Genomic DNA, 132,408 nt, shown 5'->3' on the forward strand with positions numbered 1-132,408 from the left:
AAGCTAGCGAACCGGGGCTAGAAGCTAGCGAACCGGGGCTAGAAGCTAGCGAACCGGGGCTAGAAGCTATCGGATCACGGCTAGAAGCTAGCGAACCGGGGCTAGAAGCTACCGAACCGGGGCTAGAAGCTATCGGATGACGGCTAGAAGCTAGCGAACCGGGGCTAAAAGCTAGCGAACCGGAGCTAAAAGCTAGCGAACCGGAGCTAGATGCTAGCGAACCGGAGCTAGATGCTAGCGAACCGGGGCTAGATGCTATCGGACCGGAGCTAGATGCTAGCGAACCGGAGCTAGATGCTAGCGAACCGGAGCTAGATGCTAGCGAACCGGGGCTAGATGCTATCGGACCGAAGCTAGATGCTAGCGAACCGGAGCTAGATGCTAGCGAACCGGGGCTAGATGCTATCGGACCGGGGCTAGAAGCTAGCGAACCGGAGCTAGAAGCTAGCGAACCGGGGCTAGATGCTAGCGGACGTACGTGTACTCCCAGCCGAGAGCTTGATCTTTCAAACGCGGACAGCAACTGTTCCACTGAAACCGGCTGGGAACAGTAACAGTACTGGGAACAGTAACAGGGAACAGCACCAACTTTTAGCCGCGAGCTTCCTGCTATGTAGTCTGCAGCAGTGAAATGCTGGCTACACACAAAGATGCTCCGTATCACAAAGTTTTCCCCTTCATCCCTCCTAATTGCACAAACCTATTTTCTTTTCTGCTCGTCGTCAGCCGGAAAACCATAGAAACTGAGATACGACTGTTTTTGCTTCGAGATCGAGCACCCTGGTGCACTGCAAAAGCTCTTGTTATTGGACTCTGCCATTGTTTAATGTGTAACGGAAATAACTTTACCCTGCAACGAGAGCTTCCGGAAGAAAAAATGCGGAAGTGTGAAAAGGGCCTATAACCTTCATCGGGCCATTAATTCTACAGGCACTAGGACCCTGAGCACGGCGCTGCATGAGACGGAATCCCTGAGCCTCTTCAGTTGAGCCTCATCGTACTCAACTGGCGGACCGCAGTCCGGATCCGGGAGAGACGGGAGAATTAATTTTAAAGCGGAGTGTTACATTCGCCCCCCCCCGCTCAACAACTTACGTTCGCCACCCCGCCACCCCACACCGCTCAGCGACTTACGTTCGCCACCCCACCCCGCTCAACAACCTACGTTCACCACCCCCCCCCCCCCCCCCCCCCCCCCCGCTCAACAACTTACACACAAAGTGTCCTGGTTTTCCCAAATATAAATATGGTCACCCTACCTTTACAGTAAAAAAAAGTGGTAGTTTTGCATGTTAACTGTAAACAATTAAAGTTTGCATACATGTGCAAAGCTTGAACTTATCTTGATGAGGAATATAGAAATAATCAACAACAGTCTAAAAATATGCTAGCCTTTGTGATTCAACTACTTTTAGATAAAAACTTCCCATTCACTTAATTTTCTGTCGGGCTCTGCATAACCCCTATTATGAGTACACAGGTAGCAGAAACATTAGAGCCTCTAAAGGTGTCGTTTGCTTATAACTTGCTTCATTCAAACTGAATTCCAAATAATATGCTGCACAGTTTTTCCTTGACTGGTTTCAAAGACATGGCATTTCTCTTATCTTATATGTGCTTATGAGCATCATTAAATGAGTGTTGCATCCCCATATGTAGAGCCAACAGATTTATATAACAATGTCATTTCACTCTTCACTACCCATGAGTCAATTTAACTGTCTATAACATTCCTCTGAACAACCCCCCCCCCCCCCCCCCCCCATTACAATCAGACTTTATATGTGCATTCTTGCGTTTTCTTTCCACCCAAGACAGACACACACGGTGTTCTCCAGGTCAGTCCTCCATCTTGTCACAGATGGCTGACCATAGGTCTAGGAGTCACTGGGAAAATATTTGCTGTGTTTTTCTTCTTTTCTCTTCTCCATGGACAAATAAATGCCACACATGTTTCTGGAATTCAAAAAATGTTAAACTCACAGAGGCTATTCAAGCAGCTTACAGCAGTAAAGGTGATACTACATCAAAAGGATTCTCCTGACATGAATGACAAAATCCAAGAACCCATCAGGGCATAGATTATCTTATCATGTTAGTGATTCACTGTAATAGAGTCCTGCCAATGTTCACAGTAACGATTAAGAGATAATGGTAATGATGGTTATTCCAGTGATGACACATTTCTATATAAAGAGTGTGAGAGAGAAGGCAGGCAGTCATAGATAGGTTTTAGACTCCAATAAGGATAATCAACATTGAGTTACCATCCTGGAACAGCCAAGGAGGTTAATGTGGTAGGGTGGGGGGAGAGAGAGAGAGAGAGAGAGAGAGAGAGAGGGAAAGCAAGAAAGAAAGAGAGACAGAGAGAGAGAAAATGGTACAAGCAATGGTTAGTTCCAAGACTAACATGTAGATTGAGTTTTAACTTTGAGAATTTCAAAAGTATGGTGGATTAAAAATCTGCACACACACAATCACTAAATAAATGTTGACTCATAGGCTAGATATAAGATAAGATATAAGAGCTTAATATAGACTAGTTACAGCTTACATTGTGCTCATTACTGGCAGACTATAATGAAAATACTGCTTAAATTACTTTATCAACCTAAAGTGTTTACAGAAAATTAGATCATTCATCAAAAATTTAAACCTGTCATACTAACTTCATATTGGTGTGTGTTTGTGTGTCCATTTGTTACACAGTATGTTTCATTACTAGCTAAAAAAAAGTCCCTATTTCTCTGCATTGTGTTGCAACCACATTATTTCTATCTGGACCGCTAGACAGCAATACAAATAGATGAAGCACACCAACATGACATGTTCTGTTCTTCAATTACTTTGCCGGCCCAAACCACGTGGTTTAAAAGGCAACAAACCATAACTTTTCCTGACATTTCCTTCCCCTCCGGTGACCACTGATGGATTTTCCCTGACAAAGCATTCATTATCTCAGAGAACAGAGAGCGCTAAAATCTCTCTCTGCCTTACTCTCATTCTCTCTCTCTGCCTCTCTCTCTTTCTCTCTCTCTCTCTCTCTCTCTCTCTCTCTTTCTCTCTCACTTCTGTAGAAATCAAGATGAACTCTGCTCATACAGCTCCAGATTCATGTGCTTGTAGACTAGCAGTAAAGGCTGAATGGTTCTGAGCAGTCACACACTAGCGTCATTTCACCCATGATATTATTTCGCTGCTGTTGCATACAAACAGTAATTGGAATCAACTGCTAAGTACCAGTGTCAATTTGTCTTGGTCAAACAATCAGGGAATTGTCTGTTTCTAAGGAAACGTCTGTATGGCATTAGTCTCTGTTGTAGCAGATGCGAGGTCTGTCTGTGGTGTTGGCAGGAAACAACTCAATTTTACATCTAAGCAGAGTGGAAGGCAATAAGTTCTGTATGAATCAGAGCGGCTAGAATGAGTACCAGCACTACCAGCACTGATACACCTGCCAGGCTGTTTTAAGTCTGTAAAGTAATGTTTCTTCTCTTTGATTACATCTCTAAATTCAGCACTAAGAAAAGCTCAAATGTGTATGTTCATGCATTACTTATTATCTCATTTAACTAGAACGGCCCTATACTCAGGTACTCAGACAGACAAATGATGATAAAAAGGAGAAACAGACTGTTTGAAAAAGAAATTGCTAAAGAGGGAGAAAGTAATTAATATATTAATTTGTACTTTTAATGTATTAAAATCTCTCTCTCTCTCTCTCTCTCTCTATATATATATATATATATATATATATATATATATATATATATATATATATATATATATATATATATATATATACAGTATATACATACATACACACACACACATGTTGTTGCTGTTGTAGCATCCTGTTGTGTCCGGTAGACAGTATATCCACTGTCATTGTCCATCTCTGGATTGTTCCCATTCATCCAGGCCAATCCAGCATCATCTGACATCTGACAGGTGGGATTAGTATTCTGGGCATGGCTCTACATCTCTGAGCCTGGGCTGTAATCAGAACGCTCCTCTTTCAGTCAGGTCCAAGAGCCTGGTACATCCACTCTCCACAGCTGATGAATAAAAGAGTTTAGCCCATGGCCATTATGAGAGTGACAAAACCCAGGGAGCCTTTCTGTAGGTGACTGTGTGAGTGATTGGAGAGAGAGAGAGAGAGAGAGAGAGAGAGAGAGAGAGAGAGAGAGAGAGGTTATGGGGTAAAAGATAAGGAGAAGTGAGAGATAGCAACACAGTGGATACTGGAGCTATACTAGAGAGAGAGTGAGAGAGCTGAGACAGTGAGAGAGCTTTGAGAGTGAGAGAGTTGTGAGAGTGAGACAGCTGTGAGAGTGAGAGTTGTGAGAGTGAGAGCTATGAGAATGAGAGAGTTGTGAGAGTGAGAGAGCTGTGAGAGTGAGAGCTGAGGTGTGTGAATGGGCTGAGAGGGGATGTTGTTACACTCACAGTTATTGGTAAGTAATGAATGTGTGATCATGTATGTAGGCATAAAAGAAGTGTTGTTCAGATCGATTAGCAGCATCCCTGACAAACACACATCAGATCCACATTTGACATATGTCAGCCAGGCCCCTGTCACAGGACATACATATACAGTACATACATACAACTTAGTTAAAGATAGAATCATGACTCTTTAATTAATTTATATATTATACTCTTTTAATTTAATTTATATTTTTAAATTATTAGCTTTCAAATAAAGAAACTATAGTCAGCAGTATCCATTTATATCTCTGTTTCACTCTTCCAGTGAGTAACCATGTTTACTTGTTTATTTTTTGTTTTGCTTTTTATTCTGGTGCTGGGAATTTGAGTGTGTGGTTCAGGACTTTAGCAGTTTATATACACATCAACCAGCCCTACCATTAAAACCGCCTATCTAATATTGTGTAGGTCCCCTAGAGCTGGCAGAACATCCTTGGCCCATCGAAGCATGGACCTCACAGGACCACCAGCACCAAGACGTTAAACACGGACCTCACAGGACCACCAGCACCAAGACGTTAAACACGGACCTCACAGGACCACCAGCACCAAGACGTTAAACACGGACCTCACAGGACCACCAGCACCAAGACGTTAAACACGGACCTCACAGGACTACCAGCACCAAGAAGTTAAACACGGACCTCACAGGACTACCAGCACCAAGACGTTAAACACGGACCTCACAGGACTACCAGCACCAAGACGTTAAACACGGACCTCACAGGACCACCAGCACCAAGACGTTAAACACGGACCTCACAGGACCACCAGCACCAAGACGTTAAACAGCAGATCCTGAAAGTTGCAATGTCGGGCCTTCATGGACTGTTTTTGCAGCACATCCCACAGATGCATGATCAGACTGACATCTGGACCATTTGGAGGCCAAGTCAACAACTTGAGGTTTTTGTCACACCATTCTCAAGCAGTTTTCTCGATGTGTCAGACCCCGTCCTTCTGAAAGGGACCACTGCCATCAGGCAATGCAGCAGCAAATGAAGGGGTGAACGTGGCCCACAACTAGGTTACATGTAAAAGTAAGAACCAGATATCCCAGCAGAATATTGCCAGAACATAGCAAAGCATCACACTGCCTCCATTGGCTTGCCTTCTTCCCATAATGCATCCTGGGGCCATCTCTTCCACAGGTCAGTGATACACACACCTGTCCATGCACATGATGTAAGAGAAATGATTCATCAGACCAGGTCACCTTCTTCCACTGCTCCACAGTTCAGTCTTGATGCGCGCATGCTCACTGTAGACGTTTTCTGCAGGGGTCAGAGGTCAGCATGGACACCGATCTGCAGATACACAGACTTATGTGAAGGAAGCTGCCATTCACCATGTGTACTGACACCTGTCACGGACAGCATAGATGTTTCTGTCACAGACAGCATGGATGTTTCTGTCGCAGTTACAATGTGTGCAAGAGTAGATCGTCAGTGGGATCAGGCCAGATGGATAAGCCTCAGGTCTCTGTATGCATCAGTTAGCTTTGTCTGGTTACCTTGGGTTCCTTTTGGTAGATATTAACCCCACATGTAGATACTAACCACACAAGTACATACTAACCCCACAAGATATATACTAACCCCACAAGTAGATACTAACCCAACAAGTGCTGCAGTTATGGACACGGTCCTCTAGCCATCACAGTTTGGCTCTTGTCAAAGTCACTTTTTAGCCATCTTTTTCTGCTTCCAAGACATCAACTTCAAGAACCGACTGTTTACTTGCTGCCCAATATATCCCAGCCCTGGACGGGTGACACTTTAATGAGATAATCAATTCACCTGTCACCTGTCAGGATTTTTGATGCTCTGAGAGAGAATGTAAAAAATAAAGTACATAAATATAGTAAAATAGTACACAAGGTTTGATTTGATGTTTTGGGCATCTGTGAAAACAAAGTGCATACATAATATATAGCTGTGTATATAGATTTCTATAAAAATAGGTAAGAATTTTTTATTATAAAATCTTCCTCATGATATATAGCTGTTGATATAAAATGTATTCATATAATCACGGTTACACATGCTCATGGCATTAGTATTGATTTCTTATTCATTCCATTTTTGAAAGTTTCAGTCTTTTCTTTTTCCAATACAACTTTCTATCTGTTCTTTCTGAGCCCAGGTTATCTGTCTATCTAATGTAACAGTCTATTGCAAAACCTCCCTCAGGGGGGAAAAAGTAGTTTGTTTATATCAGGTATAGACTTCATAATGATCCAAATTACAAACTAGACAAAAAGCCATCAGGGGTTATTAGAAAGCACTGCTCCGGTCAGCCTGTATGGATGTGGCTGTTTTTCTCCATAACAAAGAGGCTGCTAATGCAATAACACAGGGAGTAATGACTGCTAGTCATTAGAGATGCTATCCCTCTGCTGGCCTCCACTGAGACTGCAATCAGCGCAGCATTACACAAATATAAACACATTATCCCTCATTACAGAGGAGAGCCATCTCTCTGACTCTATCACTCACACACATGCATACGCACACACACACAATGGACTAAATCCAGCTGGTTGCCATGGATTCACTGGGGAAGGAAGGAGAAAAGCTGAGAGAATGCATAAATAAAATAGATATGGGCTGTGTGTGTACACGTGTGTGTGTGTGTGTGTGTGTGTGTGTGTGTGTGTGTGGACTGTCAACCATTCATGCACACATGGGGCGCTGAGGCTCTATGAGGGGTGTCCGTGCAGTCATGTGTGATGTGTGTACACACTTCTGTGTTTATGTTGGTTGTCATGTTTACTGTGTTATATGTGTGTGCCATCATATACCCTCATGCTTGTGTGTTTTTTACAAGCTGCAACACATGGTTCCTGCATTTTGAGGTGATCAGATTGGACGTTGGGTAATGTAGTTTTGAAGCCTGAGGGCCAGCCTTCTTCTGAGACCCAGTCACATCTGCTCGCATTAAGAAAACATGTATTCTGGTCATTTGGGTCAAAGGTACTCCAGACCAGGTCGGAGTGATCAGAACCTTCTAGACACTGCTACCATTTTGGATGACTGTAAACAGAGACTGTCTGACCACTTTATAGCCAGTCCACATAAACACATGACACTGGGGTCTCTCCGAAAGAGCTTCCATACCCCAAAGACTTGTCTGAGTATGAATAGTATCCAGATGCCAGGTCACTGCCACAGTGAGTCCTATTAGTAACACTCCTATATATAAAACACTCCTGTATATATAGTATATACATAGTACAGAACAAAACCATTGAAGCAGGCAGCATATATAAATATATACTCAGAATATAATTAATTGAGCAGAACATTATTATGTAAAAGAACCTCAGTGAGAATCATACCTTAAGTAGGACTAAATGGCAGGATGTTCTATTCTCTCACCTGTGAGATAAGCCTTCAAAATAGATTGAGATATGGGAAATATTTTGATGAATGTATAATCTGAATACAAATGAAGGATCATAATTTTTTATGTTAAAGAACATATTAATGTATATTGTCTCTTGGGGGAAAAAAATCATGTTTAGTATAATTAAAATAATTTGTGGCTTGCATATTTATTCTGTATCCTCCTGGAGATGTGCACTGTCCTTCATGCTGATTTAGGGTGACTTCTCATGGAGTTCTCTGTTGAATAAGCATTTAAAAGTGCCATCCACACAATTGCGTAATCTAGAATATTTAGTAGATTCATTGGGCTCTAGAATCTTCTAGAAGTCCCAGTCTGTCTCCATGGCAGCACACAGCCAGCAGCTACACTGAGCAATTAGAGGAGACACATGAAGATAATGTGCAAACATGGCTGTTTAGGAGTGTTAGCCAGTCCTCTGCCATATTTCCCCCCACGAACGAGCCCTCCACGAGCCTTGCCTGGAGCAGAGCATAACCAAACATCACTAATCCTGTAATTAGTGTGCCATCAGAGCCCAGTAAAACCCTGATTAGGAACAGCTGCCGGCATTTTTCACTTCCCTTCCCCCCCACCTCCGAGCGATGGCCAACTATGGTCTTGTCGGCTACGGTGTGCTATGCCACCCATGGCCAAGTCAGAGGAGGGGTGGAGAACCAGACAGACTAACTGAAGGAGAGGTGTAGCTGAGTGTCACAGGCAGACAGCTCAAAAACACAGATTTTTTGATATAATCAAAATGACAAAAATACATGTATATATGGTTTGAGAGGTGGTCAGAATGAGAGCAAGGACACTGATTACTCCAGCATACTTGTGGTGCTGAAATGAAATGAGCCTCCAGATCAGACTCAGAGTTTCAAACAGAAGGTATTAATGCAAGTTGGCAGTAGTGCTGTGTGATATTCTAGCTTGACGTCCTCACTTAAAGTGGAGTTATGCTAGTCTGATGATGCCTGCTGGAGGAGTCTGATCACACCTGTTGGTGGGGTCTGATGTGCTTGTCAGGGAAGTCTGATCTCATTACACCTGCTGGAGGAGTCTGATCATGCCTACTGGGGCAGTCTGATCATATCACACCTGCTGGAGCAGTCTGAGCACACCTGTTGGAAGAGTCTGATCACGGCTGCTGGAGGAGTCTGATCACGCCTGCCCGGTTTCATGCTTTGCTACTGCGACAGTGTTTATTTCCCTGTCTGGAGCCTGGTTCCTGTATTATGAACTGTAGCTTTTTCCATCTCATTGAAAACAGATCGGGGGCCAAGACGTTGCTCCAAAGCACCTGAGCTGTGCTCACCAAAACACATAACAGCGAAATGAAGGCATGCGCCACAAACGGAGGTGCTGAAACCTGACTGTCAGAGAACAGATGCAATCAGAGAGGCAATAAACATGGAGAATGCGGCTGCACCATGAATGTAGATGGGAAAATACATTACTGTGTGTTATGGGTGTGAATGGATTTCTTTATGATCGTCTGTGTCTGTGTGACTCCCACGCTGCAACTCCAATTACTTCATATCAAAACAAGCCCAAAGAAAACTTGTTTACTGCATACAACACCAGGTACGGCTAACATAATTTTTTGTTGGTTTGTTGTTATTAAAATTATTATAGTACAAAATATTTTGTTTTGATATGTTTACAGAGGATCTATTTATGTGTGATGGATAGGCAGAAGCACTAAACCTATCATTCGTGTGCTGTATTATCACACGTTGCAGAGATATGACACTGTTTTCTCTAAGTGTATCTTATCCACAATCGCCTCTGGCAGGCCTCATCTCTGGCGACAGTAAACGATTTAATGGGTTTTTGAACTGTCAATCCACAGGGGTCAACACTCAACAGAGACCAGCAGATGTTTGAATGTGGTGCTTCTAGGATTCTCTCTCTCTCTCTCTCTCTCTCTCTCACACACACACACACACACACACACACACACACACACACACACACACACACACACTTGTTCTCCATCATTTTCTCTTTCTCTCTACCCTTCTCTCTCTGCATCTCTGCGGTAGTGTTAGGCAGAAATAATGGTTTTTATACAGATTTGTGTGTGAGGAAAGGCAGACGTTGCACATTTCTCCTGCAGCTCTCAGCCCCACGGGGAAATCAGAGAAACGACAGACTATAAAATTAAAGCAGCGCTTTATCTCCCATGGAGCAAGGGAAAAAGAAAGAGAAAGAGAGAGAGAGAGAGAAAGAGAGAAAGACAGAAGGAGAATGGCACTAAGATGCATTATCTGCAATCTTCTGTCTCAGTTTTCTCTATGTTTTAGCAATGTACATCTGGGCTTTCATTATATGTGATACTGGATGTATTGATCTGCATTGTGTCCATCTGGTGTACCCTTTGTTAGAATTGTTGTGAAGAATTGAATAGAATTATGCATTAGGTATTGGGTATTGGGCCTTTTTGCAGAGTAAGTTAACATATATTGCAAATGACTGCTAGCAGATGTCTAGATCTTTATAGAACAATAGTAGAATCATTCCATTGGAATGTTCAGATTTCATTGGAAGGCTAAAATTCTGAAATTCTGCTGGGAAGCAATTTATACCTTTTATACATAAAGGGGATTATAGTCACATGTTGATTACTGCACTTAATATTTGCACATAGTTACACTTTAATAGCTCATAATTCCATAACTGCTCTTTGGATTTGGATTAGACAATAATCTTTTATGATCTTTGCTACATGTAGAATTCATTAGTTTTTCTCATTTCCTTGAACACTTTTGTCATTTTCAAAATATCTCACTGTACACATCTATACAAGAACCTCCAAGCCAAAGTGCCTTAAATATCAAAACTAAAACACACAAACCAAATATACATTAGTACTCAAGAATATATGCAGAATACTAACACACTGTAGCACTTTAAATCAGGGTGAGAAGACAAGGTTTGGCATAACATTATAATGTGTGTAGCAATCCAGAATTTTATGTCTTGTGGACGTTTAATGGTTTACTAAGGTACAATTTACATGTCATCTATGTTCTTAAAGCAACTGGAGTTCATGACAGTGGATGATTGAGATCACCAGAGCGCATGTAACTCATAAATGAAAGCGACGATGTCCATCAGGGTCACCATGGTGACTCCTTCAGGGTCACCATGGTGGCACCAGCAACCGCTGGTGTTTCCCAGCAACAAATGTTTCTTGCTTTGCGGTCACTGTCACACAGGCGCATAGGAGCACCCATCAGGAATGACATCGTTAGTGTTCATATAGATTATGGCACAGTGCACTGTTAGTTCTAACTAGATGCCTTTCCCTATAGAGATTCTCTATGGTGTTCACAGCGTTTCTTCCTGTCAGCATGTCTGGATGTTTGTCCATACAGCATAACTAGCTTGTCAGAGCAGGCTATCAGGATCAGTGTTATCTACCATTAGTAACACATTATTAGCTGATAATGTATTCAAGCCAACTGCTTGTGTTGTCTGTTACCATTTGCTTTGTAGAGAGTGATACATAAAATACACAACTCTCTGGTAGACGACCCTGTACATTCTTTACACCCTGTACATTCAAGTATGATTTGCATACTTGATGGGCGGAGTCAGAGGTGAGCAGTTGATGTTGAGTTGAGGGTAGGGGGCAGAAGGGTGTGTGGAGATACAGGTGGGAAGAGCTTCTTAAATCTGCTCACACTGACTTAAGTCAATTTTGCTTTTGGAAATAACTTCTATATGTATAAAATTGTGGTGATCAGAGGTTAGTTTTCAGTGGTTTAATTGATGCTAGGAAAGAAACTTTAAGAACTGGTTTAACGGACGCAGTTTTGTAATAAAGAGGAATGACGCATGAACAAGGGAAGCCTTCACTTTATGAGGAATATGAGCAGAATATGAGCAGATGTATTTGATAGGAGGGAATAAGATGGAGCTCACCCATGTAGGATTTAGTTTAGTGCTTCAGCTATGCCATGTGGTTGTGCTAAATAAGTAGAACAAACCAAGACTAGCTCAAAACTGAGCAAATGTTGAGAAAAAAGATGTGGATCTAATGTGAGACCTGTGTGAGACAAATGGAATATACTGTAGATTGCTTGTTGGGAGTTGTATTTATTTATTTCATCTTGAAAGAAATATAGGAAGGTGTGGCACATGTCACGTGAGTGGGAAGAACAGACATGGCACGTGTCACATGAGTGGGAACAACAGACATGGCACGTGTCACGTGAGTGGGAACAGGAGCCATGGGCTGCAGGAACTCGTTAATGATGGAGGAATGTGCTCTGAGCTCAGCAGTGGCTTGTGATATAGCGTGTGATATGATATTTGAAAAACAGGCTGACCCTGTGGCTTCAAGGGCACACATCTGTGCTGTATTATCAGACCAGTAAATAACTGCAGCTGAACTGCATGTCCTGGTTTCTTGTACAACAGTCCAGGGTGTCAGCTGTAGGCTTTTATTGGCCAGGAGAGAAGGGAGCTGGGCTCAGCCTGGTGTTTGGAGAGTTGGTTAGGGCATTTGCCACAGGGCTGCTGTAATTTTACCCTAAAGCATCTGCGTTGAGTTGGAGTCCTAGAGGATGCCAGACAGACAGTAGAAAATTAGACAGTAGAAAAGTTTGATTGATTTGCCTTTGACAAAATGTCTAGAAGGGTTTTGTTTTTGTTTCTTGCTTAGTGTGGGTTTGAGATGTTAAGACATTAAAGTTCTGTGGGTTTATGGTCTAAAAAACCAAGACCGGAACCAATGGGATTTGTAATCTTAGTTATTGTAAGCACACTAGATTAAACATGTGCAAGCACACTACATCAAATATGTGTAAGCTCACTAGATTAAATGTGTGTAAGCACACTAGATTCAATTTGTGCAAAACACTAAATTAAATCTGTGGGCAACAAAACATGTAACATGAAACCAAAAATTCAGACAAAAAATTCAAAATTCCACATGTAAAATTCCAGAGGTAAAATTCCAAATGTAAATACTTAAATGAGAAAATATCCTGGAATGCTGATTCTTTTACATTTACAGATGTAAAGCAAGAGAAAAACATTTCCCCCTGCTATGCATGTCTATACTTCAACCTGTCCCTACAGACCTGTCCTATTGGATTAAGAAGACTGACTTTCAATTACTGCCAGGTTTCAAAGAGCAGATGCAGATGTAGATGGGTTGTTTCTCATTAATCCTACCATTAAGCAAAAAAGCTCTGATACCCAGTGTTAACTTCTTTGTTAAGTGTTATATTATAAGTCAAATGCGCAGTCAGCCTCAGTAGGCCTGCACAAGGAAATTACATCATTCATATGTCCAAACAGAACTATATTGTGTAGGGTTTTGCTGGACAGGGAGGCAGCCATGATGAATATAACATGGGGGGCGAAAGTTAAACAAGGCCTGTCGGTGGTGATAAATGTTTGGGTCAATGGCAAATTCTGCAGCTTAGCAGTGGCAGTTCAGCCACGGTGCATCTGTATCCCATCATGCCGAGCTGCTGCTGACGAGGGCTACATCACCACGCCACACCTCTCAAACCTGCAGATGTGCAAATCCAAGCACTCCAAACCAGGAGAACAGTGCAGCATGTAAGAAGAGCAGCATGACCTTTAACTCCCGTACACACAGATACTCACAGTTCCCACTAAAACCGCTCTAGCCCAGATGGAGTCTGCGTGTGTCAGACAGAACCTTCATATATACTAAATTCTGAAACTTGATTTGTACTGAGTACTGAACCTTGATTTGTACTGAAGGCAGAGACCGCATCCGTTTTTAATGATCTACTAACCTCTAGCCACTAACCTCCTACAGATGAGACAAAAACATCAAAGACAGACTAATCAAGAGTGAGCTAAATGACCCGTTAGAAAAAAACACTGGTACTGTAGTCTGCAACTGCTCTAGTGCTACATGTACGTTTATTAACACCGCCACTAGAATAACCTGCATGAAAGCATCTTTTATTATTCTGTCTTATGCATGAGTATATTTTTGCGCAATATATGTAATCAATTGTACATCAAAGAAATAAAGTGAAAGCTGTCTGATCAATATTTTGAACACCTTTCCACTGTCATAGCGAAGGATTTGTAATTTTCAGTGACAAGCCATTTTAATGCTAATAAACATGGCATCTGTTTGCATTTCCACTTTTTGCTGATGAGAAAACTCCATGGAATGAATGTTATAATTTAAACAGCTATATATTTACACGTGTGTGTGTGTGTGTGTGTGTGTGTGTGTGTGTGTGTGTGTGTGTGTGTGTGTGTGTGTGTGTGTGTGCAACATGTCGTGATTGGTCATGTACATAATTTTTCAAGATAAAATGACATATTACTGAGACACTGGTCAGCCGTCACAGGACAGCACAGATACTCTGAGATGTAACACTACAGGACAGCACAGATACTCTGAGATGTAACACAACAGGACAGCACAGATACTCTGAGATGTAACACAACAGGACAGCACAGATACTCTGAGATGTAACACTACAGGACAGCACAGATACTCTGAGATGTAACACTACAGGACACAGTGGCTGCAGGACCACTGTGTAGAATGTAGGTTGATTATTTGTTTTCATTTCTAAATGTTTAGTTTACAGAGCCAACAGTAGAGGGTTTCAGGCTCTGTAACCAACCTCTCTCACGCTTAATCCAGTTAAGCCACGATTAATCCACGGTTAATCCATAGTTAATCCCAAACCGAGTGAATGGCAGAAAATGTGCTAGTAGTCTTTTGCAGACATAGTTTAGGGATGTGGTACATGAGTTTGAGGTTTTAGTGAAAGTTTAATCAGGAGTGTGAAAACAGTTGTGAAAACCAAACTGCAACAGTAAAACAGAGACTGGGATGGCCAACTGTTGTACAAGGGGAAAAGGTGGATGAAACAGTGAGCAATGGAGAAGAGAGAGAGGGAGGAGAGAGAGAGGGAGGAGAGAGAGGTAGGAGAGAGGGAGGAGAGAGAGAGAGGGAGGAGACAGAGGGAGGAGAGAGAGAAGAGAGCAGAGCGAGGGAGGAGAGAGGAAGGAAAGAGAAGGAGGATAGAGGGAGGGAAAAGAGAGAAGGAGGAAAGAGAGAGAGATAGAAATGGCAGAGGCAGTTGATAAAGTGGAGTAAGGGAAAGGTGTCATCCCAAGAGAAGGAAGGTTAGACTACACTATCTGAAAATGTCTTAAACCATGGTTCGAGAATACAAATGCCACATCAAATCATACAACTGGTATGATGGATTCTACAGTGGCCTCTGCTATTCTTTTAGGAGGTACAGCAACTCTGTCCTGTTATTGGACTTTATGAATCATGTGATTTTTGTACACCATGGTCACCATGGTCACCATGGTCACCTTGGTCACCATGGTCACCTTTCCATATCACTTCATACAGCAATCCAAGATTATTTACCCTCCAGCCAATTGACAGTGTGTGACCGCAATCCTAATCACTGAGTATCTCTACTTTAAGTCAAACTCCAGGTAAATAAACATCAATAAAAAATTCATCAAATATTCATGATTTGAAGAAAGGCTCCCTGACCCTGCAGCACTCCACATGCTCTGCTGGTGTGAGCTTAGTTAGGGCAGCCTGCTAGGCTAAGAGGCTCTGGAAACCTCTGCGTAAAGGCTCTCTGAGTAATGAACACTGATGTGAGGCGGGAGGGGGTGTTGGGTATGGGGGTTAAAAGGATTTCTTAAGGGCTGAAACCATGTTGTAGGCTGAGAGTGAATAAGGTGAAAAACCAAAGACCAAAATGGGCTGAAATGGTGATGGAGAGGCAAAGGCAGTGAAGCTGCTCACAGTACCTGTGTGTGAGACACCAGGACTCTCACCAGACAAAGAGGAACACAGGTGATAAGAGGAAGGAAATGTGTTCAATGTCAATATTCAGCACATCGCACTACGTGTGTGTCTTACGTACAGTTACTAACACACTGAAGAACTGCACGAGTGTGTTCTGCTTCCTAAAGGCAGACTGAACCAGTGATGGAGTGATACCTGGATAAAAAGAGACAGAGAGAAAGGGAGAGAGAGGGAGAGAGAGAGAGAGGGAGGGAGGGAGGAGAAGGGAGAGAGATGTAGAGAGGGAGAGAGAGAGGAAGGGAGGGAGAGAGGGAGAGGGAGGGAGGGAGAGAGAGGGAGGGAGAGAAGGGAGAGAGGGAGGGAGGGAGCGAGAGAGAGGAGGGAGAGGAAGAGATGGGAGAGAATGGAGAGAGAGAGAAAGAGAGGGAGGGAGGGAGGGAGGAAGGGAGGAAGGGAGGGAGGGAGCTGTACAGGCGACAGTTCTTGCTCCAGGGCTGATTCTCATGACCACAGTGTTGCTCCTCTTCGGTGGCTACAGTTGATAACGAGCTGTCATGCTATGCTAGCATCACTTCCCAGCAAACCTGTTCCCCTTTCATTACTACCCTGAGATCCCCCCACCACCCACACACAAACACATAAATAAACACACACACACACACACACACACACACACACACACACACACACACACACACACACATATATATATATATATATATATATATATATATATATATATATATATATATATATATATATCCCTGTATATATACGCACACATCAACACAAGTATACATAGTGAACTTAATGCCACTGGAGAGCTGGAGGAATACAGTGATGGTAATAACACGAGTATTGCCATGGTAATAACAGCTCAGGTTTCATCTGCTGCCATTACAAAGAGTCATTTTATATATGGTGCTTTTTAACATCCCATTATGCACCCTGCTATTTAATGCTGTTCATTTCATTGCCATTTCATAACTTACAGGAGGGCAGTAAAATATTGGGCCTGTTTGGTATAATGGAGGATATCTGATTCGTGTCCAGTTTTGAAGCCCTCAAACGCAGCCCTGTGTAGGCTGTGTGGTCTTTTCTTCTTTCATCCCTGTATAATATGGTGAGTGCAGATATTGATGATTGGCCTCTAATGGATGTTTCCCCTCTAAAGGACTCTCTGTCTCTCTAAGACCTAAAGGACGCAGGCGGTCACTCAGCGCTCTCTCACGTCTGCCCCGCCACCGCACGTCAGAACAGGCTCTTCACATGTCACATGCAGGCAGAGCTCTCTGGTCCAGGAGATCTTTGAGCGTAACTGCAGCTAATGTGGAGGTCAAGCACTTGATGCCCTCGTGAACACGCCGTTAATGTTGGTCCCTTCCATCAGGAGAGTAAATACAGGAGGAGCTCTAAAGACTGCACTGAGTGTTCCTTCTACGTCTCTCTCCAGTGTGGAAAAGAGCTCCGCTTTACTGTGGAGTGTAAACGTACACACACGTGTGCATGAACGCGTGCGCACACACACACACACACACACACACACACACACACACACACACACACACACACATACACACACACACACACACACACACACACACACACACACTAATTAATTTACAATTGACCAGAATCTGCTATGGCCAATTGTAAATCTACCTGTTTTTATTTACATATATTAAAAAAAACAAATACACAGTTATACTCTCTCTCTCCACACATACACACACTTTGTATAGTTGCTGTGTCTCACTGAAATGTGGTATATTGCTGGTTTGTGCATATATGAATGAGACTGTATGGTGGTGAGAGGACAGGTGGAACAGTGATGGGAAAAGGATCACAGCTCCACCAGCGTCCGTCTGTAACACACACACACACACACACACACACACACACACACACACACACACACACTGTGCCACTGGCTCCCAAGCCTTCAGTGTGCCAATATATACTCACTCACACCTGACATGCCTACAGCACACACACACACACACACAAACATTCACACAAACACACACACCTGCCTTTCATGCAGTCTCTATCCCTTATCAAAAACGTGGTATTTTGCACAATCCACATTTACAAAAGGGAGAGCTGATTTTTTTAAGGTCAGAGTGACATGGCGACTGAATGAATGACATTTAGAATACGTTTTCCCATTTTTCTCCATTTGAACAGACTTCTGCTAAACAACAAATCACACAGATGAATAGGAGCACCTGGCAGCGTTTGTGTGTTCCACCGGCTCTCACATGATTACACAGCAGCTGCCAGAGAAACACACTCACACTCACACACACCTTCACACACACACACACACACACACACACACACTCACCTTCACACACACATGCATACATATACACTCACCTTCACACACACACACACACACATGCATACATACACACTCACACTCACCTTCACACACACACACACACACACACACACACACACACACACTCACCTTCACACACAAACACACACACACACACACACACACACTCACACTCACCTTCACACACACATACACACACACTCACCTTCACACACACATGCATACATACACACACACACTCACCTTCACACACACACATGCATACATACACACATAAATGACTAGTGCATAGAATGCACGGATGCAGTATATGATGGTGCACACACACACACACACACACACAGGAAAGGAGTACAAGTTCCACTCTTTTATTCACTTTTATTCATTCACTCACATAGAGAAACAATAGAGGCCATGTACACAAATCCCCCCCCCACACACACACAGTGTTCCTTTAACTGAAAGAAACCCTTTTGCAGATATGTTGTTATTCATACATTATCTCATATTATTTATGTGATCAAGTTATTTTGTATTAATTCTAGACCTTCAATTCTGTATAAAAACGAATGTAATAGTTTTATAACAATAGTTAATGATTTTTACTATTGTTTGACTGCGGGCAAGATAAAGCCATCAACAGACCTAATTCTAAAACTCATTATTAATACACGAAATCTCTTTTTTCAGTGAGCCCTTGAAGCCTTTACTCTCTGTAATAGAATAATTTTAAAATAACAATTTCGATTAAAGAAAGCTGCTCTAGTTTTCAGAAAATCCCCGACTCTTCTGAATGGCACAGCCTCTATGAAGCATATATAACCATAGATGGATTTTCAGGAGATAACAAGGGATGGATATGAACTCCAATTGCGCTCGCACGTCAAGTCAATTACTTCACATTTGCGCGGTCACAGCGAGAATGACGTTATTCAATCAAACGCTGTTCCTCAACACACAACTATTAAAGGCGTCACTCAGTTTCACCGCTAGGACGGAAGCCCAGAGGAATCCATCAATTCCGCGGCCATTAACACATCAATGTCTCATTCTGGCAAAATGCAACCGCGGAGATAATTGGCGTTTTATGCTTGCATATTAATTAACTGATAATGAGGTAATAAAGCACGCTCTCTCTGCAGGTGTGGGTAGTCCAATCAATAGTCAGAGAAAATCCGGCGAAATTGTGCGTTTTTTCATCCTGCATATGAAATTAAAAAGATGTTTACCGCTACATGTTTTCCTTCAGACAGTGTTGTTCATTTATCTTCTCAAGCACATTATTCAATCACAACTTCCATTTGTGTAATGATAATATTTTTTCCCGGTAATTTTCCTGCTGTCTGACTGATAGGTGTGTGTGATAAGACCGTATATAATGGTCGTTCCCTTCAAGCTCCCTTCAATCTCTGCTAATAAAGCTAAAACGTGCATTTCGATCAGATTTAACGTTCTCAGCAAATGGAGCGAGAAGCCAGAAATTGGCAAGATATTGGCAGTACACTTCTGCCACCTAGTGGTGACAGCAACAAACGTGAACGTGGACGACACCTGGTGGACAGAAGAAGTAAAGCATTTTTATGCCTCTGAAATAAATAGAGAAAAATACAGACAAATATCTCCGACACTCCGAAAATTTATTACAGACATATTGTTATCTTGATAATAGAACTAATAGCTGTTTTAATTTGACAGTTAAGCAATATTTAAATACACCATAACTCAAATTATTTGATACGTCCAATATATTTATTTCAGCTAATTGCGCCTAATAGCTTGAATGTGCCATCTTTTGAGTGACAGTATACTGTACATCATTTGGTTGATTTATTTTGTACATAAAGCTTCTTGGAGCGAAAGTGTGGATCCAGGATCTTCGATGGGTGTAGAGCAGGTGGTGGTTACTGCAACCAACAGACATCTTTTTAATGCGTTTAACATAATGCAAACAATACTATAACCAAAATCAAGCTCACGTGCTTTCATCAAATAAGAACATGTGAAGTTGATGTTTCTGTTCCTCAAATGTCATTAAAACCGAACTATACATAAAAAAATTTGCATAGTGTTTTACAACACTCCCAACACTGCGTGATCTCTAACAATACTTATTATTATTATTATTAATATTATTACTATTACTATTATTGTAGTAGTACAAGCAGTAAAACTGTATGTCTCCAGACATACTAATGAGAACTAAACATTTGGACTCTAACCTTGAAGCACGTGCAGGTAGCGCGTGGACTCGTTAGTCCTCTTCGTGGACGTCTGTTTGATGGTTGTCCTGCTCCGAGGAGACCTCGGCCTCCGCGTCCTCTGCGCTCTTTGAACTAGCAGACTCAGGCCTGTCCCCGGGCTGCTTGGTAGCATCCACGACCTGAACCCCTTTGCTCGAGCTGCACCCCATGATGCAGTCCACGGGCTCTTTGAGGCTCCTACAGCACTGAGCAGCTGTTGGAAAATGTTTACACAAGGTCTCAAGACAAAAGATTTGTTTTATGTGTGTGTGTGTGTGTGTGTGTGTGTGTGTGTGTGTGTGTCAAGACCTTTAGCTCTTGGGTATCTGTGCGCCAAGAAAAATGTTTCTTTAGAGCTCGTCTGTGAAGCCCAGCTAATGATGTACAAAGCTTTTTTTCCACCAAGCCCAGGGGTGTGTGGAGTATAAACGCTTTGAGCTCTTTCTGTAGTGTTGCCTGTGTTGTGGCAGCAGGAACCATTCCCATGACTACCCAGTGGACGTCCTGTTCACTCTGGTGCCGTGGACATGGGCCTCCGGGGTCTCGGCTTACAGGTCTTTGTTGACTGAGATTACTGAGGTCTTATTGTCATTTACTTGCCAAGCAACACAGGCTGAGATTTAACGGCCCTGTGTCACGACATGGTGACTGACCAACAAGAACGGGCTGGTTGTCAGTCCCCCTGTAGCTGTGGGAACATACGTTAACCTGGGGCCAGTTGAGCTGTTTCTATTTCTGTTAGTGCTGTGTCAAACCTGCAGGTCACACTTTGGCAGTTTGACCTAGAACGAAGTATATTTTGGAATCGTTGCAGACGCACCTGCATTTCAACACTAGTTTTACACAGTGTTGAGGTCAGCTCTGATAACTGATTTCGCCTGAGCACCGGCTGGATGACTTTATATTCATTTGGACATTAACATTAATCCTCAGAGCCACACACACAACTACACTACCCTGCCAGTCGACAGCTGGAACTCATCGTCCTGATTTAGCACAGCCCAAACAAACCTTTCATCGTTACATACACACTCTGCTTCGGTTTCTATTACCGTAATGAAAGGCAAAACAGAAATTGACAGGAGAACAGTTGGGCAGATTTAAGTGAATGTTTCATTGTTTACATGAAACTTCCTGTGAGGGCGGCAGTGAAGGAAAGAGGGTGAAGCGCCGCGTTAGGACCAGAGACCGTATCTCTGGTTAGGACAGGGCAACACTAGAGGGACTTGTGGCCTTATGTGGGAGAACCAAACGGGAATAAACGAGGAACAGGGGCAGGGATCAGTAATCAAGTGATTGGGATCAGGGCACACGGTTTTTGTGTGTGTGTGTCTGAAGGCGTATGCCTCATTCTGTGAACCCGGCCCACCGACCCTTCTGTTACAACACTGAAAATAACCAGATGAACATGTCTGTCAGGAAAAAAAAAGGAGTTGTTTGGAGTAACATTATATCCACAGTAAATTCATATCTATGTTTAAGCATTATGGACACAATTTCTGGCCCAAGTACCATTTTGCCTGTTTAAAATGGTTTAACCCAGTTGTCCCCGAACAAGGACATACTAAATGGCAGAGGTTCTGGCTGTAATGTTCGGCCTCTATGTAGTCAATTTATAGGTGTTATACGACACATTTACTGCAGATAAAATTAAGGAAACACGCACACCCACACAAGCAAGACTGTAAGGAGAGAGTGCAAGCATTTAATTAAAAACAGATTAAAACGTGCATAATGTTAAGTATCTTGTGCGAACTGTGCAGGCCCAAAAATGCGCAATCGCACCCCCGCGTGGTGATATTGAGTTACTACACCCCTAAGGAAACGTATTGCAATACCATCCTGAGAAGAACATGACCTGGAATTGACCTTTGAGTTTTGTCAATCTTAGAAGTCGTCGCATGCACGTTGAATGTTTAAAGTTTTAATAATATTCTGTTATTATTATTACATTTAATAATTAATATTATTTAAATATATTTAATAATATTCTGTTATGTTATTTAATAACAGCCCTGGAGCAATAAATGTCTTTCAGCTTGACAGGAAAATTGAGAGAATGCACCCATGATATATTTAAAAAGCAACTGACATAACACATCATGGATAGTCAGAATATGTTTAATAAAAATAATTAAACCTCAATTTCCTCTATATAATATAGAAAGTAATTCAATAAATTAGAAATGACTTCTTAAGACAGGTATTCACTACATGACGCATTTTCGACTACACAGAACACAACTTGCAAATATTGCAACAAAACAAAATTCTGCCACACAAGGATCCAATGAATGATCTGTAGAATCATCAAAAGCTCAACTAAAATCTATAAAGGAAGGAAGGGCCACTTCTATTGGCATCGTTTCATCTACTTCACATAGTTTAAAAAAGCATCTTTACAGTAGTGTATACACGTCTTACTCTCTGCAGGTTGGACGTTGTGTTCCTGTGTCATTGGGAGGAAAATCTGGAGTTACGGTAAGTAACCCATCTGTTGCCATGTAAATCAATGTAATATACCTGAAATAGTTGCAAAGTTATTGAGTAAAGTAACACAATTTTCAAGAAAGAAAATGAAGAAACAGAAAATAAAATGTTTTGATGTAAATGTAATGTTAAATCACATACACCACTGTTCCATAGTCATGATTCAGATGGAATACTCATAGTTGTCCCACCATTACAAGAAGGCTGCAGTAGTCTGACCTCCTTTAAACTGCTGTCATTGTAAGTGGGGGTTTTCTAGGTGTTTTAAGAATTACACAGTTGAATAAGCGTGATGTAAGAAAAGCTCACTATAGATCGGAATCAGAAACTGGTCTCCAGTAAGACAAGGGTGTGGCGTTAGCCAAAGAGGAAGGCATTGAGATTATTACGAGGTCACATGATCCTAACATGGTAGAGAGAACCGGACGCACTCAGGGTGACTCGTTGAAAGAACCGTTCGTTAATGACGTGAATCCTCACACTGCAATAAATACTGGTGGGAGAGCAGGTGCCACACCAGATTCGTTCTGAAATACACCTAAATGTTGATTAATGATAATTAATAATTTTAAAAAAGAATCAGATATTGTATCAAGTCCAAACTATGTTTCAGTATGTGCACACCCGGCTACGATACGCCCTATATCACAGTAAAGAGAAAGGTGTTATGTAGCAACGTCATATCAAATGCACAGAAAAACAGAAGGTTCTGAACTCCAGTGACATCACCCGTGCTCCAGTCCAATCAACAAGTTTCCTGTGAATTTTTAACTGGAACCAAAATAAATGACTGAGTGGAAAGTGTAGGAGTTTGTCCTGGTGCGACTGATCAGCCGGAGAGGTATGGCATAAGAGCACTTTAAACAGCATTACAACCACTCCACCACCACTTACACACGCACTAGTGAGACCTGACGGATGGGAGCATATAGTAGCACTTCCTCAGCATATAGAAGGTTCACTGATCGCTGTGTGAACACCAAACCAAAACGAAGCGTGTATGAAAAGAAAGCCTGTTCCCTCTGGATACTTTAGAATTCTGGCACCCACAGATACTGCATCTGCAAATGTACTATACAATTAAATATCACTAATATAGAATATTAGTATTCATAATGATAAGTAATACTACATTATACACCAGACATTTTCTTGGCACTATTTGTCTTAACAGGTGTTTATGCTATGCCAACTAAACGTATTTGTTCTCCCCAACGCACAGGAGTACTGACGCATGTGCCCCGGGGTACCATGTACTGCACACTTTCACCATTTCATTGCCCTACCACACAACTGAGTTTGCAAACAACACATTAATGACAAGAATTGTGTGTCAGGGGAGAAGAGGTCAAGGCTGGTCCATCATAGACCAAGGAAGAGACGTCCATGGCTTTATTCTGATGGTAAGCACTCAAGACAACAGTGAAGATGACCAAACTGCCATACAGACCCCAGCCTGTCTCCAGAAAATGTCACCTTCTCTTCCGCCAACACATTCCAGGATGCTCTCATCCAGGACACCACCACCTTCTGTGCACCATCTCATCTCATTCAACTTCGTAAATATTGGATTGCTTGTTGGAAACGCTACACTAGTTTCTGGCTATCCAGGAGCAGAGTTGGAGAACTCTGAAATACGGACTACTGAGTCGTCCACACGTAACAAAACCACTATTAGTACCAAAGTCCCTTTCAAATACTTTATTTGCATTACCTTTGTTTTTGTCACGAGTATTTCCATACTCTATTGGGAAGTTGCACAACTCCAGCTCTACACGAGGACGCAGAGGATTTGTAAAGTGAAGTAATACTCCAAGCAACTGAGTCAGTGCAGCGCTGTTTTGCAAGGACACAGACCTGGACACCCTGCTGGAGAAGGAGAGTACTGCTCCACACTTCACCAATGCACTCACGCAGACGTGTGCACACTCTACAGGGAGAGATCTGGATCAGAGCAGGAAGAATGGCCGGCTTATTGGTTGCTTTAAACCACACACACACACACAGCATTGTTAGCAAGGCAGGATTTGCTCGTGTCACTGTGGTTAACGTTTTGCCTCGTCTAGCGATCTGCTTCTCCGCTGCACTAGAGCGGCGTGCAGCTGCGAACACTGGTCCTGACATCACCACACTTCTCCACGTCAGTGAGGGACATCACTACTGCCACACCCCATGCAACCGCTTCACACTGCCACTATATGTCCCCCCAACTGTCACTCATTGACATTACAATCACTGCAATCAACATTATGTACAAAAGCCCATTTTCTGACTAATGTAACTGACCAAGCATCAAGTCTGGGTAGCGTTGCACTACAGTGGAAGAGTTATCCAAAGGCATTTCTAATTGGGTCATGCGTTTTCGAGTAGGTAAGGTGGTCTGTAACGTGTGTGGGACAGGGGCTTCCACAAGACGCATAGCGAAACCGCCTGGGAAGATTCACGGTGACAGGAACTTAAAACATGTAGACGGGAGAGAGAAAAAAAATATATATATATATTAAAATCAAAACTAGCATGAAGAAGGGAAAGTCCAGGGAGGGAAAGCATCAGTGACGAAGGAGATAAGATGGGGGGAACGTGGGGGCGGACGGGAGGGAGCCAGAGAGACGATGGCGTCGGCGCCGATGACATTCGTTAGCTGCCTGTGTTATTGCTGAAGTAGTCTGTGGAGTCCAGATGTTTGTGATCCTGCAAAAGTATTTACAAAAGAAACCAGAATGGTCGAATTGCTTCTCCGACACAAAATATATTAATTATACAGCTCCGCATGAGCAATGACGTATGACCTCATGTTTAATAAAATTAAATCCCAACATAATTATTACAGTAATGCCAATTTTTTTTTTTTTGATTTCTTGTTGGTTGCAAGTGTACATCATTGTGCAATACAAGTTCACAAAGTTCATAAATCTACTAAAGTTTTTTGGACATGCAAAATGTCAAAACAACATTGTACCTAAACAAACACTGAAATCCTATTTCAGCATCTGCAGAATCACATAGGATTTTTGCGTTTTTTCCCCCATCTTTATTACACAACACTTTACTTCTTATATTTACATGAGAAACAAAATCATGATGTAAGTGCTTTTATATATGTGTTTGTATACATTTCTAAGAGATGTGTATAAATATATAATATGTATTTATATATGTATAAAGGCTCAGTCTTCGTCACTGGAATCTGAATCCTCAGACGATGATGAGGAGCTTTCGGACTCCGAGGAAGATGACTCCGCCTTCCCCGAGCCCTCTGGACCACTGTTCTCCTTCTGATCCTCAGGCTCCTCCCCTTCATCCCCATCCTGCTCCTTTGATTGGCCAGGTTGTTGCGTGGCCTCAGAAGGGGCGGGCTGGGCTGGAGGAGCGGACTGAGTGTTAGTAGCTTGTGGCTGATTGGCCACAGGCAAATTAAGGCCTGGGTTAAGAAGCATCCCTGGGTAAAGCATGCTGGAGAGTAGAAGGGGGTTGAGGGCCATAGGGTGGCCCGCGGCAGAAGCACTTAGCTGGGCTGAGTTGGTAGCTGTTGAGCTGGTAGCAGTGGAGCTCTGGCTCTCTGTCCTCTCCACTTTGCTGTCCGCGCTCGAGGTCTGAGCAGTCGATTCTCTGTTCCTCTTTCTCCCTGCGTCTTCGCCCTCCGTCGCCGTGGCTCCCGCCGACGTTTCCTGTTTCCCCAGCAGGCCGCTCATCCCGAGCAGGTTGGGCAGCCCGGCCATGCCGGAGAGCATCATGGGTAACATGGCGGCCACGTTGGCCGGGTCGGTTTGCAGGCCCATGAGTCCCGCCGTGAGCTGGAGTGACTGCAAGTTCTGCAGAGCCTGTAAGCTGGTCAGGTCCAGTCCGCTGAGGAGGCCGTTGGCCAGGAGGGGGTTGAGCCCGGGGGTGGCGTTGGGTCCAGTCCCGCCTGCTGCCGGCGCCGCTTTAGCCAGAGCGTTCTTGGGCCGACGGCCTCGCCGGCTCACCTCCTCGGGGACGATCGGGCCCGTGAGGATACGGTCAAACATGTTCTCTGGGAGGTAGCCCTGGAGACGGAACCAACAGAACCATTACATGTTGAAGCCAGCAAGAAAAAAGTGAAGCCAGCCAAAAAAAAATGTAAAGTGCTAAATGATCAAGGCCTCTTAGTAATCAGAGTGGGAAGGACCCACCGGAGCAGGACCACCACCATCGTTCTGGTTTCACCCGGAGAAGGAAAAGCTCTGGATTTCTCACCGACTGTTTGACGACGTCGGCCCACTCTGGAGGAACGCCGTACTCCGGGTTCTCCTGGAGGAACCGGCACAGGTCCTTCAGAGGAGGAGCAAAAGCACCGCCGATCTGAGGAAGGAGACGGCTTCATCAGAGAAGGAGGTGCAAAGTATACACACACACACACACACACACACACACACAGGGTGGTGCACAACGTACACATTACACACACACACACACACACACACACACACACACACACACACACACACAAAGATAATGGACATTTCCTGAGATGTGAAGGAAAGCACCCAGTGATGAGGCTGGTATCCCAGTTCCACACACACACACACACACACACACTTGACCTCTGACCTTGCGAGCGTTTCTTCGGTTGATGATCTGGACACGCTCCTCCCCGGTGAGGCTGTTCACGTCGATCTTGTTGGGGTTTCTGCACCGGTGCCTCTTCTGTTTGGGTCGCCCATCCTGAAACTGCATCTTATTAACACCCTGAACACACACACACACACATTTGGACACTAAGTTTGGCTCTACTATAAGCAGAAAACAGCATCCAACATTTTCACGAACGTGTCAGTTCCAGGACAGCAAGCCCAGAAACACACGCAGGCACATGGTTCACAAACACACACACATGGTTCACAAACACACACACATGGTTCACAAACACACACACACATGGTTCAGAAACACACACACACATGGTTCAGAAGCAGGGCTGCTCCAGCAGAGCGGCCTGGAGGGCTTACAGGGATGAAGGCTCCCACGTCGGCCACGAAGCTCGGGTGCTCCTTCAGCCACTGTTCCAGATCTTTCCGTCTCGGGGCATCGTCCCCAGCGAGCCGAGTTCCGTCTTTGAGGTTGATGACGGGGACCCTGCTCTCCGTGTCCAGTGACCCAGCACCCTGGCTGAAGGCCCCGCTGGTGGCCACGCCCCCACTCCAGTTGGGTTGAGCCTAGATAGAGACGCAGAGGGGCACATGCTACATCAAAACTCTACATGCATTAACCCAGAAATCAAGAGACCTGAAACACACTTTTCAGCTCACTGATATGTGCATGTAAACTTGGTTGCAGCTCACTGATATGTGCATGTAAACTTGGACTGATGCCCACAAGAATGCGTGAGTGGGGTATGAGCGTCTTAACTGCGAGGGGAGGATTATAAGTGTGTTAACTGCGAGCGGGGGATTATGAGCGTGTTATGAGCGTGTTAACTGCGAGCTGGGGGGTTATGAGCGTGTTATGAGTGCGTTATGAGCGTGTTATGAGTGCGTTATGAGCGTGCTGTGAGCGTGTTAACTGCGAGCGGGGGGTTACGAGTGCGTTATGAGCGTGCTGTGAGCGTGCTGTGAGCGTGTTAACTGCGAGCGTGGGGTTATGAGCGTGTTAACTGCGAGCGGGGGGTTATGAGCGTGTTAACTGCGAGCGGGGGGTTATGAGCGTGTTAACTGCGAGCGGAGGGTTATGAGCGTGTTAACTGCGAGCGGAGGGTTATGAGCGTGTTAACTGCGAGCGGAGGGTTATGAGTGTGTTATGAGCGTGTTAACTGCCGGGGGGGCTGTATAAGCGTGTTATTTGTGAGCAGGAGGGTTATGAGCGTGTTATGAGTGCATTATGAGTGTGTTACCTGCGAGCTGGGGGTTACAAGTGCGTTATGAGTGCGTTAACTGCGAGCTGGGGGTTACGAGTGCATTATGAGTGTGTTAACTGCGAGTTGGGGGTTACGAGTGCGTTATGAGTGTGTTAACTGCGAGCTGGGGGTTACGAGTGCGTTCGTGTTAACTACGAGCGGGGGTTACGAGTGCGTTATGAGCGTGTTAACTGTGAGTTGGCGGTTACGAGTGCGTTATGAGTGCGTTAACTGCGATTTGGGGGTTACGAGTGCGTTATGAGTGCGTTAACTGCGATTTGGGGGTTACGAGTGCGTTATGAGTGCGTTAACTGCGATTTGGGGGTTACGAGTGCGTTATGAGTGCGTTAACTGCGAGCTGGGGGTTACGAGTGCGTTATGAGTGCGTTAACTGCGAGCTGGGGGTTACGAGTGCGTTATGAGTGTGTTAACTGCGAGCTGGGGGTTACGAGTGCGTTATGAGTGTGTTAACTGCGAGCTGGGGGTTACGAGTGCGTTATGAGTGTGTTAACTGCGAGCTGGGGGTTACGAGTTGCGTTAACTGCGAGCGGGGGGTTACGAGTGCGTTATGAGCGTGTTTGCGAGCTGGGGGTTACGAGTGCGTTATGAGCGTGTTAACTGCGAGCTGGGGGTTACGAGTGCGTTATGAGTGTGTTAACTGCGAGCTGGGGGTTACGAGTTGCGTTAACTGCGAGCGGGGGGTTACGAGTGCGTTATGAGCGTGTTAACTGCGAGCGGGGGGTTACGAGTGCGTTACGAGTGCGTTAACTGCGAGCGGGGGGTTACGAGTCCGTTATGAGTGTGTTAACTGCGAGCTGGGGGTTACGAGTTGCGTTAACTGCGAGCGGGGGGTTACGAGTGCGTTATGAGCGTGTTAACTGCGAGTGGGGGGTTACGAGTGCGTTATGAGTTTGTTAACTGCGACTTGGGGGTTACGAGTGCGTTATGAGTGCGTTAACTGCGAGCTGGGGGTTACGAGTGCGTTATGAGTGTGTTAACTGCGAGCTGGGGGTTACGAGTTGCGTTAACTGCGAGCGGGGGGTTACGAGTGCGTTATGAGCGTGTTAACTGCGAGCGGGGGGTTACGAGTGCGTTATGAGTGCGTTAACTGCGAGCTGGGGGTTACGAGTTGCGTTAACTGCGAGCGGGGGGTTACGAGTGCGTTATGAGCGTGTTAACTGCGAGTGGGGGGTTACGAGTGCGTTATGAGTGTGTTAACTGCGAGCGGGGGGTTACGAGTGCGTTACGAGTGCGTTAACTGCGAGCTGGGGGTTACGAGTTGCGTTAACTGCGAGCGGGGGGTTACGAGTGCGTTATGAGCGTGTTAACTGCGAGCTGGGGGTTACGAGTTGCGTTAACTGCGAGCGGGGGGTTACGAGTGTGTTATGAGCGTGTTAACTGCGAGTGGGGGGTTACGAGTGCGTTATGAGTGTGTTAACTGCGACTTGGGGGTTACGAGTTGCGTTAACTGCGAGCGGGGGGTTACGAGTGCGTTATGAGCGTGTTAACTGCGAGCTGGGGGTTACGAGTTGCGTTAACTGCGAGCGGGGGGTTACGAGTGTGTTATGAGCGTGTTAACTGCGAGTGGGGGGTTACGAGTGCGTTATGAGTGCGTTAACTGCGAGCTGGGGGTTACGAGTGCGTTATGAGTGCGTTAACTGCGAGCTGGGGGTTACGAGTGCGTTATGAGTGTGTTAACTGCGAGCTGGGGGTTACGAGTTGCGTTAACTGCGAGCGGGGGGTTACGAGTGCGTTATGAGCGTGTTAACTACGAGCGGGGGGTTACGAGTGCGTTATGAGCGTGTTAACTGCGAGCGTGGGGTTATGAGCATGTTAACTGCGAGCGGGGGGTTACGAGTGCGTTATGAGTGTGTTAACTGCGAGCTGGGGGTTACGAGTTGCGTTAACTGCGAGCTGGGGGTTACGAGTGCGTTATGAGTGTGTTAACTGCAAGTTGGGGGTTACGAGTGCGTTATGAGTGTGTTAACTGCGAGCTGGGGGTTACGAGTGCGTTATGAGTGTGTTAACTGCGAGCTGGGGGTTACGAGTTGCGTTAACTGCGAGCGGGGGGTTACGAGTTGCGTTAACTGCGAGCAGGGGGTTACGAGTGCGTTATGAGTTTGTTAACTGCGACTTGGGGGTTACGAGTGCGTTATGAGTGCGTTAACTGCGAGCTGGGGGTTACGAGTGCGTTATGAGTGTGTTAACTGCGAACTGGGGGTTACGAGTTGCGTTAACTGCGAGCGGGGGGTTACGAGTGCGTTATGAGCGTGTTAACTGCGAGCGGGGGGTTACGAGTGCGTTATGAGCGTGTTAACTGCGAGCTGGGGGTTACGAGTTGCGTTAACTGCGAGCGGGGGGTTACGAGTGCGTTATGAGCGTGTTAACTGCGAGTGGGGGGTTACGAGTGCGTTATGAGTGTGTTAACTGCGAGCTGGGGGTTACGAGTGCGTTATGAGTGTGTTAACTGCAAGTTGGGGGTTACGAGTGCGTTATGAGTGTGTTAACTGCGAGCTGGGGGTTACGAGTTGCGTTAACTGCGAGCGGGGGGTTACGAGTTGCGTTAACTGCGAGCGGGGGGTTACGAGTGCGTTATGAGCGTGTTAACTGCGAGCGGGGGGTTACGAGTGCGTTACGAGTGCGTTAACTGCGAGCGGGGGGTTACGAGTGCGTTATGAGTGTGTTAACTGCGAGCTGGGGGTTACGAGTTGCGTTAACTGCGAGCGGGGGGTTACGAGTGCGTTATGAGTGTGTTAACTGCGAGCTGGGGGTTACGAGTTGCGTTAACTGCGAGCGGGGGGTTACGAGTGCGTTATGAGCGTGTTAACTGCGAGCGGGGGGTTACGAGTGCGTTATGAGTGTGTTAACTGCGAGAGGGGGGTTACGAGTGCGTTATGAGCATGTTAACTGCGAGCTGGGGGTTACGAGTGCGTTATGAGTGTGTTAACTGCGAACTGGGGGTTACAAGTGCGTTATGAGTGCGTTAACTGCGAGCTGGGGGTTACGAGTGCGTTATGAGTGTGTTAACTGCGAGCGGGGGGTTACGAGTGCGTTATGAGTGTGTTAACTGCGAGCGGGGGGTTACGAGTGCGTTATGAGTGTGTTAACTGCGAGCTGGGGGTTACGAGTGCGTTATGAGTGCGTTATGAGCGTGTTAACTGCGAGCGGGGGGTTACGAGTGCGTTACGAGTGCGTTAACTGCGAGCTGGGGGTTACGAGTGCGTTAACTGCGAGCGGGGGGTTACGAGTGCGTTATGAGTGTGTTAACTGCGAGCTGGGGGTTACGAGTGCGTTATGAGCGTGTTAACTGCGAGCTGGGGGTTACGAGTGCGTTATGAGCGTGTTAACTGCGAGCTGGGGGTTACGAGTGCGTTATGAGCGTGTTAACTGCGAGCTGGGGGTTACGAGTGCGTTATGAACGTGTTAACTGCGAGCGGGGGGTAACGAGTGCGTTATGAGCGTGTTAACTGCGAGCGGGGGGTAACGAGTGCGTTATGAGTGTGTTAACTGCGAGCGGGGGGTTACGAGTGCGTTATGAGCGTGTTAACTGCGAGCTGGGGGTTACGAGTGCGTTATGAGCGTGTTAACTGCGAGCGGGGGGTTACGAGTGCGTTATGAGTGTGTTAACTGCGAGCGGGGGGTTACGAGTGCGTTATGAGCGTGTTAACTGCGAGCGGGGGGTTACGAGTGCGTTATGAGTGCGTTAACTGCGAGCGGGGGGTTACGAGTGCGTTATGAGCGTGTTAACTGCGAGCTGGGGGTTACGAGTGCGTTATGAGCTGTCGTACCCTTTCAGATGTGGCAGGTGTTCTGCTCTTATTCAGGAAGAGCAGATCCATCCCTTCCACATTCTTCCTTCGACCTCTCCTCTTCTTCACCACCAGCTGATCATCAACCACTCCGTTCAGATGCATCTGCCCTGCAAGACCTGCGAGAACACACACAATGTTTATACAGTGATTGTGTGTAGGCATTTTAGCTCCAAATTTTTGACCAAATGACAGTGTGGGACATTTGGCTGGTCTACACACACATGCACGCACGCACGCACGCGCACACACACATTTTATTTTCATTTGTAACTAAAGTTATGTTTAGGTGTAAGCAGCACACGTATTTAGCACTGACGGAAACACTCTAGAAGCAACACGTGTGTGTGTTGTATTGATGGCATTACTGTGTGGATAGCTGTTCTGGGCCTTGGTGTAGTCAGCCAGGCTGCTGTCGGAGGCGCTCTGTAACTCCTGCAGACGGGCCAGGTACTGCTGCTGTGCCAGGGCGCCGTCCTCCGCAGGTCGCTTGGCCTGCAGGCCCTGCTTCTGGAAGGTCAGCTTCAGACTGCCTTCCTGCTGAAGGGGTCAAAAGTCAACACCAAGGGGCTTCAGTTGTAATGCAAAACAGGTTCACGTTATTTCCCCTGATAGCCAGCCAAGCTAAAAGCTGCGATTCTAAAAAAGGGAAATGAGGGATTACATAATCGCTAGGTGAAACAAATAGAATAATAAATAAATAACAACCAAAAAAAAAAAATGTTTATATAAAATGATTTCAGAAGCAGCTCAGAGGGCCAGGGTAAAATCAGACGCTGCAAGCTGTTTTGTTTTGCGCAGACAAACCAAAGGCAGAGAACAGCAAACAGAACATGCGCAGAGCCGTCAGTCGGCGTTTGTGGGGGAGAACTTAAAATAACATACGTCATTGATTTTGACTGAGAACTCCTTTTCTCTTTCTGCATCATGCTTCTTCACCTTTGACCCCTGAGGGGAAGCCGCGGGGTCGTCTGTGAGGCTGGCCGCATTGTCCAAGAGTTTCGTTGTGTAAAAGGAGGCCACTGTGCTTCCTTCGTACACACGGCGAGGACCAGGCCACTTGCCCTTCAGCACTGCCTGGCAAATACTGTCCAGTCGATTGATCATAACACGATCCTGCAAGGGACATTGGCAGAGTGAGTAGTGAGGACCTTAGCGGAGTGAGAACCTACCTGGGTAGTAAGGACCTCAGCAGAGGGAGGACCAACGTGATTAATGAAAGTGGCCATTTGGTAAATGACGACTTGCACAGTGAAGACATTAATGACCAACACAGATGACATGTGTCTTTTCTGTATGTACCAACGCAAGACCTCCGGCAACACTGCCAGTCTGAAAACAGCACCGTACGAATGTTAGACCATCTACCTTCGGCCAATAAGAAGCAGCAAGCATGTATCCGCCCTGGAAGGGGTGGGAGAGGTTAGTGATGCCATTGGTCACATGACTGTCCTGCATATCATCATGAGTGGTGCTGTGGGAAGCTATGCTGTCCTCATCGAAGCCTTTTACACCAGGAACTGCTGAGGCTACACACACACACACACACACACACACACACACACACACACACACACACACACACACACACACACACACACACACACACACACACACACACACACACACACACACACACACACAATCTCATTAAAGTATCGGACATAAACTACAACATTTCTCAAAGTACTTAATATCACAGACTATGGCACTTGTTATAGATCAGAAAATGCTCTCACTTCAGTGATATTAAATCAGTCTGGCACTCAAGACTGTTTCTTTCAAATCAATAGTGTCCGAGAATTTGTTCTGCTTGTCAAACCAGGCTGAGACTAAATTTGCTTTAGAAAATGTCAGGCAATACGCCTACTAATAATTTACAAAGGAAAAAACTGATAGCTGGTAACTGATCTGGATTCAGTACAACATCATGGACTTTGGAGTTTACTGGCCTGGGTGACATAAATAAGTAGTTCTGATGACTATAGTCCACTTAGTCATGCATACGAATGCATTATTTTAGGTTTAGTACTTTTGTAATGGCTACAGACAGGTTTTTACTGCTGTTCTCACAATATGACTTCAATACTGTGTGACGACAGATCTTAACAGTTGGCAGATAAACACTTACTGCTCTTCTGAACCTCTTCACAGTCACTCTCTTCAGAAGATGATGAGGATGACGACGAAGACGACGATCCAGAAGAGCAGGAAGACGAAGAGGACGAGGAGCTGGATCCAGACCGCGAGGAGGACGAGGAAGATGAGGAGGACCTTGACGAAGAGCTGGAGGAGGAGCTGGAGGAGGAGCCGTCGGAGTCCGAGTCCGAGCCGGACCTCCTCCTGGCCTCCCTGCGACTCCTCTTACTCACTTTCTTCGGTTTCCTGGCGGCCGAGTTCGGCGTGAGCGGCTTCGTCCTAGCGGCCACCATCCGCCTCTCGCTCTCCGCCCCTTTCTCCTCCTCTTCCTCCTTCCCTCCCACTCCAGTGGGTGTAGGAGGCCGGACAGAAGGACTCCACCCCTCTAGCCCCGCCTCCCTCTGGCTGCTCTCCTCCTCCCCCTCAGAGAGTGGCTCCTCCTTGGTCATGGGGTCATCCTCTCTGTGGGAGGGGTTAGGCAGTGGCGATGCAGGAGCCTGGTTCTGGCTCTGCAGTAAGGGGGTGGGCGTGCGGGATTGCCCCAACAGTTGTGCCTGATTTTGGGCCTGGCCGAGTGCTTGGGTCCCCTTGTTCTGGCTGTAGTTCCTCTGAGCAGTCATGAAGCTGAGCTCAGGGTCTCGGAGGATATGGTAGTCCGTTCGGCTGACTCCGTGTTTTGCTGCTCCGATCAAGAGGTCCCGGTCGTGGTGTCCTGCCTCCCACCAAACGGGCAGGTCGGGGCCCGGTTGACACAGAGCCAGGCGCTCATAGAGCTGGGGGTGACGCAGGACCTGTTCCCGCACCTGCCGAAGCAACTCCACGCGATACAGAGTGCGGGAAGCCCGCTCCTCCGTGATTGGCTGGATGGAGAGGGAGGGATCTATGACATCTGGGAAGAGAGATGAGAGGGAGGAAGGGTCAAATAAGAGACCAGGCTGAAAATACTCCAGCCAGACTCAAACAGCCAACAGGCATGTATTACTGAAACACACTCGTATGAGTGTAGAAATAGAAGTGCCACACTGAGACAAGTGTGTGTGTATGTGTGTGTGAGAAACACTCACCGCCCTCTCTGGTGGGAAGGCGACACACTCGTCTACACATGGCGGTGAAAGCACAGAGGTATTTCTGGAGACTCTCGTCGGTCTTCTTGTGGAGGCGAGCCATGGCCCTGAACTTGGTCCAGTCGAAGCGGGCCAGGTCCGGGTCGAACACCACCCCGAATGTGGACACCACGCGGTAGAAATCTGCCTCCTCCCTCCTCGTCCACCTAGAGGAGAAGACGTGTCAAGCATTTTATTAACCTATTTAACCAGCCGACATCTACTAAACGGTTTTGGGACAGTGTGCTTTGATATAATCACACATGTCATTACTCAGAATATATTATGTTACAAACTCACTTTAGTTTTGCATCTAGTTTCGCAACACATTGCACCAAATTTACTGCACCAAATCTCTACCTTTGCTGTCGCTCAATCTTAGCAGCCATTTTGGGGTTGAGGGTTTCGCTGAGGGTGGGGGGCAGGGGACAGAGGTCAGGGGTCACAGTCTGCTGACTCTGGTGGATCTGCAGGATCTGTCTGCTCTTGGTGAAGCGCTGCGATGCTGTGATCAGACGACGGAGCCGTGCCGTCAACGCCGACGGTGATGGCCAATACGCCCCTGACCCAGCTCCGAGAGGACCGCCTCCTCCGTCCAACATGGAGCCTCCTTCTACACACACACACACACAGTGCTATACTATGACACAGTCTGGTGACACTGTTTTCATGTACGAATTAGCAGCCACCAGGACTCTCCTACCTCCCCCAGTGTCCGTTATGACCAGATCACCTGGAGAGGAAGCATCATCCTGCATAGAAGAAACGTGTCTATTCAGCATCAAGCCAGTAGATGACGTAAAATGTCTTTTTGCCCGTGTTTTCAACATACACGCTGCTGAATAATGCATGTGTGTGTGTGCGATCTGTAACCTGCTTACCTCCATATCGTCTTTCAGCAAAGCTGGAGCAGGCTTGTACTCAGGGTCATCAACGTCCCTGCACACACACACACACACACACACACACACACACACACACACACACACACACACACACACACACACACCACACCACACACACACACACAGTTCACTATGACACATCAAAGACTGCCTGCTGCCTGAATGCTTCCTTCTTCGAGAGTGTGTGTGCTCCTCTACAGTACGAGGTGTTGGCGTGTCTCACCCGTCCATAAAGTCGTTCCCCCTCTGCTCCGCAGCAATGGCCTTCTCGTCAGGCCGGCCGACCCGCTCCAGGAAGCACAGGGCGGGATCAGCACGGATAGTGTTGTATTTCTCATAACCTGCAACACACACAGAAATTCAACAATCCATCTGCACCCTGCAGTGTAACGTCTCCCAAAGGCCACCACATATTCCAACAAGTGAGAGCAGCACTCTCGGGAGGGTGGTGGGCATGTGTGTATCCTCACCATGTTTGTAGACCCCTATCAGCAGACATTTGTCTGCCAGAGAGTCCCACCATAAAGCAGGAAGCTCAGCGTGATCAGGGTCAGGAACCCAGATTTCCATCTCCCTGAAACACACACACTAGAGTAGTTAAATGGGGCAAGGGGTAGGAGTGAGTTCCCAGACAGCCAAACAATCATAAGTCTTGTGAACACTGGTTTGAAACCAGTTGGGCTTTGCTTTGATGATTTCACTTTGATGTGCGTTTTCACCTGTGAGCGACAGAATTGTGTGAGCTGCAATTTTATCTATTAACAGCAGATGGCGATAAAAGCACCCTCTGAATAATGATGCAAGCAGGCTTGGACAGATTGACCAGGTTGATGTATGTTCAAGATCCCATTCTCTAGTACACTTTTTATCTCTAATAATACATGGAAATATTGTAATGAGTCAAAAGGTCTGTAATGCAGCCAGAGATGACAGTGACTCTTCCTAACCTTGTACCTGGCACTACCAAGTAACAGACCACAGACCCCCCCCCCCTCCCCCCTCACACCTCTCTCTCTCTCTCTCTCCCTCACACACACACACACACACACACACACACACACACACACACACACACACACACACACACACACACACACACACACACACACACACACACACACACACACACACACACACACACACACACACACACACACTCCTCTTTCAGGGGGTTAATGTGTCAGTGAAATGGGGGAACAGAACCTTCACATAAAGCTGACCACTGGACCACAACGCAAAGCAACAAAAACAAGAGAGCTCATGAAAGAGGTGAAAGGTCAATGTTAGGCTCACCCAGCATCAGCTCCATCCAGCACCTTCTGAATCTGAGCACCAATGAGCTCCTGCTTAAGATAGTACAGCATTCTCACCCTCAACAGCACCCTAAACAGAGGGGAAAGTGCAAAACACACACAGATGAGGGAACGTGCACACACACACACACACACACACACACACACACACACACACACACACACACACACACACACACACACACACACACACACAATAACTGTATAAAGCGCACACACTTTTGCCCTCACTCCAAATACACCCCTAATATCCCTCTCTCTCTCTCTCTCTCTCTCACACACACACACACACACACACACACACACACACACACACACACACACACACACAGTGTATCTGTCTGTAGACGCTTTGTGCACAACAAAATTGTCCTAGCTCAGCTGAACAGAGGCACACTCATTTGTGCTCTTTTCCACACTGCTTCCGAACAACAAAGCAGACAGAGGCCCCTTCTGTAGCGTGGTACCCAGGGTGACCTGTGGCCAGGCTGAGGCCCCTTCTGTAGCGTGGTACCCAGGGTGACCTGTGGCCAGGCTGAGGCCCCTTCTGTAGCGTGGTACCCAGGGTGACCTGTGGCCAGGCTGAGGCCCCTTCTGTAGCGTGGTACCCAGGGTGACCTGTGGCCAGGCTGAGGCCCTTTCTGTAGCGTGGTACCCAGGGTGACCTGTGGCCAGGCTGAGGCCCCTTCTGTAGCGTGGTACCCAGGGTGACCTGTGGCCAGGCTGAGGCCCCTTCTGTAGCGTGGTACCCAGGGTGACCTGTGGCCAGGCTGGTCCTGAGGGAGGGCCACACGTACTTGTTGCAGTGGTGCTTGAGGTGCTTCTTGTATCCGTCGTCAGAGAGCATGTGCTCAGGGTTGTGCTTCCGGATCCACTCGGCCTTCTGGATGTCAAACGTGCTGGACTGAGTCTTCATCTTCTTCCCTTTCCTCCCCCTGGGGACCGGAGTGGAGAGCCCTGGAGGGACACACACACACACACACACACACACACACACACACACACACACACACACACACACACACACACACACACACACACAGAGATATACAAACACACACACAGACACACATGCACACACACAGACACACATGCACACACACGCAAGGGAAAACAGAAAAGCACACCAACAATAACATACAGAGAGACATCCACCCAACAAACAAACACACACACACACACACACACACACACACACACACACACACACACACACACACACACACACACACACACACACACACAAACACACACACAAACACAAACACAAACACACACCTGTCACTTCACTGTCAGGGGTACTGATGTTCGCAGGATGGAACATGTTCAGAAAACGTTTTCTGTTACCAACCCCAATCTTTCCCATATGAAATCTAATGAGTCGGGTTTTAGTTACCAAGAATGTAGACACAGAATTTGCTTTCAGTTAACAACTGTTGCTAACGGCTTACTCAGTGTAACACCGATATGCCTTCGTGAATTTTTTCACACATATACTGTCACACAAACAAAATGGACAAACATAGTGCATTTGGTACTGCACTGATTGTGTTTGTGAATTGCATTGTCATTGAGTTATTGAGCAAGTGCATGAGGAAATCAGGTGTGTGTGTGTGTGTGTGTGTGTGGTTGTTTTGATCCTCCGTTAAATGCAGGGTTTTACCCCTGGGAAGCAGTGAGTGAACAGACTAATATTCACAGGTCTAACATAGTCTGGAACGTCAGTCATCTGACAAAGGTGTGCAGACATGCCTCTGGCTACCACCAGCTCTAGAGAGTGAGGGTCCCAGGTGCCCCGAGTCAGGTCCTGAAGACTTGCCATCGAACCCAGTCAGCGCGAGCGGTTCGGATCAGTTCCCGTGCTCTTACCCAGCGCGAGCGGTTCGGATCAGTTCCCGTGCTCTTACCTAGATGGTTCTGGAGCTCCTTGGTCCGGCCATCCTCGGTCGGTGCAATCAGGTCCCACATGAAGCTCTTGATCTTGTCGTCGCCGCGGTAATGCACCAGACAGTAGGCAAGCAGTGCCCGGCAGATCCACTCCACATCCCTCTCGCTCAGAGGCCTCTTAAAGCGGCCATGCTGCAAGATGTCCCGCCAGCGGCCCCACCTGTGCACATACGCGCCCATTACCACTTTAAGACAGTGGCCCACTCGCTCAGTCTGACAATAAAGCCCTGGCTAATAAAACTTGGCCTGTAACCTATGACACCAATATCAACTGTCAAACAACGCAATGAACATTTGCATCAGAATCATAGTATCATTACAATGCAACTGAAACTAAATAAGCAAATTAATACGTGTGATAATAACAGTAAATAAATTAACTGCTCAGAACATGAATCATGACTTGTGTCATCGGCCCTTGTCTTCACAGACTGTGTTTCTTAATCATGTAAGCGAGCCAGAGAGAGAAAGAAAAATGGAGAGGGAGAGAGTGAGTGTGAGAGAGTTGAGGGAGAGAGAGAGTGAGTGTGAGAGAGTTGAGGGAGAGAGAGAGTGAGTGTGAGAGAGTTGAGGGAGAGAGTGTGTGTGTGAGAGAGAGAGAGAGAGAGAGAGAGAGAGAACGCATGCTCACCCGTATACCAGCAGGTTCTTCTCCACGCGGAAGCACTCTGTGCGGCCGTAACTGTTCATGCGGTCGTGAGGCCGTCGTAGTTTGGGTTTGTCGTCTCCGCTGCTGTCGCCCTCTGACAGCTCAGCCAGCTCGTCTTTAGTGGCGCTGAAGGGACGTGTCTGCTTGCGCACACGTGGCGTGTCGATCACCAGGCTGTTCTGTGGGCACCACGAGAAGACACGCGCAGGGATGAGACAAAGACGCAGAAGAAAAGGAGAGTGCCGTGTTAGCTGCAGTTCCTGACTCTGCTTGGGTCTGTAGACTACGTTTCTACAAATCTAAACCGGTTTAGGAGAGTTATTTTGTGAAAGTAGCAGCTTCAGTTGTTTTATCTCGTATAAAGTAAGTGCGCCAAATTCTAAGGTTTAGTCAATCTCATAATTCTGTGAAGATAACCCAAAGAGCATTGGTTCTGGAGAAAGCGTGGGTTCTGGAGAAAGCATCTGGGGCGCCTTGCTTCTTTCCCCGGGCTGAACTTACTCTGCCGTTCACCGCGTCCAGGTCCAGTTCAGCTTTCTTGGCCCACTTGTCCCAGAAGTTGGGGTCGTCCAGAGAGATGTCTGTGCGGTTCCCCGAGGCTACGAAACTGGCCTACGGATCGAGAGCAGGACGGTTCAGCGCTGCGGAACACCCCCACCCAACACACACGCTGCTCCGCCCGTTCACAGACCCCTCAGCCTGCTCAACACCAAACACATCACCATACCCGTCCGTCCCATTTATTTATTTTGTCGGAATATGTTCATACTGCCAGACTCTACATCTGGGTCATTTCACTAGACTCTGGTTTATATGACTGGTCTACAGTCATTCTGGCAGTCTTTTCAGCTGAGAGAGCCTTCAAGAAGGACTACAGGACACGGTTTTATACATATTGGTGAACGTGTACATGACATATAGCTGGAGGTGTTTCCCACCTGCGGATTTTACAGCTGGGGTGAGAAATCACCACCCACCAACAACCATCCAGGATCTATTTCAGGATCAGCAGGTACATTTTTTCCCCAGTTTAACATCACTGGCTTTCACTACATGTTACATGAGCAGAATAAAAATGTCCATATTTCCTGACAGAGATGAGTGTGATGCTGTACATGTGTTGTGAGTGTGATGCTGTAGATGGTGGTGAAGTGTGTGGTCACCTTGGCGAAGGTGGAACCTCGACCCTCAGACTCGATGGTGATGGTCTTGGTTCTGCGCTGGAGGATCTGGTCGATGTCTTCCTCACAGAACTTGGCCCCTTCGTCTTCCTCGTCCATGAGGGCACCGTAGGCCCCTCGTCTCAACAGATCCTCGATCTCCTTCTTGGACAGCTGCTGTTGGATCTGCTGCTGCAGAGACAAAGTCACAGACAGGGAGAGTGAGACAGGGACAGTGAGACAGGGAGAGTGAGACAGGTACAGTGAGACGGGGACAGTGGCTCAGTGGTTTCTTGCAAGGTCTCCTCAAGAGGTGGTAGCTGTGACAAACGTAGAGAAGAGAGCTAACCTGAGTCTGAGCAGACCCAACACACCATGAAGGAACAAATTAACATTTTAAAAATTACACAAATAAACAGTCAGTTACTAATGTGGAACACATGCACAGAAAAGCTGCTCGGATGAGGCAAATTCAGGAAAGAGGATCTCAACTCAGACCAAGACTTCCACTCATGTAAAAGAAACTTGCGAACATAGGAAAACCCCCGACACACATGTGCATTTATACAGGCATATATAAACTTAGGAAAACGCCAACATACGTGTGCATTTATACAGGCATATATAAACTTAGGAAAATGCCAACATACGTGTGCATTTAAGCAGATGTACACTGGTGGGTGCAGGATTGCACATACTCTTAGCCGGTGTGTATTTTAAGATGGTGTGGTGGTTCTAATAGCCCAACTCTTTGGTCAGTCTTCCGTCATGATCTGAGGGTTTAGTTTATCTGACTATTTAATCAGCAGATCTGGAATCCAATTCACTTAGACAGCTTATCTTTCACACTATATCTGATGCAGCTAAAATGACTGACTGGAACCACTTTAAGAGTTGGTTATTATCTTTGCTTTCTAAATGTCATTGTTCAGACAATTGGAAAACTGCACACACATATTGACAAGGTGCCAAGTTCCTGCAGAAAATTAATCTGGAAATCCCCCTTTTACCCGACATGCTGAACAACAATAAAAACATATTTTGTGGGTCTTTCCAAGAATAATAACAAAAAAATAAGAGCCCCAAAAACATTTCAGCCTAATAAACCAATAATATTAATAAAACAATAACTAGAAAAATAGTAGATAGTAGGTAGATGGTAGAAATGAAAACATAAATGTTTAAATGTTGCGAGGCACGTTTATCTGTATTGCAATTCATGATGGCAATTCAAAGTGCTTTGGAGAGAATTAGAAGAAGAATAAAGTTTACTTTAGACCTTTTAGAAACGATCCGTCATTCAGAAATGCAGCCTGATGCAGGGTTCCCACTCAAAGCCAAAAAACAAACTTCCTGATGTTATATTATAAAATATAACATTTTGAGAAACCGCAAAACTAAAACATCAAGATTTAAAATTCCACGATATTCCAGAAATTCCCTGGCTAGTGGGAACCCTGTTTCTATACTGCTTTGGTGTTCGGTTTCTCCCTCAGTCATCTTGGGACGTGTCAATATCATGACTGAATGTGTGACATTTGATTAGTGAATCCAGTGACTTACCCCTCCGCCTCCAAGGCTGTTGTCCCGCCCACTCATACTCTGCAGCACTGCTTTGTCCAATCCCAGTTTGAGGCTGGCCCTATCAAACATCTCACGCTCATACGAGTTGCGTGTGATTAGCCGATACACTTTCACTGCCTTATTTTGACCAATTCTGTGACAGCGTGCCTGGGCCTATAAGAACAAATAAAACAAGACAAAAACCAGTGAAGTGCACCAGTAGAAACCCGGGTGATTTGTTCAGTACTGGGAGACGCTGCCAGATGCTTTTTCAATGTAATGTAGACTAGTACGCTCTGCTGTCAGTCATTGAACAGCAGGGCTGTCGAGCTGTGCATTGGGAAACGTCTCACGTGAACTGGGTACTGAGAAATGTGATCTTGGCTCTCACGTGAACTGGGTACTGAGAAATGTGATCTGGGCTCTCACGTGAGCTGGGTACTGGGAAAAGTGAGACAGGCAATCACAGCATCCCAGGCTGTGTGTGTGTGTGTGTGTGTGTGTGTGTGTGTGTGTGTGTGTGTGTGTGTGTGTGTGTGTGTGTGTTTGCGAGAGAGAGAGTTCTTTCAGCTGCTCTGGCTCAACACTATTTCTCATTTACCTGTGTGAATGTATGTGTATGTGTACCTGCAGGTCATTCTGAGGGTTCCAGTCCGAGTCAAAGATGATGCAGGTATCGGCAGCGGTCAGATTAATGCCCAGCCCTCCTGCCCTGGTGCAGAGCAGGAACACAAAGCGGTCTGAGTCCGGCTTGCTGAAGCGGTCTATAGCCGCCTGCCGAAGGTTCCCTCGCACTCGTCCGTCTATCCGCTCATAGAGGTATCTGAACACACACACACACACACACACACACACACACACAAAATTAAGACAGTGTTGCAGGGATTTCATCTGTGTCCATAAGGTAATGCCTCAAAGAAACCTGCACTCTACACTCAAGACGGACGACCTTCTCTCAACCTGTAGCTCAGAAAGCCTGAGGCCCACAAGACGGGTGAAGATCCTTCCTCGTGCGCTCGGCCTACATCCTGCCACACCTGGCCTGGCGTCTCAGCCTGTCTGTCCCTCCACCACTCCACACCTCCGTCCCCTGGCCTGGCGTCTCAGCCTGTCTGTCCCTCCACCACTCCACACCTCCGTCCCCTGGCCTGGCGTCTCAGCCTGTCGGTCCCTCCACCACTCCACACCTCCGTCCCCTGGCCTGGCGTCTCAGCCTGTCTGTCCCTCCACCACTCCACACCTCCGTCCCCTGGCCTGTCTTTGACCTACTTCAGTGCCACAGTGCTCCATGTCTGGTGTCGCCTCCCCTGTGGGTCTGCACCCTTCTACTGAACCATGCTTAAACCTGCCAACAACCTTCTTGCACACACACGCATGAATGCATGCACACACGCGTGCGCACACACACACACACACACACACACACACACACACACACACACACACACACACACACACACACACAGCGGTGTGCAGACTTATTCACACACCCCAACAAAACAAATCAACAACTCCTCATTCCAAACATTTCCTCATTACCGTCATTTCAAAACGACACTCGCTACACAAATGAACAAAGGACTGTGATGGCAAATTCATTCACAAGGGGGGCGCCCTCCCTCGGGGTCGCTGTTCAGTAGAGGTGTGCCAAAAAATCGATTCATATATCAAAAATCGATTCTCATTTACTACGATTCAGAATCGATTTTAAATGTCCCAAAATCGATTCTAAGTCGTGGTGAAGTCTCGCGTTATGTAATTACAAAATTACGCGAGACTTTACGCAGCAGGTTCTGGGACACACTCATGCACGGAAAAGGTTCAAAACAGACGGAGGAAAGAGATATTCAACTTGCCCCATCTTCATGTCAGGCAAAAATACGGGTTCATTTAGGTTTTTATCGAATGCTGGGGAAGACCGAACTGGACACAATGTAGCTTGTGTGCAAGGCTTGTGTAACGCGGTGAGCACGGGAGCGTTAATATAGAGAAGGGTGAGAAATAATATAGAGAAGGGTGAGAAATAATATAGAGAATGGTGGACCCAAGTGCCGGTTCGCAAGATCAAGACGTTTGACACTTGTCACATGTATGAGCGAGAGGGAAACGCGCACAGCGACCCAGAACGAACAAACAAAACAGCGCGGAAGACTCGACGCGCAAAAGAATGGAAACCAAAACCGTGAGGGCACGGAGTAAATAGAAACAAAAAAACAACGCGGAAAATACAACGCGTGAAAAATAACACTCAACCGTAGTGAGACGGTAGGAAGAAACAAAATAACAACAGTAACTAAAAAACAGCGCAGATAAATGTAACGTGAAAATGAAACCAAGGACGCCAGCAGAAGTAACTGGCAAACAACGCCGCAGCAAAATAAAACCCTTCCTAAAAATAAAGGCAAAACGGATAGGAAGAAATACAGGATTGGGAAAACTTGAGATGAGTCAGGAAGCGAGGCAGGAGATAAGCAATCACAGAGAAAGCAAGGACCTGGCTGTGTACGGTTACGCAGGTTTAGTCTGGGACTGGTGCCCCTAGCAACGGCTGGGGGAACTGCATCCGAGCCATCCCTGACAGCTCTCAAAATGAAGCTCAAGAATTTTGGTAACACAACAAAAACTATTTTATTTTACCAAAGCACTTTATTTTTGTTAATTAAATGCGAAAGACACTTAATTTTCTGTATTTGTCATTCTGTCTTGCTAAGCAGACTGTAGTAGATCATGTAGCTCCCCCCCTGAGTCTTGGTTCCTCTCAAGGTTTCTTCCTCATGCAAAAAACTAGGGAGTTTTTCCTTGCCATTGTCGCCTTTGGCTTGCTCACTGGGGGCTAGGACTCGGCACTTGTAAAGCTGCTTTGTGACAACAACTGTTGTAAAAAGCACTATATAAATAAAATTTGATTGATTGATTGATGCAGATTTTATAGACTGAAGCAGACATTTTTATAAATCAAATTGTTTTTTGAATTGAAAATCGTTTTGAATCGAAAATCGATTTTAAAATTGAATCGTGGCCCCCAAAATTGGAATCGAATCGAATCGTGAGATAGTAAACGATTCCCACCCCTACTGTTCAGCATGTGTGCCAGGGCTCACCGTCTCTGGATGAGGTAGTCTTCCAGGATGTCCAGACAGCGCACCATCTGAGAGAAGATCAGGACCTTGTGTCCACCAGACTTCATTTTGGGCAGCAGTTTGTCAATGAGGACCAGTTTGCCAGCGGACTGCACCATGGCCTGCAGGTGGAAGTCCGGGGAGATTGGGCTGTACACCTCTCGAAAGTCCTCCAGAATCTTCTCCTCTGCCCCTGAGAGAGAGAGAGCAAGAGCAAGAGAGAGAGAGAGAGAGATCAATTTGTTTCAATATCCACTGGGAAACTTTGCTGTAAGTAACTACAGGGAGCCTTTTAACATGAAAACATATAAGAGAGCGATTATTCGACCAAACATTACTGACTTATATTGTACTATGACTGATTATGCAGTTACCTATCTAGCTAGCGCTTTAACTGGTGAACTGACAAGCAATCTTACAGCCATACTGACCCAGTTGAGATCTGCCCGCCCAAACAACCACCCTCTCATCCTCTCTACACACTACACATAACCAATTAAAATGTGATTCCATGTGAATCGCACCTTCTAGCAAATAATTCAGAACGAAGGTGTAACCAGATTTAACAATTAGACTTCATTAATAACATTTGACATGAGCATCTTAGTAATGTACTGCTCACAACGCTGAAATGTTTATTAGCCAGTTAGCCATTAAAAGCCATAGCCTGAAGCTATCACTAACATGCAAATCCCTTGATGTGCCAAACACTATAAGATGGTCACTGACGAATCTAAAATTGCAAACAGAAATCTATTTGCGGACCTCTGACACAGAAACTGCTCAGGAAGTATTTGAAATCGCTCTAGATGCTCATTCATAGTAAGGCATGTCAGGAGACAGCACGCCTATGATATCTAAGGGCCCAGACAGCTTTCTGTGACGCAAGACGGGTGTGTTGCTGGGAGTTGGGTGGGACTCGAGACAGTCCCGGAGAGATGTGGGCAGGTGTGTGTGTGTGTGTGTGTGTGTGTGTGTGTGTGTGTGTGAGCGAGGGAGGGAAGGAGTCAGCAGTGTCATGTTAAGGCAGCACGCGTGCGGGATCCTGTGCGTTACCTTTGATGAGGTAGGGGTGGTTGCAACATTTCCGAAGCTCCATCATGGTGTTGACCAGATTGGGGACGTTGGCCTGACCTGCTCCCTTGGCCAGGAAGGAGAAGTTCTTCTCCAGGATGGCACGGTAGTACTTTTTCTGGATGTTGGTGAGCTCCACCTCAATGATGGTCTCCTCTTTAGGAGCGAGCTTCTTCTCCACGTCCTCCTTCAGGCGACGGAGCATCATGGGCTTCAGAATCGCCTGCAGCTTTTGAACCTGCATGGGCGGCGAGCGCGCGCGCGCGCACACACACAAACACACACAAACACACACACACATTACACTGTGTTGGTGCACCTTTACTGAATGAGAACAGCTATGTTGAGTGTATAATGTACGTATCCCCACACACACACACACACACACACACACCTGTTCTTCTGTCTTCAGATCTCCAAACTCCTGCATGAACGTGTTCTCGGAGGGGAAGCGCATGGGTTCCAGGAAGTGCAGCAGACTGAAGAGTTCCTCCACAGTGTTCTGCAGAGGTGTTCCCGTCAGCAGCACCTTGTGCTCCTGAACACAACAGGTGTGAGCAGGTGTGGAAATGGGCAGAAACCAGCACCCCCCCCAAAACGCTGCAGGACACCCAGCTTACACACTTACTGCTCACTCAGGCTGTTCTGCAAAGCCTCACAAAATGTGTGTGTGTATGTGTGTGTGTACGGGCGTGTGTATGCATGCTTGTGTGTGTGCGCACACTTGTGTGTTTGTGTGTGTGCACATCTCCCCTCCCATACCAGGTTCATCAGTTTGAAGCCCTCCAGGAGTTTGCAGTTCTTGTTCTTTAGACGGTGTGCCTCGTCAATGATCACGCAACGCCACTCGATGGCGTTGAGCTCTGGACAGCCTCCCAGAATCATCTCGAACGTGGTGATGACCGCCTGAAACCGGTACGCCCCCCTGATCACACGCCCCTGAGGGAGGGAGGGACGGACATCAGACTGGACCAAACCACACGCGAACTCTCTAGACTTCCGTGCGGTATAACTCCACTGCCTCGTAGTAAAAGCATGCGATTTGACATGTGCGTGCAGGCATTCTGTTCCCATCAAAGCAAAGCCTCCGGCGATTTTCTGACACACCAACCTACCAAACCCCCACCCCCGTGAAGGCACTTTCAAAAGACCCTAATCTCACCCGTCACTCACTCGCAGCAGTGAATCATAACTCCTCCCACCCCCTTATGGACCACAGTGGATGACACGCCCCGCCCGCCCACGAGCGGGTGCGTGCTGAGAGTCCTGACCTGAGCGTCCCTGAAGTACATCTCGTACTGCTGGAGCATCTGACGACTCAGGACGCTCCCGTGGTAGACGATGACGTTGAGGTGCGTCCACGTGCGGAACTCTCGCTCCCAGTTGGTGATGGTAGAGAGGGGTGCGATGATGAGGAAGGGCCCCTTGATGCCCACATAGTGGATCTCCTGCAAAAACGTGATGGACTGGATGGTCTTCCCCAGACCCATCTCATCAGCTAAGATACAGTTACGCCTGCAGGGAGGGAGGAAGGGAGGGAGGGTGCGAGAGAGAGAGAGAGAGAGAGAGAGAGAGAGAGAGAGAGAGAGAGAGAGAGAGAGAGAGAGAGAGAGAGAGAGAGAGAGAGACGGTGTTAAAGAACAAAGAACCATATCATTATAGCACTCAGCAGCCATACAGAAAGACCATGTTATTCCGACAACATCCACCCTCATCATCAAAGTGTGATCCAAATGCCTCTCCTAGGGCAGAGATCTTCCCCCAGGGCAGAGAAATCCTGACCTTGTGTAGGAAATCTGACTCAAGCCTGAGGTGCCTTTAACGTTCCTGAACTGATACAAGGAATATTTGTTTTGCTTTTAAAGGACACACTCAGCAGATTTACGGAGATGGGCGTTGTGTGTGTGAAAGCAGACGGAGTGTGTGTGTGCGCGTGCGCAGAAGAGGATGTCTGCTTTTGTGATGACGTGTACGTGTGTGCGTGTGAAACGAGATAGGGTGTGTGTGTGTGTAATGAGATGGTGTGTGTGAGTTCAGACATGCCGTCAGCTGCACGCACCACTGGCTTCTCTTCCGCACTGCTTAACAATCTGGCGCCCGGATCCACGTCTATCCCCCTTGTGTGAAAAACCCTCTCCCTGTCTTCTCTGTCTGTCTTTCTCACTCACTCCCTCTCTCTCCACGTCTCATCTCACTCCCTCCACGTCTCATCTCACTCCCTCACACACACGCACGCACGCACGCACGCACGCACGCACGCACGCACGCACACACGCACACACGCACACACGCACGCACGCACGCACACACACACGCACACACACACGCACACACGCACACACGCACACACGCTGGATCTTCCCCCCACCAGAGTGTGTGTGCTGAAACAGTGCAACAAAACTTAATGCCCGGTTTGTCTTCGAAGTTCTTCCCTGAGCCATCTAAGAGAAACCAAATTAATTACATTCGCTGCTCCGATTAAAGCCAAATCCAGGATTCATGGCTGAAGACCTTCAGCAAGACAGAACCCTGAGAAAGGCATCAAAGGACTGCTGCAGTCTTTCCATCTCAGCTCCTGCGGGGGGTGCTGTTCTGCCCCGTTCTAACCTCTCTGCATGCTCACCCCCTCCTGACCCATCTCAACATGAGCACAAACAGGGAGGCGTGGAGCCCGCACACAATCTCATGACGTCAGATACAACTTATAAGCCTCACTGCAGGTCCAGACTGGTGCACGACGCTCAACCCACCGTCACTGCATTTAGGGACTTCTGCATAAATAGGCAGGACTCCTCAAAACACTTTTATGGTCTTTTTGAGCTGAATGGTTTTCCTTATAGAGCACACATGTCTGTGCATCTCAGGTTCTGGTCAGCTTCACCGACTGTGCCGCTGAAGATCTGTTGTAGAACAGACAGTGGTGGCTGTCTGAGCTTTTACAGGTCTCTTTAAATAAAAACATGCAGCTCACAGTTATGAATACGCTCAAAAACACGATGCTCATTTTCCAGTTACATTCAGTTTGTGTCCTGAATTACTACTGTTAAAAGTTAATTTTATTTGTATCTTTATCCATTATTTCATTTTTGTATTCCATTTCATTTCTATTCCACAGTTTGAGTGACCGCATTGTATGAAATGTGCCATATAAATAAACTTCCTTTGGATTGAGTTGTAAAAGCCAAGGCTGTCTGTTCAGATCACTAGAGATGTGCGTTAGGCCAAGCAAGTATAAATCAGACAAGCCCACTCACATTTTATTAAAAGAAAAACATGTTTTCCAAGGATAATCAAGTGCTGCGTTATAGCATCGGTTTTCTCATGGATTCTTATGTGGCTACGGAACATCGTTTAGCTATGGATTAACCAACTGGGAATGAAGAATACGGCATAGAGCAGCTCAGCAATAGGCTCTGCTGTCTGTGATGGGTGTGGTCAGACTGTGATGGGTGTGGTCTTATAATGTTGTAGTGCTATGAAAATTCTGCTGTTGTGCCACCTTTCTGTAGGCCTCCTTACATCAGTAACAACACACCCCTGGCTCAGGGGAGCCAACCTGAACACAGAGTTTGGCAACCACACACACACACACACACACACACACACACACACACACACACACACACACACACACACACTTTCTGATACTCAGGTCCAACTGAAGACAATGAATAACTGGATCAGGTCTGTCTGATTAGGGTTAAACTAAACCCCACAAGACTGGAATGGTTCAGATCTACACACAGTCGTGCTCACACCGTGCTTAGGTGAAGCTTTTCAGCATCCAGACCTCGCTAGTGTTGCATCTGGGCATGACATCATCTCAGCAAATCCTTAAAAATAACAACGAAGTACTCAAAATTGTGAAGCAAAGCAGAATTCCAGTTGTCTGACTTGTATTTCTTCAGATCACACAGATCAAGACGGCTGAACAGGTGAAGCAACGTGAGGATTGGGAGGGGCGGCACTGACCTGTTGTACCAGTTAAAGAGGAGCCAGTTGACCCCCTCCAGTTGGTAATCCCTGAGACTGTTAGCGTTGCGATACTCCCTCGAGTGCTCGCGCTTTTTCCAATGAGCCGCCGGGGGGCGCTCCTGAGCACAGACAGCGAGAGAGCCGCTATTACAGCCAGTACCGGATTCTGATGCAATTCTGGTTACACATTGACACCCTAATGCTGTTTAAACAGCAGAGGGCTGTTTGTGAAATGCCGGCATCGGTAACACCGCTGGACGGCAGAGCGCGGAGGGGTGGACACATGGGTATGGACGATGGGGGCGGGGCTAGGGAGGAGGGGCGGAGATAGGGGTATGGATCACGGGTTTGGGGGCGGAGCTCACCATTCTCCTGGAGTCTGGTCTGGCTGCCTGCAGCTGTTCGAACTCCTCGATCTTACTCTGGTCCACGTCTTCCTTTAGCTCCCAAGTGCTGTCCTCATACGGCAAAGAACACCACTTCACCAGGTAATACACTACCGGCTAGAAAACACACACACACACAATCATTTAACGTTTCTACCAGATAAATAAATTTAATTAAGCATAAATAAAACCCAAACACACATTCATTTTCCAAAAAAAGAAACCACATTGTACTGATACACAAGGCAGCACAGACACACCAGACAGGCCAGGTGCAGGACACTCATCTAGAGGTCTGCACTCCCGCGGTAATCCCGCGGGTCCCGTGGGACCCGACAGGATATCTTGCAGCGCGGGACAGAATTTAATTGTTATTGGCGGGAGCGGGAGTTGAATTAGTCCAGGCGATGCGGGAGCGGGACCACATATACATGTAGAAAAATCCCGCAAATTAATAGTCTAGAAAATTATAATAATAACAACGCAATGATTTCCATGCATAAGGAACAGGACGAAAACAACTAATCATTCAGTAAGTAAGCAATAAACTAATTCAAAATATTGGCTAAGCAACTGATCATGTGAACATGAAGTGTGCGTCATTTTGATACAGAAATGGCAGAGACTGTAGACCAGGGGTCGGCAACCTTTGAGACATGGAGTGCCAACTTTAACATGTCCAGTCAATGAGTGTGCCACTATGGCGGCGAGTTTAAATTGTTGACCGAGGAGGGGGGGAGGTGTAAATCGACACAAAAAGTATTATATCGCGATCAATCGCCAAGTTTAAACGCCTCCGCCGTTTGCGCGAGGTGTGCGTGCGGAGTCGCGCGCTACGGTCACTCGCGAAAGTATAATCCATTAATATAATAATTTATATTAAAATATATATTTTTGCTGATGCTGGTTCAGCGTGTCGCGTGCCAGTGACTATGCCTCGGTGTGCCAATGGTGGCACGCGTGCGGTTGCCGACCCCTGCTGTAGACGGTCAACCAGTTTCAGCTGTGGAAAATTCTATTAAAACAGGCGAATACACCACAATTAAGCCAACTACAGGAAAGTCTGATGTATGGAAGTCATATTCCATTGTAATTAATGGAGATGGAAATCGGCTTGTTGTGATACATGTCAGAAAGTGTTGGTGTACGTCACCTAACGGGATGTGTTTGGACTGTGATAAGAAATGGGACAGCGCGATCAATCGCTATATTGCTGTTTTAATAAATACATAAGAAAATTTCAAGTACTAAATCTAATTAATTCGATTCATATTAGGATTGCGGGCGGGGGCGACAGAAATGTGTATGTGGTGGGCGGGTGCGGGATTAAAACAAGCGATTTTTTTGGCCGGTGCGGGCGGGAGCGGGATTAAAACAAGCAGGTGCGGGCGGGAGCGGGATTAAAACAAGCGATTTTTTGGCGGGAGCGGGTCTAAAACAAGCGGGAGCGGGATTAAAAAAGCAGTCCCGCGCAGACCTCTACACTCATCTGGTACTATTTTAAACACATCACTGTTGTACTGCACTACTGACTGTGAACAGGTGATGGTTAGAGATTAAAGGCAGTAATCAGGGGACATGATGGCTTATGTTCAGATTGGATTGGGCTTTAAGTCCCCAGGGCCCCAAGCAGACAGTCCTCATGGCTAGCTGCTAGACTTACCGCATACCTCAGAAACCTCTTGCCTGATATTTATTTAAATTCAGTCATAGTGTGGGTAAAAAAGATCACCTGGGCCTCATTAGTTTGTACTAAAAATGTTACCTCTCCAGTGTCCTTGTCCTCGCAGTAGGACACCTCCAGGACTCTGTCCACTTCCACATAGTCGGGGTTAAACGGTTCCTCTTCCATCTGTTATGCAAACACCCAATCCCAAGTTACACTACAACATCCTACTGATAATAGACCACAAACAAGGACAAAAACAGCACTGATAATTACAACAAACAGTTCAGTATTTCATATGAGTGAGGGGAAAGGGGAGACACACACACACACACACACATCTTACATCAGCAAAGAAGTGGGCTCTCTGGGCCTGTTTAATCTTGAAACGCTTGATTTTCTGCGGGATCCTCTTGTCTTTTTCCAACTGCTGCTCTGTAGACCACTCGCAATGCAGGTAGGAGCTAAACACACACACACACACACACACACACACACACACACACACACACACACACACACACACACACACACACACACAGTTAAACAATAATAAAAACTGAATTTGCAGTTTCATGCATAAACACACCCACTCATTCAATAGCTTCCACATCTTGACTTATTCATTAGCTCCAAGAGAGCTTTATTTTTTTGAATATCTAATCCAAACCAAACAGAATTAACATTAATCAATGGTGAGTTAAATCTATTCTAAGCAGAAACAGCTGTAGTACAAGGCTGAAAAACACCAAAACAGAAACTTTAAGCTGCTAATGAAGCACCATCCAAACATCTATGGAAATTCAGAAGAGCAACAAGTGTTGCTCTCAGCACAGGCTGTGGTCTGTTCTGAAGGAATATGAACGGATGGGCCCACAGCAGCGAGAAGAGAACACGTGGCTGGTGCCGGGAAAAGAAGAGCCTTACTAGTTCTTGTATTTCACAAAAAACTCCTCCACTTCAGCCATAACCCCTGGTGACACCTATTGAACAAAGAAGGTAACTGCATCATTGAGAAGTCGTTTATCTTCACTAGCGCTGTGCGCTTTCAGTTTCACTATTTTGGTTGAACATTTTAAATTACTTTCACATTCTGTTTACTCGATTACTACAAGCTATTCTTTATACTGAACACAGACACACAAACTTGTATTTTAAATACAGCATTACTGTGAGCAGAGCCATCACTGCACACGCTAACCTTATTAGCATAAGCAAAACACTTCAGGTGTGGTCTTACCTCTTTCTTCACTACACGAGACGCCATGATCTTATCCACCACAGCCGCGTCCTCCTCACTGGGGTTCTCCTGGTAAACAGCAAAATTGAAATCTAACGATTATTGTTTCTTGAAAATTCATTTGCTTTTAGCCATGAACCATTTTTGACAGTTTTAGTCTTGGTTGCTCCTGTAGGGTTTCACTTGGAGATGCAGCGTTAGAGCATAGCCGTTTCTGGACATTCCTTACGAGCATGGCTGTAGAGCAGGTGGAGCATCAAGCCAACACCACAAATGTCGTGGGTTCGAATCCCAGCGAGCACACAGGCTGCTAAACAGCTAAGCCACTCAAGATGCTGTTAATATCTTCATCCATGAACATGAATATTTCTCTTCTGAAACTCAATTTTTCTTTCTTGTTACAGTAATAAAACAGACACATGGATCTGTGCATCCAGAAACACAATCACGCAAACACACACATTAACCTGCAACACAAATTCCACAAGCGTGGACACAAGACTCCTGGGATTATGTCAGGGAGGTGTTCACCATGGGCCGTGATCAAAGTGGTATCTCACCACAAAAAGCTGCATTGCGGGCTCTCTGGGAGCACTGGAGTTCATCTTCTTGGCTTTAACGAGCTCCTTCATCTCGTCATCCGACAGGCGAGTCTCCAGCTCTTCTACGTACCTCTTTCTCTTCACCTGCCTGTTCGACCGCCGCTTCTACACAAAAAACACAAACACGGACGTGCATGTCGATGACAGGTCTGAAGTGGAAGTGAAATGAGTCGAGTAAAAGATTTAAGTATCTCTGTGTTAGATCTTCATATATGTAGGTTATCACAGTGGCACCAGAGGGCACCCCTTTAATAAACTAGCACAGTGAATGTGTATGTGTGTGTGTGTGTGTGTGTGTGTGTGTGTGTGTGTGTGTGTGTGTGTGTGTGTGTGTGCGCGCGCATGTGTGTAAGCACACGTGTCCCCAAATATACTGTGACCTAAATGTCATATCTGGCAATAATGAAAAGGGAGATGATGAGAATATCTCAAGATGACCAATTAAAGAGCCCCGACACAGTCACCATATTGCCGGGCCGATTCTCAGACTGCTCTCGGGCCACATGGCCACGTCTTTCTTTATCTCTGACAGGCTAACTGAGACATTAGCAGTGCGCTACCTTAATTAACACACAGGGTTTTGAAGGAGGATAATTATATCAGGAGAGGAAGGGGGGGAGGGGCCTCATCATCCCCACTCATGTAGGTCAGGAGCAGAGTATATTCTTCCATGCACACTGGAATGTCTCAATTTCTCCACCGTTCTTTCCCGGGATGCCGGGACAGCTGGCATGAGTGAGACCCGGGTGAGACTACTCAGTCAGCGAGACCCGGGTGAGACTACACAGAGTTGGCGAGACCTGGGTGAGACTACTCACAGAGTCGTCATCTCTGGAAGGGCGACGGGGCGGAGGCTCATCATCGGACAGCTCCTCTGAAGACTCTGTCTTGCGTTTCTTCTTTTTGCCGAACTTTATCACAATTTTCCTGAGGAAATGAAAAACAAAGGGCAAGCATTCATCTTCCGTTCATCTGAATATTAACAGGTAGAGGAATGAAACAATCTTCTAATTCAAGCCTGTGTCAGTTCACAGATTTTTAACAAAGCCAATTCACACACAAAATAACTTATGTAATTACACATGGTCGTACACACTCACTCCAACAACAGGATTAAAGCTGACACACACAAACCAGAATTGGGTAGTGGGCACACACACACACATCCCTAAACCCCTTTGATTCTCCGTAAGGCCTTCTCACGCCCCGTATAAAGGTTGTGTGATGAAAAGCGTTAGAGGTGAAGGGTCACACCTCTCTTTACCTCCATAAAATACATCTTCTCCCCTGTGTGTAAACAGGCAGGGTCACCACCAGAACCACCCACTACCTCCAGGGCAGGCTGAACGTCCCACTACTCTACTCCCCACTCACAGCTACCTGCAGTCACAGCACAGTGGAACGTCAAGTTCCTCCTGGTGAACCACAATCAGAAATGGAACAATGGTGGCCAAAGGTCGACCTCGGCTCCAGCAGGTGGGCGGAGCCATGGGAGCAGCCGCCCACACGACAAGACGCCGAGGGATTGTCCAATCTCTGTGTCCATCCGTTGTTATTATCAGTGTCCGTGACAGGGATTTGGACTGTGGTTCCGGTCCTGAGGGCCTCTCCCAACGGGGGGGGGGGGGGGGGGGGGGGGGGGGGTCTGGGAAGCCAGCAGCCAGGACCCTCCAGGGCCCGAGGGCACAGTTAAGCCTGGCTGTGGCGCTCACGGTAACGACTTTGGCTGCACGCTTCACGTCACCACCAAGCTCTCCATCACCGGGTGACGCGATGCTCGACGTGTCGGGCTGGAAGCTGACGGCACTGACGCGTGTGGCCACGCTGATCTGATCATCATCGGCACACGGGGGGATAAAGTGAGCAGCCTTTCCTCATGTGTGTGTGAATTCACTGCCTCCTGCAAAACACCCTCACCTTCACCATCTTCCTCATCCTCAAGGCCTGACCGTGCTCTGTACGTGAGGTGTTCTCAACAGGGGATGACGAGGACAGGCCATTTCCATAGTAACGCATGCGGACATCTCCGTGTGGGTCTATCAAATGGCAAGTCCTTCCTTCACTGACACAGAACAAATTATCCTAATTTAGGTAATTCAACAACAGGAAATAATCTGGGGGATGGAAAGGAACAACCAACCACCCCCCCTAATTTGGCCATTCAGACGTAGTCACCCAGGAGATGCGAGATGGTGAGTACGCTGGATCGGTGGAGGAACACCTCACAAGAGGGAAGTTGAACAAAAGCAGCTCAAACTCCAGCAGGATGGCCTGGGGCTTCATCCTGACTCGTGTTTGTGTTTGAGCGTCCACACGCTGCGATTTCTCCTGCTCCCCCTACACCAGAGGGAGGGGGGGGACATTGTGTTCCTTCTGGAGTGCCACCACGACCGTACGTACAGCACGCTTGCAGCTGGTTAACACAGGTCAGTGCGGGGAGGCCAGAGACCGGTGGGCCTGTCTGTGAGGTGGTGAACCGGGACAGGCCCTTAAAATGACCCATGAGGCCCGTGTCTGTTAGACATAGGGCAGTCAGACCGGGCTCGGAGAGGGAGGGAGGGAGGGGGGTTTTAGAGGGAATGGGTCCTCGAGGGGGGCAGGGAGTTCTTATCAGACCACTTTTCCAGCTATGATCTTGCTCTTTTGTGCTGAAGTCCCTCCTTCTGTAATCTTTTACACATGGTTTTATTAAATTGGCCTGATAATTCTCTCCATGTCTTTCTCCTCCTCTGAATACCCTGTTCTAAGACTGTTCTTTTATGCTGCCACCTTCTCCACCCAAGACACACACACACGCCTACACAGTTCAGCTGAATAGGCCTGTTTGGGTCATGACTCACACAACAGGACATCTGCTGTGAATGCGCACGTGTGCGCGCACACACACACACACACACACACACACACACACACACACACACACACACACACACACACACACACACACACACACACACACATACACACACATACACATACACATACACACACTCCTGTCCGGATGATATTACACTTCATTAAACCCTGGGACAATGTGACTTGCAGGTTGCTTAGCAACCAGAAGAGAGCATGCAGCAGACCGGGTGGGTGGCAGAAGTGACATCACATCCTGTGAGTGTCACATGATCTCACTTCACACACTGCGGGAGCGAGGACACAAGGCCATGTGTGCTGGCCGGCAACATACGAAACGGGCCAGTACTGCACCCTAAAGGTCGAAGACAGCATAATTTATAAATCAGCGCGCGCGCGCGTGCTCACACACACACACACACACACACACACACACACACACACACACACACACACACACACACACACACACACACACACACACACACACACACACAAAGACACAAAACCGAATATCTGCAAATGGAAGTTCAACTTTCAAATGGAAGCCAACAGCACTTGAAATATCACCCGATCCCCATTCACCCCACCACCGGACCAACACGGGGCAGCGTATTACTGACCAACATGGTCACCGGACCAACACGGGGCAGCGTATTACTGACCAACATGGTCACCGGACCAACACGGGGCAGCGTATTACTGACCAACATGGTCACCGGACCAACACGGGGCAGCGTATTACTGACCAACACGGGGTAGTGTATTACTGACCAACATGGTCACTGGACCAACAAAAGGCAGTGTATCACTGACCAACATGGTCACTGGACCAACACAAGGCAGCGTATTACTGACCAACATGGTCACTGGACCAACACAGGGCAGCGTATTACTGACCAACACAGTCACTGAACCAACACGGGGCAGCGTATTACTGACCAACACGGGGCAGCGTATTACTGACCAACACGGGGTAGTGTATTACTGACCAACATGGTCACTGGACCAACAAAAGGCAGCGTATTACTGACCAACATGGTCACTGGACCAACACAGGGCAGCGTATTACTGACCAACATGGTCACTGGACCAACACAGGGCAGCGCATTACTGACCAACACGGGGCAGTGTATTACTGACCAACACGGGGCAGTGTATTACTGACCAACATGGTCACTGGACCAACACAGGGCAGCGCATTACTGACCAACACGGGGCAGTGTATTACTGACCAACACGGGGCAGTGTATTACTGACCAACATGGTCACTGGACCAACACAGGGCAGCGTATTACTGACCAACATGGTCACTGGACCAACACAGGGCAGCGTATTACTGACCAACATGATCACTGGACCAACACAGGGCAGCGTATTACTGACCAACACGGGGTAGTGTATTACTGACCAACACGGGGCAGTGTATTACTGACCAACATGGTCACTGGACCAACACAGGGCAGCGTATTACTGACCAACATGGTCACTGGACCAACACAGGGCAGCGTATTACTGACCAACATGATCACTGGACCAACACAGGGCAGCGTATTACTGACCAACATGGTCACTGGACCAACACAGGGCAGTGTATTACTGACCAACACGGGGCAACGTATTACTGACCAACACGGGGCAGTGTATTACTGACCAACATGGCCACTGGACCAACAATTACTGAATCATGCAGGCACATGGCCACCTCTCTCCGGCCTCTGCACAAGCTCCAGGCTGCATTCACCCCTGACCTGGACGAACACTGCCCTGGGCGGTCTGAATGTAGCGTGCTCCTCGGGGTCCTAAACCCAGAGGACCGAGCAGACCCGTACTACTATGACGACCTGCCTCGACCTCTCTGAGGGCAACATGAAACCATGCAGTTCCAATACAGTAAAAAACCCTACTGACCATTTTCAGGGGTGGTATTAACAAGGCTCGTGTGTGTCTACTGACATGCGACAAATATTTTTTAATAAGAGGAAATGACAAGAAGCTGAACAGAAATACTGGACATGTGTGACACAGGCACGGCTGTTAAGGCAATATTTGTGTCCCTCACTTTGCCACTAATTAGACAGGACAGTCCAGTGTCCCCTGAAGCCGTGCTAATTAGCTCACTTGCTGTAAAATGAGAACACTAACCTATCCCGGGGTTTTAATGAACCGAAAACTTAAAAACCTGAACCTGTAAGCAAAATGAGCTAATGTGCAGAACCTTGAGGTGCAAAATATCCCATTATGGCCTTCTATTAATGCTTCCATTTTGGAGAGAACTACTTTAAAGAGACAGGCGGCTGGTCTCACGTTGCCATGGTCAGCAGTAATAAGGGCTGTGTGACACCGTGCGTAATTAGCCAGACGGTGGTGAGTGATCTCTGTGGTCGTCTCTCGGCAGTTAATTCTAGCAGGACACACCAGGCCTGGGCAACATTCACAAATCCCCCCCCCCCAAAAGTTATGGAGCAGTATTTAATAGTCCTGATATATCCTCTAATTTAGTATGAAGTGAATCTTGTTCTACACTAGTACTGAGAACTCTCACTCACACTCACTCACTGATACTGAGATCTCTCTCTCCCTCCCTCAAAACCTGTCTATGTAAATTCACAAGATTACTTTACTGCTTTTCCCTTGGTGTCTATTGTTAATATGGCAGTTAGACTGACTCTCCAGGGCCCGTTTCACCACCAGTAACTGAATCCTCAGAGCTGTATGAATGGATCGCATGCTAATAGTTGCTGATAATATTTACTTTGCACTAATTTATTGCAAAAGGCTGCACGCAATGCGTTCCATTTCTCAGTGTTGTCTGTTTCACAAACTTTAACAACACGATGTAGACGCCAGAGACGTGTTCCTGACAGCAGGGCCTGCTGCGCCAGTCAACACTTCCATGAGCTGCACAAAAATGTAATGGAAAATTACAGAGTTGTACAACCTTCTTCATGAGGCTGTCTTAAACAACCATGCATGCACACACAGGTCGTTAGAGAGGAGCAGAGTCTCACAAAAGTGGATGGGTGATTTAAACTAGACTGACACCTATGCTAACACACACACTGACATATATGCTCAAAACTCTCTCTCTCTCTCTCTCCCCCTCACACTCATACGGAGACAGACAGACTTTCTTGCTACGAGCAAGACAACACAGAACTACCACCAGCCAACGAAATGGAACTTGAAATCTTGAAGAAGGAAAAAAGTCCTCGCCCACTCTCCCACTGAGCAGTCACCCAGCTGTCTTCTGGTCCTCACTCTGTCTTTCTGAGCACCATGTCTGAATGAATGTCCAATGTCTAGATTTTCTCCCTGTCTCAGTCTCTCTCCATCTCCGAGATGGCTCGGTGACAGTTCTGCTGGCACTGTTGCGGTGTGCCGGGTTGTTGTGACGAAAATGCAGGTCAGTGGGTCTCTGCTCTTTAGCTCAGATGCAAATGATCCTGACTGAGCTGATCTGGGAACAGAGAGTCAGCCCCCCCGTCAGAACACTGCTCTGACCTGTTCTAACCCGACCACGGTGCAACCAGTCACGGTCCTACTAATAGCAGTTAAGACATTTTACAAACTAATTTAGGACCAGTCACTGTGTGTGTTTTAAGCACTGCTTCTCTACCAACTTGGGATCAGATATACTAAATCAGGTTATATTTTTTTTGCTTTGCAGTGTATATCTATGCAATTGTACAGCACTTATCCTCACCCACAATCCTTTGCGCAGAAAGGTCTGTGAACCAAGACATGCCACACTTTAGACAAGAGGTGAGGGGTTCCCAGTTAAACAACCTGTAGCAGTGATCTAATTATAACCAGCTTCAAGAAATGTCAAGAAAATGTCAAACAAACTAAACAATCATCAATTCCTATCAGCTTTTATGGTGGCTTGTGCAGTCGGGGCTTGTGGGTTGATAACATACCAATAAGAGAACCCTGACTGGAGTATCTGCATGAAGAGGCACTCGCACCAATCTACCAGACTGGAATTCTCTCTCTCCACCTTTCTCCCTCTGCTGCTAAGACCCCCCCCCCCCCCCTTCTAACAGGGGATTAAGTACATCATGCGCTTGTTGCTTAGCTGAACTGCAGAACCATGTGCGCTACCTCACGGAACACACCAGCCTGGGCTGTGCTGAAATCTTCCTGAAGTGAAGCTGCCTGCCCTTAACCCTCTATGACATCATGGCTGATCCAGCCAATCACAGCCACGCAGCACTACTGTTGCCAGAGTGAACTTTCCGTTCCCAGTGCATCAACTGTTCGTCAAGCTAGATGCAAGTAAGTAACTGAACCGGACAGGTGAGCAAACCTGTACGCACCATGACTACAATGCAGTGCACAAAAAACTAGACTGTATTGTTATAAGAACCAACCAACCAACTAAAAGCTTATTTTTTTACTTCAGTTCATATTGAAGATAAGCTGTAAATCATGAGTTTTGACGGACTTAATGAAGTCGCATGAACATACAAAAAGAAAAAAAGTACAGCTAAAAACAAAATGATTAATAATTGTAGACTTATGACAGAAAACACAATTAATTACATTTAAACTCACTTCCTAAACACAAAAAGGCAGTTTTCCTTATTCAGAGCAATACTTTAAAAACTGTAAATGAACTTAGAATTTTTTTCCACAAACTTCATGGTCACAAGCGGTCCACCTTGTCAAATATTAACAAATGTCCCCTTCGCTGGTGGAGTTTGTGATTTTGTAAAACTAAGATGCAACAAATGAAGGCAGAAGGGAGAAAGGTTCTCACGTAGGGCTGGACAATAACTCAATATCAATATATATCACGATAGAAATGTTTCAATAACGGTGATTATTTTTACACACATTTTCAATATTTCGATAAAAGCTATTTACAACACAGAAACCCTCACCCATCACTGCGCCTTTAGCAGCATATGTCAGACATTATTCTGTAGTATTACTGCATCATAACAATATAAGCTTTTCAGGAAAAATTGATTACTAAAAAATAGGGGTGTGAAGAGATTTCGTGTCACGAGATCTCGCGAGATGTAACTAAGTGAGATTTCTCATCGCGTTAAAAATCTGTCTCACGAGATTTGTGATCCAGCAAGCAGTCAGAATGATGTCGGAAAATACAGGTATTACTATTGAAGATGCACCCGCCACTTTAGTTTGTTTGGCAGCATTTTGGGTAGCCGGCAGAAATGATAAATGGCAAGAGAGTGACTGATGAGACACGGACCATATGCAAACATTGTATGAAAATAAAGGTCTGGTTAACGACGGACTGGAGTTACGACCGACTTTTTTTTTTTATTTTGCGCGGTGCGCAGAGGAGCAGTGGCAACACAGTGGAGTGTTGTGGACAAAAACTGAGGCAACGCAGCCCATCTCGGTAATGCGATCCCGCTTTCTCACGCTGTACGCACGAGAACATTGTTTATACTATACTATATTTACAATTTAGTGTATCTAAATCTAGGGTCACGCTTAACGACGGACTTTTCAGTCTCTAACCCCGTTGTTAAGCGGCGACTCACTGTAATATTGTTTGCGATTGAAAAAAGGAGAAATATTAAATTTTATTTAACTTATGAAATTTTATTTTAATTTCAATTTGCAGAGGAAGAAGTTTATTAAAAGTTCATGCTTACATCATGCATGTTAAGAGTTATAATAAAACATTTCAAAATGCATGTGTAACTCAGTTAAATAAAAGTCTGTCCAGTCATATATTGTCATTTTAGTGTTCTTAAAATCTCGTCTTGTCTCTTTCTTGTGAACCCAATATCGTGTCTCGTCTTGTGAGCTGAGTGCATTGTCACACCCCTACTAAAAAAAGATCTAAAGTATATAAAGACAGACAGAATAAAAAATAAAAAAAACTAAATAAAAAATTGTAATTTCCTTGCAAGCTGGGCAAGTATATATATTATATACTACACACACACACACACACACACACACACAAGATATCTCATACACACACACACACACACACACACACACAAGATATCTCATACACACACACACACACACACACACACACAAGATATCTCATACACACACACACACACACACGTGTATATATATATATATATATATATATATATATATATATATATATATATATATATATATATATAGATATATATATATATATAACCACTTGACGTATATGTGGGTCATATTGCACCACGTGTTCTGTACAGCTGCTCTGTAGGGAAACACTTTATTCTCTTACATCGAGTCTTGTTGTTGTCCCATTTAAAAGAATCATGGTTATTACGTCAGTGTTTAACTGTTCCATTTCTTATGGAGGTGGCACGCTAGCACTTCACTGTTGATCACAGTATCCACAAAATGGAAGGGGAAAAATGAACTCACACTGGTATTTATGTTTACACAAGTATACGGTCCATCCCCACACAACCTGAACAAACACTCGACTTTCATTTAGCCTAATGCTAAAGTATTTAGGTCAGTCAGGAAGCTAATCCATTCAGCCCAGCCAACATGTCAGTGGCAAACATTCACACATGGTGCTTTTATCCTGGTCAGCTGGAATGCAGGATGTACTCAAACTCAGCCTTGTAAGTGTCACTAAGAACTGGGAGACCCTCTACTGACATACAGTTAGGGCTGAACGATTTTGGAAAATAATCTAATTGCAATTTTTTATCTATAAATTGCGATTGCGATTTAAAATCGCGATTTTTTCCCATTGTTCCACTTCAGGAAACTGTTTCGGCATTTTTTATACAGCTCAGATACAGGGTTGCGGGGCGGGGGGGTGGGGGGTGTAAACAGAGGCGGTCTTTGCATAGAGGCGTTGCTAGGCAATTGCCTTGGGCCCCTCCCACTGTAGGGCCCCCTTGTCTAGCTAAAGCCAGGTTCACACTACACGACTTTTCAGTCATCAGGTTTTTGTGCCGTTCGCACTACACGACTGGTTGTGCTGTAATCGCAAGTCTTTCAGTTGTTGTGGCTTTCACACTACATGACTGATCGGTGACGTGGGCTCACGAATTAAACGACTGGGGAATCGCCGACTCATCTGGCTGCCCTCCAAAAACACGAGAACACGAAAATGAAACACTCGCGAGAACCAGCAACACCACGAAGAAAATAAAAACAACGTACATGTGCTCCACGTTTTCGTTATTATTATTTTTTTTTTTTTACCGTTTAACCACTACATAGTCCCAAATTGCCAGAATTATTTCATCTCTCCGTTGCAGTGAACATATATATAGTCAATCGCACTATTTCTCCAGTGCTGTCACAATAACTTAAACACAGTCTTGTAGTAAAGTTGTATGAAGCTAGACGCTGCTGTTGACTCACAGTCGCCGACTGGGCTAGATATGAAACATGCTGGATATTAAACATGCTAGATATCTGCCGGTTGTCTGCGAGGAGTTGGCGACCACTCGGCGACGGCTCGGCGAGCGTCTTTCAGCAGTTCACACTACACGACTGAGCGAGCGCCGAATGATCCCCGATTTACGTCCGACCACAGTTTCTGTCGGCGATCTACAAAAACAGTCGGCGACTGAAAAACCAGCCTAAAATCTTGTAGTGTGAACCTGAACTTATTTCTCGCATATTAATGTTGATGGGCCCCCTAGCTAAATTCGCCTTGAGCCTCCAAATTGCTAAGTCCGCCACTGGGTGTAAAATGGACTAAATTTAAGTATTATTATTATATCGTGATCGATCGATCGCCTGTGGTTGGCGCCAGAGCGAACTACTAATTTTTTAGTCTAAGACGCTCAATGCGTGAGAGTTGGCAGCCCTGCAGGTATAGCAACTTGGCTAAAATATGTGCGTGAGGGCGTTTGGTAGCGCATATCCAGTGTGTTTAACAAAGCCATGAAGCCGGGCTTGTTCACTATATTAACGGGCATCATGTCTTTCACTATGAACTCCGTTACTGCCCGAGTTATTTCAGCGTGCCGCTTCGAATTACATCCATAAGGAGTTACACTTTCAAACGGTTCGGTCAGTGAACCCTGTCTGCTGGACCGCGGTCAAGCTATGCGCGCTTTTGCGATTCATCCGTGCTTTAAATCTTATTGCGCCTATATGCGTGATTTTACGGTATTTCGCTGCTCACCGCATACTAAAGCTGTATAAGCGCAGAGAAACACTTTGGCGTATTGGAAGATGCAGCACTGGTCGTTGGCATTTTAGCCTTACAAATATCATACGAGGCTTTGTGGTGTTTTTTAATGCTGAAGGTTTGTAGTGTTACCTCGCGTCGTAGCAACAGTAGCAAGGCATGTTTTGCAGGGTACCTGACGTTGAGCAGCATCTTTTTAAAAGCCAAAGTAATTTCACACAACTTATGTGCTGCCCCTCTTTGGTATTAGACTTTCAGTTGTGTCAGCTTCTGTCGAGCCTGAAGCCATTGTGCAACAAGTTAAAGTGCGCTGTGTTAACTTCACTTCTCCACCTCCCTGCCTCCTGCTCGGGTTTGCTCCGTTCGTCCTCGGCTCGGCTCGCTCCCAAGTCACGTGATCAGTTTAAATCGCAGCCTGTGCAATTAGACAATCGCGTTTTAAAAAATCGCGAAATTATCGCAAATGCGATTAATCGTTCAGCCCTACATACAGTAACGATGCTCTTCAGAGCCTCTCCGAGGCCGCACTACCACAAAGACTCTGTCTCAGTCCGACATAGGGTGAACTCATTTCTGCACGGCCTTGAGAATAAAATGTTACAATCTTCCTGTAAATACGGTTATATCACACAGCCGATTCAGCGCATTCCTACTGCAGAGGAAGCAGTGGCATCTGGAGCTGGATGGGCGGGTGGGGGGAGTTAGAGGTGGGTGAAGGAGGTGGGGGCACGATTTGCCTCATCCATCTTTGAGTACCACCACTCAAGAATGGTTTAATGATGCAAGAGTTTAGAGATTTGGCTCCTGACAATCGTCCACTCACTGTATGAGGGCCAGCAGCATCGCTGATTACAAACTCATTCCGTGCTCATTCAGGACATACAGACTAGATTTAGCTCTAGACTAATGGCTGCACAAAACCAATAGAAATATTAATGAAAAATAATAGTGCTGGAACAAGTGTTTTTACTGAACACTGATATTTATAATGTCATCAGCTGCTTGGGACCAGGAAATCTGGCAAACTGGTGCAGTCAGACATGACGAGACTCCAGAGTCACCGATGGACTCAGGAAACACAGCTGTTGTCAGATGGATCTGGATTCAAATGTGTAGCACAGCTTGAGAAATGTGACTCCTCCAGAAACAAACTAAAGCTATATCCGTTACTGTAGCAACGACAGTTAAACTAATTCAACCCAACAGAGTATTACAACAAGCAATATTTAAGATATATTATTTTTTATGCATTTTCTTTTTCTATAAACTGCAGCTCACATTAGATCAAATTGCTCTGTGGTCTTCAAGTGAACCAGTTTTTGCTCCATAGATCAGGTCTCCCACGTGGAGGCGGCCATGTTTAAAATAGATTTTGTACAGAAACAGCCAGGCCACTAAGTGTCAGTATAAGAATAAGTGTCAGTACAAGAGCTGCTTCATAATGTGAAGAAGAAACACTGGGAAGATGATTTATTTATCGTCCATTAGGAATGAGGAGTGGATTTAGTTTTTAATTTTCTTCTTGTGTCAGCATGTCACGTCATCACGGGGAAAATCTGCTCATTTGAGTCATGACGCAAGACAATCTGAAAAACTGCCACAAGCGTAAATACACAAAAGCCCCTCTGCTGATACACCGATGTCCCTCCGAAATCCTTCTGCTCCGTCTAGCCACGTGTCTCCGCCAGCGTCTGAGCGCTCCTTGCAAGTCCGCAGCCCAACTGCTGTTTTAAGGGGAGTGAATTCTAGAGTCCACACACCACCCTTCACAAAGAACAGCACCACCCTTGAGCTGCCGCACTGATGACAGAACAGCGAGGGAAAAACAAACAAACAAACAAACAAAAAAGGGCAGAAACACGTTGGTTGAAAGAGCACACCATTTTCTGCACACACGTGCCTCAAAAATCATTAACGGTGCGGTGCGAGATCGGCGTGGCATGCCAGCAGTCTCGCATTGTGTCTACCGTTCCTGTTAGCTACGAACAAAGGTTTCATTTCTCCTTATTCAGCCGAGAGGGTGGATCTCGGACGACCCGAGTCTGTGCTAGCAAATGACGTCAGCACGGAAGTCCTGATCTGGGATCAGGTTTCCCCTGTTTTCAACACCGAGTGCAATGATCAGGCTAAAAGGGCAAGGCTGATCCACCATCAGGAAATGCTGCCCCAGGACACTTCTGCATGTAGCCACGGGCACGTTCCGGTGTGGCTCTGCCACCGAACCTATTCTATGACGGTGGACGATATATGAGCCATGCAGAAAAGCTGAAAGAAGATCATCTGTGTAGACAGTGATGACGAAGTCGAGGCACCTGTGTAGTCTGATATTCATTTTGCAGAATTATCCCCTTCTTTAGATTGCCTTTGAAGTCGAATACGGATTATTCTAGTCATCATGATTCAAGTTCGAAACAGTTCTACAAATATCCCCTTGAGAATATAACTAAATCTGGAATAAAAATAGCAAAGCCACAGTGTTTTCAACCTCTAGACCAGGTCTGCCCACTCTCTTCCCACACCTTTTGTTCTCTTGCTCTCTCGTTCTCTCTCTTATAAAGGCCTGCCATGCACTGGTTACCAAGCAGTAAATAGAACTGAACTTTACTCCTGCCATTTCGGTGGCGGAAGAACACCTTTTAAGCAGGCTTGCAACTTCTAATAAGAAACCTGCCAACCATAAGCAAACATGGATCACTGAACCGAACCAAACAAAAACACCACCACCAGTGCAGGTCTCTGGCTGGACCACGGGTGGTCTTTCTTTGTTAACACAGACTTGCAAAAACCTAGCTAGCTGAATTCAAATATCATATACCCACCAAATAACACGCAAGCAAAGTCCGCTTAAGGCAGTGGTTCCCAAACTTTTTCTGTCGTGCCCCCCTTTAGTAGATGAGAATAATTTGGTGCCCCCCCATGCGCCCAATATGCGGGGGGGGGGGGGGGGGGGGGGGGGGGGGGGGGGTAGCAGTCTGCGATAGCAGTCGATCGCCAGTAGTTAGCGATTTCGAACAGTACACCACCGACGTGCGCATGTTTTACTTCCAACAACCTCCGCGCCCCCCCTGCAATACCCCCCACTTTGGGAACCATTGGCTTAAGGTCAGCCGGAGTCAAGAATGGCTCTCTGAACTAACCAGGAAGTGTTTCGGGGTCCAAGAAGTGTTTGAGTGCTCAGCGGGAGCAGACGAAGCATCCCTTACCCGATCTTGGTCTTCTGCTTGGGCTTGGAGGAGGTGACGATCCGGGCCTTCTTACAACCCTTGTCCCGGGCCCTTGGCCTGGTGGAGGAGCGGTGAGCGTGCAGCTGGGAAGAGCTGGGAAAGCTCTCGGGGGTCATGACCCTCGGGATGTTCTTCTCGCCGCGCTCGCGTGCCTTGGCAATGGCCTCCGAAATGATGCGGTTGGCTTTCTGCTGCTTGTCCTCCAGGGCGGATACCTCCATCTGCTGCTGCCGCTTGTGGGCGCGCCTCTCTGATGCCGAGGAGTGCGAGGACGAAGAGGATGAGGAGCCGCTCTTCATCGGCGGGCTGAGCAATCGAGCCTGACTGCTTGGACCATTACTGTTCTTGGGAGGCTGGAAAGAGGCAGACAGGAAGAGAGACAGACTTAGTGCCATCTCTTAATACTAACATTTACCAAAGAACGCTTTTCTCCCCGTGATAGATCAGTTTAGTAACATCATACATGCCTATACTATAGCTGCCACAAACACGTCTTTGTTTACTGGGCTCATGACTCAAATGTTTACACTCTTTCCCTCCTACAGCGAACAGGCCTTGAAGAACACAATGTCCTCACCATGATGACTAAAATCCCCAGCCTTAACCTAATGTCTTCTCACTAAGGTAGTTAAGAGACCAAAATGGATAATTATACTCATGTTTCCATAATTTCAGAGCAGGTTTTGATATAGATAAGCTAATTACTAAATGTAGCACCTCAGAAAAAGTGAGTGTCAATTAAACATCCCTTAAGCATGGAGCTACTATAATACTATGAATTCAATTTCTTCTAAACGAGAGTGAGGTCATTTTTATAGCTGGAACATGGGCGTCTTGCCTTCAGGTTTATGTGATCAAATCAACAGGGAATTGTGCCTGTGCTCAACCCTGCATAACCTGTACACAAATCTACATTCAGCCCAAGAGGGCAGTTTTAGAGCATCCAGCTATTTGAGAATCAAGCTGGTTGAAGCACTCTGGGCCTGTCTGTCTCGCACGCACATCTGAAGCCCATGATGAAGCACACTCTCAGTTTGACTTGGTTGAAGCTTTTCTCATTTTGACAGCACGGAGAACAGATGTGAGGGTAACACTACAGGTAAAACCGTGGGAAATCCCCCATGTTTGCGCTGAAGCATCCTCACTTCTGACCAAGATCATCTTTCACTCACAGTGACAGAGACCGTTTATGGAGAACGAGGCCATTATATGGAAAATACGCACATGAGCACTCAGGCGCATGCACGCGTGAAACACACACACACACACACACACACACACACACACACACACACACACACACACACACACACACACACACACACACACACACACACACACACACACACAAAGCTACCACTGCAGTTTAAAACTGTCAAAGAGAACACACCATCAGTCACCCACTCAAAGGTTAATTTCCAGTTCTGGGCAGATTTCAGGTAGTTCACTGAACAAGTGAACTACTTACAAAAAGTTCAAACAGGGTCACTGACGTAGCCTTCACCTCAAACCCCACATAAACTCGCCCTAATTTCCTTCCATTCAAATAATGCTGATAGATGTTTTTTAAGTAGGTGCATCCTTTAGGACTATTGGGTTTCAAAAGAAAACCAAGATACAGAAATACAAATGGGAGGAAGAGGGAGAGAATGCGAGAGCCAAACAGACAGACAGACGGACGGACAGCCTGTCGGCCAATCCTGCATGAATAATACAGTCGTCAGCATGCCCCAGCCTGCCACACCATCATAACGTGAATTATACATGAATGCCGTTATTTCATTACACACACACCCAGAGAGAGAGAGAAAAAGAGACCCACACACCACCTATACACATGGATCCCAGTTTGAGCACATTGCTGGACTTGATATGCACTTTCCTGTGTGCTAAATAAAGGGAATTATCTGGAAGCAGTGAAACAAAAGAAGGGGGAGGGGAAATAAACAGTAATTCATCTGGAGGATAAACACGCACTGCACAACAGTTCACAAGAGGGAGAAGGAGAATTCATATGACTGCCCTCATCTGCTGGAATATTCTTGCTAATCCATTTGAGGCGTGAGGGGAAAATCAGGAGAAATGAAGGGAAAAAAAAAACAAAATGAAAAGCTACAGAATGAGGGAGGAAGAACAGAGGGAGGGAGGGACAGGGAAAATTAAGAGAGAATGAGATTTAGAGAGAGAGAGAGAGAGGGAGAGATGCACCAAAGTAAAAGCACTGCAGCTGTGTAATACATCTATAAATAACTAAAATTACAGGCTGCCAGCACTGCAGTGATTTCAATCTCTCCCCGTTTCTCTGCCTCTCGTGAAAACCTCTATAGATAACACACGCACAGACACACACATCACTACTAGGAGACCTCGCTGGACCCTCGAATGAATGATACACTCCTGCCTCGCGCACGCAGTCACACAACTCAACACATTCAGTACTGCACCACATCGGAGAGAGAGAGAGAGAGAGAGAGAGAGAGAGAGAGAGAGAGAGAGAGAGATGGGGGGAGGGAGAGAATAAAAGCTGGAATGGAAAGGCAAGAGAACGACAAGCGCAGGAGAGCGCGCGGAGGCAGCGGGGGAGGGAGACGAAAGCCACCTCGTGTCGCGAGCGCAGCGGGCCAGCGCGAGGCCTGTGACGTTAGCGCCGCGCGCGCTATGCTAACCGCCGACACCAGAAACACAGGAACACTTAGCGCAAGATGGCGGCGATTGTATAGGCTGCAGCGTGAGTCGTAGCTGTTCAGTTCCTGCCTGTCCCTCCCTCCACCCTCCTCCTCCACCACCACAGACACACACTCACCCTTCCTCTCGGCCTCTTCACCGTAGACATGTTTTTGTTCCTTTTCTTTCCCCCCGCTTCCCTCTCTCCAGTCGCCTAACAAAAGCCTTGCCCTTTCGCCGGGTTTTTTTTCTCTCCCTCACGCTCTCTCCCCCTCCACACTCCCTCCTCCTCCTCCTCCTCCCCCCTCTCTCTCTCTCTCTCGTGCTCGCTCTCCCTCCCCCAGCAGGTCTGTGGCTCGAGCAGGCGGTTCACCTCCTCCCCTGCCCGGGCTTCATGGAGCTGCACTTCGCTGGGACGGGGAAACGAGGAAACGAGGAAGAGACGAATAAAGCAGTGGCGCTCGTCCGGGATCCTCTCATTCTGCTGTTCCAGGCTCGGTTCGGTCTATCCCGGTACCTCCCTCGCTCCTTTCCCCCTCGATTCACTCCGTCCGTCCGGCAACTACTGCGATCTCTTTCCTCGTTTTCCTTTTCACGATCCTCTCTCTCACACACGCACACTTGTAGTTATTACTCTTCCTCCTCTTACATCTCGGACGAAGGTAGGATTGCTACTCCTCCTTTGTACACAGAAAGGTTTTGTACTAGCTCGACTGTACGGTTCGTAGATTGCTTTTCCTTTTTCCACTTGTTTTTTTTTTCTTCCTTTTCCCTCGTTCCCCTCCCCTCTCTCCAGCTGGGGTGTGTGCAGCGAGCGAGAGTCGCGGGCAAAGCAGAGCAAAATGAAAGCACAAAGCATCAAAATGCATCAGCATGAATATTAGAGATGTCGTTAAAATCCGGACTCGTTTTTCTCTCTCTCCCTCGCTCGCTCACTCACCCTCTCTTTAGCTCTTTGTAAGCGGGCAGGCCAGCAGAGGGGGCTAGTAGTTATTACATTAACTTTCACAACTTAACCCCCAAAATTCTGGATTTCAGCACCCACATGCACATACATAACCTAACGTTTACTGCACGCATGAATTTGTACCATGCACACCTTGAACAATTATTTTTGCCAGTAGAATAACGCAATGTTTGAGTTTTGTAAAGACATCCAAATAAAATAAACGTGTCATGAAACCATCTCATTTGTGTTTGATAACATGGATACACAACAGCAAAGGGATGCCAGTTCCAGATTTGAAGGAGAATAAATGCACCTGGCTAAGATGAAAGATGGGCAGGGAAGGGTTACAAGCCATATGCACATAGAAAAAAAAATAATTGGATCATGGCAATTTTAATTCTCTCACACGGGCTTGGGAGTAATTAGTAAATGCACGTTATCCTTGCATTTACATAGCATAACAGACCCACACAGAGGTCTCTACACCAGCTCTAGGTCTGAATGCATATCACTACAACAAGCAGCTAAAATAGCATAAGGACCTTGAGTAGCCTCCACTTCCCGGAGTATCTAGTGTCTCAACAAGTTGTCTCACTGCTATAAAATCAGCCACTCCATTGGGAAACCAGGAAGGTCACCCATATGCAGGTGAGTCATGTCCTAGTGAGAGTAATAAACAGAACTGTACATGGTTGAGCTTACTGGCTCTTTTCCAATAAAAATGTACTGTACTAAATGCAGTCATATTTGAGTAAACCATGATGGTGTGGTGTTTCCAGAGAGTTTAAAGTGCAACAGGGAAGGTCTTGTTTGCCCTCTACACCAGGATACATCAGGGGCCAGGACAGAGAGAAAGAACAAGACACCCATCTGCCCTGTATTGAGAAAGGGCAAGATAAACTCTTAACAGCAACACAACAGGGAGAGGGTAGTAGTGTGTGCGTGTGTGTGTGTGTGTGAGAGAGAGAGAGAGAGAGTGTGTGTCAGTCAAGGCCTTGGAGTTTGGACTATACATGGAGAGAAAGAAAGTAACAGGGGAGGGGAAAAAACTGATAAATACGATTAAAATATAAAATTACTGATTTTGTATGTGTACACACACAGTTATGAGCACAGCATTTTAAATGACCATGAAAATGGTTTAATTTTAATTACATTAACGGCTGTATCTATGAAATGCATGTCAATAAAAATATAGCTGTCTGTATGTGCACAACAAACTTCATAGTTCACTTACAACAGAGAGACCAGCGGAAGGAAAAGAAATCAGGAAAAAAACAAGGAAAGAACAAAAAGAAACAAACAAACATACAAAAACGCCATAAAGGGGTCTTAGGGTTATAAACAGGTGGATAGAGCAGTGACGGGCTGTAATGTTCTGTGAGGGAGAGAGGGGGAGATACAGACACATGCTCGCGCAGTCACATGGCTCAAATGGCACCACTTCCATGGCAACCAAACAGTTAATATGCAAATGAGGTGAAATAGCAACGCTCTGCTACGGGGAGGAGTTCGGCTCGAGGGGAGGAGGAGTTCGGCTCGAGGGGGGTAATGGAGTTCGGCTCAAAGGGGGGAGGGGGGAGGGGGTATGGAGTTCGGCTCGAGGGGGGTAATGGAGTTCGGCTCAAAGGGGGGAGGGGGTATGGAGTTCGGCTCGAGGGGGGAGGGCACAGGTGTCAGACTCAAACTACATTATCTAACCACGGCGCTGGTGTTACGCTGCGTAAGAACAGAGAACGTTAAACGCCGTTAAACCGTTAAACGCAGAGACGTTTTTACCTCAGTTTCTACTTTTGACGAAAACATGAAAACCATTTGTAGTCGAGGAAACCGATGAAGAAATTATTTCTGATTAATTCGATTTATTACTCATCTAAAGACGAAATAAAATGGTCAAAATGGCCCACCAATTATGGGGTTACACACAAAAAACCCCAAAACAAAACAAAAAACTATTAAATATTATTTAAGTTTCACAACAGTCCATAATATTTCTGCACGGTTCTAACTGGTATTGCAAAACGTTTCCCTACATAAGTAACATGTTTAATTTATGAGCAGGTTGACCAAACCATATCTTATATTCTGCCAGCATGCCAGTGACTGGGTAATTTAAGTTTGAGGTACCAGCCACACACAACATCCAGGAACAGAAGGCTTTTCTCTCACAGTACCATTAACAGAGGCTGTGCCGGTGTGCTAGTTAACTGAATATAGATTACACTGTCAGGGCCTGCAGGAGAAAGATTAGGGTCCATAATTAAGACTGGAACAGCAGGGTAATGTGGAGTTAGACTGAAGAGAGAGAGAGGAAAAAGAATAGGAGTGAGAGAGAGAAAGAGATGAGGGCAAACTGATTAATTAAAGAGGACAAGATGTGTAGCAGTGTTTCCTGGTCCCAGTAACACGGCAGCAGCTAGTGATGACCCTTTCCAGGGTGGAGGAGGTGCTAGCAAATCCCTGTCCCGCACACACGCACACTCCAACACACAGCCAGCAGTGTTTGTGACCTACAGTCACACCGTCTAGAGGACACTGTTCACTCCACATACTGTGTTTAGTGTCGACTGTGCGTGCTCTGAAACAAATCACTACACATTCTACACATACTCAAAACACTGCTTAAAATTGTGTCGTATTAATATATATGAGTCAATTGTAGTCTTAACGGTGGGGTTCAGAAAGCTTGCACCTTTTCAGCATTACTGTGTTTAAAGAGTAGAAATAATTTCTTTCAGAGGCAACAGCAAATTACTGAGGGGTTCTGAGTGCAGCTTAAAAAAAAATTGAGTGGAGAATTGTAGTCCACTCCAAAGCAGTCTTTGGGATGTACACTGAAGGGAATATGAGCCTTGAGTAAGTTAAATATAAATAAATAAAGTTTATTTGCCAAAATGTGTCAGATACCATTTTATACAATCGCTCTCAGCAGACCAAATTACAGACAGGCTGAACAGACTAGCTGTCTGCTTCCCTGTACTGTGATCTTGACAGGCTGCACAAACTTCTAAAATGGCCCCATATCCAAGCCTCACTGTAGGGGATATTTATAGTAATCAGCCTATAAAGATTTCCTTCCATGGCTAGAGTTGCTAAGCTAATGCTTTCTCTGCCTCATAATTAGAAATTCATGTCCGGCCTTAATTAACCAGGGTATCTCATAGATTTAAGGTTACTTAAACGAAAGGAATTTTTCTTGATGTTGAGCTGTTTTGATGTTTGATGGCACTTGTTGGAATAATGTTAATTTGGTTGAAGGTTTCTAGTAAATCACTTATAAATATATCTGTTAAAAATAAAAAAGCTTGTCTTTTAAAGACCTCGAAGGATTCCAGAGAGACAGACTGAAATGACAATGACAAATGTAAGTTTCAGAGGTTCAGAAGTCAACATGTCATCTGTGAGTCAATCACACCATAGGAGCCTGACACAGACTTGATCACATGCATTTTGCTTTCTGGCAAAGTAGGAACAGGAGACACTATTCAAATAATGCTACTAAGAACATTACTGAGTGAGATACCAGAAGATAGACATTTAAAGTGCCAACCGGAGAGAGACAGAGTGGTGGAGAGAAGATCTCAAAGGTGTCTGGACCAGAGAAGTGCAGCTACAAGGCCATCCAGGTGAAGTGGTAACCAGTATTAAGATGTCACTTTGCACTGTATATATTATTCAAGGCTGTTTTAATTGATTAAGCTTCTTGTAGTAATTCGAATCAAAGAACTTTTATATTTTAATATTCACTCATTCATCTATTTATTTTTTTATATCCATTCACTAATTTATTTATCTATTCATTCACAGTGTTCATAGTAGCCATGTCCCTTATGATGCAAACAACTGCATGCCATCATTTAGTAATGTAAGTTGAAGAGCAGCTCTCCAATCACACCGCTCACTGTTCCAGCATTGGGGGATGGATCATTACCCACAGAACAGCAGCGCATGAACGAGAGGCCTGCACCTCTGCTAGAGTGCACCAGTCAGAGAGAGAGAGAGAGAGAGAGAGAGAGAACAGGGAAAGCACTAGCAAGATAAAATGCAACAGGTAGTATTAATGAAACATGTACAGTGCTGCTATTAATCTGGAGCAAAAGAGAACAGTGACAGAGTTACACACACACACACACACACACACACACACACACACACACACACACACACACACACACACACACACACACACACACACACTCTGCATCTTTCTGTTCCAATTTCTACTTCCTGCAGAGAGCAGACAGGTGCCCGTGGGATAAGTGTAGACACACCACATGCGTGTAGACACACACACACACACACACACACACACACACACACACACAGATTCCACCCCACCATCTCACGTGTATGAGAGGAGATTCTGAACTACACTCGTGCTATGCAAATGTCTGAGGTCAATCAACGGCTATGCAGCGGTGACAAAACCACCTTCCACGTCTATTGTCAAGCAGAGAAATGTTTGTGTTTTCAAAATTGACTTGTGCCCTTCAAACAAATAAATTAACTGTAGTGAAAGTTTCAGTTTCTCCTGCAGTGCTGCACATGTGAGAGGCACACGGTCATGAGCTGAAACGTAAGACTTCCTCTAGAGGTGAGGGAGTGCTACTTCACTCCTCCAACACATCTAAGGGGCTCTACGTGTAATGATATGCCCTGCTCCTCACTGCCTAGGTAGGACTAGCTCATAGTAGGGCTGAACGATTAATTGCATTTGCGATAATTTCGCGATTTTTTAAAACGCGATTGTCTAATCGCACAGGCTGCGATTTAAACTGGTCACGTGACTTGGGAGCGAGCCGAGCCGAGGACGAACGGAGCAAACCCGAGCAGGAGGCAGGGAGTTGGAGAAGTGAAGTTAACACAGCGCACTTTAACTTGTTGCACAATGGCTTCAGGCTCGACAGAAGCTGACACAACTGAACGTCTAATACCAAAGAGGGGCAGCACATAAGTTGTGTGAAATTACTTTGGCTTTTAAAAAGATGCTGCTCAACGTCAGGTACCCTGCAAAACATGCCTTGCTACTGTTGCTACGACGCGAGGTAACACTACAAACCTTCAGCATTAAAAAAACACCACAAAGCCTCGTATGATATTTGTAAGGCTAAAATGCCAACGACCAGTGCTGCATCTTCAAATACGCCAAAGTGTTTCTCTGCGCTTATACAGCTTTAGTATGCGGTGAGCAGCGAAATACCGTAAAATCACGCATATAGGCGCAATAAGATTTAAAGCACGGATGAATCGCGAAAGCGCGAATAGCTTGACCGCGGTCCAGCACCGAGGGTTCACTGACCGAACCGTTTGAAAGTGTAACTCCTTATGGATGTAATTCGAAGCGGCACGCTGAAATAACTCGGGCAGTAACGGAGTTCATAGTGAAAGACATGATGCCCGTTAATATAGTGAACAAGCCCGGCTTCATGGCTTTGTTAAACACACTGGATATGCGCTACCAAACGCCCTCACGCACATATTTTAGCCATGTTGCTATACCTGCAGGGCTGCCAACTCTCACGCATTGAGCGTCTTAGACTAAAAAATTAGTAGTTCGCTCTGGCGCCAACCACAGGCGATCGATCGATCACGATATAATAATAATACTTAAATTTAGTCCATTTTACACCCAGTGGCGGACTTAGCAATTTGGAGGCTCAAGGCGAATTTTGCTAGGGGGCCCATCAACATTAATATGCGAGAAATAAGTTCAGGTTCACACTACAAGATTTTAGGATGGTTTTTCAGTCGCCGACTGTTTTTGTAGATCGCCGACAGAAACTGTGGTCGGACGCAAATCGGGGATCATTCGGCGCTCGCTCAGTCGTGTAGTGTGAACTGCTGAAAGACGCTCGCCGAGTGGCCGCCAACTCATCGCAGACGACCGGCAGATATCTAGCATGTTTAATATCTAGCATGTTTCATCTCTAGCCCAGTCGGCGACTGTGAGTCAACAGCAGCGTCTAGCTTCATACAACTTTACTACAAGACTGTGTTTAAGTTATTGTGACAGCACTGGAGAAATAGTGCGATTGACTATATCTATGTTCACTGCAACGGAGAGATGAAATAATTCTGGCAATTTGGGACTATGGGGTGGTTAAACGGTAAAAAAAAATAATAATAACGAAAATGTGGAGTACATGTACGTTGTTTTTATTTTCTTCGTGGTGTTGCTGGTTCTCGCGAGTGTTTCATTTTCGTGTTCTCGTGTTTTTGGACGGCAGCCAGATGAGTCGGCGATTCCCCAGTTGTTTAATTCGTGAGCCCACGTCACCGATCAGTCATGTAGTGTGAAAGCCACAACAACTGAAAGACTTGCGATTACAGCACAACCAGTCGTGTAGTGCGAACGGCACAAAAACCTGATGACTGAAAAGTCGTGTAGTGTGAACCTGGCTTTAGCTAGACAAGGGGGCCCTACAGTGGGAGGGGCCCAAGGCAATTGCCTAGCAACGCCTCTATGCAAAGACCGCCTCTGTTTACACCCCCCCCTCCCGCAACCCTGTATCTGAGCTGTATAAAAAATGCCGAAACAGAGTTTCCTGAAGTGGAACAATGGGGAAAAAATCGCGATTTTAAATCGCAATCGCAATTTATAGATAAAAAATTGCAATTAGATTATTTTCCAAAATCGTTCAGCCCTAGCTCATAGTACTAAGATCAAGAAAATAAAGCAGTGACTAGCTAGGTTAACAAGTGACTAAGCTAAGTGGTGATCTGCCACAGTACTCTGGTAACAAAAATCATTGGCTAATCTGTGAATATCCCTGATGTGGACTAAACTGCAAACAACAACAAAACTAGAAAAAAATGAATATAATTGAAGATGGCTTGTGGTTGCATTATGAGATGTTTGAAAATGTATGGACACATTGCATGCTGGGATCATTTCCAGTGCAAGTGTGCAGCTGCTTGCATTGGGAAAACTGAAGAGCCTCATAAATATTCTTGAATTATTAAGATGTTTTATTTGTTTGCATTTACTTAGTTGAGTGTGTTTAGTCAGTAAACAACTATTAATGCATTCAAATCTGTTGTAAATTGTAGCCCTGATGAGATGACCTTACAAGAACCTTTTTAACCCACTATCGGGTTGTTATGTTAAATTATAAAAATGTAAAGCTGAAAAGAATTAAAATTAATTGGCTAAAGCAATTTGGTGTTTTAATTTGACTTAAAAGAAAAATATATCACATTTTAATGTATGCAGATATAGACAGTTTAAAAAATAGCTTTTGTGATTTCATTAATGGGCGTCATTCACAAAAGAGCTACTTAAGGCCGCAGTCACACACACATGGGGAAATAACTAACCCTTAAGACATTAATCTAACATTGTTTCCAAAATCATTTATAAATGTCCCAACCTCCATTTTCTTCTTTTCGGCTTCATATAAGTAAAACATTAACACAACACACTCAGCATAATGGAAGATACTGGAAGAACGGGTACAACAAGCAGTCTGAATCGGTGGGGCAGTAATGTACTACCCTGTAGTATGTACTACCCTGTAGTACTTTTAGTGGAGTAGGTGACGATATAACAACTTGCTGTTGAAATCGGGGGAATAAGACTGTGAATCCCCTCTTTTTTCTTTCTATAAACAAAATCCAGAACCATGACCATGCTGCCATGGCAACGGACAAGTCCTTTGACATTTGGATGCTACCTGAGAAGCTGTGAACTCGTGACCAATCAGTGACCTGCTCTCAACCAATCAATGACCTCGTCTCAACCAATCAATGACCTGCGCTCACACTCGACATTTAGAAACATCTCTCCAAGGGCAAAGACAAAGAAAAATAAACACATACACAGAACTACACCCTACAGATTTGAACACAGACATAAAAGTAATTATGAGTAAAATAATTAAGCCAACTGGTTTGTTCCCACCTCTCCATGAACAAATGGAGTATGTCAAAGTCAACTAACTGGAGTTTTTTCACCCAGACAGACAATACTGAACTGCTGACATGCTGCATGTATTTTTGATCCGGTGTGTGAAGGGTTAACCTGACTGAAACGGAAAGAGGTCAAGTTGTGTCATCGCCCAAAACGCCCAACATTCCACCCACGCAACCATCCCCCCCTCCCACCATAAGCGCTGTGAAACCGGCCGGCACACACACACACACACACACACACACACACACACACACACACACACACACACACACACACACACACACACTCCTAAAAGAAAAGTATAAAAATAAATAAAACAATTGACCCTCAATGGAACCAAAATGAGACCCCTCCCCCACACACATAAAGTGAGAAGAATGAGAAAAGAGGCGATGTTTGATTCAGAACCTACTGTGTGGTTTGGTCTGGCTGAGTTCCCACATGCTCTACAGCAGTCCAAAGCCAAGTCAACTCGCCCCTCCCTCTTACCCTCCCTCTCACCCCCCACCTTCCCCAGACACACACACACACACTCCTCCCCTTCCGGCCCTCAATACGCACTTTTATATTGTACTTCCTGCTACCCTTTAACCCTGTTTGCACCTCCCACCATTCCTGAACACAGTGCAGACAGTGAGCAGCCGAGTACTGATCTCAGACCAGGGGTTTGTTCTTTAACTATGTAACAGTCTGTGTCCGTCTCTCTCTCTCTCTCTCTCTCTCTCTCTCTCTCTCTCTCTCTCTCTCTCTCTCTCTCTCTCTCTCTCAGAGCAGGACGGGTTTGTGAGCGACAGGGTGTCAGGTTACAGTAAGACTCTGCCTGGCAGGCTGAGTGAGTTATATAAACCTCAAAGTGGCAGGGTCAGGAAGCAACAAAGCCAGCAATTCAACTGAGGCCTTTAGCCCCACGCACGCAAGCACACACACACACACAGACACACAGACACACACAGACACAGACACAGACACACACACACACACACACACACACACACACACACACAACTACATACCAGCAAGTAAACAAATGCACAAACACCAAGGGTAAAGAGGTCACAGTAAACACACACAACTGCACACAAAAAAATAACAACCACATAAACACCCAGAACAGTTGATACCACACGCATGACCACACACACCCACACACACTCACACAAACACATGCGCACAAACTCAAGTCATCCTTCACAACATACAGATGTTAAGGGGGAGTAAAGGGAAAAACACTCAGGCTAAAATCGCTGAAGCATAAATGAGGCACCTGCATCACACACACACACACACACACACACACACACACACACACACACACACACACACACACACACCATCTACCATAACCAGGCCCTTGAGGTGTAGACTCCACAAGACCTCTGAAGGTGTCCTGTGGTATCTGGCACCAGTACGTTAACAGCACATCCTTTAAGTCCTGTAAGTTGTGAGGTGGCGCCTCAGTGAATCGGACTTATTTTTCCAGCACATCCCACAGATGCTCGATTGGATTGAGATGTCAGAGATTTCAAGGCCAAGTCAACATCTTAATCTTTTTACCATGTTCCTCACATAATTCCTGAACACTTTTTGCAGTGTTGCGGGGCACATTACCTGCTGAATGAGGCCACTGCCCTTAGGGAAAAGTATTTCTATTCATTCTAACAGTGTTTAAGTAGGCGGTACATATAAAAGTGACACACACGAATGCCAGTACTGAGCATTTCCCAGTTAAGCATCACACTGGTTGCCTTCTTCTCCCAGTGCATCCTGGGGCCATCTATTCCCCACTTAAGTCACACACACACACCTGGCTTTGGCATTGTCCGGTTCTGATGCTCATATGCCGACTAGAGATGTTTTCTGCAGGGGTCAGAGGTCAGCATGGACACTCAGACCGGTATGTAACTACTCAGCCCCAAGTGCAGCAAGCTGCCGTTTACCACGTGTTCTGACACCTGTCACAGACAGCATGGACGTTTCAGTAATATATATCACAGCAACTCTTCTATAAAACTAGACAGACTAGCCTTCACTCCCCATGCAGACCCATGAGCCTGTGAGACCCTGTCGCCAGTTCACCAGCTGTCCTTCCCTGGACAACCTTTGGTGGGTACTAACCACTGCACACCAGGAACTGAACCACAGCACAGGACCTGCTGTTATGCAGTTGCTCTGACACAGTCTTCTAGCCATCAGTTTGGCTTTCGTCAAAGTCACTCAGATCCTTACACTTGCCCAAGACATGCCTCAAGAACTGACTGTTCTCTTGGTGCCTAATATATCCCAACCCTTGACAGGTGGGAGAGAGAGGCATATATATAATATGATATGATATAACATATGAATGTATGTGACCACTTGGATATATGTGTTTATTTTAAAATGGGTGGATGAAATGCACCACTGCACCAGTGCAAGGGAAAAGTGAAAGGGTTGACATATAAATCTTCATAGTGTGTAAAATATGGGACGTGAATGGAGGAGCGATGAGTGTAATGTGATGAGTGACTCTTTCCCTTCACTGGGGGAGGGGGGGGGGGCAGCCTAACACAGAACCCTCCAGCTGGCCCCCCTGGTCCCTTTAATACATATCGTGACCAGGTGATCTGTCTTATTTCCAACCGGACACATCTGATCCGTTTCACTCAGAGCTAACCAATCACTGAATCTGCTTCACAGAAAAAGGTTTAAATGGGGAACCCTGCACTATCCCGAGAATAAAGATTCAAGGAATAAAATTAGTCCAGCACAACCACCAAAGACGACAAAGTTTGCTCAATGTAGGAACATTGAGAACTTCCCAACTTCAATGACAAAAATGATTAGTTATCAGAAACCCAATTTTTCTAATTTTGTATGAGCATTAACATGGTGGGATTGTGTGGGTACAGGTATGTGTCTCTGATATGGTCGGTACTGCATCTAAACCCACTGAGGTTGATCACAATCAACTAAACAGTGAGAAAGTCTTCATTCTTTCCCAATTTTATCCCAGTTTAAACTGGATCTTTCCAGGATCGCAGGCAAATGCATCCACAGGCTTGTTTAAACCTCCCTCATCTTGACTTTTACCATCAGAGCAAAGTTATAAACACAAAGCTTCAATACACACAGTGTGCTTGGCCAAAGGATGTACATGAAATCCAGCCACTGATATCTACCAGTCTGCAAAGGGTTCAAAGATCATGTGGAAGCTTCTGGGCCCCCAGTTAACCACAGGGAGAACCAGAATTGCTGTGCATTCATCCAGCAAGTCACAAAGGATCAAAAATAAATATATAAATAAACAACCCTCCCAGAGAACTGCAGACTTCTGCCGCCGTTAAAATCAGCTAACACCATGATTAGAACAAGAATAAAATTTGGACCAGCAACACAGAAAGCAGCATTAACCCAGAACATCATAAATACCTTACATTTACGAAGAACATCATAAAAACTCATCTTACATATATGAAGAAAATCATAAATACTCACCTTACATTTACAAAGAACATAAATACTCACCATACATTTACGGAGAACATCATAAATACTCACGGTACAATTACAAAGAACATCATAAATACTCGCCTTACATATATGAAGAACATCATAAATACTCACCTTATATTTACCAAGAACATCATAAATTCTCATCTCACATTAACCAAGAACAGCATAAATATTCACCTCAGACTTACTGCAAAGAGCATAAATACTAATTTACATACATTTACGAAGGAGCACATAAATACTCATATCACATTAGTCAAGAAGCACCTGGATAATCAAACAGTGTTTTTGGAAGATGCTGTATGGAGAGATTGATTATTTGAATTAGGCTACATGTTCTGAATGGACATATGGGAAACTGGAATTGGATGACCATCTATTAAATAAAGAACATAATAATAATGGGCTATTTATTGCTATGGCTATTTAAGTCTCAGTAATTTCTATGTAATATGAGATTTTGGGTACAAATCATAGTTTTTTACATTTTCCTTAATCTCTTTATTTTATCTATGACACATCCTTAAATCTTCTTCCACACCACGTACTGCTCAAAGAAGACTCCATGAGCACAGAAATATTATCAAGGTTTCATCATCCTATTCCACCTTACCAAAATTATGCGTGGTCCACCTTAAAATCTGAAAAAGTCAAATATAATATCCATACATGTAATGTGGAAGCCAACCTTCATAAGCTGCATAACCTTATAGAGTACAACACTACCTCTGCAAGAGCTGAAAATGACGCATGCACACCAGTCCAGGAGAAGACTGAAGCAGAGCAGGAGCAGAACACTTCACTGATGCCACCAGCAGGCTGGCCAGTGATTCAGACGAATTAACTAGTTTTAAATGGTGCAACAAGCTACAATAGCATGTTAACCATAAAACTGGGTTGTTCCTTAAGCACCTCAAATTATGAGAGGACAGACACAACAAAAGTAGATGAGATCAGTGTATATAGTTTAGACAATGACATCAGCACTACGAAAGCCGTGTTGACACCAGACAGTGAAGTATGAAGTACAAATGACAATCGGCAAAACGTCAGTGAACGAAACAAGATGAAACTCAGGGGGCTGCTCCACTACTGGAGATTATGTTTTCTTTGCTTAGACAAAATGGATAAAAAAACAGAGTGTGTTTTCTTTTTGCTTGTTTGCTGAGCTGTTTTTGTGAGTAAAAAATCATAGAGAGGTTAGTGATCCAGATGTCAATCCATACGTCACCAGGTACTTATAGCCATCAATAAACTCTTGTTTTGACGGTTTTGATGTTTGATCCTCTTAACGTTTAGTCTAAAGAATGTTTACATGCAGTTAAACTTTATTGGGGGCCTGAGACCCCAAACGGTATTGCTTTCCTCAGCTTACAGTTCAAGTGAGATTTGGTTTGGTTTTTTTTTAAACAAAGCAATTATTTTCATATATCGTTATGGAAATCCATGTTAAATAGCTGCTGTCCTGTTATAAGTGTAACACACAGCATTTTTAAGCATAAAAATATCAACCAACTTAAAGCAACAAAGGGAGATTGAGGGGAACGTTCCAGAAAGATGAAACTCTAGGTAACATATTGTAGTTTCTGGGGTTGATGCTTTACATTGTGACCCAGGGCTGGGGTTGGGAATTTCATCTGTGCCTCTTAACGTTGTTATTAATGTCACTCATGCTATTACATAACTTGGCCACACGAGGAGCCATTATATATGACTAGGAAATAACTCTAGGTCCACCCACATTTACAATCATTAGGCAACCTATTACTCATTATTTATACTTCATTGATTTATACTTGATATTGATTGCATGATTCACTATAGACCACTGCTTGATATTGCATGGAACGCCTTTTTATTAGCAGTAGATCTTAACTAATTTAACTAATATATTAATTATATTAATATATATGTATTGCACTATTATGAATACAATATAAACTATTAGCCTAATAACCAGGCATGAGATCAATGATAATGCAAAAAATACTAAACTTCATGGCAGCATTTGCAAACTAGACCTTGCCACACCGAAGATGATCATTCAATTAGGTGAGTTAAGCATTCATTTAAAATCATAGTTCTGGCATCGGTACATTCAAATTCCAGTTAGCATTGGTCCAATGGCTTGTGCTGAAAACACACTAATGCAGATCTTGGAGGTTTAGGCCTCATAGTCTTCATTAGTAACTAATGTAGCAGGAAGAGAGTCCGGGTGTGTCCGAGTGCCCCTCCCGGCCCGCCTCCCCTGATCCATGCATGGGAGTGACTGCATCCCATGGTGCATCTGTTGGACCTCTATAGCCCACTGCACATGAATGGACCCTGTCTAACCTTCATGTTCCCTCTCTCCCTCCCGTTGTGTGTGTGTGTGTATGTGTGTGTGTGTGTGTGTGTGTGTGTCTTCCTCTTTCTCTAGCTCTCTCTCTCTCTATCTCTCTCCCTCTCTCTCCAGGACATCACACAATCTGTACATTGATGATTTCCTGCCTAGGCTTTAATTAAAGATTTGTGAGGACAGACAAATTAGCTCAGAGAGACTCCTGTCTGTCTATCAGTGGACATCTATGTGCATATACTGCTTACTGTATGTCTATTAACTGCTGTAAAACATTTGGGGAATTGTGTTTTTGCCAAAAAACCAGAAAGGATACAATATGGTGAAACAATGAGGGTGGTAGTCTGACAAAAAGCAAACACCTACCTAGGTGTGTATGGATATCAGCTTGTGTGTGTGTGTGTGTGTGTGTGTGTGTGTGTGTGTGTGTGTGTGTGTGTGTGTGTGCATCTGGTAGACTGTAAGAATTAGGTGTGTGCGTGCGAGTGCGTGCCAGTTTATGTGTGCACTGGCAGACGGAGAGCACTGAGCATGCGTGTGCGTGTGTGTGTGTGCTAAAACTGGCAAGCATTGCATGTGTGAGAGGCAGCTGAGCCCAGTTCCCTGTGTCAGCCGGCTGTGGGGAAAGACTGTGGCAGTTACGTCATCAGAGAGAGAGAGAGAGAGAGAGAGAGAGAGAGAGAGAAACAGACAGACAGAGCAATACAGAGCAAGAGAAAGAGAAAGAGAGCGAGATTGTGATAGAGGAAAGGAGGTGGAGACAGAGAGAGACACTCTTCTGATACCAGAAGTAAGCATTGCCTCCAGCAGGGCTGGCCAACAGCATTTTTCCACCATGCCTTTCTCTGTCGCCACGGACACCCCCACCCCCTACTCACTCATTCCTCATCTCAAACCACCCCCCTCCCCCAGCCCCCAACCTGCAAACACGAACAAACATTCAACCCAAAACGCAAGGACACAAATGCAAACACGCCACCCCCACACTCCAGCCAGACAGAGCACACGTTGTGGTTACCCCGTAGCCACCCCAGCCCTCCACTCATTATGGACTTAAGCATGCTTAGCAATGGCAACCCCCCCCCCCCCCCCCCCACACACACCCTTCCCACCTCCCAGCACAGTGCTGCCCTCCTAATCAGCTGCCACACGTTTGCAGCCCACCAGGGAGGAAACGCTCAACCATTATGATTTAATGGTATCTTCGTCTCGATTTCCCTTCCTCTTTCTCAGGGTGTCTGTCTCTAACTGTCTGTACCTGTCCGACTGCCTGCCTGGGTTAGCTGCCACCTCCACCCCCCACGACGGGGCATTTCAGTCAGACTTGTTCTCGTCTTCTTTGAGGAAGTTAATTATTATACAGAAGGCTGGCGTCTACCTTCTTGACAGTATGTCTGCGCTCCTCTCAACTTCTCCAATATTTATTCTATTTTTGTAAAATGAATTTTAAACTCTCCATAGTGAAAATCAGCAAACACCTTGAGCAATACAACATGACAGCCTGGTTCTGCTGAAATTATTTTGACAATGCTCATAACCGTTTCCTGGCCAACATTAAGATCCTTGACCCACTCTAAACCCTGCCTTTTGGTTCTCTCGTAGACAGATACAGTTAGACAGATACATGATAATTATGCAAGCACTACACTTCTGATCACTTACCTGTGACTCATAACACAAAGACAGTGAATCTTCATAAGCCATGTCTTCTCTTTTCTCATCTTCCTCGTTTGGTTCTTCAACTTGTCTTGTGTTGGTCCAGGATCTCCTGGAGGTCTCTTCCTGAACAAAAGCTTCAAGCTGGGGCAACAGCTCATCTCCCAGAAGGACAGACCCATCTCCAATCCCCTCAATCCCTCCATGCTGATGATCCAACAACGCCTCGGCAAGGCCCTGAAACCCACTACTATTCACACTCTGGTTGGCGCAACTTTCATCTGTTTGCGAGAAGTGGCCGTTTGCAGTAGCGAAAGAGTCCAGGCCTTCTGAGAACATGTCAGAGGTACCGTACGCATCTTGAGCTGGCTTCCATGGACTAGATTCCTGGTTCCGAGTCCTTTGCTGCTGCTCCAATACTGGATCTGCCAAGAACGGACAGCCGGACTCGCGACCGATGAGGTTGGAAGCAGACGGCATGGTGGCCGTGGTTGTTGTCAAGGTGACATGAGTTACCCGTTGTGCAGCTATGGGCTGGGATGCGTTTACCACAGCAGGAGGCTGACCAGGGAAGGAGTACTGAGAGGAAGGGTAGGAAGATGCAAGACTGGCTGAACAGGAAGGCAGTGTGTAGGCTCCAGGGGAAGACTGAACATGGAACCCAAGGTTACTGTCCTCTGCCTCAGGGACACCAGGGAATCCTTGAACTCCTTGGGTCAGCCGGTACCTACTTTGTTGCTGAGATGCTGCAGGAATCATCGGGACGTCCATGTACTGTGCAGACTGTGGGTGAGAACCCTGGTCACCGCCGGAATAAAGGGGGCTTCCCCCCGAGTTCATTGAGCCATGATGGCCTTGGTGAGATTCCACGCTGCCTTGGTAGTAGAAGCTGGGATGTTCCTGATAGGCCTTGTTGTGCTGGTGCAGTTGCTGAAGGGGCATCTGTTGCCGGACTGGCAGCTGATGCCTTGTGAGAATCGGCTGCCTCTGCTGGAGATGCGAATGCTGCTGGCTGTACTGGTGTTGCTGCGCCTGACAGTGGGGAAGCTGCTGCTGAAATTGAGGTGGATGCATCTGCTGTTTAAGGTGCTGCTGCAGTGGTTGGTGTTGATGGTGGAGCTGCTGGTGGTGGTAGGCGTTAGCTCTCTGCTCCCCCCATATTGGGCTTGGGCTGTTACTGGAATATAGTCCATTGGTCTGAGACGTCTGATTCAGCGACGGTTCTTGAAAATGGGGCGGCTGGTTCAGGAAAGGCCCTCCGACATTGTTACTGCCCACTGGGCTTGAGAAAGACTGTGCCATGGAGGTCTGAGCCTTCATTCCTTCAAACTGACCAATCTGCTGACTGTAGTGTACCCCATGCTGGCTGGCCGAGGGTACAGAACTCGCCACCATTCCAGGGTGCTTCTCAGGAGCCACTGGATTTATCTGAAGAGGATCAAACCCTGAGCCTAGGTCAAGCTCATCTGCCAAGGAAACAGGCTCAGAGCTGAAGCAGTCTTGAGTCAAATCCTCAGCCAAGCCCTCAAAAAGGTTTGAGTCACCAAAAAAGTCCATTATGACATCTGTCACAGACTCATTGCATAGAGTGCTGCTTCTCTATAGCAGAATCCATATAACAGGAGAGCCAGGTGGAATGTGCTTCTGTAGGGTGTCAAGGATTGTGCAGCCTCCATGTCTCCATTACAGAGTGTCTGCAGAGAGTTCAAAGAGACAAAAAACAGCATTAAGCAAATTTTTTTAAAGCTTTCAGCCTCTTTTTAAATTACAGAATAAATTGTGATGTTAAAATTAGGCCTAGAAATTAGGCTTCGGTTTAGAGTAAGCCAGTGCACATGTATGCATGAGAAATATAAAACGTATTGTGCTAGTGCTACTAGAAGTAGCCTAACTCAACATGGCTTTCCCACAACACAGGAATTAGCCTAGCTCTTGGGAAAGTTCTGCAAAAGCTAACTTTTGAGTCAGTATTACCCTGCACCAGAAATAAAATATATTTATATAATCCCCATTTATGAACATTACTTGTATCACACTTAGATCAAGCACACAATCAAAACAGTAGATGAGTCTGTGTTTAAGACAAACCAAAAAATATTTGAAATGGCTGATGTTCATACTTTAAATCCAATTTAGGGCTATGAGAAAACATAACTTCTACTAGAACTTTTTAGTCCCTTAGAATATAGTTAATGAATATGGAATTAGAGATTATAAATATCCAATATAGTTTATGAATATGTTATTACTAGGGGTGGGCATAGATAAATTTTTTTAATCTAGATTAATCTCACTGAAATCTTGAAATTAATCTAGATTAATCTATATTAAAATGGCTCATATGCGTGCTACCCAAGTAATGACTAAAAGTCAGTTTTGATATAGGTTTTCTAGGGTGCATTAGACCAGGGGCTCATCTCCTGTTTCAAAAATGCATCAATGACTGCTTGAGGAAGCTGTTCTACTTTGATACTTGAAGAAAAAAAATATGCTCAATAAAATGTAGGCTACTCGTGTTCAACGGTTTATTCAGTTAAACGTGAATTTGTAAGCCTACATACTGTACATTAAAGGGGGTTGATAACATGTTTATTCAGCTAAACATAATATTTGAAATGTAAGCCAACATTTAGTACATTTAACCTCACGGATGTAATTTGGGGGGGACTTTTTCAAAAGCCGGTTTTGGTCCTCTGTAGTTTTAACAGTTAAAAAGAAATATTTAAATAGCGACGAATCTAGTGCTAGGACCATGCAGAAAATGACCGCTCCGAGCTCCGCTCCGGTAACACTTTACGCTCCTAAAAATGAATTTTCCATGAAGCAAACCTGGCGACTTTGTGGCTGTATCCATGTAAACACACGTACGATTTGTAATTCACAGGTTTGAAAACTCGTTCTCGCCCCTACTGTGCAATTTGGTTAGGAATACAGCCGAGCTAAACTATCAAGTTGAAAGTCATCATAGTTTGCTTACCCATTTTGACCCAATTCCCAACCTAACTTTAAGAATAGATTAACGGCGATAATTTTTATATCGCCCGATAAGATTATCAAATTAACGAACGCCGTTAACGGCCCACCACTAGTTATTACACATTATAAATATCCTCACCTGCATATTTATGGATATAAAATAGTCTGTCAGGTATTAAAAGGAAAATCAGGCTTTTCTTTTAAAAACTACTATGTTTCATAGTTATTCATTCATGTTTTTGGCTAAATCAATGCATCTTACTTTAGAAGAAAGCAGTTCTCTTTCAGACACAGACATACACATGAGCAGCAACAGACAAACAGGTTGTCCTGACCAACACGGTCTATAGAGGAGGTCAGTCACGACCTGCTGACTCACCACACTCACATAGACACACACACACACACACGCACAAACACACACAAACACACGCACATACGCACACACTCACAAAAGTACTGAAAAGCCTTAACACTAAATTCATTTTCCTTTTCATCTTAACACTATTTACTAGTACAGCCAAAGGCAACCTACAGTGGGTCCTTTCTGCACAATGCACCATTTCACAATGGAAAATAAGTCTTAAATAATCCCATCAAAACCACTACGAATGAAGCCAATTCCATACTCTTGTAGGCGTACATACTACAATCACATTACCTGATCAAACAACCGGGTTCAAGAAAAAATGGCATGACAAAGGACAAAAGGTCAGAGGGCAAGCCTGGAGGTAGTGGCACAGTTTAGGGAGTTTGCGTCTAAATGCAGGTGTGGCGTTAAACATGTTAACAACTCTAGAAATGACAAAAACACAGCTTCAGTCTCTATGACTGGTTGGGAAAATAGCCGATTAGCAACTTTTATTTCCTAGACATGCACCTGTTTGAACCAGGAAGCATTAGGTAGACAAATGTGACTCAGGCAGACTCATTATTATTAATAGATAGGCCAAGCTTAGTATGCAAGTCACCAACCAACTTACCTAACAAAGTTACATATACAAATAAGCAGCATAGGCCAGGAAGAGTTCAGGACACCTCAGGACAAGCCAATGGGTGAATTCCATAAAAATATGAAATTATGACAGTTTTGGGCAACAATATAACAGCAATCACCCCAGCAGGAAACTACACGATAGTTAGGGATTTCCCCATGTATTGGGGGCAAGGGAGTGTCCCAACTTCCACATCAACTTGAAAATGACCTATATTAAATACCTTTTTATACCCCACCCTCAAATACACACACACAAATAAATAAACAACTTCAACTATTTCATGTCCTGTTGACACTGACATATGCCCGGTGCGGTCCAGAGGAAAGACTCCACCCCCACTCCGGTACCCAGGGGAATTCCTTGGCAACACCTTGGAGTCTACCTTGTTGACTCACAGCTCAGAAGCCCAAGTGTAGGGGAGGTGCAGTCACCCACACCGACAGTCACTGCTCAGCTGTGGGAATGAAATTTCATTAGGTTGGCTTCACCTGTACACATTCATTAAACACTCGTATGCTTACTGTGCCAATCTGGCACCCAGGTTGGCCAGAACATAGGGATATAATTCTTTGATGTTCTGACAGACAGACTCAGTGACTACACAGGACACATTCCTCTCTCACCTTCAGCACACTAGACCTCATCTGACCTTTATAAACCAGTGTAACAACTAGGCTACTAATGAGTTAAAACACATTTTTGAATTTTGCATTATGTTTTTAAATCCGTGATTGGCAAAACGACTAATTGACACAATTTTCATCTCAATTCATTAGAACCATTTGTATAGCTAACTGTTCCTGTCAGAACTCTGTTCCATCAATGTATTTCTCTGGATTTTTTGTTCCCAGCCTACTGAACTACACTAACCCTAAAAAGCATTTGCCTCTACTTCAGAACAGTTGTTTGCAGATCAATAAGCCAGCTAAACAAATTCAAAGCTGTATTTTATTTCCATGAATTATGCTAAAATATTTGCTTGGCATGGCAACAAAAATGAAAGGAAAACAACAACAACAACAACAACAGAATGCACATGCCTAATTTACATTGTTTGCTTTTAGGTGAGGTACTGGTGTGCAGCTCTCAGTCTGAACTGGTGCATGCCATCAAAATGACTGGAGCCAGTGAGTACACTGGTCTCACTTTCGAACTTCAGGGAATGGTAAACACCTACTAGCCCGAACTGGCTTGTTTTTTGATCTCACTCAATTTAAAGTGTTTTAATCATGACAACTGTATGTAAGTGGTACAAAAACAGATCCAATGAAAATCTTACTTTCCACAAATCCACCAATGAGTAAGCGATCAATACAAAAATACAACATCCACAGACTATTACCTAGAAGAGCATTTGCTATACAGCCACAACATTAATGACATTACAAACTTGAATGGCAATATCAATACATATAGTCAAAACACTCTGTATAAAGTGTTAGAAACCAGTGCACTATGCTAAGTGATATTTGCATAAAGATTCATATTAAATTTGTTGTCACAGTTCAAAGCAATGAAATGCTTCTTTGCACAAGCTGGAGTCAGAGTGGCGGGTCAGTCACTGTACAGCACCGCTGAAGATAAGAGGGTTAAGGCGCCTTGCTCAAGAGCCCAACAAGGTTAAGGGGCCTTGCTCAAGGGCTCAACAAGGTTAAGGGGCCTTGCTCAAGGGCCCAACAGTGGCTGCACAGCAGAGCCTGGATTTGAACAGACAACCTTTCGATTGGTAGGCAAGTCTTACCTGCTGACCTCCCACTTGCTAAATAGTCTGATATATGGGTAGACCTATTTTCAGCTGGCATCAACCACCCCAATCTCATAGCTTTCTGCCTTTGTTTATTTGTAATAGGCAGCTTCAGTACACATTTAGATTTATTTGTACAATTTCTGGCTTCGTGCAACAAGGTCACTGTTTTACATGTCATTTCACGAGCAAGAATGGGAGACCTGATCCCAGAGCAGCAGCCGTCTCCTAAGATACATGATCGGCAGAGCTCAACTGATCTGTCTTGTAATGCCACTCATTTCTCTACAATTCTGATTCATCCTGAGAACAGAGAGAGGTGGTCTTGCCCATGACCTGATCTGAGAACAGTTTTAAATTTCTCCCCTCACAATCATCGAACAGGTTTGGGTGAAGACCAACGCTCACCCATCTCACCCATGGTGACTAAACCAGACTTAAACCAGAAAGGAACAGGTGGCACGTTGGCAAGTATGGTTTGAAACACACTCAGATGCAAAGCAGTACAATAGAAGACTGAGTCATTTTTAGAAGTGCCTCTTGAAAACGTTTTCTGGACAAAGAAGTGTTTAGTCTCGCGGTAACGTTAAGGGCTATGCTGCTGTGTAATTCCAGATATGTGGTTGAGAATGCAGGGAACTGAATAATGGCTAAACTACATCTTCTCAACTGAAAGCCTAAGGTCTGAGGGTTAAGACCTCACCGGAGAGACGCCTCAGAGTCACTGAAGCAAAAGCAAGCGTTATAAACCTGAATAATAAAACATAAAGGGGTAATAAGGCTTTGTCAGTCAAATAACAACAACTGCAGTCATCCACTGGTAAAGGCAGATAACGAAGTAATTACTATTGCACTGTCAAGATGATTAATTCAACTATTTGCAGACATCTATAATCTAGGTCTTGTGGCCCCAACTGATAGCTACGAAAAACGTCCTGTGGAGCCGTTTAACTCCTGGAGCTAACGGAAATAATACAACCACCTTCAATATAACCTTCTTATATGTTTCGTAGCGTACAACAGACATATTATTAACCCCCGACACCCGAGTGACACTCCTACTCGTTTATACGCGTTATTAATCTGAACTATAAGCCGAGCGAGCGAGTGAACGTGTCGGACGACGTCGCGTAAACTTACAGCAACAGGTTGTTAATGGTGTCGGGGCGAAAGCGTGATGGTGTCTCCGAAATGAGAGACTTCCTGCTGGCTGGGCTGCGAGGCGGGCGTGCAGCTTCACTTCTTTGTGTGTGTGGTGGTCCCGGCTCATCCTCCTCCACCACCACACACCACCCTACCACACACCACCCTATCACCCGCACACACTCGCCGCCTCAGCGCCACCGCCACTCGTTTTAAGGCGTCGACTATTTCAAGTGTCCCGATGGCTTATCTGGGCTGCAGGGTGGAGGAGAACAAGCCGAGATAGCCTCCTGCATCTCCAACGCACTCGATATCGCCTCCTCGGCCGGCTGGCTCAGCCCAACCCCTGGGTTACTGGGTTACTGGGAACACTGGGGCTACGTTGAAACAGCTGTCACCATTACCAGCGCCCCGGGGATCGCGGTTCGACCCGTACGATGTTTCGGAAGACGTCTTAGATTTGTTTGTTTGTGTTTCTTTCGTTTATTTGTGTTGTTTTGGGAGGGTGGGGATTAGGACTCGTGCGATTCGCCACTTAGTTCGCCATGATGTGGCCACATTTTAGCCTGTTGATTGGCTTCGTTTATTCGTCAAGATAATAAAGCATACTTAATCCTATTAACTCCAGCTAAAGCAGCTGCTCGTTTAAAGCACACTTCCACGGAAAGTTACGACTTATCGCCGTATAAGGCCTGTTTTCAGCATCTCCTGCATTAGACGTGTCCACTAAGGAGATGTCCACTAACGAGATGCACATTCGTACCCATCTTCGCGTTCACATGAGCTTGAGAAGATCACAACACACACACACACACACACACACACACACACACACACACACACCTGCGACCATGCACTGCACAACCAGTAATGATTGGGAAACTTTGCACAGTCAGAACTGGCCCATTCTGGTATATAATGGATGAGACCAGTGCACGTGTTTCATCAACTGGGCAACCCTTTGCGCGAACTTAAACACGACCAGCGGAGGCGACCGATTAATCGTGATATTCGCGACCCGCCGACGCTAAAAACAGCTCCACGGACACCGTTAGAAAAACCACAGCCAACTCGCCTCCATCCCCTTACAAGTCGCTGTTTAGTTCAGAACCACCGTGGCAACAAATTCGCCGTCTAGCTACTTTCCATCAGCGGCTTCTGCGTTCAACTCGCAGTGGAGTGGACTTAAGAGACACCGGCCACATCACCCCGATTAATCGGCCGGGTGGTCGGTGCTTCTGCGGCCACTTCTCCAGCAGGGATTCCCTACCGCAACTGAGCGTCACGCTCTCCCTCCACACTGACAGCCTGCCACCTGAGTTATCACTCTTCTTCTGCTTTACCACTTTCAACGGTGCCGTTTTGTTCACGAAAAGAAAACGGTACTACTCACCAAAGTGAAACGAGGCCCTCGACGACAAGACGGTAATTTATAGATGAATAAAATATCGATTTTTACGTAGTTTATATCGCCGTCGGCGACCTCGGCGGCTCCACTAGTGCTGACGTGATGATGATAAAACACGAATTTGCATATTCGGTACGAGCTCTCTGATTGGTCAACTTGGACTTCTTTCACTTTGAATATCCGAAAAACGTTTGAATTTCGTAACCTTGCGCGTTCTCGTTCTGTATAACGCACTCAAATATTAAAAATCGTTCTTAATTTAGTTTGATTAGCGTAAAAGTCTGAGTTTTTAGAACGGGCGAACAAGATGGCCGCGCCGTGAAGAAACCAATCAAAGAAGGCTTTACTTAGGATACTTGGCCCGTAGTGGCGCGTACACGAACATGGAAGTTGAGGAGGCGCGGAGCAAAGTCGCCCGTTGAGCTGCAGGTGTTTGATGACCTCTAGTGGCTACAGACAGCATTCACCCCCAACCCCCCACTGTGGAAACTGCCACTAGGGTCATAGTTAAATCAAAATGACCCTAAACAAATGCAGCACAGTCAAGCCAAGAGAAATGTACATGTTCGGACTTCAGGGTACACAATAGATGAATCCATCTGGGAGCAGGAACAAAGGTAAATCACCCTCAAATAAAACTGCACATCTAAGCTATAGCACGGGAATGTCAGTGATGGTGTGCAAGATGCAAGTCATGACAGACCACATGAAACTGAAATTTTAAATTTATTGGGTTTAACGTAACTGCATTTTAAAACCTCACATTGGTTATGGACCTCAGCCTTCATGTTGGAGACGGTAGAGGAAAGGGGTCAACAAAAGCATGTTGCAAAATCTAGTACTTGGAAAAAGAACAAATAAAACCCTTAAAATGCAAGTTTAACCATTATACATCTGTATATAAATAAAAGTGGTCTTTAGTAAACCTCGAGAAGAGGCCTACCACATCCACACTAATGCTTCAGTATTTACATACTTATCACCTTAATCCATTAACAGATAATTAAAGCAAGTTACTTTATGGTAAGACAAATCAAGTGTAACTTACCGTCTTTTATTAGAAAAAAAAAAACATTCCTCTTATTTCTTATTCTGCAATATATTAAAACTTTCATACACAGTATTGTTTATTACACAACTGGGAAAATACAAAAAAAGCAAAAAAATTAAAATACCACCACGCAAGACAAACCTCCAATCACAAACAAGTAGTGTTACGAGTTATCAGGGTTAAAGAGACTAATCGTGGATCATATAGAAAATAGCCAACTTGACTGTATGCAGATAGAAGCAGGTTTATAAACAACTTTTAAACCCTACACCTACACTGGGTGTGAACTTGGATTAAAGCTTTCTGCTCCATAAAATTGCATCACTGTGGCCAGCTCCAGGGCAATTACTCGAGTTTTAGAAACAAATCACAAATCTTGATTAAGCATTCTATTGAACTGATTATAGCAACAGTGTTTTCCGTATTGGTTTGGGTAACACGTGTTTGGCAAACACCCTATTCCAGCTGTAGAACAGGCACCATGTAATAGTAGATTCAAGTCAGTCATCTAGCCAAATCTCACTGGTAGGGAAAAGTTTGGAATCTCCACAAACGCACAGCAAATGAAACAGTTCCGTGGCATCATGGGTCAAAACGATGACCCATCTACACATCCTGCTGCTTAGAGAACATGCTTTAAACTTTCTACAAATAACCACTCCCAAACAATCCTTCCACATAGTGAGGTGTTCTGTTGCGCCTGAAAAAAGCAAAAGCAAAAAAATAATATACAAGTATATGTGCAAGTCACAATGCTGTCTAAAGAGAACAATCCATACTATGCGACCCCTCCCTTGGCATGGTGACTAGGTTTATACTACAGAAGCACAAGCTTAATTTAAAAAGATCTAAAGCTGTTTCAGCAGTCCCCCCCCCCTTCTAAAAGCTCAGCAAATGAAGTCCATGGAAGTGCTTCGAGATTGTTGTCCTAAAGCTGGGATCAGCCACGCAAGTGAAAATAGCACAGGCTGTAGCTCAGGACCCTCTGGTGGCCGATGAATGGTAATGCAGTCTCAGGTCTGGAGAGGGTATTCCTCTTTGCTAAATGGCTGTGTGGATCCTGGTTTCACCCAAGACAGTCCTGAGACCTGCAGCCCTTTGGGGTGATCCTCAAGCCTTCTCTGTGATGACCAAACAAAATTAGGGACAAGGATTATGAGAAGATCTCACAGGTCAAGACTGTAGACCGTCAACAGCTAAAGGCAGCAGAAAACCTTTACAGGATTGAAAGAGCACCACAAACCACTTTGTTATACTTCCTGAGACCAAAGAGACCTTGCATAATTGACCTGGACATGAAGGAAGTCTTGAAGCTTAGACAGGAAGTGCCTCTTGCATCATTATAATGACAGAAGCAGACAAGATAAAGAAGTGGCCGAGTAGCATCACTCACTTTGTGTGTGAACATCTTTTCTCGTGCTTCCTCGTGCACAGCTGGGTTCCAAGGAGAGAAACTGAGAAGGACCAACAAAAATAAAACAGTTTCAGGTTTATCCATGTTGGTCTTTTATATCATTAGGTAAAACAGGAAATGCAGTAAGGATGTTCTTCTCATATCTTGTTCGACATTTCACTAGGTCTACTTGCCTTATTGCATATGGGTCATCTATCTTGGGTTGGTCAAACAGGTGGCTGTTGCATAGTCTGACACCATCAACCACCTTACTTTTGAAGAGCTGAATGTCCTTGTCATATCTGTTCATACAAGGTAATAAGTAATAAAGTAGAGATGAACCAAACCCACACACAGCAGCACCAAAACACGGGAGACATTCAGACAGTCATACAGCCAAACCTCCCGTAACCACACAAAACGGCACATGCTCTCTTTTGCTGCAATCCAATAAATCCGTAACCATTTACAAATGCCAACCCTCCCACATGCTTACAGAACAGCAGCCTCTGGGTTGAGCGGCTCCATGGTGTTGATCTTGTAGAAGACTGTGCGTGCGTACATTAGCACCTGCCAGATGTGGTTATGGTTCCGTCTGCAGGATCAGGAGACAGTGAGTTCCCAATACATGCTTTATAGTTACATTGCAAGAATTCTGTGAAAGCCTGCAAATAATAAACAATTCTAAAGGAAACACAAGAACACAAGGGACAGAACAGAGCTTGCTATTCCTGCCCTGGGCCAACTGAGGCCTCATTATGCCCTGCTATATAAAGGCTGCCAACAGGTGACCATTCACTCTTCGAGTCATCAAATAAAGAAACAAAAAGATGTTAAAATGTGTGGATTACAAATGACACTTCTGTGCTGCACCATTACTTAAAAATAAATAAATAAATAAATAAAAGCCCAAATTATATAATATTAATTTAAGGAAAAGGTTTTTGGCTTTAAGAAAAGCTCTCGTATCAAACCACACTGATCTTATCTGGAGCGTGTAGGGCAGGAGATGCACGACGGCATCGTGTTTTGGAAGTGCTTTTCCCCAGGACGCTCAGACGCTTGTTAAACTGAAGGATGAACAGATGATGCAAATCACAGGGAGACGCTGCAACACGGCACGTGTTCAGCGTGCTAGCAAACTCAAGCTGGGCGGGCCTTCTCCATTCAGCAGGGCCGTGATCCCAATAACAAGGATAAAGCGAGACAGGAGCAGCAGAACAAAGAGGAGAACGTTCTACAGTCGCCAAGTCAAAGTGCAGAACTCCATCCAACCGAGACACTCCACCCACGGAGACACGCAGTCAGTATCACTGGAAAACATCCATCCCCCCTGAACTACCCAGAGCACAGTCAGAACAGTAACTCCTAAATAGTGTGCAAAGCTGCCAGAAACAGAGCTCAACAGCTGTTATTGTGGCAAATGGTTCAACTAAGCAATTGTGAGAAGGTATTTTCCAGTCATTTTATTTTATACAAGATCTGTAATACAGTAATGAATTTGGACTTTTCTTTGAGTACTTGTTTATAACAAGTCTGGCTAGAACAAAGCAAATTGTATCAGTGTCAATTGTAATTCATACAAATCTAGGGTTACTTTTAAGGGTATTGAAGTTCAATCACCACCACAGTACTCCAATTAAGGTACTTCATTATTAAATCATAACACAAACAACTGGTTCATACAGGAGATTAACCAACCTCCACTTGGTGAATGCTCTTTTCACGTCAAGCTCTCCAGAAACGGGGTTCACCAGGGGGTGAAATACGGGGGTATCAAACACCACTCTCTGCCGGAAAGACACACAGAACAGACGGTAGCTAAAGAAAGACCCCGATCCCACAGTCCCACAGAGCATCACTCGCACTGCTTTTCCTGTTCAACTACTGCCCTAAGGAAGACGCACTGCAACTTCCAAGCCATTTTTGTACTATAAAAAGATGTCACATGAAGGAGTTGTAGAAAAAGGTAGGAAGGGTTGTTAGTTTTAGGGCAAAACATCTCATTACAAAATACCACTACATGGCAAATGTTATCCAACCATCTCCATTCTGACCTGACCTTTTTAGTTCCATACATGCTGTAATTAGTCTTTTCCATATTGTATATGCCTGCTGTGCTGCATGAATATGAATGCATCCATCAGAACCATAGGATTTTCCTGGCTTCATAATTAATGAAGATTAATGAGCTGAAGTGAAACCAGCCCTTTTGGAGATGAGGGATGCAAAAGGCATCCTGTAGTACTGAATCTGAGACTGTGTTTAGGATTCATCCACGCCTGTCTGGACCCACGGCCTAGTTCACACATGTGGATGAAAATGAGAACAAAAGGCAAAGCCCTCTTGGCGTATATACACTACCGCACACCCCACCTGTGACAGATACTACACGAGTAGGGATCGGCAGCCAGGCCAAACCTGTAGCGTGCATGATGCCGTCTGGAGCTCTGAAGGCGCAGACAACAGTGGTACTCACAGGACAGTCTCCATCGGGGTAGTTATCCGGAATGTAGACCGTGAACTTGAAGACGCCGTCCTGGTACAATCCATGGCGGATGAAGATCACGCCGAACCACACTGATCAGAGAGAGATGCAAACTCTTAGCAAGCCTGTGGAGTTACTTCATAATCTGTGTTTAATCACACTTCTACATGTCGATTATATGAACTGAACCAGCATAACCAAGTTAACTTGGTTAAGTTGCATGTTTTATCTTTTTTTATAGATGGATTTAAAATATTGGCATTTTTGAACTTTGCTACATTGTTGTATTTTGTGTGGGGAAAAACGCCAAGACATTGAATTCAGCCCACGCCATTGTGGGCAGTAAGGACTACTCAGGGAAACGGCTACACTGTTCAGCAAAATAAGACGGTACTGTTGGAACCAAGGTGGTGAGATCTCAGTGCTGACTAGGTCAGACAGCACCGGTGGCCTTCACTCAAGAGAGAGGGCAGGAGAAGTGCTTACTGAGGGCTGATCTGTAGGAGGGCTGGACGTAGATACCAGGGAGTTTTTGCTTTATCACCAGCGTACTGAAAAAACAGAAGAGCAACAACAGGGAGAACAGGTCAAAGTGTAGCAGCTCATTACCGCAGTAACATAGAGCACAACCGCAACAGGGGCACCAGCACAGAGCTACTCGCCACTTTCCCAGAGAACGGCCCGAGTGTGCTGCTGTGTTGGAGGTGTTAAATGAGTCAATTTTAAAAAGTACACGTACAACTCTGCGAGCAGAGAGTATTCCAGGTAGAAGGGGCCGTAGGACGCGTGTGTGCCGTTGGCGGCCTGCGTGGCCGACGCCGGAGAGGAGGGCTTGGTGATGGGGAGCGTGTTCTTGGGGATGGAGGGCAGCTGCTTCTTGCCAAAGGGATGACGGGCAGGGCTGGTCCTGGGTTCTCCCATCCCGCCCTGATCCTCACAGTCAGATCGCTGCACAAAGGAGACGGGACAGGCAGAGTGGACAATCAGGAAATGTATGCAAACATCTGTGGACCAGCACAAGCTCAGACTCCTCAATGAAGGGGTTTAGTCAAAGGCTAAACACAATCTGAATCTTCTCAAGTGGGGAGAAAAATAAAAAAATAATAATTCTTTTCTTTAGGGCTTGCAACAACTATGATAAAAATAAAAGCCAAGTCAGGCATCTGTGCAACAGATGACAGGACATTTATTTGATGAGTCAAAACACGATACCTGCAGCTGTAAAACAAAAGGAAAAGTTCTGAGGTTGTTAAAAGAAATCAAGTGCATTTTCTCTAATGCTTTATAACTGGAAGGATAAATCACATGGACACATGGACATCTGAATCTGCCTACTCGAGATCAGAGCTGTTCAGTGATCAAACTGCATCCACAGAAATGGAACACGAGTGCTGGATGTGAAAACCAGTGGAACAGTGAAGTGGCCATGTGCACAGGGCCAGCCATGAGTCAGCAAGGCTTCCAGCACCACAATACAATTTCCCCCTCATCACTGCAGCACAGGGCCCTGCTGCACCTCCAGACCAGAGCACATCAACTTGAAACAAAACAGTAGCGAACGAGGCATCAAAAGCCTCCCTCCTTAAGAGTAAACAAATGTTCAAGATACCAAAACTCCAGACATTCACAAACAACCAGACAATGCAGAAAGACCTCTGCAGTGTGGTTCTCTTTAAGAGTTTCACCCAGTTGATCAGAGGGAAACCACCTTCAACCTGAAAATCTCCATCACATGCAATTCCCAGTTACAAATTAACCAAGCTGTAAATGCTTAAGCCCTTGGTTCGCTAGTCAGAACAAGGCAGAGTGCCACACAGTCATCAGCTCATCAGAAACACAAGAAAAACAAATACAATCAACAGAGTACCCAAATACTCAAGTTGGTAGTCATATGAAGGACTTGGTGCATCTAGTTCACGTGTCAAAAGTAAACCTTATGGTGATGGATTGAAAAGTGAAGCAACACAGAATATCACTGATGCCTTACCTTACGACCGGCGTTCGTCGACATGCTCCAGAAAGGGTTCATTACTCATTGAGCTTGCTCAGGGTGTGTGCTTCTATGCTCCTCGTTGGCATCCGCAGAATTCACTGACACACACACACACACACACACACGCACACACGCACACACGCACACACGCACACACGCACACACGCACAGGTGATGAGAGCGAACGCTCGGACGACAAAATGTGCAACCTGATGCGGTTTGACAGCTGTTAACTATCTAATCTGCTGATGGCGTCTGTTCTAGTCTCTCCTTAGACAGGACACAAAGTAGTCACACTCCCTGTTGTGGCAACAATGTTCACCTCGAAAAATTAACTTTAAACTATAACTTGCATCTACACAGCAACAGATACCAGTCACATTTATCCAAGTGACGCCCCAGGCTCTGCTGTAGATATATTGCAGTTTTTAATATTTGAAATGGTGACAATTGTAAATAAATGGACATTAAGCGAAACCCAGCTGACTCGACTGCACATGGCTAACTTTGTAGCTAGTTAATATTACATGTATTAATATTACATGTTTTACATCTTAGCTAGTCAAATATGTCCAAGTTAGAACAGGAGTCGCCATAGTAACGTACAAGCTAACGTATAGCCTAGCGGCTACATAGATTAGACAGCTAGCCTTCAAGCGACTGTGTAATAGCATTTACGTTGGCATGGTTCGTTTTAAAAAAATCTTTAAATTAGTAAAACGTAAAAATATGTTTAATTAGCTAGCCAACTACCCGAGGTTACGTTATTATCACCCTAGCTAGCGTTTTTCGTGGAAAGTTCTGCAAATAGTAAAAAGTGTAACCGTTAGCTACTTGACACACACTAACCCAAATATATATTACTTTGTAATTTCCCAACTGTTTGTCAATACCTAAGATGTAAATATCTGGCTATTTTATTCAGACGGGTATGTCTAGCTAGCTAAAATAATCTATAAATCTGAGTTTCATGGCACCAAAATACCTTAACGTCTCACCATCTTGATAAAGGGGCGGGTCTATTTTCTAAGAGTCTCATTGGTTGTGCAGCCTCGGCCTAATTCCAGAGCCGTACGTGATTGGTTAATCACGCTTTCAATCATTCCTTAAAGGACCAGAAAGCTAGGTGGGTCGTTAGCTAAAACTAGAGGTTAATCCCAAGACCAAAGATATTTTTATATGCAGTGACACACAAATCCTGAGCCCATTACATGCAGAATGAAAACAGGTATTTCGTTTCGCGCTACGGGTATGGCAAACTGCAAAATATATCAACTATATCCTGTGGTTATTAATGTATTGCTAGCCAGCTACCTAACCCGCAAGCTATTGTTTTAGTTTTCAGCTGCTTTGGACGCTGAATATTATTCAAATGTAGACGTACGACCGACGCCGGTACGCACCACATTCTGTACATTGATACACCTTCATGGTGAATCATGGGCGAACATACAGTTCTTACCTTGCTATTCTCAGGAGACATGAGACATTTTAAAGCACGTAGACAGTTAGCCAGCTAGCTAACTAGTTTACATCCACCCTGCCTTAGACATATTTCCCTGCTGACCAGTATACGCGCTGCTTGCTTGCCATTGGCTTATATTAGGCTACGTGAAACTCTATTGGCCCGCTCTCCTGTCAATCAACATGGTGGATTTTATTGGCCTTTTGCGTGTTAAAGGTGTGGTTTACTTTGTAAGCCTGTCGCCTTGTCATATTTTCGTTTGCAGGTGATGATTGAAATATCTCTGCGAAAAGACTCTCGTAGCCTACATTTACCCAAGATTACATACATTTTGCAAAATCTCAGTAAGCAGTGGAAAACCTTTCAAAATAATTCACACAGCAGCAAAAATGAAGGTTACATATTTGATTGAAATATTTGTATTAATTCATGGTTCCATTGTCAAGATGCAAGCAAAAGTTATTGTGTTATGTTAAGTTCAGTGTCTGCCTGCGGTATGCTTAAGATGGTATGTTTGCGTGGCAGGCAATGCGGAGCCCAAGTGTTACACACTGCCAGTGTGAATGCTATTATTAGAATGCTCTGCCATCTGAGGTAATATTCATTTAGCAGAAACTGATCTTCAGTGTAAGTTAAAATGCAGGTGGTTCTAATTGGCTGGTGAATGTAAATAATGGGAGACATGCCTGTCATTGGAAAATAGTAATCAAAAAAGCAAATTGCAGGTGTACACCATTAAATAAGGACATCAGTCCTTTCATGAACAGCATGATTGTTTAACATCATAACTCTATCCATTACTAGAATATGACATTTCCCATAAATATCTACAAGACCAAGAGAAGATTAAGGCAGGCTAAAACGTGTATGCCACAAAGATACTTAAAAGCCATCAAGCACATGGATATTTGACATTGCTCTCCATAGGAAACAGCACTCAAACAGGTCTGGACAAGAGAAAGTGATTGACAAGTCTGCCAGAATGAAAGAGTGAGATTCCTACTTAAGATTATTGGGCAATTTGAGTTGTCATCTTCCTGAAATATGTAGCCCCCCTTCACTTCACCTTTGATTCGTCTGGGAACCGAACTGTTATTCATGAGACACTGGTGAACTGAGAACCTGATGAGGTAGACTTGTCCCTGAAAGACCTTTGCCCCCAGAGTCTGCATCCGAATCCTTTGCTTTTAGGAGGCAGTAGATTATACTGCAGACTGCATATACATCCATATACAGGCGAGACATCCAGCATGTTCTGGGCTCATCTGCGCTCTTGGCTGACATTGATTAGCATGTAAAGCTATGGGTGATGACCAGATACTGTTGAAGTTGGAACAGAGGTTTGCTATGGGCTATCAGGAATACTGAGAAAAAAACAGGATTCAAGTTTGAAGGTCCTGGTTAGGCAGAGTATTGTCATATTCACCAATAGACAAAAGAAATTGAGCCCAAAATGTATTCTTGAATTTTATAACGAGTCATTCATTCTACAACAGCAGGGGGAGACACACTCTCAGAATTGTGAGCCGATGGTTCTGTCCAAGGTTTGAGGAGTCCATGCACTGAACATTTGTGCTTTATTACATCTGATTTGTTCCATGAATGGATCAATAATCAGTTGATTACTTGAATTTAGAGTTCTGGAACAGGGATGTTGGTATTTGAGTCACCAGGTCTGGGATTGAGATCCACTGGCTTTAACATCTCCACACAATCAACTAAAACTGAATACTGCTCTAAGCAGTCTGAAACAATTGTATCTGAAACAATATGTTTGCCATGATGAAAAATCTTACAATGAATTATATTCTATCCAAAACATTGGCCATCTTTATCCTATGCCAACATTATCTGATTCTTGTCAAAATATTTATTGGTGTACTGGATTTTCCTGAAAAGATTTCATGTGAATGAAACAAATAATTCTTATCTGATGTTAGACAGAAAGTCACATAAGCTTGTTAACGTAGTTTATGCCCTGCCGTGTCGTAGTGACGTCAGCCTACAGGTGAGCCCAGGAGAGTGCTGCAGATGAGCAGCCAATGCTACAAACTCTGTGCCACTTCCTCTGCCAATTTCACCAAGCAGTTCCACTGGAATAATTCCATTTACCCATCAGCAGGGAATGTCTTTAGAAACCTGCCAACAGCATGATCCTGTTGCTTTCATATGCCAGTTAAGCACTGCAGATTAGATACTAGATATAAGTACATCCAAGCCCATAAAGGTTAAAGGTGAGGTTTGTTCTGCTGACAGGGTAAGTTGGTCTTGGCAAGTTCCTGTTTGCGTCAAGGAAACTTTTATGACAAGGTTTGTTTCCCAGGGAACCACGTGGATTTCATACTTGTAATCATGATGCATGATGTAGGTGGTGTACAATGCTGTTCGTTTGTTATACTCCTTCATTTATTTTCTGTAATGCCCCAGCAAGCTTCACTGTATGATGTTTGATTGATTGATTTCTTGACCCTTTTTATTGATAATCATTAAGGAGGAAAAAAAACCTAATTTACTGCTTCACCGATTTACTTAATTGAGGAAAATGACATTGTCCAAATTTGAAAGGAGGAACTAATTATTGACTTCATTATTGCTTAATTGTCTGGTTCCATTTTGTTTCCACTACACTCTGTTAATAAAGGTAATTGGCCTGTGGTTTCTCTGTGCGGTCAGTAAACAATGCAAGGTCACAGGCCTCTTTGACACTTTCAAAATCAAGAACTCCATTAACGCAAATGAGTTTGCATCCATCTGGGCACCTCTGGCATTTCCAAAACACCCGACATAATAGGAGGGGGGGGGGGGGGGGGGGTCACGCAGCAATCTTACAAGAGCTCCTTTCCTGGACGTCTAGGATGTCTGAGGTGTATGAACGGTACGGGACATTGCGGGACAGGCAGGACACATTGTCTGGAAAGCACATTAACTTCTTCCAAACAATCCAGTAAATGGACTGGAGCTAAAGGATGACCAGATACTGCAGAGAAGACAAGGAGACGCAGAACTTTTAATATCCTCCACTCAAACGAAAGTGTTTAATATTCATAGATAATTTGTTCATGAAGGCAGCACCACAAAAGGGCGATCTCTGGAGGGAGCTGTAACACGTGGGGGGGGGGGGGGGGGGGGGGGGGGGGGGGGGATTCATCTGTTGGGCTTGGCGCTGCCATGTTGGGTCAGACCCGGAGGACTGGGACCCTTTGCTGGAACAAGGTAGGTGTTGCTTTTCCTGAAAAACATGACAACATGCAGGTACTCAGGTATGGTGTGTGTGCAGGTACACAGGTATGGTGTGTGGGCAGGTACACAGGTATGGTGTGTGTGCAGGTACACAGGTATGGTGTGTGTGCAGGTACACAGTTATGGTGTGTGGGCAGATACTCAGGTATGTGTGTGTGCAGGTACACAGGTATGATGTGTGTGTAGGTACTCAGGTATGGTGTGTGGGCAGATACACAGGTATGGTGTGTGTGCAGGTACACAGGTATGGTGTGTGTGCAGGTACACAGGTATGATGTGTGTACAGGAACACAGGTATGGTGTGTGTACAGGTACACAGGTATGATGTGTGTACAGGTACACAGGTATGGTGTGTGTACAGGTACACAGGTATGGTGTGTGTGCAGGTACACAGGTATGATGTGTGTACAGGAACACAGATATGGTGTGTGTGCAGGTATTCAGGTATGATGTGTGTACAGGTACACAGGTATGGTGTGTGTACAGGTACACAGGTATGGTGTGTGTGCAGGTACACAGGTATGGTGTGTGTGCAGGTACACAGGTATGATGTATGTGACCCAGCCGCCACCACCCGATGTGGATCATGTGTGAAAATGTTCAAATCCCCCAAACACGCAAAAGGACTGTTTGGCAAATGAAAATATTCATGATTAAGAAAATGACCAGGAAACCTATTCTGCCCTCCACTGTGCAGTCCACCGTGTATCCCATCCTGTCTCCAAAGCTAACCTTCAGCCCATGGTGGTTGAACTGTGAATGAGAAATGTCCGTCTCTCATTCTCTCTGTCACTCTCGTCCCCTGCTTATCCTGATCTGCAATTTGGTTTAGCTGACAGTTAAAAATGGCAATTGGCAGAGCCCCTGGTGAAATGGCATGGCAGCAGAAGCTATAAAGGAGGCAGAACGAATGACTCCACGTCCAGATAATAAGTAATAACAATGTTAGTTTGAATAAGAAAAGGCAAAGGCTGGATTCAAATGCAATATTCATTGTCAGAATATGCGTGACTAGGGAGTGAGGGGTAAGGGGAATATGAGAGCAGGGGGGGTCGGGGGTGGGGTGACAGAGAGAGGGAGAGAGGAAGGAAAAACCCCAGCTACCTCATAGAGAAATAGGCTTTCTCTTTTCCCTTAGGCTACGGACTGGCTAACACCTCAATGCAGCAATTATTTGCTGTAATGACTGCAGTTCAAATAAGCCTGGAGATTTTATTAAACCAAATGAGGGAATCTTCAGTGTATTACCACCTAGTGATTGACGGTGACAAGTGTTGGGCCGGCTCCGATGTGAGCGTGATGAAGAAGCTTCCGGCAAAGCTCTCAATAATGTTCCCCCTGATAAAGTTGCCCGTTGAACCCTTGCCAAGAGATAGAGAGAGAGAGAGAGAGAGAGAGAAGAGAGTGGATGCATATTAATTCTGGAGGCTGAGTCCTGGTTAGGGCTCGGAGGGGAGACGCTGGGTCAGGTAATCTGACTTGGCTCGCAGCCTCTTACACCCCATGAGTGGCATTTTACTGCACTAATGAAAAAAGGGAAATCCGCTATTGTGTGCATAGATTTTACTGTGTGATAATAATGAAAAATAATGATAAAAGAGAAATTTTCATATTAAAAGTAAAAGGTCACTCTAAGCTTGCCTAAGCTGCAACCTTTACTACAAGAAGCATACAAGAAATGGAGGGAGAGAGAGAAGGAGAGAGAGAATGATGATGAGCTGAAAAAGTACAGTTTATTTCAGCCACATACAATGAAACCTGGCTTGTATCTATATGTTTTACCAACCAGTAGTGCCTTATATAAAACTACAGAAGACCTAGCATAGCACTGACTAGCTACACACGTTTTGGGGATGGGTGGTGTTGTACATCAAAAATTAGATTCTCATCAACAAATTCAATAATTGATTAACTGAGACTAACTTGATCATTCATACCATTAGTAAGGCAAAACCACAGGATTTACACTGTGTGATAATTTGGCATTGTCATTTCAACTAAGATGTTATGTCTGGTTGTGCTGAGACCAGCTGTCAGATCAGAGACCACATGAAGTTCCACATGAACACACTGACTGATGTCTGCTCAATATCACTATAGCAGCAACTACTGAGGGAAACCAAATTATCACAAACAATTCACGGACAAAAAAGTAGGCTTTCCAAAATGCATTCAGAACATGTGTGTTCCAGCATAAAGCAGCATGTGTAAAGTAATCTGAGCACCCAGAAACAACCGCAGGGCTCGGGAAGATCTGCCCCGATCTTGTGCGGCAGACGGCCGGGGCACCTGGGCCAAACTCCTGCCGCTGCTGTGGAATATCTTGCAACCACGAACGCTCCAGACGTACGACCTCCGCCCCTTACCTCATCCCCATACCCCAAATGGGGTCCTGCCCACTGGCCACAACCATGCAGCATTTTGCAGTCAGGCAGAAACAGAGGCAGCCCTGGGGCCTGTGGGGGCCTGGGGAGGCCAGCAACGGCATTATTGCTTTCCCAAGTGTCTACATATGCATGGCACACGACACCCTTTATTAGCGCTGCACTCTGAGTACGGCCCATGTTATTGGATTTGAATACCAGCACACGGGCGTCTTCCTGGCTCCGGATATATATTAAGATGAAGCAATCTCATTTAATAACACCCAAACTAATAAAAGGAAGCGCGGATTGGAAATTAAATTTATGAATATTGCGTGGTGGCAGGAGGTTACCCCAAAAAAGCCAGTCACTGCCTGTCAGTCCCAGAGCAGATACTTTCTGATGTGGCTCAGGCACAGAGAACAAGAGAGAGAGAGAGAGAGAGAGAGAGAGAGAGAGAGAGAGAGAGAGAGAGAGACAGACAGACAGACAGACAGACAGATAGAGAGAGAGGTCCTTCTGAGAAGCGCCATTATATACGAAAATATTGGTAATAATCATTCCAATAAACATGACCGTGAGGAACAAACTCTCCACATGTACAGTATGATCAGTCAACCAAGTTTCCATGGCATTGCCATGGAATCACATTTCACAAAGAGCTATGAGTTTACAACTGTATGGTCAAGATGCCTCTGAGGCGTTGTTTTAAGTATCGGTCCAGTCCCAATGTGGTCCTAGACTGGATGAAAGTATTGGCTAAAGCTTATAGCTCCAAATAAACACACCGATCTACATCATCTGATCCATGTCATGATCCATATGATGTCATCATCCATATGATGTCATGACCCATATGATGTCATGATCCATATGCCCTGGCAGGATTTCTGTGCTCAGCATGTATTCACATGAGGTAAACAAGTGGAGGCCTGGCGTTAATTAGCATACACTACAGGTTATGGAGGGTTGAGTGTAAACAGTTAGCCTGGTCTGTCAGCGTAAAGGGTCAGTTCTGGCAGAGACACCTCCACCTTCATGTTTGAGGAGGCATTGATCTGTGTGTATAAATCCAACACACTGCACTTCTCCCGAGCTTCCATCACCTGATGCAGCCACCCATTGATTAGCGAGCCGGTCAATGAGCAAGTCTGTTCGGGAAACATATTTATTTATGTGTGTATGTAGATACGTTAGCAGTCCATTACTGTGATTACCTTTGAGGACTGGCAGAAGAACAGATGTTCAAGGACAACTCATTCAATATTGCTTAGCACGGAGTGGCTGTCATCATGATTGCTGCCAAAGAGAGAGAGAGAGAGAGAGAGAGAGAGAGAGAGAGAGAGAGAGAGAGAGAGAGAGAGAGAGAGAGAGAGAGAGAGAATAGAAAAGGAAAGATTGGGCAACCCCTTACTACAGAACTAAGATTCAATATCTTGTCATTTCAGCAAGAGAGCTTGATTGATCAACAGTTGCATTTCATTGATAAACAAGAGTTTTGAAAGCGCAGCGTAACACCATGTGTACCTCCTTTAATAACGTCCTAGTCTCAGCATCTCCTCCGATTAATGAATCCACCTGAATATAGTCGGCGGCAGAGGAGGGCGCTCCAATCCACTCTATACATTCGCGCGTCGATTTGCGTGGAATTTATGGAAATAAAGACGTTAAGTCGCCACTTTAACCTCACAAAATCTATAAAAAATAGCCAGCCTCATTTAACTCCAATTACGGATGGTATAAGAGGATAAAATATACATCTAAAATGCGTTATATTATGTATTATGTGAATGTGTTTAAACAGTTAGTTTAGTTTCTGTGTCTGAAAATATTCACACATTCCAAAGCCGTCAAAGAACATTTAGAGATGAATGTAGATTATTGTAAATAGGTTTTTGGACAAGATCCACAAAAAAGCGAGCGAGGGGATTCTAATAGTTTGGTGTGACATCGCCCGCTGAAAATTTCTGTGCGGAATATTAGATTTAGACATGATCTTAATCCAAGACCGTATGGTGGTGACCATACGTAAGAAAATAAGAGATAGGTTCAGATGAACGCTCAAGTTATCCCACGTGTATGGGAAACCATCAGCACCAGTCAATCACCAGATACCTTCAGATATAATGTGAAAATATCGTGAAATGTCTTACATTCAAAGACAGTTTTATAAATAATCATATTTAACAAACTCATTTTTTACAATGTGGCTATTTCTTAAAAAAATGCATATTCTGTAGCCCACACAAGTAGTATTACTGGCCTCTTCTGAGTCGTACTCGAAATACACAGAAGTGAAACGCAAAAGTCAGGACACAAAATGAAATTAAAAGTTCAAGTAAAACAATTATCAGCGGGACTGGATGGGATGCTAATTTGTTCCCACACTAAGCCTTAACAACACCTCTCATCTGTTTGCGCTGATTGTCTTACGCATGGATGCGTCTGTTCATTAGACTAAAATTATAAACATAAAGGATATCTCCGTATTAATATTTCTTCTTTTTGTGAAAGCTCAATCAACCATAATGTCCTAATTTTTCTCTCAGAACCTCATTTCGCATTATCGCACTAGCCAAGAGACGGATGTCCCTGAAGGGATTCGTTTCATTTATCGGGATTATTGAATTAAATTAAAGAAGACACTTAGCCCAGGCGGGGAATGGGTAACTCATCTACTTATAGCTACTCTTAAGAATTATTTAAGCAAACGTATTAGACTGAAATTGCGATCTGTTCCGTTACATTCAGTTGCGCAATTCATTCATTAAGAATACGTTAAATGTCCACGGCGCGCTCTGACGTTGCGCGTAAAGAGAATTCGAGCAATGATTTTACATCTGGGGTTTAAGGAAACAACAACTCTGGAAACCTCGTTGTATTTTTAAAAATTAAAACAATTCTCTCATTGTATGCAGCTTTATTGAATTTACTGTCTGAGGTAAAAGTCCACAGACAAAATAATAAAACATTGGTATTAATTTTAATAGCCACAAACGCCTATCATTATACAATATTTTGCATCATATTTATAACTCTTGCGTAAAAGAAGAAAATTCGTGTTTGCCATATAAAAATTAAAGGTGTTTTTCCACCACCCTTTTTTGACAGTAACATGTTTGTACAAGAAGCAATAAAATCCATCTAGCAAGTTCATGTACGGGATCAAATTTAGGGCGGAAAAGAAAATCTACGTTTGTGTTCATGTAATATGGGGAGCAGGCAGCAGGAGGCAGGCTTTCTCCACTGCTGGCTCTGCGGTTCTCTTGGGTAGAACTTGTAAAGAGAGCCCTGCTCTGTGATGTTAGTTTTCCAAGCCTCTCCGCTTATGCCTGTGAAACGCATTCCACCATTAAAGCGAGTTTAAAACGCAGCACCAGCGCTATAACCATCATCATCATCTCCATCATCATCATCTCCCCAAAGCCTATGCCACACAGAGCGGCATGTGGTGGCCGCCACAAACAAAGGCATGGCACTCTCCTCTCCCATCGCTACGGTTACAGCCGTGCGCCTGCCAGAGGCAATTACAGCCTGAGCCCAGTATGAGGTCTTAGTGAGCCAATCACTGCTAACAAGATCAAGAGCTAACACTCCTACCCTCCAACACCTCTCTCTCTCTCTCTTTACTTTCTTTTCTTGTGTGTCCATCTTTCTTTGGGCATACTCTGGAGTTCTAACACTTACAGTGGGACTCTGAAAACTGAAGTCTCGAGTCAGTTTCATCCTCCACAGAAGGCCCAAACAGGCAATCAGGGCCAGAGAGTGTAGAGACCCTCCAGGCGTTTGGAGAGAGGTTTTCACCTCTGTCTGCAAGAGTCGGAGGAAATGGTTACCCTTGTACCCAAAGAGAATATGGTTCGAACTTGGGCATGTGTCTGTCACTACTGATACTGCTGCCTACTCGCACCCTGTTCAAATGTACACCTGTCTTCCTCCCTGTTCATATGTACGCCTGTCTTTCTCCCTGTTCAAATGTACACCTGTCTTTCTCCCTGTTCATATGTACACCTGTCTTCCTCCCTGTTCAAATGTACACCTGTCTTTCTCCCTGTTCATATGTACACCTGTCTTTCTCCCTGTTCATATGTACACATGTCTTCCACCCTGTTCATATGTACACCTGTCTTCCTCCCTGTTCATATGTATTCCTCCCTGTTCATATGTACACCTGTCTTCCTCCCTGTTCAAATGTACACATGTCTTCCTCCCTGTTCAAATGTACACCTGTCTTCCTCCCTGTTCATATGTACACCTGTCTTCCTCCCTGTTCAAATGTACACATGTCTTCCTCCCTGTTCAAATGTACACATGTCTTCCTCCCTGTTCAAATGTACACATGTCTTCCACCCTGTTCATATGTACACCTGTCTTCCTCCCTGTTCATATGTATTCCTCCCTGTTCATATGTACACCTGTCTTCCTCCCTGTTCAAATGTACACATGTCTTCCTCCCTGTTCAAATGTACACCTGTCTTCCACCCTGTTCATATGTACACTTGTCTTCCTCCCTATTCATATGTACACCTGTCTTCCTCCCTGTTCATATATACACCTGTCTTCCTCCCTGTGTCTTGTCCGAACAGGGTTTTCACCTCTGGTTTCATTTGAGTGAAAGCAGTTCAGTGAGGCACCAGGACCAAACTCTGAGTCTAAATTTGGAGATTTGTGCAGCACAAGATGACCCCATCCAATCAGAACAGGACAGAAAATGTTAACATAAAGGAAGTAGAGAGAGTGAGATAGAAGGGCATGAGCACAGAGGGGGGTACAGCCACTGCACAGCTTTCTGGGTAATTGAGTCTAATGAATCCTCATCTGATCATGCAGAGGGGCATAACTTGGGGAAAGTAATAGTTACAGAAGAGTGCAGCAGCAAACACATGCAGTTTTAAAACTCAGAAGCTTTAGCTGGTTCTCCTCTTGCAGGTACAGGTACTGGGTGACAGGTGAGGTGATACCTGAGACACCTTTAGCAGGGCAGTGCACTACTATCCTGAAGCGACCTTGGACACACTCAGACAGAACCTGAATCAATCACCTTATCTGCCTGCTAAGATAATCCCTCTGTTCCTCTCTGCTTTCAGTGAGTGGATGAGTGAACGAGAGAGAGAGAGAGAGAGGGGGGGGGCAGCAAAAGAGATTTCACCACCATTGAACTAACTTCTCTGGAGTTGATTCTTGTAAGGCTGGCGATTGTACTGTTGTTAATGAGAGCTATGCAATTCCCCAGTGTGTTCATCAACCCCTTGTTTTAACCTGGCAAGACTGGGACATTAGCTGCAATTGGAAACCGGTACATTTGTGAGGTGATACTGGTCATGAATATGTATTAGTCTCTCTGTCTGGTCCTCTTCTGCCGTGTCCTTCCCCCTTGGTGGCCTCGTATGCCCACTGTAGAGCTACAGGAGGCCTGCCCCCCGCACGTGTCGCCACCATTCGCTCTGGCAGCTCGCTAAATAATTTGTGCTCTGTTAGCGGGGTCATTGGACAGGGAAGCTGCCCGCTGAATAATTAATCAGCAGCTACAATCTGAGCTGCCCTCTCTTATTTCCTTCTGCTCGGTCTGCTGCGACCCACCCCGACCCGCTCGTTCACCTTCTATTTATTTCAAAGCAAATTATCACAAGCAAAATGGAGGGGGGGAATTAGCTGGCAGAGTTCGTCCCAATTACGGCCCACAGGATCTCCTCCTCGTTCATCCGCTCCAACGTTCGTCTTCCCTGTTGCGCGGACGGGAATGGAAACAAACCCGCACACGGCCGCGGGGCTTTGTATACCTACCTAATTGCGTTTCATTATTCAGAGCACAATGGAAACCCGAGGAGAGGAGATGAAAGGGCTACAGTTGTTCTTGTTAGGGCCGGAGTGTAGCGTATTGATGTGCCAGTTGTCTCCGACGTGCGGGAACAAATGGCGGATCGGTACCTGGCGGCCCGGTCTACCTCCAAGTGAATATTAACGCGCGCCGTCTTCATTACCACCTGCTCAGCCACCGGAACGCGCGCCGCGGTACCCACACCTGGAGACCGAGGCGAGGGACCCAGTCTGGATATGTGCCCGTGCTGCGGGATGGAGACACGTGTCCGCCGGCCCGTTTACCGTTGGGCGTATTCTCCGCTTCCGTGTTCTCACCAACAACTTTTGTACACCAAAAACCACCAAACGCTTTTGTGGTGTTTATTTATCAGTTAAACTGGTGGCAATGCAGTTTGAGTAATTGCAAGTTGTTTTTTATGGTGTACTGATTCTTGCAGCTTAAAATAAGAAAAATGTATAGTAGGCCTATACATGCACAAGCATTCAAGCAAAAACATTCCAGGAAGCTCCAGGTTTTATTCAGATAGGCAGTGAGGCCTACTTTGGTATCACGTGTATCTACCCGGCAATAAACAAGTTTAAGCATGTAGCCTCAGATATAGTTGTTGTATCTCTTCTAGACCATATTAATCAGACCATATAGTAAAGGCAGTGATTAAGCGCTCTACCCAGTCTATTTAGATGAGATCACATGTTTCTTTCTGTTGCTGCCGTTTGCAAATGCCGAGGTTCATATCGTACGACGTTACATAAATCAGAGGAAGAGGAGTGTCACCAGCCAATGTAAAGTCAAAATCTCTTAACACTGTATTTCAGTGTGTTTGTGTGTGTGTGTGTGTGTGTGTGTGTGTATGTTTGTGTTCCGAAGCATTACAGTGGTTATGTGTATCCTCATATCTGTGTCCCAGATGCTGTTTTACTGTATGAGATGTTTATGGTCTATAATTCCAATTCAAGCAGAATCATTTGGAGCTGAAAATATCCCTCATGACTATTAGTGTGAAGAGTCCTACAGAGAGGAAGGCTTCAGCGGCCTGTGTGGGCGGAGTTCTTCTGAAGGGCAACCGGTGGCCACACACGACTTCCCCGTCCCATGGTAATAACACCCCGGCCTGGCGGGAGCCGAGGGTTGGCACTGCAAACATTCTCCCTGCTGGAGCTGTGCTGTGGTGAACCAGCGAGAGACCATACAGGCTGTTGCTGAACTAAGTCACCAGCACACACATGAGAGGGAGAGAGGGAGGGAGGGAGAGAAGGAGGGAGGGATGGGAGGGAGAGAGGGAGAGAGAAGGAAATTACCCAGCTGTCAGATAACCGCATCGTGCTGGATGTGTCTCGTTCTATCAGGTCCCTGTAGCGCCTCAGCCAGAACCGACTGGTTCCCACTGTGGGATTGCTTGGTTTGAAGACATCCTGTGTGCAGCTACTAGCATGTACAAATGACATAATTACAGCAAGCAGAGGGAAGCATTCGCTTGCATTACTGTCCCAGAGACATAAGCCACGCACGCAGATCGTTTTACCGCTGAGCAACTTGGAACAACACTGCAATGGTTACTGGAAAGGACTGTCTGTGTGTGTGTGTGTGTGTGTGTGTGTGTGTGCCCATGTGGATTTGTCTGCTTCTTGGAATTCATGGAAAAACCTTTTGAATCTTTGACATTTGCTGTCATTCTTGTTATATCTGTAATAGTATGAGCAAACCCTTCCACTGTACATAAAAGTCATTTCTCCTTTCCTCTTGAGTTCTTAGTGAATGGCTTTCAGCACAACACACGCAGACACAGATGGTAGCTGAGGTCACAATAAATTGTCAGGTTTGTCTGCCCCATCGTCTAGCCAGTGGCTGTAGGCTGGCACCTTACCTACAGCTCTGTGCTGCGCTCACCCTATACACCATGAAACTGCACCTACACTTCTCATTATGCCCACAGAAATAGACCACAATTAATAATGCACTCCTGAACCCTAATCCACCTGGAGCTGTGACGTTCTCCAGAAGATTGTCCAGCAAACTGGGATCATGACATATAAATCATTAGGAGAGAGCAGGAGTGAGCAGGAGTGAGGAGGAGTGAGGGAGAGTAAGGGGTGAGCAGGAGTGAACAGGAGTGAGGAAGAGTAAGGAGTGAGGAGTACTGAGCAGTAGTGAGGGGGAGTGAGCAGGAGTGAGTGGGAGTGACCAGGAGTGAGGGGAGTGAGCATGAGTGAGGAAGAGTAAGGGGTGATCAGGAGTGCGGAGTGAGCAGGGCTAAGCAGGAGTGAGGAAGAGTAAGGAGTGAGGAGTAGTGAGCAGTAGTGAGGAAGAGTGAGGAAGAGTAAGGAGTGAGGAGTAGTGAGCAGTAGTGAGGAAGAGTAAGGAGTGAGCAGGAGTGAGGAGAAGGACTAGAGCGAATGTTATCCTCCATGACCACTGCCCATCACAATGACAAATGGCTGTGAAGGGCCTTTCAGACTCATTATGGCCTCACGTTTTACAGTCTGCAGCGATGTCACTGAAATGAAAACAACAAAAATATGCATAGAAATAATGTCCAATTCATGCCTAACTTAAAAATAAAAATATAAAATGCACCATACAAATAAAAATCTATAAATAAATCTGAAAATTCATAAAACACACCATGCAGAAGTAAATACATAAAACATATCTGAACTGAAAAAAGAACACAGAGAGGAAAAAAAATATCTAAAAAAGACATAAAGCTCCATATGGGTGGAGAATACAATGCCCACTGTAAATATTATATGACCGTTCATAAAGAGTACTGTTACTGTTCTCTTTTTATAAACTTTATAGCACAAGACAAACTTTTTTCCTGTAATACTTCATCTCCTCTAACCAACATGGCGAACTACAAAACCTTGAATAGCATCTATTAAAAAAAATCAAAACAAGTCTAAAAAATCATAAGCTATGTGGCCATGTTGGAAAGACAGTCAGCCTCAGGTCAACTAACCCAAGACCTGTGGAGCAGAAGACTGTACAACACAGAGCGCTGAATGAGCACACCCTGGCACACCTGTATACTGCATAAGAGAGACCACCTGGCCAGGGAATGACAGCTATATAGATAAAAACAGCACAGACATAGAGAGGAACACACAGTGCCTAAGGACGTTTATATAGCCTGATAGGCAAGTTTATTCCACGGGGTTCAGAACCTATGACTGGTAGTTATGAAGGACCATAGGTTAAAAACACACACACTCTCTGTGTATATTTACTTCCTCACTCTTCACAGTTAAATGATTATGTACAAGCATGTTTAAAGATCACTCTGAAAGAGAAATAGCTTTGATAAGAAGGCATGGAAAGCACTCAATAAATCATTTGCAGTGTTCTGCACCAAAATAGCCACATATATAATAAATGTTAACCTCCTGGAAACAACCTCAGTGTGTGTGTGTGTATGTGTGTGTGTGTGTGTGTGTGTGTGTGTGTGTGTGTGTGTGTGTGTGTGTGTGTGTTTGAGGGTTCACTAATCTGGAACCATTTTAGGGCCTGTTCCATGTTATTTTGATTGAGCTGGTTGTGACATTCCTGGTTGTCCAGAAGTGTGCCAGTGTGCACATTAGTGCTGTTAGCTGATCTTTCACTAACACGTTGAAATTACATGAGCTATTACACCTTGTGTACAAAAGCCAAACACAATCAGACATCCAAAAGATATCCCATTAAATATATCCTATTAAAGATGTCCCATTAAACGTATCCCATTAGTAAAGCTAAGAATTGGGAGTTCATTTGTGTAACTGAGGAAAAAGAAGCATCATGTTTTCAGGATTTAGGAACTGAATTTTAAATCCTCACCAGTATCCATCCAACTTCATTTCAATCTTACCATTTCATGAAAAATATGGAAAAACTTAATAAAAAAAAGACAAGAAAAAAGTTCTCGTTCAGAGCAAAACGGCTAATCCACTCCTGCCTGTGCCATCCCGGCTGGATTTAACTGATAAAAATTGTGTGCTTCAAAGAAAAAGCACACTGTGATTAATTGGGTATAAAATGGACATTAGCATTTTAAAGAGCTGGATTAAAACATTAATCCAAGCCATTTTTTTCTCATATGACTCTTCCTCCAATGAGATTGGCTGAGTCTAATTGATCCTAATGGGGCTTAAATTGGCACGCTGGGATTAACACCAAACATAAAGTTTCCAAAGAATGTGACGAAGAGTTTAGAACCACCGAAACATCACTCCCAGAAAGCATGATTCAGATGGTAATGGACACCCATGTGAAATGGCAGACAACATCCCATCTGGTTCATATTGGCTTCATCTGTTTCATCTGAGTTTCAAATGCTATGAGGATGCTATGAATGCTATGAATTTTAATGTACTTAAAGAGAGACATGAACATCACTGTCACACCGGAAGACAGTGGAAGTGCAGGCTAACTTTCATCAAAGCACAAGACTTCCATATCTAGAGTCAACAAGCACCTCTGGCTTGTAAGGAGAGAGCCCCTCCCCCTCTGGCTCACACAGCCTGTGTGAGGAGCAGGTGGGTAACGTTTAACATTAGTGTGGTGGAAGGACCAGCACAGGAAGTATGGAGACACAAGGAGCCACACATTCTCTTTCATGTATAGAAAGGGAAGCTACAGGCGCAGACTCTGTGTGGGCCTGTGTCTTACAGAACATCATTAAAACTACAGACTCAGAGCCTGTGTCTTACAGAACATCATTAAAACTACAGACTCAGAGCCTGTGTCTTACAGAACATCATTAAAACTACAGACTCAGAGCCTGTGTCTTACAGAACATCATTAAAACTACAGACTCAGAGCCTGTGTCTTACAGAACATCATTAAAACTACAGACTCAGAGCCTGTGTCTTACAGAACATCATTAAAACTACAGACTCAGAGCCTGTGTCTTACAGAACATCATTAAAACTACAGACTCAGAGCCTGTGTCTTACAGAACATCATTAAAACTACAGACTCAGAGGCCGTCTCTTACAGAACATCATTAAAACTACAGACTCAGAGCCTGTCTCTTACAGAACATCATTAAAACTACAGACTCAGAGCCTGTGTCTTACAGAACATCATTAAAACTACAGACTCAGAGCCTGTGTCTTACAGAACATCATTAAAACTACAGACTCAGAGCCTGTGTCTTACAGAACATCATTAAAACTACAGACTCAGAGCCTGTGTCTTACAGAACATCATTAAAACTACAGACTCAGAGCCTGTGTCTTACAGAACATCATTAAAACTACAGACTCAGAGCCTGTGTCTTACAGAACATCATTAAAACTACAGACTCAGAGCCTGTGTCTTACAGAACATCATTAAAACTACAGACTCAGAGGCCGTCTCTTACAGAACATCATTAAAACTACAGACTCAGAGCCTGTGTCTTACAGAACATCATTAAAACTACAGACTCAGAGCCTGTGTCTTACAGAACATCATTAAAACTACAGACTCAGAGCCTGTGTCTTACAGAACATCATTAAAACTACAGACTCAGAGCCTGTGTCTTACAGAACATCATTAAAACTACAGACTCAGAGCCTGTGTCTTACAGAACATCATTAAAACTACAGACTCAGAGCCTGTGTCTTACAGAACATCATTAAAACTACAGACTCAGAGCCTGTGTCTTACAGAACATCATTAAAACTACAGACTCAGAGCCTGTGTCTTACAGAACATCATTAAAACTACAGACTCAGAGCCTGTCTCTTACAGAACATCATTAAAACTACAGACTCAGAGGCCGTCTCTTACAGAACATCATTAAAACTACAGACTCAGAGCCCGTGTCTTACAGAACATCATTAAAACTACAGACTCAGAGCCCGTGTCATACAGAACATCATTAAAACTACAGACTCAGAGCCCGTGTCTTACAGAACATCATTAAAACTACAGACTCAGAGCCCGTGTCTTACAGAACATCATTAAAACTACAGACTCAGAGCCTGTGTCTTACAGAACATCATTAAAACTACAGACTCAGAGCCTGTGTCATACAGAACATCATTAAAACTACAGACTCAGAGCCTGTGTCTTACAGAACATCATTAAAACTACAGACTCAGAGCCTGTGTCTTACAGAACATCATTAAAACTACAGACTCAGAGCCTGTGTCTTACAGAACATCATTAAAACTACAGACTCAGAGCCTGTGTCTTACAGAACATCAATAAAACTACAGACTCAGAGCTGGTGTCTTAAAACTACAGACTCAGAGCCTGTCTCGTAGAACATCATTAAAACTACAGACTCAGAGCCTGTCTCACAGAACATCATTAAAACTACAGACTCAGAGCCTGTGTCTCACAGAACATCATTAAAACTACAGACTCAGAGCCTGTCTCACAGAACATCATTAAAACTACAGACTCAGAGCCTGTCTCACAGAACATCATTAAAACTACAGACACAGAGCCTGTGTCTTACAGAACATCATTAAAACTACAGACTCAGAGCCTATCTCTTACAGAACATTATTAAAACTACAGACACAGAGCCTGTGTCTTACAGAACATCATTAAAACTACAGACACAGAGCCCGTCTCTTACAGAACATCATTAAAACTACAGACACAGAGCCTGTGTCTTACAGAACATCATTAAAACTACAGACTCAGAGCCTGTGTCTTACAGAACATCATTAAAACTACAGACTCAGAGCCTGTGTCTTACAGAACATCATTAAAACCACAGACTCAGAGATTGAGATTTTCCTTCACCTGCATGTAAATAGTTTATATGTGTGTTTCTCCTGTCTCTCTCTTCCTCCATTTCACTCTGTTCTTCCCTCTCTATATCTCTCTGTGTCTGTTCCTCTCTCTGCACTATTACCCCCAGACATGGGATTGCACTCAGCACAATGTAGGAATATTTGATTATACAGATTGTAAAGATCATAACACAGTTTTGAATTAATAAACACCAGTCTATGGCTTTCAGAGTGGAATTTTCCTGTTTTTTATTGAATACAGTTATTAGTATAAGGATTTTTTCCATCTAACATCACTATTAGGGAACAAATTTAGTGAATAAGATGCATCCATTAAATAGGTTTCTCTGGTAACTAACCACTAGCATGATGTTTGGTTTCTAGAGAACAAACTTAAAAGTTTGACAGTACTGAATGCCTGTATGCACACACATTTAGACATTCTCTGCTAAAGAACCCCCCCCTTACACACACACACACACACACACACACACACACACACACACACACACACACACACACACACACACACACACACACACACACACACAAATTTAGACTTACTCTGGTGGAGCGCTCAGCCTCCCCGCATGTCAGAAAACATGAGTGATCTTTTGACTTTGCTTCTGTGCACTTATACATAGACTGTCATATTATGAACAGTGCCCAGGACAAGGATGTGCGTGTGTGTGTGTGTGTGCATGTGTGTGTGTGTGTGTGTTGGCAGCTATAACGAGCAGTCTCCCAGCTTTCAATAGTCTGGGTCCTCAAGCTCTCTTTAGAGCGTTATGGGAGGACTCAACTCCACTCAGCCCCAAGGCTTTGAACACATGCAAACGACAATTATTATTATGATAAACAAATAAATAACAATAAGCAGTCGATTACATCGATACATTTGTTTACAAAGATTAAGTAATCTTTCTGTCTATTATATTTCATCAGTAGTGATATCAAATCTGATGAGAATTTGCCTAAAAGTTGTCCTAATGTAATTTGCTTTCCCAGAGTGCCAACAATGTTCAGTATTAGAGACAACATACTGGCAACATTTCCTGTCCCAGCTGTAATTCCCCTCTCTGTCTGCTATTCCTTGGAGCAGGAGTCAAGATGGGTCTACTTACCATCTCTCATCACAAGATAAACACGTCTATACACCACAAGCACCTTGGAGTGTCCTGAGAAATTGCCATGGTAACTCTTCAACCATTCTAGAACTTCAGCAGAGCAACAAACAAACAAAAAACAAACAAAAAACAAACAAATAACAACAAATGCAAAACAGGCACCACGAAGACATGATGCACCAAGGAAGTGAGGTAGCACTTTGTGAGGTAGCACTACATCAAAATGAAAATCACCTTATGTTTCTAACACTCTTGCTTTGTAGTAATACTTGTAGTTTTAGTATTCAGAATCTGGGCCCCTCAGGGCAGCAACTGCCTCTTCATGTTCTCGCTGTGCGAGCATGGACATTACCCTTGTCCTGAGCTCAGGCAGGTTCCTGAGCACACACGAGCATGCCAGCCTCGGACGCCGGTACTCTGGCCCCCTCACGCTGGCATCAGGTGGCGCTGCAGTGGGTAATCATCGACTGAGAAATGTACCTGTGGCCCTTGGAGGGGGCGCCGCTAACTGGATTAGTGGAGCAGTTCAACATGCGTGACCTCTGTGTGAGGCCTGTCTCTGCTTTCTCTTCTACTTACTGGCCCTTCAGGACAGCCAAACAAGTGCAGAATCAAACCTGCAGATGTTTCGAGTGAAACCGTAGAGTTTACTCATCACTAGATCCCTACATTGCCGGAAGAGAAGGAAGAGGAAGAAGACGAGTTGAGACATCTAACGTGACCCCTAGTGAGACGAGTCGAGACGTCTTACGTGACCCCTAGTGAGACGAGTCGAGACGTCTTACGTGACCCCTAGTGAGACGAGTCAAGATGTCTAACGTGAACCCTAGTGAGACGAATGGATACGTCTAATGTGAACCCTAGTGAGATAAGTCGAGATGTCTAACGTGAATCCTAGTGAGGTGAGAACAAGACATTTCATGTCATACTGCATGCACTCGTTACCGTGGCCTAAAGCTCTGTGTTTTACTTTGCTCTTTCCCTCCCCCACTTCCCTCTCTCTCTCTTTCCCCACCATCTCGCTCTCTTTCTTTTATAGTTAATGATAATATTCTATTCGACCACCTTTATATCACTGAGATAGTATATAGAAACAGAGGTTTTCATTAACAGATAACAGGCTTTTATCAGTGACATTAAACAAGGATGAAGGGGCATGCCAGTGAAGACAGTGAAGACAGGGTGTGTGTGTGTGTGTGTGTGTGTGTGTGTGTTTCCTCAGCGTGGTCCTCTCTTGCACCCCGACAGACATCAGTAAACAAGCAGCACACCTTGTCACGCTCTCGCATCCCCAGATCAACGCTAATCAGCATCATCCTCTCCGCCGTCATCATTACAATTATTAGCCTTGTCACCGCTGCCACCATAACAAACCCAATTTCCCACCTTCTCCCTCCTGCCTTGGGCTCATCACCATATTCATAATATTCACGAGGCGGGAGGAGTATTCTAATGAGGCCGGCAGCAGGCGAGGGTTAGTGGTGAGCGGCGCAGGCTGACAGCCCCACCACTTCATCCACGTCCTGTCCGCGTCTCAGGTGCGAGTCCTTCATTTAGCTCCGATTAGCGTGACGCCCGCCTCGCGCATGTCACTTCCTCTCCGCTTCACAATTTGGGTGTCTGCCGCGGCTCGGGGGCCCAGGGGCCCCGATTGGCGGATCAGGCAGGGGCCCGCCCGCTCCTCCTCTGCCTCAGCCTGACTCATTTGTACGCCGGCAGTTGTCACGCGTCGGTATCAGTGTGCGGAGAGCGGACGGCGGGGCCTACAAGCGTGCAGCAATGCCGTGTGCAGCTGTCTGAACTGACGCGTGCTATGTCCAATTAGAGTGCCAGTGGCTCTGATCACTACGGTAACTAGTCACACACTAGTCTGGCTAGCGCACGCACAAGCAGGTACTATTTTTTGCATGTCAGGGGGGTCAGTAGCCCCCTCCAGACCTGCTGTCAGCTAATGTACTTACATTATAATTTTGGACATACATGCAAATGTTGGAGTGAACATGGTTAGATATGAACAGATTTGAATCCTCATGTTGACAGTACCTGCTCACACAGTACTGCCTGTCATGAATGAGAACTGGTGCCAGATGATACACACGCACACGCACGCACACACACACACACACACACACACACACACACACACACACACACACACACACACACTCACAGAGGCCCTGTCGAGCCTACGCTTGTTATGGAACTCTCCTCCTCTGAAAGGTACACAGCTGTTCTGTTTCCACAAGACAAAATAGTAAGATGAGTCTAGGACAAGGTACCTGTTACTTACACACACACACACACACACACACACACACACACACAAACATGCACACATACATTTTGTGAAACCGGAGACAGAGAAAACCAAATCATGACCTCAGATGTCTAAAACGCTTAAAACACATCCAAACAGGAACAGGGCCATTTTTCTATTTTCCTTATTAATTTTCAAAGTAACAACAATATCTGTGATTCTTGACAAAAACAGCTTATTTTTATTTACACCCCAAATAATAATAATAATAAGAGAAAACACCCATCTCCACAGCTACTTCCTGTTGTCGACATATTTCCACTCAGGGCGTGGAGGAAGTTTGCCCATCCCTGGAGGAGCTGGCAGCCCTGGCCACACGTGCTTCTCGTTCTGCTCCTTCCTGTGCCAGTTAAGGAGTTGAGGAGTTCAGACAGGCAGCTCTTTCTAATGCTGCACTAGAGGGGACACGTTCTGTGTTCTCTGTGAATTTTCCCGACACACCGCCAGCCATCTGAATCTGAGTGCGGTCGAGCCTGCTCGCAAAACTGCGGCTTGAACTCGCCGAGATTCATCTCGGCGTTGGGGAGTCACCATTTATTGTCCTACAACTGTTGTTATTTCAAAGCCTGCATTCCTGTGGCCGGGGCTCTCCCCGTTGCTGCTGGCAACGGGTGTGTGTACCCATGTGATGTGTCGGTCGGCCACCCCGACTTCCCCCAAAGCCCCGAAAACAAAAGAGGTGTTGAAGTTCTGCAGTGGGTCTGTTCTGTGTATCAGCCTGGCGGGCCCAAACGAAGTCATCACGGCCATGTTCGTCCCAGGGTGATGATGTCATCACAGGGTCAAACTCGGACAAAAAAGAGGGAATGGCGGCTGCCCAGGGGCTTGTGGGGGAATAAACGTCTTCCCAGCAGTGTCCTGTGTGAGTCACATACGCTCGCCATGTGGGAACACACACATACACACCCTGGACAATGTAAAACCATTTGCCTACTTATGATTCATTAAACCACAACACAACAAACGTCAGCTTATTTTCAGTAAGTGGGGACTGAACCCAGCAAGGATGCTTCTTATTTTAATGACAAATGATTCCAGACTGAGCAAAACGAGCGAGGAATACAAGCAAAGAGAGACAGTAATACAAACACACACACACCACACACACACACACACACACACACACACACACACACACACACTGATGTGCACAAACACATGCACATACACGCACACACAGATACATACACACACACACACACACACATGCACAACCACACACACATGCACACGGACACACACACACACACGCACAGCATTCTGAAGAAGCTGCTCGGTATCAAAATCTTCCATGCAAGCTGCATGCTAATGCATTATTTGAAGGGAAAAGTTTATTTTGCTGTGCAGTGACAAAGAAGCTTTGGATGTCAAATGGCAGAGACGTTAACAGCTGGAATACACTGCAGAGGGAATGCCATATAGCCGGGCTTCCTCTTCCCAAAGCTCCTTATGTTAATCAAACTTTTATATATTTATCCTTGTTTTTGACTTTGAAACAGTAGATTTTGGTGTGTGTGTGTGTGTGTTTCTCTGGCCTCCTATCAAAGAGAAGCAGAGAGAGTGGCGATGCGCCTCTGCCTCACTCAGACATGTGTTGTGCAGGGATAACATGGTGTGTGTGTGTTTCTTGCAGAGCCCACTGTTTTCAACCCCCCCCCCCCCCCCCCCCCCCCCCCCCCCGATTCACTCAAAGGAGGAGAAATGGAATAATAAAACCAGAGAGAGAGGGAGAGCGAGAGGCACAGGTGGCGCTTTTGCGTTTCAGTCGGAGGAACAGATTTGGTGGGTGCTGTGATTCTCCTACTGTCTCCAGCCCCTGCGTTTCATTCCTGACACAGTGCATAAACTTAAAACTCATGTTTTAAAGATTCTTTTAAGTGGAATCAAAGTCTAAATATTTCAATATGATGTTGATTTATAATTCAGGAGATTCGCAGGTGTTTTACACATTAGCAAGAGAGATTTGTGCGGCTCACATATTTCTCTGACTACCTCACACCCAAACACACACACACACACGCACGCACGCACACACACACACACACACACACACACACACACACACACACATGCACCGGTACACGTCAGCTGCCAATATTACATGGATTAGCATGGTATATGAAATATTTAGTGGATTTCTTTCCCATTCTAAAACCTAATAAATCAAATGGCTGCCAAATGTCATTATGAAGATGATATCTGACTCAAGGAGAAAGACGGCTTTTCATATTCAAATAGGGGTGAGAAGAAATGGAGGAGTGGAAAGGTTACTTGGTTTAGTTGACAACCTCGACTGCTCTAAAAGAAAAGGAGAGAGAGAGAGAGGGATGCATAGAGAGAGATGGGAGTGGTGTTGAGAGAGGGGACATAGGAGACATGGCAGTGGGGAGAGGGACTGTGGAGCAGGGGAGGAGGAATATAAGGGGGGGTAGGGAGGGTGTATTGTCTGATATGCCACTGCTCACCCAACCCATCCTCCATGATACTTTGTCATCATGTCGGAGGTTGTCAGAGGCCACCCTCTCATTCTCAGTGTGTGGTTATCAGCTGTGCGTGGTAATAAGGCACGCCCACGGACGCCCGGCTGACATCCCGCCCGCGTGTGCTTTGAGGGTTTTGTCCTCTGTCGTCCTGTTGTGACACCGGATGACAAGGAGAAGAGAGGTACTTAATGTAGCCTGAACGGAGGCTGACTGACACCCCCCACTATACTCTCAGTACGCCGCCTGTCATGCAAAGAGATGCATATGCAAAATGGAAGCAGTGCTCAGAAGCTCATTGGTCAACTCAGAACAACGTGTAAGTTGGATTTGTGAATGAAAATGTAGCACAACCAATGGAGGGGGGGAAAACCCTTTTAAAGCATATTATAATATTCTACTACATATATTTGTGCTTCCATTGCAAATTAGATGGTATATGATTTCTCAGATTCTCCACTCTTAAATGACACAAAGTGCATTGTTTAATGCACTATATAGCCTGCAGTGACAAAATGCAAAATATATATCCCAAATCCAGCAGTGGAGAATTGTTTTAAATTAACCTCTTTGGACATCTCTGAACATCTCCCATCTGCCTAAATGTGGCCAGGTACCCGTGTTTAGCATCTGTTGATCATAACGTGAATACGTCACCATGTCCAGTTTATTGTGTAGCATGTGCATGCTACCTGCCTCCTCTGGCCATATGGACATGTCTTGGTTACACCTCTGAGCAAATCAATATTTACTGCAAGCATTCTTGTAAAAGAAGCTGTAATCCTCAACATTAAGCTGTTGAAATAATTGAAGGACTAATTTCAAAAGAGAGTGACATCAACTCAAAGAGTTTACTATTTCGAAAGAGGCTGTTAATATAATCACCAAGAAAAACAAAAAAAAAAGTGAAATGCAGATGCAAGACATAAAATTGCAAGTCTGAGACATAAAAATTAATAATTCCAAGATGGACAATTTTAATTTTTTCTTTAATTGGCAAGGTTCTTTAATTGGCAGGGTTCTTTAATTGGCAGGGTTGCATGCTCTGGTATGCGATGGCATATCCTGGCAGGATGGCACAGAGCAATTACAGACATGCTACCATTCTCTTTGATGTGGCAGGGAAGTCAGATAGATCAAGGCAAACCGTTAGGCGAACACACACACACACACACACACACACACGACACACACACACACCACACAACACACACACTAATGATGTGATTTAGCTCTGACGCTAAACTTTATGTAGCATCTTTAAAAAATGCCAACACTAATTGCAGTGTGTTGAGTGGGCGTGGGTGGAGGGGGGAGGGGGGGGGGCACTGGGGGATGGACATGTGTTTCACTCCAGCAAAGAGGCGCTTATAAATGTTGTAAATGAAAATGAGACAAAGTGACTTATCAGAGATTAATTATGCAGGGTGTGCTATAAGCGCAAGGTTAGGAGGTGTGTCTGGGGTGGGGGGGGTCTTTTGCTTTGTCAGGAAACCTGTTGGGTATCTTTATAATAATTAGGCGTTACGAGAGGTGGTAGTAAAGTAGAAATTGAGATATGGGAAGAGAGAAAGAGAGAGAGAGAGAGAGAGAGAAGAGAGAGAGAGAGAGAAGAGAGAGTATGAGAGAGATAGTAGAGAGGAGAGAGAGAGAGATGAGAGAGAGAGAGAGAGAGAGAGAGAAGGGGGCTAGAAAAGATGACTTGATATTATCAGACTATAATTAAGTTGTCATTTCAATTATGGCACCTCAAATTAGAATTGTCCTGGGTTACAGCACTGGGTCGTGTCTGCTTGGTTAATTCGTCTGGTGAATACTCAACGATAACGCACACACACACTGAAGGCATGGCTGATTGCATGTGTGTGTTTCTGTAGTTAGAAAAATGTCACACGACATTTCTGATTGAATGTGTGTGTTCTATAGTTCCAATAAAGTCACACAGATATATTTGTTTGTTGGGCCTCCCAGAGGTTCACTTACTGTAGTGAAACCACTAAGGTTTCATAAGGCTTCAGATGGATATGCTTCAGTTGGTCTTTGAATTTGCTGCAAGTGTCATTCAGTTTTAAAATCCAGCTGCTTCTTCTTGAAAAAGTGTGAGCTTGAGCAACTAAAAAGTCTAGATATGTTTAAAATCTGTGATTCCATCAGACATTGGTTCAAGAATGGTTTTAGATCTGTGTGGTTCCATCAGACCTTGGTTCAAGAATGGTTTTAGATCTGTGTGGTTCCATTAGGTCTCAGATCTAGAGATGCTTATCATCCACTTCACATCCTTGTGTTCCTCAATAACGACACTACAACATGGCTGGAACTTGATAAGTGGTCTTTAGGGCTTAGAGTGAGGGTTTGGGGGATAGTTAATGTTTCCAGGGGATAGTGAGGGTTCAGTGGGGTGAGCGTGGACAGAAAACATATCCTTTTATTAAGCCTGGTCTTGGCCAGTGAGACATATTTAATGGATGATTACAATTAATAGGAACATTACAACGAGTCTGACAGTGGCTAAGTCTGCCCCACAATGATCAGAATAGCAGGAAAACTCACAGGGCTGAACTTCACTGGAGGAGGGGTTATAAGCACTAGTCTATGTTCTAAGATTAAACATCTAAGCAACATATGCAAACATTTCAGAGACTGACATTCCATGCAAAGCTTCACAAAAACAGTTCCCCACATAGACTTCACTGTTTCTCACCATGATCAATGAATGCGCATATTTTCTCAAGATCTCTAAAACTAGTACACATGGTACATCCCACGCTGTAAGAATGTCTTGTTCAGCTGCTCTATTCATTGCCTTAACAACTTTGCTCATCAAATTTGCTGTCTCCATAGATCAAGTTCTTTCTCAAAGACACAAAGTGCGCTGCCCTCTCTCTCTCTCTCTCTCTCTCTCTCTCTCACACACACACACACACACACACACACACACAAACACCGTTCCACTTCTTTTTTAAGATCTTGATGTTTTTTGCACAGTTTGTCTCTACATAGTAAATTGCAGTCAACACGTTGACCTTTGCATTTATGCATGTACGATATGTCAGATCAGAGTGAAAATAAGTGTGCAAAGAACTCAGGGAAGCCTGATAAAAGAAAAGCATTAAGGCGTTAAAAAGCATTCTTTTCACTATATTCTGGTCAATTTTTATACATCATATTCAATAACCTAAATAAACTGTACTCAATAAACTTCCATAATGGTTAGAAATAAGTGGTACCCAAAAACAAAACAAGAG

At 45.0% G+C, this 132,408-nt stretch overlaps 2 protein-coding genes and 2 long non-coding RNA genes across 14 annotated transcripts; 1 reads left to right on the forward strand and 3 right to left on the reverse strand.

The window, feature by feature from the left end:
* Positions 1-18,569: 18,569 nt before the first annotated feature.
* LOC143526836 (uncharacterized) lies at positions 18,570-20,755 on the reverse strand. The gene is made up of 3 exons (XR_013133968.1): positions 20,573-20,755; positions 20,243-20,477; positions 18,570-19,927 (listed from the first exon to the last, which is right to left on the reverse strand). It is a non-coding gene; the product is annotated as an uncharacterized LOC143526836 (long non-coding RNA).
* Positions 20,756-25,531: 4,776 nt separating this feature from the next.
* Positions 25,532-96,840, reverse strand: chd9 (chromodomain helicase DNA binding protein 9). Of its 11 annotated transcripts, none has more exons than XM_076999913.1 (40): positions 96,701-96,825; positions 92,720-92,874; positions 88,453-90,140; positions 69,415-69,788; positions 56,073-56,181; positions 55,213-55,359; positions 54,653-54,721; positions 54,340-54,395; positions 53,759-53,876; positions 53,512-53,598; positions 51,726-51,863; positions 51,358-51,479; positions 48,657-48,900; positions 48,148-48,324; positions 47,780-47,923; positions 47,368-47,623; positions 46,294-46,504; positions 43,820-44,015; positions 43,193-43,366; positions 41,633-41,821; positions 40,971-41,081; positions 40,452-40,648; positions 39,781-39,980; positions 38,671-38,830; positions 37,854-37,943; positions 37,031-37,134; positions 36,784-36,901; positions 36,537-36,594; positions 36,359-36,407; positions 36,016-36,268; positions 35,617-35,822; positions 34,545-35,441; positions 33,782-33,942; positions 33,299-33,529; positions 32,782-32,953; positions 32,393-32,532; positions 27,721-27,927; positions 27,323-27,460; positions 26,969-27,073; positions 25,532-26,778 (listed from the first exon to the last, which is right to left on the reverse strand). In XM_076999913.1, the coding sequence occupies exons 3-40, from the start codon at positions 90,001-90,003 to the stop codon at positions 25,921-25,923; spliced, it is 8,817 nt and encodes a 2,938-aa protein (XP_076856028.1). In that variant the 5' UTR covers positions 90,004-90,140; positions 92,720-92,874; positions 96,701-96,825; the 3' UTR covers positions 25,532-25,920. The 11 variants fall into 11 exon arrangements, with proteins under 11 accessions (XP_076856028.1, XP_076856019.1, XP_076856011.1 ...); XM_076999904.1 differs by lacking the exon at positions 96,701-96,825 and adding an exon at positions 95,305-95,546; XM_076999896.1 differs by lacking the exon at positions 92,720-92,874 and having other exon boundaries at positions 96,701-96,840.
* On the forward strand, positions 71,985-73,493 carry LOC143510534 (uncharacterized). The gene is made up of 2 exons (XR_013130019.1): positions 71,985-72,163; positions 72,444-73,493. It is a non-coding gene; the product is annotated as an uncharacterized LOC143510534 (long non-coding RNA).
* A 585-nt stretch (positions 96,841-97,425) lies between the features above and the next one.
* On the reverse strand, positions 97,426-105,235 carry aktip (akt interacting protein). Its single transcript, XM_076999995.1, has 10 exons — positions 105,103-105,235; positions 103,635-103,738; positions 102,387-102,595; positions 102,134-102,198; positions 101,639-101,739; positions 100,861-100,949; positions 99,656-99,754; positions 99,354-99,461; positions 99,160-99,220; positions 97,426-98,887 (listed from the first exon to the last, which is right to left on the reverse strand). The coding sequence occupies exons 2-10, from the start codon at positions 103,674-103,676 to the stop codon at positions 98,780-98,782; spliced, it is 882 nt and encodes a 293-aa protein (XP_076856110.1). The 5' UTR covers positions 103,677-103,738; positions 105,103-105,235; the 3' UTR covers positions 97,426-98,779.
* Between the last annotated feature and the right edge of the window lie 27,173 nt (positions 105,236-132,408).

The sequence above is a fragment of the Brachyhypopomus gauderio genome, chromosome 1 (assembly GCF_052324685.1).
Source record: "Brachyhypopomus gauderio isolate BG-103 chromosome 1, BGAUD_0.2, whole genome shotgun sequence".
In the NCBI taxonomy this organism is placed as follows: domain Eukaryota; kingdom Metazoa; phylum Chordata; class Actinopteri; order Gymnotiformes; family Hypopomidae; genus Brachyhypopomus; species Brachyhypopomus gauderio.

What these genes read in the sequence shown, in the direction of transcription:
- chd9 (XM_076999896.1), bottom strand. Translation starts at nt 90,003, where the DNA reads ATGGACTTTTTTGGTGACTCAAACCTTTTTGAGGGCTTGGCTGAGGAT. An exon ending in GAGCCCACTTCTTTGCTGAT is followed by an intron (nt 53,599 to 53,758) that starts GTAAGATGTGTG and finishes TTTGCATAACAG; the next exon opens with ATGGAAGAGGAACCGTTTAA. An exon ending in GGGAACGACTTTATGGACGG is followed by an intron (nt 36,595 to 36,783) that starts GTGAGACACGCC and finishes GTGTGTGTGCAG; the next exon opens with GGACGTTGATGACCCTGAGT.
- aktip (XM_076999995.1), bottom strand. Translation starts at nt 103,676, where the DNA reads ATGAACCCTTTCTGGAGCATGTCGACGAACGCCGGTCGTAAG. An exon ending in TACTCTCTGCTCGCAGAGTT is followed by an intron (nt 102,199 to 102,386) that starts GTACGTGTACTT and finishes CTGTTTTTTCAG; the next exon opens with TACGCTGGTGATAAAGCAAA. An exon ending in AAAAGATGTTCACACACAAA is followed by an intron (nt 98,888 to 99,159) that starts GTGAGTGATGCT and finishes TGGTCATCACAG; the next exon opens with AGAAGGCTTGAGGATCACCC.